The 128,265-nt window shown below is 50.2% G+C and overlaps 2 protein-coding genes and 1 non-coding gene across 9 annotated transcripts; 2 read left to right on the forward strand and 1 right to left on the reverse strand.

Annotated features, from left to right (window-relative positions):
- Positions 1-2,261: 2,261 nt before the first annotated feature.
- On the forward strand, positions 2,262-15,223 carry MCRIP2 (MAPK regulated corepressor interacting protein 2). 3 transcript variants are annotated; one of them, XM_073362873.2, is made up of 5 exons: positions 2,262-2,567; positions 2,914-2,992; positions 10,843-10,973; positions 13,302-13,403; positions 14,757-15,223. In XM_073362873.2, the coding sequence occupies exons 1-5, from the start codon at positions 2,513-2,515 to the stop codon at positions 14,786-14,788; spliced, it is 399 nt and encodes a 132-aa protein (XP_073218974.1). In that variant the 5' UTR covers positions 2,262-2,512; the 3' UTR covers positions 14,789-15,223. The 3 variants fall into 3 exon arrangements, with proteins under 3 accessions (XP_073218974.1, XP_073218972.1, XP_073218973.1); XM_073362871.2 differs by having other exon boundaries at positions 2,271-2,567; positions 14,773-15,223; XM_073362872.2 differs by having other exon boundaries at positions 2,273-2,567; positions 10,846-10,973; positions 14,773-15,223.
- A 1,696-nt stretch (positions 15,224-16,919) lies between these two features.
- On the forward strand, positions 16,920-16,990 carry TRNAG-CCC (transfer RNA glycine (anticodon CCC)). Its single transcript has one exon. It is a non-coding gene; the product is annotated as a tRNA-Gly (tRNA).
- Positions 16,991-24,425: 7,435 nt separating this feature from the next.
- ABCA3 (ATP binding cassette subfamily A member 3) lies at positions 24,426-115,165 on the reverse strand. Of its 5 annotated transcripts, none has more exons than XR_013636411.1 (32): positions 115,076-115,165; positions 97,463-97,555; positions 86,718-86,979; positions 84,604-84,731; positions 83,885-84,050; positions 79,608-79,867; positions 78,025-78,141; positions 76,886-77,006; positions 73,819-73,992; positions 72,166-72,347; positions 70,279-70,425; positions 67,788-67,917; positions 65,372-65,526; positions 64,547-64,702; positions 60,270-60,480; positions 58,928-59,078; positions 57,328-57,426; positions 56,105-56,297; positions 53,752-54,055; positions 52,125-52,398; positions 50,699-50,903; positions 48,426-48,645; positions 47,959-48,117; positions 46,755-46,927; positions 45,717-45,851; positions 44,618-44,812; positions 39,792-39,979; positions 39,141-39,311; positions 38,529-38,716; positions 38,309-38,382; positions 25,803-36,412; positions 24,426-24,994 (listed from the first exon to the last, which is right to left on the reverse strand). XR_013636411.1 is itself a non-coding variant. In XM_073362874.2 (31 exons), the coding sequence occupies exons 2-31, from the start codon at positions 97,514-97,516 to the stop codon at positions 36,281-36,283; spliced, it is 5,124 nt and encodes a 1,707-aa protein (XP_073218975.1). In that variant the 5' UTR covers positions 97,517-97,555; positions 115,076-115,165; the 3' UTR covers positions 24,426-36,280. The 5 variants fall into 5 exon arrangements, 3 of the variants coding, with proteins under 3 accessions (XP_073218975.1, XP_073218977.1, XP_073218978.1); XR_013636410.1 differs by having other exon boundaries at positions 24,426-24,997; XM_073362874.2 differs by having other exon boundaries at positions 24,426-36,412.
- Between the last annotated feature and the right edge of the window lie 13,100 nt (positions 115,166-128,265).

Below are 128,265 nucleotides of genomic sequence, written 5' to 3' on the forward strand. Positions count from 1 at the left end.
GGGCGCAGCAAACGTTATTCCACTCGCCGAGGTGGAATACCAGCAGCACCGTAGCCGCGGATTCAGCGCTCTCCGTGCCTTGCCAGTGTGGACAGGTAGTGAGCTAGTGCGCCCGGAGCTCCTTTATTGTGCTGTAACTCGCAAGTGTAGCCAAGCCCTGAGAGTTTAGGCTTATTTGCTGCTTCTCACACCTGAAGTGAAATGACTGCATCGAGGCAGTGGTGCCCAGTGGCCAGGGCAAAGGAGTCAGGGGAGCCCTACATTCTAGTCCCATCTTCTCCCTTGTTTCACCTGGGAAAGAATCACTGCTTTTCTGTTGCCTGAGTTTTCCCGTCTGTACCTCCTTTATGAAGTATTTGAGGTCTATGGATGAAAAGCTCTGTACAAATATAAAGGGTCAGATCATCTACTTGTGTAATTCGGCTTAACTCCATTGACTTCAATGGGCCTATACCGATTTACACCAACTGAGAGTCAAAGTATTTATTACTGAGAGCTGAAATGTTAGGTCAATGCAGAAAAACTGCATAAAAGGAATGAACAAATATGTAAATAAAACCACTGAGGACTGGATTTTTTTTTGTTAATGTTGCTTTGGGAAAGCAAGCCACCCATTATCATTACTAATAATGATACTTTGCCCTTCTGATCTCCAAGCACTCAGCAAACATGACCAAATTAAGCTTCCAAATGCCCCTGGGAGCTGGGAATTCTTACACTCCTGATGCAATGGAGAAACTGAGGCACCGTGGGCTGAAATTACTTGCCCACAGTTGTAGTGTAGGATTAGGAACCAGGTGTCCTGTGTCCAGATTCCTGACTAGGCCACATTGCCCCCCCAGTTCATGACTTATGAAAATGGCATTTCCCCTATTTATATTCTGACAGTCTCACAAACAATCTGGCTAATACAATAGAGAAATTTTCCCATTCCATATTACCCCTATAGACACTGGGGTGAGGTGTCCTATATGTAACCTTCACCGCTGAGCACCTAAGTCTCACCCAGCTCTGCCCTTTCTCCATTCCAGGAGAGACTTAGTAAGCCACTAGGAACCAGCTTTTGGCTGCAGTTTAACCCTTTGAAAGCTCAGTGGCTACTTTGCTAACATGTTGTTAGTTTAGCATGGGACCGAACTTACTGCTCTATTAGATACAGGGGTTAGGATGCCCATAGAACTGCAAGGAAATTAGAGAGGCTTTAGGTCATCACAATGGGTCTGATTCACACCCTCCAAAGTAAGTTACTGCTGCTGCACTTGTGTCTTCCCATTACCCCATGGAGAGATAAGGCACCTGGGGTTTTCAGAAGGCTGGGTGACTTTGGTGGGCTAAATTTGGCTCTCTGTTACACTGGGTGCAATCCCAAGAGTGGTGCAATACCCTAGGCAGAACCAGGGAAAGACTTGGGTTGGCATCTGTCCTGATTTTAATCCTTGCTCTGGGGGTCATCTGGATTGTTGTTGTGGAAACCCTGTGTCCTCCACACCCAGGGTTCAATCAATCTCCCACTGATGTCAGTGGGAGTTGGACTGGCCAGGCCTCGCGGGCAGCTCATGCACATCCCATTTCAAAAGCGGCTGCTGGTTTTGGGGTAGGGGTAGGCACAAGGCTCATCCTAGCCCCAAAATAGCCTTTGCAGCTTGCAACACATCATCACAATCGTGCTGTGTCAGATGACAATCTGCAGAAACAACCTCATCACAGTGTGCATTTTGCAACACAATGGCTCTGTTTCCATCTCTGAAAAGGGATAGGTTTATATGTACCTCCAGGTGTTTTTATTAGTTTATGTCCATGCTCCCTGAGCCATGCTGGAGGGCAGAGTGCAGTAAATAAAGATCAAGACGCACAGATTTGTCTGCGCTGCGGCTACCTTTCAGACATGGGGCTGGGAAATCCCCAACGTCCTGCCTTTGGTGGTGGCTTTTAAGATTATTTGCCTGGACTATTTTTAATGGCTGTATATTAATATCAGGCACTGCTTGGCTGGCAACAACTGTTCAGCAGACGCCAAAGAGGCTTAGCTACAAAACAGAAAACAAAATACCGTTAAACAACACCAAAGATTTGATTCACCCAGCAAACGCAGAGAGAACAGGGAGGAGCCCCGGCCCGATTTCTTCCTCCACTGTGTATTCCCCTTGTTCAGTGAGCAGAATCCAGGGCGCCTTAGGTGTTTTGTAGTTGGACAATGAAGCAGAGGCGCCGCCTGCCCCTTTAAGAGGCTTGGGGGGCGTGTTGCATACACGCTGCTGTCTCTCACGGCCTCCCTCTGCCTGTTAAAGGGGAATCGCTGTCTACCCCCAGCTCTGCGCAGCGAAGTTAAAGTCAAAGGCATCTTGGAAGAGTTTTGCAACAGGCAGCTCTGGCTTTGGAAGCTCTGGCAAGACCCGTCTTCTGCTAGCGGCCCGCTCCGGGAGCCGGGCAAGCATTTCCCCAGCGCAACAGCAAAGCTGGGTGCCGCGCTCCCTCCAGCCCTGCCACACAATCCGCTGGAGCTGCGGGGCACATGATGTACACGATTACCAGGGGACCTAGCAAGCTAGCCACCCAGAGAAGGACAGGTAAGGGGGCAGCCAAATGGGCAGCTGCTGCTCTTCGGTGGAAGCAGGCTGGGGGGTGGGGGGGGCGGCGCCCCTGTTCTTGCCCTGCGGGGCCAGGAGGACTCTGCTTCCCCCTCCCCCGGTGCTGCTCCTCTGAGCTCTCCCCCCGCCCCGCTCGGCTGCGTGCCCTCCTCAAGCACCACGTTGCCTGTGGCAGAGAGTCGCCCGTGCCCCGTCGCCTGCCTGCCCTGGGAGGGCAGGGGGCCGGGGCGGGGAGATGTGCCGCCGGGGGACTGTGGGTCGTGCCCAGGCGCGGCTGGGGGCTCGCGGGGCTTGTGCCCGCCCTGACCCCGCTGTCTCGCCGCAGGTCCCACGCAGCAGGTGGAGAGCAAGGCGGCGGATCTGAAAGGCCGGCAGCCGCCGCACAGCGCCTGGCCTCTGTCAAGGTGAGCTCCGGGCCGGGCTGCATCTGGCACGTGCCGCTCCCGGGTCCCAGCTCGCCGGCAGCCCGGCTCCAGCCTCCCGCGGGGGGTGCCCAGGTGCGGGGCGCGGCAGCCCGGGGGAGGGGTGACCTTGTGCAGAGGTTACCCGGCTTGTCCTTGCCACATGGCTCCGGAGCAGGAGGAGGGGCTGGCGGGGAAGGATCAGGGGGTGGAGGCGAGCAGCGGACTCGGGAACCGGCCCCGATCGCTGTTTCCCCAGGCCGGCAAAGGCCTGCGAAGGGCCGGGGAGAGGGATCCAGCCTAGGGCAGGGCCCGCTGCCCGGGGGGGCTGGAGTTGGGGACTGGGGGCGAGTGGTGCAGAGAACTGGGGGCGGGGCAGGGGGCACGGAGCGTGGGGGGCGAGTGCAGAGAGCTGGGGGGCGGGGCAGGGAGCGTGGGGGGAGAGGCAGCAAGCTGGGGGCGGGGCAGGGGGCACGGAGCGTGGGGGGCGAGGGCAGAGAGCTAGGGGGCGGGGCAGGGGGACAGCGTGGGGGGTGGAGGTGTGGAGCTGGTAGCCCAAGGGGTGCCAGCCAGATCAGAAGCACTGGCAGTTCCCCCTCTTGCTGCTGCCCAGAGTTAGCCTTTGCCCCAGTGAACAGGCACACACGCTCCCCACCGGGGGAGGGGCAGGAGCCGGGTGTACCAAAGTACAGGCATGGGGATGCCCTGAAGCTGAACTAGTTGCTCCCAGGGCCTCTGTTAAATTAAGTGCCTATCTTCCTCCTGCTGCCCCCCATCCAAGGGAAGGAGCCATACTAGCCCATTGGAATTGCCAGCCCCCCGGGGCTCCAACACCCATGTAGGGATAGTGGGGCCACAAGATTTGGGACCTAATAGGATATGCGGGGCGGGGGGAGAATGTGTGTGTGGTGTCTGTCATACTCTGGGAGCAGTGGTTCTGGCAAGACAACCCTTAAAGTGCACACCTCAGGGACCCTGGAGAATTTTTTTAAAACTTCCGTCTGTGACCTTGCAAACGCCACCCCCACTTTAAGCACTGGGCATAACTCCCATTGACTTAATTGGGGCCAGGACGTCACCCAGGGGCTCAGTACCAGGCAGGGGAGCCTCTTCAGAAACTTCTGTGCTTGAGCATGGCAGGTGTGGGGGACTGCCAAATACAGAGGTCATTTTGGAAGTTCATGGCCTGATTCAGATGAGCCATTACAGGATCAGGTGCAACTAATAGGTGTCCCCCCCCCCCCCATGCAGCCTTTCTGTTCCTTCATCCATACCCCCAGCTCCCTTCTGCTTGAAACAACTCAGTGAGGAGAGTTTTCACTTAAAGGCCATGGGAACTACAGATTCAAGCAGATGGGGTTCAAGCCCTTTACAGCCTGGCTCATAGAGGATCCTCCCATGGTGGAGAAGCAGAGACCCCCTCCCCAGTCTCTGACCCCCACCCCAACCAGCTCTTTCCAAATAGTGTAGCCTGAAGATAAGGAATTAAACTCTCTTTGTGGGTCTGAAGATAAGAATGGGTCCAGCCCTCAGGCATTCAGTGGCCTAGGCAAGGGCAATGAAGGTGCATTGGGATGGCCCACCCAGCCTCCTGCCTGCAATAAGAAATATTACCTAGTTTCCCAGCCCACATGAGGGGACGGAAAGGTCCGAGCAGCATGTGGCACTATGATGACATAGCCAGAAATCCAGGCTGGAGGTGGTGCAGGGGCCAGAGGCAGTTAGCCACTGCAATCCACTGGCTCAAGTCACAGTCACTGCCCATGTCCAAGCCTCTCTGTTGTCCACTCCAGGGAAAAATAACCAAGGGCAGAGTGGTATTCCACCTTAGCTCTATGCTTGGTCCTCAGCTGTGCTGTCTGATCCACCTGGCTGGACGTTGGCCCCCACGTTGAGCCCCATGGATGCTTTGGTGCCCCCTGCTGGATCACCCACATGTACAGTCTGGGGTACATGAATGCAGTGAACCCTTCCATCTGGAAAATTATCAGTTGTGAATGGTGCATAGAATTGGGATGAAAATAAACTTATTTTACTCTAATCTTATTGCACCTAGAAGATCTTTCCAGCACCTGTTTGCTGTGTGGCCTCCTTCTCACTCGTCAGACCTGTCCACCTGCCCCTTTTCTTCCCAATATCTCTCCAGCATGGACTCCCTTATCAGATCACTCAAAATTCGACACAGTAAAAATGCAATAAGGAAACCTTAGGGATGCACAGCTAAGCATTTGAAAGTCAGGATATTGCAACGTTGCTATTGTACACACAGCCTTAACTCTGCCCTATCGGGAGTGACCATTACTGTACTGGTTTTTAATTACATGATCACATGCTATTTGTCAAACAATGAACAAATGAAATCAGACAGTATTTCCATTTACAAACAGCAGAACTATATTCACTCTTAACCAACCGTAGCATGTACTGTAAAAGTTCTTCAGAAATAGCCCCTTGTTGGAATGATTAAACACAGATTTCTGGTGACGACATAGCCATCAGATCTGATTTTTATTCTGTAGCTGCAGATGAAACAGAACTAAGAGCGGGGGGAGAAGTTTCAGTTAAAGGCCAAGGAAACTGCAGATCCATTCAGATCAGGCTGAGGTGGGCGGGGAGGGATACACACCTCCAAACAGTAAGGAGTGGATTAGTCTATCGATGATATCATCAGTTCCTCTGCTTAATTCTCTGGTGTGGGGAGAATCTTCATTTTCATGATGGGATGTATATAGTGGGGCCCTGATTGTTCCCTGGCAGATAGCATTGTCTACTTTGGGAAGCTCTCAAAACTTTTCATAGATTGGGCCATACCTTATTAGAGAGATTGTCTCGTGAGTACTTCCCGTACCATTCACCCAGTTCCCTCTGCCCTCCCATTCAGGATCACATAACACCACCATGGTAATTGCCTGCATAAAAAGTTAACATGAGGGAAAGTGGTTTTTCTCTTAGTGCAGCGTAGCAGCTGGAGACAGGGAGAAGATAGCACCATGGGACCAACCAACTCTCCACAAGCCACCAGTAAGTGCTCTGCAGACCACAGGTTGGGAGTGACTGGTCTGCTTGTTTCTGTTCTTCCACCAAATGGGTAATAGATATAATTATGTTTAGGGGATTATACTCTAGGGGAAACATTATAATATATTTCATAGAAAAAATTAATCTTTGGAACACTTTAGACATTGCACTGCTATGATGCCTCAGAAGACTATATAATGTAGTTACTTTAAAAGCATTGCAACCAATGGAAATGCAGTATGCAAAAGAGCCATATGATGATTGGGCAAGTTACTGCTGATGTCAAACCCACTGATTTCACCAGTTAATATATTATTTCCCTTAGATCCTATTAAACAAACCACAGCCTTCATTAACCATGAAAGGCTGTTTCTCATTTTGACCAGACTTCAGTTTAACTTATAGCCACAAGAATCTCCCGTCAAGATGACCTATGTCTGTGCCCCTTCTTTGTGGTATACAGTGGAGGTCTGGAAGGGTTTGATATTTGTTGTTGTTCAGAAACATCAGGAATGTCAGTCTTCCTGCTTTTGCTGGAGGACTCCTTGGATGACACAGTGCTATGGTTTAGAACTTTCTCTGCTCTTAACTGAAAGGGCTAGAGATACTGAATAGGAGTTAAAACAAGAAACAGAGGTTTATATAGTCTTTCCCTCTCTATTAATCAGTTTTCATTTCTTTTCTATTTTCAGTGTCAGAATCTTAGTAGATCTCTAGTCATCCATAGAATTTCCCAGGGCAGACAACACTTTGGTGTCTAATGTGAAAATCATGCAGATTGGAGGTTGGGGGATCCCTAAAAATCCCAAAACATCTTTCTGGCCATTTTTCTCCATCCTCAAGAACCAAACAAGAAAAGACACACAAGCTCCATTTTTCCCCCTTTGTCAGTTGTCTTTCACACATTAAACAATATGGTCGTTAAACATTTACCGTCTTTAAAATTGCAAGTCACTTATTTACCATCTTGGCTGTAACATTCACACTGTGTTGAATGTTATACAGAATATAATTTTCCTTTGGCATTCTGAGCGCCTTCCTCACTGGATCATATGACATCTCTTAGGTTGTGTTATTGCACTGCAGATTCATCAAGGCAGGGGAATGGCTCCCAGGGGCAGACAATGGAGTCAAAAATAGACTAGCAGTATTTTGTGAGACTTGGTCAGACAGGGTCTCAAGCACTTTTCAGGACTGATGGTCTCAAATGGTGGCAGGGCAGGTCCCGGCCTTCAGGTTACTAACTGAGGCCTTGAGTATGATGGAATTTCTAGACTTGGGGAACTATGAGAGCTGGTGAAATTGGAATTTCTGCCCCATCCAAAATTCTGATATTTCAAAATTTGTTTTTGTCCCAAATCAGGAAGAAAAATTGAAATATGGAGATTTTCCCCAGAACAGCAAATTCTGAAAAGTTTCACTTCAAAATGTTCCATTGAGTATGATGGAATTTCTAGACTTGGGGAACTATGAGAGCTGGTGAAATTGGAATTTCTGCCCCATCCAAAATTCTGATATTTCAAAATTTGTTTTTGTCCCAAATCAGGAAGAAAAATTGAAATATGGAGATTTTCCCCAGAACAGCAAATTCTGAAAAGTTTCACTTGAAAATGTTCCATTTAAATGTTTCTGTTTTCACATTCCCAAATTCAAATGGTTTGGTCTGTTTGAATGCCTTGTGATCTACTATCTTCTATGAGGCTAGGATCCCCAGCTAGATTACATCTCCCATGATGCATTGTGGTCAGGTGACTCACAAGGCCCTCCCACAATGGTTCAGTTACAGGGCCCACCACAGAGCATCATGGGAGATGTAGTACAGTCAGAGGTTCCATTCAATAGAGAAGAATGGTGGCATAAGGCACCCAAACTACAGTTCCCATGAGATACTATGGCAGCTCAAGCAGACAAGAGATTAATACTATACTGACCTGAAAAACTTTGAGTCTATTCAACAAACTGAAATGTTTCAATCTGGGTTGACCCGTCCTGAAACACAATATTTCATTTCTATTTTCCTGACAGAAAATTGAAGATTTTTGCAAAATCAGGGGTCTTTTTTTGGTGGAAACTGCATTTTCCATCAAATTCCCAGTCAATTCTAGTAGGTCTGCTGGTTTAGACCCTTCTTGCACACTTAGTGCATTTGTGTAAAGTGTGGTCTACATTGATGCAGCTACTCCAGTTTCAAACACATTACTCCAGTCTCTTTCCTTCGTTGAGCCCTCCACCTTCTAGGCCCTATGGGAAAAAATAGCATGTGATCATGTAGCTCAAGACTGTACCATAGTGCATATGCAGAAGGGGCCAAATTAAGGTTGCATGGGCAACCTTAGTTCTGGTATGTCTTATCTTCTGAATGCATGACTTAGCAACCTGTATATTCTTGTGTAAGATGGCATGTTTGTGTGTAATTTCCTAGGTTTTTAAAAAAATCAAACTAAACCGCCCCCAGAAATTCCATCAAGTGGTATCATATTTAGTCCTACATTGTTTATCAGCAGGGTTGGACACTTTAGATATACTGCACAGACCTCTGCCACTGAGCTAATGAGGTAACTGATAGCAGTAGTAGGTTATTATCCTCTACGTGGGTCCAACTCTAAAGAGGTATGGGACACTCTGCCAGTGGGTTTAACAGATATTGGGTTACAGCATAGGAATTGAGAGACTCAGGAATCATGGGTTCCATTCCAGGCTTTGGAGGGGACTGTGCTTTAGAGGGCACAGACTCTTCTGCCCATTTCCCCCAACCTGCTTCCTTGTCTAAGTCCCACTCCTCAGGCTTCTCTTCCCAGTCTCCTTGCCCAGCATGTCCTAGGCTCCCCAGTTCCGGTCTCCTTGTTCAGCCAGTCTCACTTTCCCACTTCTCGGTTCCTCATCTGATCTGTGTCTCACCCCCACCCTAGTTTCTAGTCCCCCATCCCCATTGGATCCCAGTCCCAGTCTTCCTCCCTGGGCTTCTTATCCAATCTCAGCATTCTCCCCGCAACCCTGCTTCCTTGTCCCAGTCTCTGCCCTGCCAGTCCCAGTTCTCCCCCTGCACTCCAGCCCCTTGTAAGATCTGTGTCCCCGCTTCCTCCGCTCCTTCCCCCTACCCCACCCCATTGGTATGCAATCCCAGTCTCCCCCCAGCCCACTAGTTTCCCTTTCCCTTCCATCCTCCCCTCATCTCTAGCCTCAGATTCTCTCCACCAGCCCAGACCCTTTGTCCCAATCTACTCCCCTTTCCTTCCCTCCCCCCGGCCCACACCACCGCCCCTCCGGTCTGGCTCTTGTCACTTCTACATTCAGATCAGACAGTTTCCTCTACCTGCTTGGGCCTGTCAGGGGATCATGGCTCCGAAGCAGATGGGGGCCCTGCTAAATCTTTTCAAAGAAAAGGTCACAAGTTTTTTTTAAACATATTTTTTTCCAAGCCTCGTTACTAGAAACATCTGAGCCATTTTGGCTAAAATCTTCCCCCAAAAATCAGCCTAAGGCAGACACTCAGTATGGGAAATTTCTGCCTAAACAGCTTGAAGTTTGGCAAAGTTCTAAGCAACTAAAAACAGGAGCTTATAATGGGAAGCATCAGGCAACCTTTACTCTGGGTGGTGCTCCCAGCTCCGCCTATAGTAAAATATTCAACTCCTTTGGAAATAACATGTGGAGTGCTTCAGTGTGGCCGCTACCTACACTGATGGCAGGGGTTCCCCCGTCACCTTCCCAAGAGGTGGCAGCTAGGTCGACAGAAGAATTTTTCCATCAACCTAGTGCTGTCTGTACTGGGGGTGAGGCTGGGTCCAGGGTGAGGATTGTTCACGCCCCTGAGCGATGCGACTGGGTCTAACTTTTTAGTGCAGACCTGGCCTCGGAGTACGAAGCCTATATTCTCCCAGAGCATGTTTGGCCTGTGACCATCTCTGCAGCTACGTCACTGGGGACCAGCAGGCTGGCTCTCTGGGCTGACTGGGGCTTTTCTAACCCAACCAGTTAGGAGCAGTCTGTTTTAGTGGCACCCACAGACTTGACATATTTTGCCCTTGGGCTCCCTCCACTGGCTTGAATGGGTAGTGACACACACTGTGCCCACACCCGATGCTGGTGCTTGGACAAGGAAGTGACCATGTTAATGTCTAGATCTATTAGACCAAGTGGGGGTTGGGGGTGAGCCGCTGCACAGTGAAGCCAGAAGCTGGCAATCATAGGATTTCACTTCCTGGCCAAGGAAAGATGAGGCACCGGCTGAAATGCCTCTGGCTCGATTTATTTTGCCAATTCTGCCGCTCCTACGACGATTGCAACATTTTCCTTCCCAGCGAAAACTCATAGTGCAGTGACTCTGCCATAGCATTGGTCCACACGCTGAGGATCTGGAAAGTGTGTTGGCAGAAAGAGTGGCCCCGACAGTAAATGATCGAAGTCCCATGCATTGAATTTGATCATTTATAATAACAGGCTGTTAGTTAAAGAAAGCAGACTGCAAACGTTAATAACGGTCTCATCACCTCACTGTGTTTATATTTCATTAATGCCTAGAGCTGCCACCTGAGCTCAAGGCACCATTGTACTGGGTGCTGGACCGATAAAGGGACAGGTGCTGCACCAGAGAGCTAATCAACATAGAGTAGACAGCTAAAGGAAGGGGGGAGGGGAAATTTAGGGACAAAGAAGCAAAGTGACTTGTCTCAGGTCATGCCGAATAGAACCCAGGAGTCCAGACTCCCAGTCCCAGTCTCTGGCCACAAGATCCACTTCCTCTCATTACACCATGCCCCCTATCCTACAGCTGACTGGCTCTGGACGCAGAGAGCTCTGTCTTTTCAGCCTCTGATTTTGTCTCTTTGCCTCAGTAGCCCAACTCCCAAACTCGTGTTCAACAGAGTGAATGGCAAGAAGCCCCCGGTGACGACACAGCCCACGGCAGCCACAGAGGAGAGCTACACGCTGGCCCACGAGGAGAACGTCCGTTTTGTCTATGAAAGTAAGAGGCGGGGTCTGGCTAGTCTCCTAGGGGTGTATCAGTGCCGGAGGTTCCTGGGGGCTGTAACATAGCAGAGGGGACGCAGGGGTGTCTCGGTGCCAGAGGTTCCCCGGGGGTTGTAATAGACCAGAGGGGATGCAGGAGAGTCTCAGTGCTGGAGGTTCCTGGGGGCTGTAACGTAGCAGAGGGGACAAAGGGGTGTCTCGGTGCCGAGGGCTGGAATAGAGCAGAGGAGATGCAGGGGTGTTTCGGTGCTGGGAATTCTCGGGGGCTGTGAAGTAGCACAGGGGACACAGAGGTGTCTCGGTGCTGGGGGAGGTCCCAGGGGTGTCTTGCTGCTGGGGATTCCTGGGGGCTGTAACACAGCAGAGGGGATGCAGGGGTGTCTGGGTGCTGAGGGTTCCCGGGGGCTGTAATAGAGCAGAGGGTTGTCTTGGTGCCGGGGCTCCTGGGGACTGTAAGAAAGCAGATGGGAGGCAGGGGTGTCTCGGTTCCATGGGGTCCCAGGGGCTGTAACAGGGGGGTGTCTTGGAGCTGGGTATTCCCCCAGGGCTGTAATAAAGCAGAGGGGACGCAGCGGTGTCTCTGGTGCTGGGGGTTCCCAGGGCCTGAAACATAGCAGAGGGGATGCAGGAGTGTCTTGGTGCTGGGGTTCTCTGGGGCTGTAACAGAGCAGAGGGGAGGCAGGGGTGTCTCAGTGCTGGGGGTTCCCGGGGGCTGTAACGTGATAGAGGGGACATAGGGGTGTCTCTGTGCCAGGGGTTCCTGGTGCTTACCCATGGTAAGGATCCTGTTGTGTGACTTGGTCCTTCTCTCACTACCCCAGCAAACTGCCACCTCCATGACATCGCTCATCTCTGAGCACTTGAGGATGTTGATTGGAGGTTTCTTGTGATCCAGACATGCTGCAGCCAGCATCCCCTTTTCTCCTTCGCTTGCCCAGACTCTGAGTGGGGATTTGGGGGTCCTGGTGGATAATCAGCTGAACATGAGCTCCCAGTATGATGCTGTGGCTCAAAGGCTAATGCCACCCTGGGAGGTGTAAACAGGGGAATCTCGAGTAGGACCAGAGATGGTCTTATCTTTGTGCCTGGCACTGGCGAGACTACTGCTGGAATACTGTGTCCAGTTCTGGTGCCTGCAGCCGAAGAGGGATGTTGATAAATTGGAGAGGGGTCAGAGAAAAGCCATGGGAATGATTAAAGGATTAGAAAACCTGCCTGATAGTGACAGATGGAGCTTCTTGAGTCTAGTTAGTTTAACAAAGCAAAGGTTGAGGGGTAACTTGATCACAGCCTACTTGGGGAATAAATACTTGATTATGGGTTCTTCAGTCTAGCAAAGATCCAAACAGGATCCACTGGCTGGAAGCTGAAGCCAGACCAATTCAGACTGGAAATCAGATGTAAATTGGTAAGAGTAAGGGAATTAACCATTGGAAGAAAGAACGAGGAGGACTTGTGACACCTTAGAGACTAACAAATTTATGTGAGCATAAGCTTTCGTGGGCTAAAACCCATTTCATCGGTTCATCCAATGAAGTGGGTTTTAGCCCATGAAAGCTTATACTCACATAAAGTTGTTAGTCTCTAAGGAGCCACAAGTCCTCCTCGTTCTTTTTGCTGATACAGACTAACATGGCTGCCACTCTGAAACCCATTGGAAGAAGTTACCAAGGGGTATGGGGGGTTCTCCAGCACTGACAGTTGTTCAGCCCAGACTGGGTGTGTTTCTGACAGATCTGCTCTAGGGAGTGACTGGGGGCTGTTCTCTGGCCTGCATTACACAGGCGTTCAACCCCCATGATCCCAGTGGTTCCTTCTGGCCTCAGACTCAGGGAATGTGTGTGTGGGGTGGGGGCTGTTAGCGGTGGGGGAGGAGGTCTGCCTGCCCTGCCACATGGGCATGCGATTCCCTTGGTAAGGCTGTCACCAGCTCCAGGGAGCATCTCCACAGTGCGGTGGCCAGAGCAGCCCAGTGATGTCTCCTCTCCTGGGTCCGCGTCTGGGGGCTCTGCAGGCAGCAGCACTTGCCAGGGCAGGCAGAGAAAGCCTATCCCTGGGGCACACCCATGGGGGACACACCCATGAGAGCCCCCCCCCCCGTCACTCAGCAGCAACATGCCTGCCCCAGGCCAGGTGCTGGAGCAGAATCTTGTAGATCTGGGCAGAGGTGGGGATGGGGAGGCCATAGGGGGCTGGGGACAGGGGGGCGGAGAAGCACAAGGGGGATCCAACTTCCAGCAGAGCTGGCCGTGCCTGTGCTGGACCAATCAGAGCGCAGGCTCCTTTGCGTGATGGTGGCTCACAGCTTCGCTCTCCCTTCCAGCCTGGCAACAGGTTGAACAACAGCTGGACGGCAGCTGGCCAGGGGAGAGCGGGCGTGGCCCGGTGCAGTATGCGGAGAAAACTCCCAACCCCGTGTTGACAAGTAAGTGCCCAGGGGCCACCTGCAGGGGGCGGCACATACCTCAGCAGGAGATGCATGCAGGAGAGGGGGCGCTAGGTGCTGGCTGATGGACCAGGCTGGCTTCCTAGAGACCAGTGCATCCTCAGCTCTTTATTAGGGTGACCCACCAACTGCATTTGGGCTTCTTGGGGGGAGGGGGTCCACCATTATCCCTGCTCCCCTCCTCAGCAACCCTTCCTGCTCTCTGCTCCCACCTCAAATGCCTGTTGCCCCCTCTCCCCTTCTGGTGCTGACTGTCCGCTCGCAGGCTCCAGTTGCGTGCTCCCAGCCTGGGGTGACAGGCCGGTGCCAGCAGGACTCCAGCTAATACGCAGACAGTAGCAGAGTGGAGGTTGCGATGTGGGCTGGAGCTCAGGCTCTGAAGCCCAGCCAGTCCCCCTTGGTGAGAGAGTCTGACTGCCAGCTCCAGCCAGAACAGCCACGTGGTGACCCTGAGTGGGTCTGGCTGGGCAGCTCGCTCCCAGCTGCAGTGCAGACGTCCACAGGAGGGCAGCACGTTGTTACCCAGGAGCCTGGGGCTCGTCTCCTGCTCTGGAGAAAAGTGCCCTGGGTCCTTGAATCAGCCCAAGTCACTAGGAGCTCCCTTCTCTGGTTCTTCTGTAAAATATCCCCAATTCCAGCGACCAGGCTGGATCAGTGGCACCTCGGAGAGGGGAGCCCCCACCAGCACCATGCCAGCAGATTGGGCCAGATCTGGCTCAGGGGAAGAGTGCCCCCTTCTGAGTCACCAGCACTGTGTAACTCTGCTCTTGGCCAGATCACTCATGAGCACCATTGACTTGGCCTCGCTCACTCACTGGGGAAGCCTTTTGCCAGGAAGCCCAGGGCTCTCCTGGGAGCAGCAGGCGGGGTCAGACTCCCACGAGGAGCCCCCTCATCTCCTCCAAAACTGACGGCACCAAGTTTTCCACACCTGGCAGCCCAGTCACATAGCTCCAGGGAGTGAAGCTGCCACTTTCGTGGCAGGAACAAGGAGACCTTGATCAAACGCACGAAGAAGGGGGGTTGCTGTCGCGTCCTTCATACTCCCAGCAGCCCAAAGAAAGAACTGGGGGAGCCATGGTGCAGGCAGCTGCAGCAGCCAGCAGGAAGAGCAGATATACTGTGGTTGAAAGAAGGGGAGGTGCTCCAGGGCAGGGGAATTATTCCCTCCTGAGCTTAAACAGGGGCAGTGGTGAGAAGCCAGGAGAAAAGAGGATAGAGAGCCTTTTACTTGCAGTCCAATGTCACCCCCCAGTGGTAGATGGGGGAATTGCCATATGCCAATGTGAGCACCGTTAAGCTGTGTTTCTATCTCCATACATTCTGTTCCAGTCTCTTTCTCTTTCAGATTTTGTGCCGATTGACCTGGAGGAATGGTGGGCACAGCAGTTTCTAGCCAAAATTGAAAACGGCTCGTAAAAAAACAACAACCAAAAATACAGTGTAAGAAATACACTTGTTAAAATAATCCCAGCCCAAGTGACACCAACGGAAATGGACCACGGCTCTGCCATGCCACCCACAGCCCTCTGCCTGGACAGGGGAGGAGAGCAGCCCACTGCCCTGGCTGGGATTCCTTAAGTGCCAGTGTTCACACACTTGAAACTCCTGCAGACTCTAGGGCCTGGCGACACAACTGCAGCGTGGGTGTGGAGGGAGAGAGAGGACTGTGACCCCCTACCCCCGTCATCTCTCTCCTCTTTCTGCCCCTTGAGCTCTGCCCTATGGGAAGACAATGGTTATCTGTAGCCAGGACCTTGGTACAATAAAGAGCTGAAACTGCCAGTGGATGGAAGCTTGCTCTGCTTGTGGGGCTTTATTTGCAGGCTTGGTGCTGACCAAGGAGGGGCAACAGACAGCAAGGCCCGGTACAGCCACCCGCTGCCACTCCACCTCTGCAAGGCTGGTGGCACCAGACAGAGCCACATGTGACTCTTCTGGTTCCTCCACTGGGGGGGAGGCATGCAAAAGAACCAGTGTCTGAGTGATGAGGATGGGCTGCTGGGTCAGAATATTTGGTTGCCTTTGCAGCTAGGCTGGTCATGGGCAGCAGGGAGTTTACCTGCAGCTGGTGCCCCTGGCTGAGGAGTGGAAGGTGTCCATGTCTGACTGGGGTAGCGTTTGGCACACACCGTACAGGGAAATGGCTGCCCCATTGCACATTCCCTGCTGAGCTGGTGCAGCCCCTTCACTGTGCTCCAGGCTTTGGGCTCCTGGCTGGCCCTGGAGCAGCTTGAATGGGGAACCCTGGGGCGGGGGGTGGGGGGGAAGGGGAGCAGATTCAAAGCACAAAAATAACTTGGTTCAGCCAGGCCAGCATGCCACTTTGGGCTCTCCCAGACCCCATCCTCACAGAGGCCCGTTCTTCCCTATGCTAAGCACTCTCATGACATGCCTCTCACCTCCCCCACCCCATCCACCACAGAGGCATTGCCCCTCCTTACCCTGAACCTGCACATTCACACCACCCCCACCCACTAACTGAGGGTTTAGACTACTCTTCTCCATTGCCTTAGGCTCCGCAACTCTTGCCAGCCACCCCCCCAATCACTCCACCAGCCAGGCCTGGCACCTGTGTGATGAGGGGCAGGATCTGAGAGGCAAAGAGACAAGCCAAGGCCTGCAGCAGCTGGGGAAGCTGAGCCCAGGAGGAGCCGAGCGAGATCCCCAACTACAGGCCAGAGACTAGGCAGGACGGCACTGCGTGGGCAGAGGCACCACTTCTGTTACCTCTGTTCCCCTAAAAAACCAACCTAGGGTCACACTTGTATTAGTTTTATTACAGTGCCGCTGTTGGGTCAGACAGAAAAGGGAAGGAGCTTATTTATACACCACATTCAGATTCACCACATTCATACCCCCATGAACCCACACATTTACACAGGCGGAGAGCTACCGGAGACAGCATGGGAAGCCAAGAAGCCGAAGCGTGGTAGATCTGGCGTGTCCGCCTGCGGTCACGGACAAGGGCTGGTGAGCAGCTCAAGGAGCAGCAGCTTGTGTGCATGGCTGCTTGCTTTTATTTTGGAACTGGGTGCTCCTGTCATGTACACTGAGTTTTTCTTCTGTGTCTGTCATGGAGAAGCATTCCCAGTCCCTCCCTGTTCCTTTCATGCATCTTTTCTTTAGAGCACTCTGTGATTGCCTTCTCAGGGCAGATTATATCAGACATACCTGGCTCCGGGCTCTTTTCTCCTTGCAGTTCCTCTCCGCCCAGTCCCCCATACACTCCCTCGTTCACACCCCCTTATCTTCCACACACACACTCCCTAGTTCACACTCTCTCTGACTGTGGGATGGGATATTACAGAGCTTGGCAGTTCATATAAGTGGTAACTTGAAAAGGTTGCAGAGCTTCAAAGGTTACAAAACTTAAAAGGCTATGCTAACAGTAAATGAAGTTACAAAGTCTGCAACAAGGTTGCAGAACGTAATGATACATGTTACAGATCTTACAATCGCATTTGAGCAGAGGCTTTACATAACATGTAAGTTGTGCTGCTGGTGTAGCGGTATCATGCAAGATTCCCATTCTTGCGACCCGGGTTCGATTCCCGGGCGGCGCAGAGAAATTTTGGGGGGAGGGATAGCTCAGTGGTTTGAGCATTGGCCTGCTAAACCCAGGGTTGTGAGTTCAATCCTTGAGGGGACCATTTGGGATCTGGGGCAAAAACTGGGGATTGGTCCTGCTTTGAGCAGGGGGTTGGACTAGATGACCTCCTGAGGTCCCTTCCAACTCTGTGATTCTGTAACATTTTCCACCCTTTGGTCGCTCAAATTGTGGTGACCATCCAAAGGGGAACGACATGTCTCCACTCATCCATGCTAGTGCTTCAACTCCCAGAACAATTCCAGCTTTTCATTACATGTAGCATGTCCACAGTAACAGACAAACATATCAAAATATTGACCAGAGGATGTAACAATGAGCATCAAACAGCCCTTCTCATGTACAACATTTAGATGAAAATCAAAACATTTGGTGGGAAGGTAAACAATCAGTAAAGGGGGTAGTTATACACAGGCTTTTGGACGGAGGTGGCCACCACAGGGATAGGTATGTGATTGACAATTTGGCAGGAGACAGAGGGGTAGGGAGTGGGAGGGGTCTAAGAGTTAAAGAGAGCTCTGAGCCTAATACAGTATCTTCCCTCTTCCCAAACATCGTACACCATAATGCTAGCAATGAGACAAGTGCGACAAGACAAACATGAAACAGAAAACATAGAACATGAGACAACATAGAAGTTGTTTGTTTGTTTGTTTGTTTGGTCGCAATGATGCACCATGGTACGTTTCAGTTGTTCTTCAGCTGGTACCAGCTCTTTTGAAGAAGGTGATTCTTTTACCTTTTTTTTTAATTAAAATTCTTCTTTTAAGAACCTGATTGATTTTTCATTGTTCTTTAAGATCCAAGGGTTTGGGTCTGTGGTCACCTGTACAAATTGGTGAGGATTCTTATCAAGCCTTCCCCAGGAAAGGGGGTGTAGGGCTTGGGAGGATATTTTGGGGGAAGACGTCTCCAAGTGGGCTCTTTCCCTGGTCTTTGTGTAAGACGCTTGGTGGTGGCAGCATAGGGTTCAAGGACAAGGCAAAGTTTGTACCTTGGGGAAGTTTCTAACCTCAGCTGGTAAGAATAAGCTTAGGGGGTCTTTCATGCAGGTCCCCACATCTGTACCCTAATGTTCAGAATGGGGAAGGAACCTTGACAGGGGCCTTGGCCAATTTGGTACACTGTATCACTTCCCTTATTATATATAGTAAATGGCCCCTCCCACCTTGCTTGGAGGGGCTTAGTGTTCCATGTACATTACCTGATCACCCACCTGCCAGGCGGGTGGTTTCTGTCACCCCTTGTCCATTTTTTCCTGAGCCCATCCCATTGTTTGCTGCATGAGTTGAACAGCTTGAGGAAGTTCCTCTCATAGAAGTTTATGCCATTGGATCAGTTCCAGAGTGGTGGGGTCAGAGAGGGAGGGGATCGATTGTGATAGCATAAGGTGCATTGGCCATCTAAACATTAATTGGAAAGGCATCACTGAGCTACTGTACCGGGATCTATTCCTGATTACAGCTGACACTAAAGGCAAATGTTTAGTCCAGGCCCCCCTCCCCCCAACAAGACTTTAGACAGAGCTGCTTTGATGGTACAATTCATATTCTCCACCTGCCCAGAGCTATGGGGGTGCCTAGGAATATGCAGCTTCCGCTGTATTCCCAAAGCATCCGGTAATGCCTTCCAGACTGCCGACACAAATGGGGTCCCCTGTCTGAATCAATCACCTTGGGAGATCCGTATCTGCAAATGAGCTCCTTGAACGGAACCTTAGCTGTTTTCTCAGCGCTATGGGTTTTCATGGGAAACGCTTCTCCCCACCCTGACAACGCATCTACTATCACCAAAAGCGAGGTACATCTTCCTTCCCTGGGTGGTAATCCTTCAATAAAATCTACCTAGAGGCAAGCCCACAGACCGCCCGGCTCTCGCTGATGACCTAAAGGCAGCTTATCCTTGGATTCCCCTGGTCAGCATGGGTTAAAAGCAGCACATGTAAGACAATTCTGTACCCAATTGGTCACATCCTGTTGCTGTCCTGGCCAGCGGGGTAGGTCTCCAGCTCATTGCAGAGTCCCTTCCATGCCTTCGTGGGCCAGTGCATGGGACCAACATATAATTTCCTGTTGATCCCACCATGCCAGTACTACTAGCAGGTGGTCCTCTGGGTGTCCATCTTGCTTCAACTGCTGGCACAGGGCCCCACGTGTGGTGACCAGGGCCACCACAGGGTCCTTGCTAAACCATCCACTTTATTGTTAAAAAGGGCTTCCACTGACAAGTCTGCACTTTGATGACCTTTAATATGCCCTACTAACAACTGGTTAGGATTAGCAGTGACCCACTGATGCACACCCTCTCAGTCCTTATAATGGACCAACTCCTTCCCGTCAGCACTTCTCCAGTCACTACTGGCCCATTGTGGCATCCATTTAGTCCACTCTCCTAACATATACTGAGAATCTGAAAAGACCACCAAGGGTCCCAGACACGGCTCCCAAAGCATTAAACATTCCACCAATGCCTTTAATGCAGCCAGCTGTGCCAACCCTTGGGGCCAAACTCGCACTACTGACTTATCTTCCACATTTATTACTGCACTCTGTATGTGGTTTTTCCCCTCTTTTACCCAAGCTGCCCCATCTAAAAAATAAATGTTGGCCAGTGCTGTTAGGCTCCGTGCTTGCTCTATTGAGGTTACCCAACCCACTGGCACTGAATGAGTCTCTGGTACAGGGCACTCATGTTTTGCCCCTTTTGTCTGAAGCAAGACCCTGGGTAGTTGCCCAGCACCTGGGGTATTTTGGTATTGGACCCCTCGATTTACCAAGGCCAGGGTCCACTGAGCCATCCTTGGATTACTTACGCCTGCTTGGGTGAGTTTTCCTGACAATATATATTTTGAGGGGGTGTGGGTGCTCCGAATAATAACTTGATTATCTCCGACCATCACCACCCCTACTTCCAGCACCCATATTACTGCCAGACATTCCCTTTCACATGGGCCAAACTTTTGCTCCACTGGTGTTAAAAGGCATGAATAGAATAGGCTAGCGGGACTGTTTTCTGCAATGGGCCCGCTTGTAATGCCACCACGGCCAACGCCTCAGGACTGTTGGCGACCCTCATATATATGGACTCTCCAACCCGTACGGGTCACAGTGTCGTTGCTCGCAACAAAGACTGCTTCAGCTCTCTGAAAGCTGCTTCCTGTTCCAGGCCCCATTGCAACTGTGCCTCCTTCCTCAACAGGTTATAAAGGGGTTTGGTGATACACGCATAGTCCCATATGTGGGCTCTTACAAAATTAAAAGCCCCTAATATGGCCTACAGGCCTCTCAAATCTTGGGGGGCTGGTAGATTCTGCAATGCTGACAATTGTTGTTCCTGTTTCTGACAGGGTAACCCCCAGGTACTCCACCTGCGGTTGTGTTAATTGTGCCTTTTCCAGGGACGCCTTCATGCCATACTGTTGAATCAACTCCAGTACTTGTTCAGGCCTCCCTCGGGCATCCACGTCGTCTATTCCCATTATCAGGATATCGTCCACATATGAGACCACGCACCCCTTATCCCCTGGAGGGAGATGCTCTAACATTTGGGTCACTACCTTACGCGCAATAGCAGGGGCACTATGAAATCCCTGGAGTACTCGGGTAATGCAATACTGTACCCCATCCATGTGGAACGCGAATCAATCCTGCAATCCTTCCTCTAGTGGGATAGCAAAGAAACAGTTAGACAAGTCCAGTACAGAAAATCTTTTAGCTTCCCTTGGTATGTCTTGTAACACCTGGGTCACGTCTGCAACTATTGGCGCCCACTGGGGGTGGGGGGGTCATCACATTGACTCTCTGATTGTCAACTATCAGTCTCCATGAGACACCATCAGCTTTCCTCACAGGCCATATTGGGGAGTTAAAGGGGGAAGTCGTTCTTTTCACTACTCCCTGTCTTTCCAGCTCCTGACTATCTCCGCTACAGCCTGGTGTGCCGCAGTGGGGATAGGAGATTATTTCTGTGGGGGGACAGCTGGTCCTTCTATTTTCACTGGTTTCACAGTCCATTTACCGCAGGCCAGCTTGTGGGCCACCCATGATTGGGGAAAGTTCTTCCTCCACTCCTCTCTGCTATCCCCAGTCACTACCGCCATCCCCAGCATACTACTCATCAGCAATCCAGTATCTCCCTGCCTTACTTCAGGGGTCCAGTCTTTCTTTGGGATCCTCCATAAACCTTTGTTAGCACTATCAACCACTATTTCTCCCTCCCACAAGCAATCTATGCCCACAATTGGTTCTGTAGTTGTGGGGCTATAAATCCAGGACCATCTTCGGGTAAGATTCCCCACCCGAGTGACCAATCATCGCAACACTTGTCCCTGCGCCAAGGTACCATCAAATCCCTGGATCTGAATGGTTCCCTGGGTTTGCACTCCCGGCCTGAGGCAGGGAAGCAGTGGGACAGCCGCGCCAGTGTCCACCAGTACCACAAAGTCTAGTTCAGATGTCTCAGGGTGCTCAGGCAGCCCCCCCCCACCTGAAGGTGCACCCACAACCTTCCTCCCGAATCCACCTGGAGAGGTCCCACCCAGCCCATTCCTGGGTGCTTCCCTCTCCCAGTGGACTCAGGGAGTCAGGGCCCCCCTAATCTGAGGTTGCTTTTCTGGTCCAGATATGGCCCCCTGGCTCCGGGAGCTTCAACCCCAGCTGAATACAGCGGAGTGCTCAGGAATCCGTGGACTTCCCATGCCATTGGTTCCCCCTGGTCCTTCAAGGCCATCCACAATTGTATGTGGAGCCGATTGGTGTGTGATCGGGGGTACCTGTATCGAGGTGCTGGGGCTGCAGCCGCAGTGACAGGAGCAGGAGCCCCAGTTCCAGGCTGACTAACCACTCTAGTGGCCTGGCATACCACTTCCTTAAGGTGTGATATGTCTAGGGGCTCTCCCTACCTCCACACTCCCACAGCCATCTGAACATCTTTGGGCAACATTATTGCAATAAGCCTTAATTTGGCCATTGGGACCACAATCTCAGACAGGGTCCTGGGGATTGCTCTCCCTCTGGGCACAGGCCGGATACCGCCCAGTTAACAATCCCACTAATATCATTTTTTCCACAAAAACGTCAGAGGCCTCCTCTGGAGCAGAGGAGCCTGCTGCATATTGGCAGCTAACCTCCTGCAGTGCCTCTCCGTGAGCCAAATTATGAACCAGTGCGAACGGGGACTGCCACCATCCGGCTGCCTGCGTTCACGGTGCAATTCCTATATCACTTCCTGGTACAGTGGATGCCGCCCTCAACAGCTTCCTAACCTCCTCTGGGTTTAACCCCTGAACCTCTATAGCCATCAGAAACTGATACTCCCATTCTGAGAATGTGCTGGACTTGGCTGGCCCTAACTTCTGAGTCAGAGAAGTTATTTCTGCAGGGGTTAAGGCTATTTCCTGTATGCTTACCCCTGTTACTGGTCCAGAGCTCCCTCCCTGAGCCAGGGGGCCATGCTGGAAAGTTAACCATTGCATAGCTGCCACCAGGGCTGGCCGAGCTCCTGGCCCATCTGGCCAGGGTCAGGGTCATACTATATGCCCCCATCCCAGTCTCCTGCGTCATATTGGAGTGGCGTCTTTGTCCCCAATCCCAGTGGTCCTGCTGCTCTCCCGCCTAGATGGGTCCCCTGCTCTAACACCAGTCCCCGCAAACACTCCACCTGGACCTCCAACTCCTTAGGCCATATCTACACTATGAAAGTATTCTGATTTTACAGAAGTCGATTTTTGGGAACAGATTGTAGAAAGTTGAGTGCATGTGTCCACACTAATTCGGTGGTGTGCAACCACAGTACCATGGCAAGCGTTGACATTCCGAGCGGTGCACTGTGGGTAGCTATCCCACAGTTCCCGCAGTCCCCACTGCCCACTGGAATTCTGGGCTGAGCTCCCAATGCCTGAATTGGGCCAAAAATTTGTTGTGGGTGGTTATGGGTAAATGTTGTCAATCAACCTTCCCTCCCTCCGTGAAAACAATGGCAGACAATCATTTCACGCTGTTTTCCCTGGATTGCCTGAGCAGACACCATAGCACGGCAAGCATGGAGCCTGTTCAGCTCACCGCAGCAGTTATGACCATTGTAAACACCTCGTGCATTATTGTGCAGTTTATGTAGAACCAGCACCTGAAAAACCATGCAAGGAGGTGATAGCAGCGTGGTCATGAGGACATGAACACAGATTTCTCTAAAACCGTGGTCCCCAGCAATTTGGAGATCATGGTGTTACTGGGGCAGGCTTATGCCATGGAATGCTGATTCTGGGCCTGGGAAACAAGTACAGTGTGGTGGGACCGCACAGTGTTGCAGGTCTGGGACGATTCCCAGTGGCTGCGAAACTTGCATGCGTAATGGCACTTTCATGGAACTTTGTGACTTGCTTTCCCCTGCCTTGAAGTGCAAGAATACCAAGATGAGAGCAGCCCTCACAGTTCACAAGCGAGTGGCAATAGCCCTGGGAATCAATTTGGAGTGGGCAAATCTACTATGGGGGTTGCTGTGATGCAAGTAACCAACGCAATCATTGAGCTGCTGCTATCAAAGGTAGTGACTCTGAGAAACGTGCAGATCATACTAGATGGCTTTGCTGCAATAGGATTCCCTAACTGTGGTGGGGCTATAGACAGAACGCATATCCCTATCTTGGGACCAGACCACCAGGCAGCCAGTACATAAACTGCAAAGGGTACTTTTCAATGGTGCTGCATGCACTGGTGGATCACAAGGGACATTTCACCAACATGGGATGGCTGGGAAAGGTACATGATGCTCGTGTCTTCAGGAACTCTGGTCTGTTTAAACAGCTGCAGGAAGGGATTTACTTCCCAGACCAGAAAATAACCATTGGGGATGTTGAAATGCCTATAGTTATCCTTGGGGACCCAGCCTACCCCTTAATGCCCTGGCTCATGAAGCCATACACAAGCACCCTGGACAGTAGTAAGGAGCCATTCAACTATAGGCTGAGCAAGTGCAGAATGGTGGTAGAATGTGCATTTGGATGTTTAAAGGGTCGCTGGCGCCGTTTACTGACTCACTCAGGCCTCAGCGAAACCAATATTCCCATTATTATTGCTGCTTGCTGTGTGCTCCACAATCTCTGTGAGAGTAAAGGGGAGACGTTTATGGCGGGGTGGGAGGTTGAGGCAAATCGCCTGGCCGCTGAATACGTGCAGCCAGACACCAGGGCAGTTAGAAGAGCACAGCAGGAAGCGCTGCGCATCAAAGAAGCTTTGAAAACCAGTTTCATGACTGTCCAGGCTACGGTGTGACAGTTCTGTTTGTTTCTCCTTGATGAAAACCCACCCCCTTGGTTGACTCTAAATTTCCTGTAAGCCACCCACCCTCCCCCCTTTGAACACAGCTTGCTTGCAAAGGAAATAAAGCCACTATCATTTAAAAAACATGTATTCTTTATTAACTGATTATAAAAATAAGGAGATAACTCACAAGGTAGCCCGGGTGGAGTGTGGGAGGAGGGTAGGAAAAGGCCACTTCAAAGCTTCTTGAATGACAGCCTTCTTTGCTTGGGCTGTACCCTGGGGTGGAGCAGTTGGGTGCCCGGAGGCCTGCCCCCCCCCCCACACATTCTTGGGCATCTGGGTGAGGCAGCTATGGAACTTGGGGAGGAGGAAGGATGGTTAAACAGGGGCTGCAGTGGCAGTCTGTGATCCTGCTATCATTCATGAACCTCCACCAGACGCCGGAGCATGTCCGTTTGATCCTGCATTAGCCCCAGAGTTGCCTCATGCCTCCTCTGATCTTCCTGCCACCACCTCTCCTCACGTTCATCTGCCGCTTTCCTGTACTCTGCTACTGTGTTCCTCCACGCATTCTGCTGAGCTCTGTCAGTGCCGGACGACTGCATAAGCTCAGAGAACATTTCATCGCGTGTGCGTTTTTTTTCGCCGCCTTATCTGAGGTAGCCTTTGGGACAGAGGAGGGAGGCTTGAAACATTTGTGGCTGCTGGAGGAAAAAAAGGGAGTGAAGATACATTTTACAGAACAATGACTATACTCCTTCACAGTGAACAACGCTATTCACATTACATAGCACGTGTGATTTTGGTACAAGGTTGCATTTTGCATCTTATATTGAGTGCCTGTGGCTTTGGGGTTAGATCACACACTCAGTGCCGGACAACAGAATTCGGCTTGCAGGTGGCCATGGTAAGCCATAGTCTGTAGGCTTCTGCAACCTTCATAATCAGCAGCGCCCTCCTCTCCCATACCAAGCAAAGCATGTTGAGTTGGCCATTTCGTGCTGGGGTTTTCCTGTTAATGTGCAGTAGCAGAAACCAAATTACCCACCCCCCCATCCAATTCTCTGGGATGATTGCTTTACTTCTGAATTAAATTCCGCTATTTCAACCAGGTTACCATGAACGATATCACTCTCCTGAGGATAACACAGAGAGATAAAGAACGGATGTTGCTTGAATGCCAGCAAACACCAGGACCATACACTGCCAGGCTTTGTCATCCAGTGATATCAGATTACTTGCTACTAGCATGGAGTGGTAAAGTGTCCTACCATGGAGGATGGAATAAGGCTGTTCTCCCCAGAAACCTTCTGCAAAGGCTTTTAGAGTACCTCCAGGAGTGCTTCATGGAGATGTCCCTGGAGGATTTCTGCTCCATCCCCAGACAGGTTAACAGACTTTTCCAGTAGCTGTACTGGCCACAAATGCATCTCAAGTCCTCAGGGCTACTTAATCATTAAAAAACGCTTGCTTTTATAACATGTATTATATTTAAAAAGGTTCACTCACCAGAGGTTCCTTCTCCGGCTTCGTTGGGTTGGGAGGGTATTTCAGTCATGGTGATAAAAAGATCCTGGCTGTCAGGGAGAATGGGTTGCTGTGTGCTCTCCTCAAGCTTGTCCTCCTCATCTTCCCTGTCTGTAAAATCCTCAGGCATGGTGGAGAGTACCCCATCATCGGAGTCCACGGACAGGGGTGGGGGAGTGGTGGTGGCCCCCCCTAGAATTGCATGCAGCTCAGCGTAGAAGCAGCATGTCTGGGGCTCTGTCCCGGAGTGTTTGTTTGATTCTTTGGTTTTCTAGGACGCTTGTCTGAGCTCCTTAAGTTTCACGCAGCACTGTGTTGCATCCCTGCTGTAACCTCTGTCCCTCATGGCCTCAGATTTTTTTGAAATGTTTTGGCATTTTGTCTTTTGGAACGTAGTTCTGATAGCACAGATTCCTCTCCTCATACAGCGATCAGATCCAATACCTCCCATTTGGTCCATGCTGGAGCTCTTTTTCGATTCTGGGACTGCATGGTCACCTGTGCTGATGAGCTCACCTGGCCAAATGGGAAATGAGATTCAAAAGTTCCCAGGGCTTTTCCTGTACACCTGGCCAGTGCATCTGAGTTCAGAGTGCTGTCCAGAGCGGTCACAATGGTGCACTGTGGGATAGCTCCCGGAGGCCAATACCTTCGAATTGCGTCCACACTAACCCTAATTTGAAACGGCAATGTCGATTTCAGCGCTAATCCCCTCATTGGGGACGAGTACGGAAATCTGTTTTAAGAGCCCTTTATGTTGAAAAAAATGGCTTTGTTGTGTGACGGGTGCAGGGTTAATTTGATTTAACGCTGCTAAATCCAACAAACTCATAGTGTAGACCAGGCCTTAGATTGTTCCCTCTCTTCTTCGGCCTGTTGAGCTCTTTCCATATCCTTTACGGTGGAGATTGCTAGCTGCTGACAACTTGCCCCTGCCGCTTGTGCCGTCCACATATCCCTTTCTGCCTTTACCTGCTCCAACTCCTGCTTCACTTGCATAGTCTCAGAATTATAATCAGCTTTAGCAGTTTGCCAAGCACAACGAATTTGCCACAACAACCATGCCGCTGCCCGATCCTTCGTCTTTGAATCCGGATGATAAAGCTCACAATATTTCTGGTACGTATCTTCCTCATCTACCATGGTGTCCCCTGATGAAACTGCCCCTGGGACCCACGGGTCAACACCCTTGGAGTGTGCCAAAGGGGGGGGGGGGAGAATTTTGCCACCTTCCCCTCCTTTGTGGATCTGGGGGGGCTCTTTTCCTTTCTAAACAGCAGCATCAAGTCCAAAATCAGAAAGGGGGAGCAGGCGATGCACGCACTCTCTACTCCGTGTTGCCCCTTACCACTAGTGTACCCTATCGGTGGCTGCCCACATTCTCCACCACTAATGTTACCTTTGTTCCCTTTAAAAAAAAAACAAACCACCTAGGGTCACACTTGTATTTTTTTTTTATTACAATGCCACTGTTGGGTCAGCAGAAAAGGGAAGGAGCTTATTTATACACCGCATTCATACCCCCATGAACCCACACATTTACACAGGCGGAGAGCTACCGGAGACAGCATGGGAAGCCAAGAAGCCGAAGCGTGGTAGATCTGGCGTGTCCGCCTGCGGTCACGGACAAGGGCTGGTGAGCAGCTCAAGGAGCAGCAGCTTGTGTGCATGGCTGCTTGCTTTTATTTTGGAACTGGGTGCTCCTGTCATGTACACTGAGTTTTTCTTCTGCAGAAGCCTTCCCAGTCCCTGTTCCTTTCATGCATCTTTTCTTTAGAGCACTCTGTGATTGCCTTCTCAGGGCAGATTATATCAGACACACCTGGCTCCTGGCTCTTTTCTCCTTGCAGTTCCTCTCTTCCTAGTCCCCCATACACTCCCTTGTTCACACCCTTTATCTTCCACACACACACACTGCCTAGTTCACACTCTCCCTGACTGCGGGATGGGATATTACAAAGCTTGGCAGTTCATATAAGTGGTAACTTGAAAAGGTTGCAGAGCTTGCAAAGGTTACAAAACTTAAAAGGCTATGCTAACAGTAACTGAAGTTACAAAGTCTGCAACAAGGCTGCAGAATGTAATGATACATGTTACAGATCTTACAATCGCATTTGAGCGGAGGCTTTACAGAACAGCTTCCCTTTAAGTGAACGGGTGGGACACACAGGGATCCCACTGCTGCTCTGAGCCAGCTGCTGCAGCAGCAGCCCATCAGTGACTCAGCCAGAGAGCACTACCAATCCCACCACGCCTGCCAGCTCCCCGTGCAGAGAGCAGCACCGGCCTCACTGTGCCATCCAGGGCCCCAGGCAGAGATCAGCAGCACCCCACCAGCTAGGGCCAAGTTCCACAGGGCCGAGTGTATACAGCCCTGCGTGCAGACACCTCATTAACCAACTGTCCCTTCTCCATCACCTTGTGCATTTGGCCATCCAATGCTCCATTCCCAGCCTGGGCCTGGGAACAGCCTTGCTGTAGGCCTGAGAATAGGCTGGTGACTGCACAACCCAAGGGTGCGTAGCCCAATGGCAGAACGTACCCCTGGGGAGGCTGCAGCCATCACACACTCATGTACACACCCTCTGTGCCCAGGGACAGTGCTGCCTAGTGATTAGTGCAGGGGGGGCTGGTAGGCAGGACCCCTGAGTTCTGTTCCCTTTGCTATGGCCCAGGCTCCCCCGCTGGGTAATGCGCTCAGCAGCCCTTGGCTGGCAGGCCCTGGCAATGCAAAGTACTAGATGGGCCAGGCCAGCCCCCAAGTGTGGCGCTAGCTGAGTGACTGGAAAATGCCAGTGCCCTACGGGCTGACTGAGGGGTGCTGGCTCCCCACCAGCCTGCTCTATGCAGCCACAATCCCCCTTGCTGGGCTCTCCCAGGGCCACCAGCGTGTTGGCGAGTGCTCTGAGCAGCATGAGTGAGGCTCCATATGGCAGAGCCCGCCGTAAGGGACACCATGGGGAAGCTCTAACTGCCCCCAGTGCAAGCCAAATGCTGTGGGCTGGCACACAGGGGGCTCTGTGATGGGGAGGAATCAGGCTGTGGAATAAGAGGCCGATGCCTCGGAGGGTCCCCTGCAGCCATGAGCCAAAGTGGTTTGTGGAGGCAAAGCCACCTAGCAGAGGGGAACCCCGTGGTTCAGCTTAGCAGATGTTTGCCTTTGGAAGAGACCTCACACCAGTCAGTTACAGCCTCAAGAGCTGGACTCTAGACCCTGCTCTGCCTATGACCTGCTGTAAGGTCCTGGCCCTGTTGAGTCACCTCGTTACACCTCCAATTCCCCTCCCACTGTGTGGGGCTGGTCCATTGAGCCTGTTAGCTCCGGGGGAAGGGACTGGGTCCCCCTGTGCAGTGACAGCACCAGAAGACTGAGTGCAGACAGGGGCTCTGGCTACGGCTCTAACACACATAATGAGCCAACAGGAGAGGCAAGTGGGGAGCATTTTGTTTCCCTATTTTCTCACACCCAAATCTGCACTTTGATTCAGTCAATGAAATGATTCCTTGATACAAATCCAGTGTCAGTCAACCCCCTTCCCACTAATTATCCAATGCAGACCCCGTGGCCCAAATCCTCTCCAGGGCACCTTGGGCTGGGGAGGGGGATTGCACCTGAGGTCACTGAGTGCTCACGCTACCCCCATCAGAACACACCGACACTGAGGACACTTCTACATCACAGACGTAAGTTACAGTCACTGCAGCAATTACTGTGGGTTTTCACATCCACACTGCTCTCCTTCTGGGGCTGGTGCGTGTCCTCACTAGGAATTCTTCCACCCACTTAAAAAGGGCAGCATGGGGGGCTGCTAGCTCCTGGGCTCTCAGCTCTGTGTGCAGCTCCCCACTGCCTGGCAGCTACTTGGCTCCTGGCAGGGAGCTCTGCACCTGGAGCCCAGGTGGCAGCCAGGCTCCCAGCGGGGAATCTGAGGGGAGCAGGGCTCTAGCTGGAGCCTCCCACCCACCCCAGGGTGACAGCCTGAGTTGTGAGCCGGGTGAAAGATTGACAACAGGGAACTTACTAGCCTTTCTTGTCAATTTCACAGCTCCAGCAGGGACCCGTGAAATTGACAAGAATGACAGCCAACAGCCCCTGTAAGTAAGGCAGTGTCTAGTCGCCCTAGCTACACCGCCATAAGCCCTACGTCTCTTGTGGAGGTGGAGTTATGTCAGTGTAGTAGGGCACTTACATAATTAGGTTGATATAAGCTGCCTTACATCAACTTACCTGTGTAGTGTAGACCGGGCCTGAGTCACTAAAACTCCCCGCTTCCACACTTTCTGGCTGGCAGGCGGACAACCAACAACACCGCCCAGCTGTTCACCCTGGGAGTTGCTCTTTACAGGCAAATAATGGGAGGTGGCACTGGTAGGAAAATCCAGTTGATTTCTAAGATGGGACAAGCTTCACCGCTGCAGCCGACTGGCACGCACATGGCCATCCAAGAGCAACAAGCCTTAGCACATGACATGGTCTCACGTCAACGCCTCCCTCTCACCACTACCGCTCGCCTCCTCTTTACAGTAGATTGGTTTCAAGCAAACCAATACAAAACCAGATCAAAATCAACAAACGCAGAGAATGCCACAGGCAGGAAACAGACACATGGAAACTGGGCATCTGAGTGCTGAGAAACAGCGGGTGGTGGCAAGACATACAGCAGAGAGAGGCACCAGTTCCAGCTCTGGGGCTAACTCAAGCTGCAGTAGGCTTAGCTCCTGGCATTGGATCCCGTTATTATAGTTGGGCTCAATGCTCCAGAGACCTCTGGAGCTCTGCTTAACCCTATGCACTGTGAGCAGATCCACTGACCTCTGGGAGGCTGCACACCCTGCCTCAAATTAAGCCCAGCCATAAGCCTCTGCAGAATCAGGGGGCGTTCTTAAATAAGCAGGAGAAATCGTGACGGCACCAGGGGCTGACCATTCCAAGCACTGACTCGAAGGCAACGTTCTGCTGAGAACGGATCCTCAGCACTCACATGCCTGGGGGTGGTTTGGTTTTGTAACGAAAATAAGATCACAGCCATTTATTCAAACATTGAGCTTAAAAACATGCCAAACCTTTATTTTAACTGGTAACCTAACTTTTTTTCCAGGTCGGTTCCAGTTCAGCAGGCAGGACAAAATTAGGGTTCAGGTTCAGTTCCAGTTCCACTCCTGGGCTGGAGGGAGCTGAGCTGACAAGCTTGGGAAAATTGCCTTCCAGAAACAGACCCAACACACACGCTCCTACACACAGGTAACAGCTACGGCCTGCAGGTCACGCTGTGGGCACGAAGCAAGTGCTCAGGCTCCAGGTCTGTGTTTTGCAAAAAAAGGGAGGAGCGGGGGTATTTATTGCACTGGGCAAACATGATTCAAAAGGATTGAAAAAGGGAGATCCAGTTCCTTGAACTATGAAGGGCAGAATTGCTGTGTGGAGCTTTCTTGCTGCAGATGGGGAGGCGGTTAAAACTCAAAGCACATCAGAGACACTTCCAAGAGCAAGCAAGGTAGGTTTGATGCAAAGCACAAACCAAGAGCAAATTGAAATGGAAAGGAGAGTGCTGGGGTACACAGACCCCAACCTGCTGAAGCCAGGCCTTGCACGTATGTTCTCTTTGGTTGAAATCGCACCCCACTGAAGTTTTGCCATTGACTGCAATCAGGGCAGGATTCCACTCCCAAATCCAGCTGGTGCTCTAGCTTACACTATGGAGACTTTTCAATAACGTAGGCTTTAGAATCTGATTTTGTGGCAAGTCAGCCCCACATGAAGCCAATGAATCCTGTATTTGCAACAAATGCATGGGGTCACCAGGATCCTGACAATTTCTTAGCCAACAGGCGCTGACAGGTCAGAGAAAATGCCCCTAGAATCATAAATTAGGGTTGGAAGAGACCTCAGGAGGTCATCTAGTCCAACCCCCTGCTCAAAGCAGGACCAACACCAACTAAATCATCCCAGCCAGGGCTTTGTCAAGCCTGACCTTAAAAACCTCTAAGGATGGAGATTCCACCACCTCCCTAGGTAACCCATTCCGGTGCTTCACCACCCTCTTAGTGAAATAGTGTTTCCTAATATCCAACCTAGACCTCCTGCACTGCAATTTGAGACCATTGCTCCTTGTTCTGTCATCTGCCACCCCTGAGAACAGTTGAGCTCCATCCTCTTTGGAACCCCCTTTCAGGTAATTGAAGGCTGCTCTCAAATCCCCCCTCACTCTTCTCTTCTGCAAACTAAACAAGCCCAGTTCCCTCAGCCTCTCCTTGTAAGTCATGTGCCCCAGCCCCCAGATCATTTTCCTTACCCTCCGCTGGACTCTCTCCAATTTGTCCACATCCTTTCTGTAGTGGGGGGCCCAAAACTGGATGCAATACTGCAGGTGTGGCGTCACCAGTGCCGAATAGAGGGGAATAATCACTTCCCGCGATCTGCTGGCAATGCTCCTACTAATGCAGCCCAATATGCCGTTGGCCTTCTTGGCAACAAGGGCACACTGCTCACTCGTATCCAGCTTTTCATCCACTGTAATCCCCAGGTCTTTCTATGCAGAACTGCTGCTTAGCCAGGCCAGAGATTTCCCCTACACAGTTGCAGTGACAATTTGCTGCCACTGTAGACAGCAGCCACTTCAGAGTCCCCTCTCAGCCATGTCACAGCATTGGGGGTTTAGGGACAGTGCCAAGGCAAAAAGCAAAGATCTTTAGTCTGAAACCTGTAAAGCTTGCACGGGAAAGCTGCCTGTCACAGACACACACTGCAATGTCAGACACCACACTGTAATCACATCTTTGCCCCCTGTTGTCCCACAGAATTTGGGACAGCCCCAGGGATTTTTGGGAGTGGGGTCGGAGAATAAAACAAGCAGTTTACTCCAGCAGGGCAAGGGTTAATCACAAAAACACACATGGGTTCCTGTCCACACCAGCAGTAATCAACCAGCCACTGGGAAACATTCTTTCCTGGCCTGATCCAGCTTCCACTCAAGTTTTCCCATGGACTTCAAGAGGAGCAGGATGGGGCCCTTCCTGCTTAGCGGTTGTACAACGCAGGACAGCTGGATCGCCCAGCACCTGACTGGGCAGGTGCCCACCGTTTGCTGTATCAACATAAGGACTTTGGGGTATCCAGGCCTCCCAGCCCATGGATCCCTTAGCACCAGCTCCCATTGATACTGCCATTGCAGTCAGGTTCAAGCGGGAGCAGGACTGGCCTTTGGTAGTGAGAGCTGCCGATTCACTGAATCTACTACATGTGCTCAGCACCCCCAGGGTTTGATGGGTCCAAAGCTTCCCCACTTCCCAGGCACCCGAGCCCTTGTGCGCACTCCTGGCGAGTGAATAATAAAACTGACACGTGCCCCAGTGAAGAGCCAGAGCCATTCTTAGTACAGTAACATGGTGCACCACCGTAGTAACATTAGGGGGAATGGAACAGAAAAGGGGCTGGTTACAGGAAAAAAAGTTAAACCTCCCCAATGACATGACCACTCAAACGGAATCTGCACCCCACCCCTAAATATTAGTTCCTTATGTGCAATTGTGTGTGTAGCTATAGTGCAATATCTCAGCTCTGCCCTGATCATGGAGCAGTCAGACAGACGGAGCTAGTCACCAGCATGGGAATCAGACTGGGATATAGGCAAAGGAGAGAGAACCGAGACACCCCAGACATATCACCAGCTGCTCCCGCAGCCTCTTCAGCTGGCGCTTCTACACAGGGACAGCTCTGCAAGCCGGAGAGCCCGATCCCGCCCGCTGACACTGGTCACTTCCACGGCACGCTGCAGGATCGGGCCCACGGCAGGGTGAGGGACATGCAAGCTGCGCAGGGAGCGCAATGGTGCCCGCTGTGGGGGCAGTTTGCCATTGCTAGGGAGGTACCAAGGCAAGGCTGAGTGGAGAGGGGTCCCAGACAGGACATATTTGGATCCAGAGGTCACCCACCTCCATGGAGTGCCTTTGGGAGAGAGCAGGGAGAGGGCCCCACACTGCCCCTCTATTAGAAGCACTGGTGTCAGACCAATCTGGGCTCCTATCGGAAGCCCTGCAGCCAGGGTGTTTGGATTCACTACGCCAGGGCAGCCCATTGTAAAAAAAAAAAAAACACTGAAGGAACTAAAAGCATGTAGTCTTGCATGGCAACCCCATGAACCGGTCCAGGGAATCCCACCTCCTTCTCCCAGCCCTCGGTTTGCCTCCGTCCCTTCTGCCATTTAGACTGTAAGCTCTTCAGGGCAGGGATGTGGCTATTCCTTGACCACCAAACGCCGTGCCCTGTCTGGGCGCTATGTAGAGGCCAGACTCACACCAGTTACGATCAGCATGTGGATCTGAACGAGCCAGAACCTGGCTTCCCTTGGAGGGAATGGGATACTGCCTCAGCTCACCACAGAGATCAGCCGTGCCCTGTACCCCAGAGGGCGCTCTGCATGGAGGTTCCACTGAAGATCACACCGTGCCGCAGGTTGGGAACCACGACACGGGGTCTTCCACCAACAGGCAGCCTTTCAGGGGGCGGAGGAGGAGCTTTTTCCCCTTTCAGTGGCATGTCCCTGGCCTCTCGGGGTGGTTTTTGGTGAGCTAGCTGGCAGCATACGCAGGGCTCAGTGCTGAGCTGATGCTCGTTGCAGCAGGTGCTGTGCAAGTCCGACAGGCAAATGCTGTGCCCGTTGGCACAGACAGGCCCATGCTGACCTCAGGGTGGGATCTGGGGTGGCCTGGAGCCTACTGAATAGGATCACCAGGGTTCCCTTGTTCCACACTAAGTCCTTACTGGGACAGTCTACCTGCACCCCCAGAATTTACTCTGTGGGGCGTGTGCACTGGGGGAGGGGACACAGACAGATGGGAATATAATTTCACTGCCTTGGTCTGGACCATGCGTCAGGGAAGGTTCTCTCCAGCCACACCCACAGGGTCTATACTACAGCTCCAGAGCCAACCCTTCCCGGACAGCTCTGCAGCGCATCACCCACGAGTTGTGCCCACAGATCGCTCTCTAGGGTGCCCCTCTAGAACACAAGTGCTCGCTCTACACGGGCTGCGGCCCCAGTGCTGGGCATGGCGGGTGTTTAACCCTGGAAGCCCAGAACAGTTGTTAAACGCTGGCCGTGAAGGATGTAAGTGCAGGCCATACAGTGAACTCAGAGCACCTGTGAGCGCATGCCGGCATGGCTCCTTCCCTTGTTAGCAGGCAGGATGGTCTCTGAAGGGGGCGACTGTTGTATCTGATAGCTGCTCCCTGGGCAGCGGGGGTCTCACATCCTCCCAACACAGAGCACGCCTCGTACTGACGGCTGTGCGCCAGGACAGCATGCGATCGCTGCAGCCCAGCTCAGTATGGAACGCAGCTCTCCCCGGTGTCAAGTCAGAACAGGACAGGCTGTTAGGAGGCTTAAAGAGAGAGTGAACAGCTCCATCCCCCTTAGCAGCCACTGGCCGCCCCACCCGGGGGCGGAATGGACGGAAGATTCATTGGCAGGGCCTGGCGCATGAACAGTGGCTTCTTTCCATCTAAACACCAAGGGCTCCCCTGGAGGATAATCCCCAACAGATCCCAACGACGCAAGTGAAGTGCTGGCTCTAAGCTACGTGACAGCATCCCCTTAGATCCCAGCAAGCCCTGACGGAATACATTTCGACATGCGTGGGTCCCAAAGCCAGGTCCTTATGCCAGTGCATTTCTGGGTGGATGAGGCATGTGCAGGGATGTGGCACGTTGATGAGGGGACCCTCTGGAAAGGTGTCGGGAGAGTTCCTCCTGTTCTCAGCTACGACACAAACCTGTCTCATGCTGCTGCCAACATGGAACGAAGCAGCTCTCCAGAAGGATGCACGGGGCCTGCTCCTGCTCCTTGTAAAGCCAGAGAGACTCTGCCTGCAACTGCAAAGAGCAGGATCAGGTGCCCACCTCTGTGCTGGTGCCCCCTTCCCCTGCATTTTGATGCCGTGTCTATGGATCGCTGAGCAGTGACGGTCTCTCACACTCAGCTGGGGTGCCAGCGCCCCACACAGACGCGTGCAAGGATCGGTGACAAGGACACCCGCCCCCGATCATTCGATACAAGGATTCCCCCCTTCGATGGAGCAGAGCAGCCGTGGTGTAGAGATGAACCCTGGACTCCAGTGGCTCGGTAGTTCCCTGGGCTGCTCCCCCGTCGCTGAGCACCGTCCTCTCTTCGGCTGGTTTAAAGATGGGAAGGGGGGAGTAAAATTCTGAAGTTTCCCCAAAAGGCAGAAGTTGGAGACCTTCTTCACCGCCTGTGCTTTGCACACCCCCCATCCCATGCTCCTTGTGACCCCTGCACTGAGGAGCAGACAGGATGCCTCCTCCCCCCACCCCAACACACCCTGGTCAAAGCTTTCTGACATTTATACATATTTAAGACACGCTGATAATATAAATTACTGTCTCTATATATACTATGTATAGGCAGCACGTCAGTCCAGGAGGGGGGCCGGTGGGTCTCTGTTCATTTCCCTCGCTCCTCTGTGCAGTGCTGGAAGCGGGTGAAGCTCATGAAGACCTGCTCCAGGGAGATCTGGCTGACAGAATAATCCTCCATGTGGAACTTCTCTTTGGCTCTCTCCAGCGCCCCGAAGACCTGAGGGGAAGGCACAAGAGGCCGGGTGACTCCACGTGGTTGGGTTTGGGGGTGGGACTCTCTGGACTGCATTATGAGAGGTCAGATCAGGGATCTCTATCTACACAAGCCTTGCCTAAGTACCTGGGTGCAGGGCTGGGAGTTCACTTTGCAGGCTTGGTTCCTAACTTGCAGGGATGCCCAGGAGCCCCAGTAAGGGTGGCATGTATCCCGTGGCACAGCACCAGCTCCAGGCACCGCTGCACTCTGACAGGGGTCGCGGGAGGAGAACCTTGCTTGTGGTAGCACCTGCTGGTCAAATGGCAGGAGTGGAGGGGTTTCCACAGGAGCTGGGGCTGACTGTCCTGACCTGGCAGGGGGGTTGCTGGGGCTCAAGGTGGAGGGTGTTTCATGAAGAGTCTGCCTCTTTAAAGAACACGTTCCTGGGCTGGAAATAACTGGGTTGCACAGCTCACTGAAACCCAAGGCAAGCGGCTCAGGCCAGGACAATCTGCACGGCGCAGCCCCTGCAAACTGCATCCCACAGCGCTTTTGAGCTCAGCAAGCGGCTCAGGAAGACAGGAGAGAGTCAGAGCGAGGGGGAAGGGGGAACAGAGGCTCTCAGATAAGATTGACAAGACAGAGAGTCAGCATGACTGAGACTGTTCCAGATGGAGAGCTGCAAAGAAGGCGGCTCTCACACCAGTAGCAGAGACATCTGGCTAGGTTGGTGGCAAGTCCAAGGCAAACAGGAGCAGAGGGAAGAGAAATGGGGGCGGGGCAATGGGTGTATGCGACACAGTCATGCTTCCAGGAGCCTTCGATGTGCTGGACCTGGGAGCTGCAACAGGCCAGGTGAGAGGAGATGAAGGGGGACACAGTGCCCAGGGACGAGGGTTAGGGGAAGGGGAGACAAGTGGCAGCGAGAGCTAAGAGAGGGACGGGGGAAGCACTTCTCACCCAGGACAGTCAGCTACACTGAAGCAGACGTTTCCATGCGCAGGACCAGCAGGGGGCGTGGGCAGCAGGGCGAGTCACTCCAAGGCATTTGGGGATGCCCCGCCCGCAGCAGAGCTCCCTCGGAGCTGCAGCGCTCAGCAACCCCCAGCCCAGCCAGGCTGGCTTGGCTGTTTCTGGGGCAATCATTTTTGCCAAAAGAAATCTGAAAGCCCCCAAAAAGGGAGACATTTTGCCCAAGCCAAGGAGGAAAAATCAGTTCCAGAGACACTCAGTCAGGGCGAGCTGCCCCAGCCATGGCACCTACTGGGCTGAGAGCCAAAGGCTGTGATCACCCACAAGCTCTCAGCGCTGCTCAAGGGGGATGGTACAACCGCTGCGGGCACCCAGAGTCCAGCCGCTAACGCCCGGCCCAACGCTAGCAGAGCCTTTGGCCGCACCCACATACACTGGTATTTCTTTATTGTAGCAGCTTTGTCACAGCACTGAGTTGGGTGGGGGACACCACTGACTCGTTCCTAACTATTCTAGGGAGATTTGAAGCCCTTCTGAAATAGTGCCCCCTCCAGTTACCCATCTGCTCTGGGACAAAAATCAGCTTAAAACACAACCGGTGAGAGGGAAAGCCAGAAAGATGAGCATGGAGAGTAGGGGCAGGGAGAGGAGCTGAAGCTATTTTTAAATCAGTGACTTCTGATGGCCTGGATTTCAAACAGACAGTGTCTCTTTAAACAGACACCAGTAAACGAACATCAGTGGCCTGGTGGACATGCATGTTAAAGCAAAGCCCAGCTGGAACGGATGGATAATCCCAGCTGGAACGGCAACCAAATGACCAGGGGCATCCAAGTCCCTCCATTCACTCCCTGCTTCGCTCCAGTGCCTCTTGTGTCTGCTATGGAAAGGGAGAAGCCCGGGTTGGCCTGGGACAGATGCTAGCAGCCTCTGGCCTGCCCTCACCTGTGCCCAGCTGAGGTTCTTGTTGGTCAAGTGATAATGGACCATGCCTTGGTGCTCGTGCTTCAGGACGCTCCCTGGGGGAGACAAGCAGAGGTTAGCGCTGAGTTAGGAGACTGCAGGCGACATGCGCATGCAGGGGTGCAAACAGGGCGCGCTGCCAAGCCCCACCCCTAGGGCTCCCCAGCATGAACGGGGGCCACGTCCCAGTGAGGGGCTGTACCTGGAAACATCTTCTCCACAAAGGCCTTGAACACCTGCATGTCGCCCTCCTCCTCGGCCCTGGTTTTTGCCAGCAGGGTGTATCCGCTGCCGAACTTGCTCTTCAGGTGCTGGGGGCTGCCCAGACATTTGAACTGCCCGTTCACCATGATGGCCAGCCTGGTGCACAAGGCCTCGCATTCTTCCATGCTGCAGGGAGGAGAACAGAGCCATGGAAAGGAGGCGACCCAGAAGTGACGATGCTGGAACATCCGGGGGTGCTGCTGCCTGGGACTGGGGCCAGGCACGGGAACCTGCTCTTCACCCACGTGGGAGGTGGGATGCCAGCTCCCCTGTCCCTGCCCCTGCTCCGCAGGCCAGATGCCGTGGACAGAGCTGAGTGGGTTACACTGCGAAGGACTGCGCACTGCTACCATTGCAATAGTCATTCAGCAGGTGCCACGAACACTTGCCCGTGCAACACAGCTGGGTGCTTTGGGATACAGGGAGCAAGGGCTAGTCCATTGCAGGGAACCTCACAACCAGCCAGCCCCGCTCCTTCCCCTCCACACCCCCCACTTCCTCCTCCTCCCTCTCCCCACTGGAGCCCAGGAAGGAAAGGGGCACCAGGCACCTGTGGGAGGTGATGATGATGGATTTCCCGCATTCTCGTGTCCTGGTCACGGCATCCCAGAGCAGGCGCCGGGCCACAGGGTCCATGCCAGTGGAGGGCTCATCCATGAAGATCACTGGAGGCCCGCCGATCAGGGCAACGCCAGCGCTCAGCTTCCGCTTGTTGCCTCCGCTGCAAGGGAGGGACCGACAAGAGAGGCAAATTTTAAACTAGCTCTGGGAGAGCTAGGCTGGGAGAGCATTGTGCACAGCTCTCTGGGATGCCGAGCTGTCTGGGCTATGCCTGGGTGGGGACAAACCTGGGGCTGCAGTCCCCAGGAGGGAAGCTGGGGCATCTCCTCGAACCATTCCCCCCCAGCTATAAAAGGTAATAGTTCGCACAACCTCAGTGCCCTGTGGTGCATTTACCTGCACAGTCCCTTCAGGCAGGGAAAGTTTCTCCATTTGACAGATGGCGAAGCCCAGGCAGAGACAGGGAGGCTGGCCAAAACCTCTCAGCAAGCCTGTGGCAGAGTTGGGACTAGGTCTTAGCTCTTCTGATTCCCAGCCCTGAGCTTTAGCCACTCGGCCAGGCTCCCGCGGGCACTCAGGTTTCCAATCCCACCCACAGAGCCATGTCTGGGCACAGAAGGCCTCCGGGTCTCCGTCTCACCTGTAGGACCTCACTAGCTTGTCCGCGTGGGGCTCCAAGAGCAGCCCTCGCAACATGTTCTCCACGCAGCTGCCGATGTAGCGCTCGGGAATCCCCCGAAGCCGGGCATACAAGCTCAGTGTCTCCCGCCCCGTCATGTGATCCAACAGGGCATCAAACTGAGGGCAGTAGCCAATCCGCTGCTGGACCTTGGAGCAAAGGCAGGCCAAAAAAAATAAGCCAAGAGCGAGGGGCTGATTTCACTGAGATCACCAGCAGGAGGAGCTTTGTTCTTGCCACAAAGACTCCTTCCAATACTAATTGTTTTACATTAGTTACATCGGTGGGTAGATTTAGACCACAACAGCCCTGAATGTACTGGGTCTCCAGACAGACAGACACCCCCGTCTGAAAGGGCCTTATGACTAAAAGATCTTCTAACCAGCCTGTAGGATAATGAGTCATGAGAAGCCACAGAGCTGCTAGCTACGTAGGATGGCTAGCTAACCAGAGCACGGGTGGCTGGTGCTTGCCAATTCCTACACAAGCTTCCTGAACTGCTAGTCTGATAACACCGTACTACTCTATTCAGATCCTCTGTGTGTGGCTCAATTCAGCTGGCTGTGGCTACCAGGAAAGAAAGCTACACTATGTCAGGGGTGGGGAAACTACGGCCCGTGAGCCGGATCCAGCCCGTCAGGCCCCACGCTGCTCTCAGAAGCAGCTGGCACCACGTCCCTGCAGCCTGGGGGGAGGGGGGGGGAGGAAGGGGCAGGCAGAGGGCTCCGTGCATTGCCCTTGCCTTCAGGCACCGCCCCCGCAGCTCCCATTGGCTAGGAACAGGGAACCGCAGCCAATGGGAGCTTCGGGGGAGGTACCTGGAGGCGCAGCAAGAGCAGCACATGGAGCCCTGTGCCCCCCCGCCAGGGGCCGCACAGGACCGTGGTGCCAGCCGCTTCCCAGAGTGGAGCAGTGCAGTATGGGGCAAGGGCAGGCAGGGAGCCTGCCCTGGCCCTGGTGTGTGCTGCTGCCACCCCAGAGCCACTTTCGGGCTCCAGCCTGGTGCCGCTTGCCTAACCCCTCCTGCATCCCGCCCCCCAACTCCCTGCCTGCACCTTGCACCCCTCTTGCACCTCAACCCCCTGCCCTGAGTTCCCTGCTGCAGCCCGCACCCCAATCCCCTGCTCTAAGCGCCCTGCTACACCCTGCACTCCTCCTGCACCCCAACTCCCTGCCCTGAGCCCTCGCCACACCCTGCACCCCAACCCCCTTCCCTGAGCTCCCTCATACATCCCACACCCCTCCTCTGCCCCAAACCCTTGCCCTGAGCCCATTCCTGCACACTGCACCCCCTCCCACACCCTGCACCCCAAGCCCCTGCCCCAGTCCTGCATACAATTTGTGGCCCTCAGCCCAAAAAGTTTGCCCACCCCTGCTCTATGTACTGCCTGGCAATAAGCAAGAGGAGAAACTGGTCACTCAGAGAGCTCAAGTGGGCACCATGCAAAGTTACTCTCTGTACAGAACATCTGGTATCTTGCTCCCCAGATCCTCACTTGCAAGAGTGACATTTGCACCAGACTCCTATGGCCTGATCCCCAGCATTAGTTTCTGCTGGCTAGCTTTTCAGGTCTTAACTCTGTGTTCCCTCTCCCAAATCAACACCATCTGCAAACCAGAGCCCAGAGATATGAACACCTAGCTGCGACACCGGCTTCAGAGTGACAGAAACAAGATCGCAAGCTCCTAGCCAGTTTTATTCCGCAGCTGGCCCTACAGATTCAGTGTCTGTGCAGAGGGTGCTGTGCTCCCTTGTGTCTGCTGCTTCCCAAAGAGGGGCTGCTGGGGGTGAGAGACAGGGAGAAGAACTAACGTACGTGGGGAAAGGGACAGGACAGAAAACCTCACTGGAACTTTGTCAGGATTCGAGGAGAGCCCTCAAAAGCGATCCCCAACGTCAAGGTGGATTGTCTTGGGGAAGGAATTGTTAACGTGCCTGGAGCAGCAGTACCATGTATTGGCATCCACCCACCGACGTGTCGGAACCTAAATGATCATGGCCCATTCTCAGGATTCTCTTCACGGCTACCAGATGCTTAGTGAACAAGAGAAACACTGCTGCTTTGGCTGACACCATTTCCTCACTAACATTTCCTGAAAGCCAACCAAGATGGACAGACAAAGGCCAGCTCATCCCATTTAGGGACTAGAGGTCCAGTAGTCTGTCTCACAGCGGTCAGCACCAGCTACTTCAGAGGAAGGTAAAGAAACATGATGGAACAGCCTACCCATAGGGGTGTTTCTCATCGATTCCCCATCAGTTAGTAACTACGTTGTCCCATAAGGTATCAGGGCTTCGATCCCTTCTGAATAATTTTAACCCTCTTGAATCTAACTGCAGATGTTCTCATTAGCCATAAAAGGTCTAATACTTGTTTGAATCATGCTAAAATCTCATTGTGTAGCAATGAGTTCAACCAGCTAATTATACATTACGTGAAACATTTCCTGTAACTAGGTTTATTGAATGTGTTGTTGCCTTACAACTCCATTGAGTACCCACCATTCTTTTAAATAGAAATTGTGACAGATATGGCAACTTCCTGTAGTACCCTTGAACTTAATTCAGCAAGGTTTTTCAGGTAACTTGGGATCCATTGCACTAAATGCAGTTTATTGATTATTGTGGGCCAGGACTGTCTGTACCCTTGAGGGGGAGATGGGATGTAAGGCCTGATTGGAGGACATAAGGACTACAATGAACATGCCAGAAGAGAATGGACTTTTGACGTGGATTTCCTGGGAGGTCTAGGGGGAGGGGAATGCAAATTCCCCACCTCTGGTAATGCCAGAGCACAGCCTTTGGGAGCTCCGCCCTGAGGAGAGGGCCTTTGCCTGCTGATCCTCTGTTCCCACAAACTGGACATCTGTCATAAATATAAAGGGAAGGGTAACCACCTTTCTGTATACAGTGCTATAAAATCCCTCCTGGCCAGAAGCTAAACCCTTTCACCTGTAAAGGGTTAAGAAGCTAAGATAACCTCGCTGGCATCTGACCCAAAATGACCAATGAGGGGACAAGATACTTTAAAAGCTGGAGGGGGGGGAACAAAGGGTTTCTCTGTCTGTGTGATGCTTTTGCAGGGAACAGATCAGGAATGCAGCCTTACAACTCCTGTTAAGTTAGTAAGCAATCTAGCTAGAAATGCATTAGATTTCCTTTCGTTTAGTGGCTGGTAAAATAAGCTGTCCTGGATGGAATGTATATTCCTGTTTTTGTGTCTTTTTGTAACTTAAGGTTTTGCCTAGAGGGATTCTCTATGTTTAGAATCTGATTACCCTGTAAGGTATTTACCATCCTGATTTTACAGAAGTGGTTCTTTTAATTAAAATTCTTCTTTTAAGAACCGGATTGATTTTTCATTGTTCTTTAGATCCAAGGGTTTGGGTCTGTGTTCACCCGTACAAATTGGCGAGGATTCTTATCAAGCCTTTCCCAGGAAAGGGGTGTGTAGGGCTTGAGGTGATATTTTGGGGGAAGACGTCTCCAAGTGAGCTCTTCCCCTGTTCTTTGTTTAAAACACTTGGTGGTGGCAGCATACGGTTCAAGGACAAGGCAAAGTTTGTACCTTGGGGAAGTTTTTAACCTAAGCTGGTAAGAATAAGCTTAGGGGGTCTTTCATGCAGGTCCCCACATCTGTACCCAAGAGTTCAGAGTGGGGAAGTAACCTTGACAACATCAAAGGCCAGACACGTGTAATGAAATAGATGACCTGACCAGGTCACTGTTCTGTGTCAGAGCAAAGGCTGTTACGAACTTGTACCCCCCAGAAAACCCTCTGGAGGGGTGTGAAAGGCTGACTCCTGCCAGAGCCCTGCTGAAGACGGGGTGATCCCTGGTGAGACCACTAGCAGGCGTGTAGGTTTTTATTGTTTGATTTGGTTTTCTCTCACCTTAAGAAAAATGAGCTGCGTGAGAACTTGTAACTGCTGACAATTCACACCATTACAGATCCCACACGCTGCCTGCCACCAGATCTGTCATGGTGCAGACCAACGGCACAGGTATTCCCACTGTGGTCAACCAAGGGAACCAGCTCCTCAGCCATCACCTCTCTTGGGCGGGGACCTACGTCTCTCTCCTGCCAGACTGGGGCTTTCCTAGGCTGCACAGTTCCACCCTCTGCAGCAATATCCCCAGAAAGCCAGACTGCCTAGGCAGGCCAGCATCTGCGCTTGGTTTCTCTCCAAAGGCTGGGAACAGCTGTGATTGCTAGCAGGGATAAGTTACTGTCGTCAGAGTGCACCATGGAACTTTTGTTCACCTGGCCAGTTAGTGCGCTGTCGATTTACACCTTGGCTTGCCATGCACTAAGTCTTCATGACAAGCCCTAATTTGCATGCTTGTTTTTAGCAGCCCATCTCATGCTGGGTAGCTTAATCCACTTTGAGTACTGTGTGTGCTTCAAAGAGTGACTGAAGTTATCCAAGTGTTGAACTTGTTTGATCTCTGCCGTTACAGCAAAGGGGGCCAGTGTGCCAAGTAACCAAATTTCAGTCAGTGGAGCAGGCTGGCTGGACAAGAAAGCAGCTGGCTCTCTGCATTCTTGGGATCATTATTACAACAGCCTACAGCGCAGCACCCCCAAATCCTTCTTTGGCCCTTCCACGTACTAGACAGACAGCCGCTAACCACACGCACAGAGCCAGAAGCAGCATCATGCGCTTTGAGAATCAAACACAGGGTGCAGAAGCAAGGCTGCTCCCCGCCCTGCCCCTCCAGCAGTGCCCACCATGGGTGGCGCCCAGACCTCAGCCTTGCCCCTTCACTCGCTGGCGTTCGGTACCTTTTTGATGTTGGCCAGAATGCTGTGGCCGTCCACGTAGGCATCCCCCGAGGTGATGCTCTCGTCGCCCGTTAGCATTTTGAAGGTGGTGGTTTTGCCAGCTCCATTGAAGCCCAGCAGGCCGAAGCACTCCCCTTTGTTGACCGCCAGAGAGATTCTGTCCACAGCTAGCAGGGACTCACTGCTGTTATACACCTGGGAGAACGCAGAGAGCCAGCACGCAGTCACAGGGAGCCTGGGCTGCTTCTGTCTGCCACAGATGCACTACCACTGCTTCCTGACTGGGTGCTGGGCTCCACAGAGGATGCTCAGGGACAGGGCTCAGAAGGGGACCCCAAGAGCCTTGCGACAAATGAAATCCAAGCCCTTGACCTGACGCAGGGCTGAGAACACAGAATTAGATCCCCACCACCCACCCCTGCCCACCACAGCTGTGCCCAGTGTGACAAGGGAAGCTGACCATAATGTGGGCATTTGGCATCCTGAGTGTGAGCAGCGATGGGGCTCAGGCCCCTGTCTCATGGCAGCCAGTGTGCAGGGCCTTACCATGCAGTGCTCAGGATCACAGAATCATAAGACTGGACGGGACCTCGAGAGGTCATCTAGTCCAGTCCCCTGCACTCATGGCAGGACTAAGTATTATCTAGACCATTCCTGACAGGTGTTTATCCAAGCACCCAGGGAAATGACGAGCATGGGCGCCTCACTCCACATCCACCGAAGCCCAGGGCTTTCCTTGGGCACTTTGCAGTCAATGCCTCCCCATGGACAAGCCAACAGGACGCTCCAAGGACTAACGGCTGCACTCTTTCACCCCAGCGTGCCCAGCAGGGCGTGGTCAGCATGGCCACCTTCACCCTGGTGAGTGGCATTGTGGAACTTGGCATTTGTGCCAAGTTGCTGGGGATACTGCGGGAGGAAAGGTCTGATTTTGCTGCTGTGCAAACGCTCCCCCGCACGGCTTTGCTAGAGCTCCTTGAAATTCAGACCCGCAACACCCCTGCTAGAGCTGCAATGGCACAAACCATCCGTGTCCATCCCCTTTAACCTGGGACCCCTGTAGGGATCAGATCTGCAAGGTGCCTGGGCTCCAGCTCACCTTGGTGAGCTCCTTGATGACCAACGGGCTGCTCAGTGATGACAGCAGCTCTGGCGGGGACTCCAAAACTTTCTTTCTCTCATCTGCCACATCCCTGTCTTCTGGCAGCACAGGGATCCTGTTCAGCAGCATTGCCTATGCCGGTGGAACCAGAGGGAGTTACTGGCAGGGGCAGGCGGGCTGCCTTGGGCTGACGGTGGGCAAGCCCCCAACACGGAGAAATGCAATGTTCCGATACACCCTGGATGGATCCTCCCCCCAGCCAACCTGAGGATTGATCCCCCCACCCGGTTGACCCTTCAGCCTAGTTGACTCTAGGAACAATTCTCTGCTCTGCACCACGCCTGACACAGCCCTGGTCGGGGGGGTGGGGGATGGAAAGAAACCCCCATGCTCAGAGAAGGACAGACCAGTGCTGTGAGCAGTTTAGCCAGGGCTGGAGAAGTCACCCCAGATTACTCCTGCTCTTAGTCAGCAAGAAGATGGGATTTAGAGCAAAGAGCAGGTAGTCTGTGGCTCCGACACAATGACTACACCTCTCACAGGCCTCGTACTCTGTTGAGATTTGGCTTTCTTTCTAAGTCATACTCTGGGGGGCTTTCCTTACACCAGACTGATGCAAATGCCCCTGAACTGAACGCATATCCCCCAATCCCAATGGTCCCAGATGCTCGGGGACAATCAGGACCAGATCCGAACTGAGTGCTTTGGGTGCAACTCCAGTTTGTATCATCACCCCAAGAGCCAACGGGCCCGATTCCCATTTACACCAGTGTCACTTCCCTGACATCAGCAGAGCCGATCAGCAGAGTCTCTACAGGATCGCAAGCATACATGTACCCCCTGCAACACTGGGCCTGGCAGACTTCCTGCTGCACAGGCTTGTGCCCAGGGGCACACGCACAGTAGCCAAACCTGGCAGAGGGGACCATGAGCAGGGCAGTTGCTGGTATGAGTCAAGAAAAGGGCACAGACCATGAAGAACGAAGGTGGGGGATAGAGGAGACCTGAAACTACAATGCTCAGTCAACAGCTCACCCATTTCCGCCTCCTACTGATGCTGCAGATGAAGGTCCTCAGTCTCCAGAGGAGGTTAGTTTCAATAAGGAAGAGGAGGAGGAGGAAGGCGGTTCCCTGGACACTCATGGAAGTCAGATATTGCCCAATCCCTGGAGTCTCCCATGAGAAGTAATTCATCTGGTAACTGATATCTGGAAGGGGGGGGGAAATCAGAGATGAGTCATTCTGCCCTTGGGTGGGAGGAGAGGATTCTCCCTTTTATGTTTTCAGAGTGAATACAGCCGGGGCTTCCCCCCTGCACAGCTCGGCCAGTGCCCCCCCCCAAACCTGCCACTCCCCCTAGCTAGGGCGTCCCCCGCAGCTAGGCCACTGCCCCTCCTCCGTGCCACACCCCGTCAGTCAGGGAATGCAAACTGGTAAGGATCTGGTGATGCAGAAAGATGCCCATGAGGACTCACATAAAGACCACTGGATTCTTCACTCTTTGTCCAGAGTTTAACCTAGTTCCTCCGAGGTAAAAGGCTAATGCCGAAACCCCACTGTGCCCTTCCCCCTCCCCATTAGCCTTTAACCATCTCCTCATTTCTTGCTTTCCAAACAGACTTCTCAGCTCCACCATCCAAGGGCAGGAGTGGAACCCCAAGGTGCTGGAACCACAGATTTCCCACGCTAAGGTGTCCTGAAGGAGCACTAACTGCAGAAGCCAGGCCTGCCAGCCCCAGAGAAACAAGGAGGCAGAGATTCGCCCTTGTTGTGCGTTCACACGTCAGGGACCAAACACCAGTAAGCTTTCAAGTATTTTTCACCTCTCTCCAAGATCCCCCCCGTGAACTCTTCTGTCTTGGCCCATCAATACCATGGCTCTGGGTGACCATGAAGGTTCTAATCGGCTCTCCAGCTCCCCAGGAGCCCAAATGCCAAGTCAATAAATATAATTCCACTTGTCAATTTGCACTAGTTTCCCCAGATGGAGCAGAGCCTCAGGAATACAATTGCACCATGAAGGCACTCAATAGCACCAAATGATACAGAGGGGTGAGCAGCATTTGTAATCCAAATTCCCTCAAATGTCAGCAATGTTCCTTTCTCTCCCCCTAACACCCAACACCTCTCAGAAAAGTCTGCTATGGACACCTGCGCGTGCCATCTTACTTCAAGGTGCGTAGGGATGCTGGACAGTTGTGGGCTGGCAAGCTGAGCAGGGAGCAACTGGGACACTCACTGAATGCTTTGCAGATGATGTTGGCTTCAATGGAAGAGGTGCAAAACTGAATGAACTCGTAGTTCTGGTAAAAGTCACTGATGCACTGGCCCAAGCAGTAGTTGGGCAAAATCAGGAAGATTTTATCCAGGGTTTTGGACAGGTCCATGAGGCCCAGCTCTGAAAGAGAAACAAGATCAGCAGGGCGGACTTCAATGATGGAACCTGCTGTTTCTCCAAGAAAACACAGCGCCAAAACTTCAGAGTTTACAAAGCTAGGAGGGAAAATGAATTGGCACCACGGTGCATGGCAGAAGGGATGAATCTGCAGAGATTTCCCTGCTCGCAATTAGCACTGTAGGCTCCCCCAGCAAAGGAACTGAGGAAAACCTCTTTCCACTGGAGGCCAAATCATCTCAGCGTTCTTACCAGGGGGGTGGCTGGGGGTGGGGGGATTCTGTCAGGAGGGCAGCGGGCAGCCCCTTTACCTGGAATGCTCATGATCGTGACCGTGAGGAAGGTGGTCGTGCCAGAGAAGATGTTGAAGATGGTGAGGCGCGTGTAGGCTGTAGCTGCCGCTGAAAAGAAGAAGCTGAGAAGGTACATGAGGGGGATGATGGCCCAGCCGTAGAGCAGGAAGATCAGCATCACATCGACGAGGTGGCTGTCCTGGGTGAAAGCTTTCACATCGAAGGCTTGGAATATCACCTTAGAGACGACATTGAAAGGAGAACCAGCACGACTCCTAGAGCCTCCATCTGAACAGGCCAGATGGCAGGATTGTTAAGCTGTTAGCTAACTCTTCACACACACTGCCAGCTCCCCCCGGGGCCTGGGCAGAGTCAGCTGTCTCATGGAGCGCCCCGCTCCACACAACCCCATCAGCTCCCACCAAGGTATGACAACATTCTCCTTCTAGAAGAAGCCATAGATCGTGATACCGGGAGTAAAGCAACACTGTTTACACTTCACCACCACCACAAGTCTTTCCAGCAGGATTTCTGTAGGCCAGAGATGCAGTTTTTCCTTTTGGTCCTTTATAGTAATCGAGACAATAACGGATCCAGCTGGGATGGTCCCATTCTATCTATCCCCAGACTACAACACTGGGCACCATGTACACATCTGAGCATCTCGGAAACATCAGTGAATTTATCCTCAACCCCTGGAGAGACAGAGAAATATTATCCCCATTTTACGGATGGGGAACTGAGTGACCGGGCAGATCAGTAACTTGCTCAAGGTCACAAAGGCAGGCTGAGACACATCAGGCCAGTGGATCCAGGTCTCATCACCAGTTCATGCAAGCCACCAGTTCGCATCCCTCATGAAGAGGCTCAAGGAGTCCATGGCAAATGGGCCATCAAGAGCTGGCCAGGGAGGGCTGCCCATACCACACCCCTGAGCTACATGACATGGTACAGCCCAACTGGATTGGCCACATCAGCATCTCCTACAGCTTCTGGCCATTCGGGAGCCACCTTCAGCCCTGCTTTGCCTATTACTGTAATAAGATGGCCCCGATGATAGGAGATGTGTGGGAGTTGACAAAATTACTGGCCTAGTGAAAACAGGGGGGAGAAGCAGTAGACATGATATATCTTGATTTTAGTTAGGCTTTTGACATTCTCATAAGCAAATCAGGGAAATGTGGCGTACATGAAATTGCTGTAAGATAGGTGCACAAGGGGTTGAAAGACTGTATCAATGGTTCGCTGTCAAACTGGGAGCATGTTGCTAGTGGGGTATCACAGGGGTCAATCATGGGTCTGGTACTATTCAATACTTTCATTAATGGTTTGGATAATGGAGTGGAGGGGATGCTTATAAGATCCACAGATGACACCAAGGTGGATGTGGTTGCTAGCCCTTTGGAGGCCAAGATTAGAATTCAAAATGACCTTGAGAACTGCAGAATTAGTCTGAAATCAACAAGATGAAAGTCAATCAAGTCAAGTGCAAAGTACTTCACTTATGAAGGAAAAATCAAATGCACAGCTACAAAATGGGGAATCACTGGTTAGGCAGCAGCACTTCTGGAAAGGATCTGGGGGTTAGAGTGGATCACAAACTGAATATAAGTCAACCAGGTGATGTAGGTGTGAAAAAGGTGAATATCATTCTGGGGAGCCTTAACAGGAGTATTGTATGTACGACACAGGAGGTAATGGTCCTGCTCTGTGTGGCACTGGTGAGGCCTCAGCTGGAGTTCTGTGTCCAGTACTAGGCACCCCACACTTTAGGAAAGATGGGGACAAACTGGAGAGTGTCCAGAGGAGAGCAACACAAAAATAATAAAAGGTTTAGAAACCATGACCTGTGAGAAAAAGTTAATCTGGGCACATTTAGTCTTAAGAGGAAAAGAAGGTGGTGGGGCGGGGGAGAGGGAGACACCCGATAACAATCTTCATATCCGTTAAGGGGTGTTATAAAAAGAGGAAGGTGATCAGTTGTTCTCCAGTCCACTGAAGGTAGAAGAACCAGTGGGCTTAATCTGCAGCTAAGGAGATTTAGGTTAGCTATTAGGAAAAACTTTCTGACTACAAAGGCAGTTAAGCTCTGGAATAAGCTTCGAAGGGAGGTTGTGGAATTCCCATCAAGGGAGGTTTTTAAGAGCAGCTGGACAAACACCTGTCAGGGCTGGTCTAGGTTGACTTGGTCCGGCCTCAGTGCAGGGGGCTGGACTAGATGACCTCTCGAGGTCCCTGCCAGCTCTACATTACTATGATTCTAAACCAGGGACATGACAGTGGTGACTCACCAGCATCAGCGCACAGGGAATGAGGAAGTTGATGAGGTCCCAAAGCAGGGCCGAGAGCCAAAAATTGGCCACGTAGACCCCGCTGACAAACTGCACGTGCTTGGCCTTGATGGCTCTCTCGCTGACCAGCAGGAGCGCGAAGGTGCTGGACAAGGAAGCCATCCCATAGAGCAAGTTAATAGCAATGGCGAACCCAGTCTGGCCTCTAAGGGAACATTAAAGCAACTGGTTAGCAGGGGGAAAATCCCATCAGAGCAATATCGAGCATTTTAACTCATGCTGCTGTAGGCTGCACGCAGACCAAGCTGGTGGCTTGAGCTACTGCGGCTGTATGGCCTATTGCTATCCCCTCCCCCAGCATGGATTCTCATAATGCCAGATGGGTCCTGACCATCTTCCAGACCCACCCCTGGGCTCCCTCCCAGTCACTCTAGGCAGCTCTGAGACCAGTGCTCCAGCCTGGAGAGCGGATGGGCATCTCCGGGAGACGTTCCTGGTGTAATGTGTTCAGCATTTGCTGCACCAAAGGGCAAATCCTGAGCGGTGCTGAGCACCTGCAACTCCCATCGACTTCAGTAAGAACTGCAGACACTGTGCACTACTCAGAATTGGGCCGCAGCAGTTCACCCCTGGTTGGACCTTTATGCATCATACAATTCAGCCTCAATGGCAGGCTGCTTAGGCTGTGGAGAGGAGACCAGGGCTGGAAAAGCATGGTGTGCCGAGGTGCCAGCAGAGCTCGAGCAGCCCTTGTCCACCCCAGGCTCAGCTCAAGGAAGCCAAACCCATGCCCAAGACCTAAGTGAAATAAAAATGAACAAGCACTACAGTAGTAACCCAGCGTCTCCACCCACGGCTCTCAGAGCACCTGGCAACCATCAACTAACCCGAACACTCCCTTGTGAGATCAGCAGCATGATTCTCTGGGAAGAGAGGGGAGTCAAGGCACAGACAAACGTGGTACTGCTTGGCTGAAAGCGGGCATCTCCGTTGTCAAGTACTTGCCTTTAGACACCTACAGCCTGACTTCCCAAGGTGTTCATCAGCTCTATCATCCACAGCTGGGATCCTGGGCCCTCAGCACCTCCGAAAACCAGGCTCTGGGTGTCTAGAGACAGACTCAGCCACTGAGACACCCACTTTTGCCTATTTGGGTTTACGTGACCTTGGGCGAGGTCATGCAGCAAGTCTGTAGCACAACAGACTTCAAACAGTGCCCTGATACCCTGACTCCCAGGCCTGTGCTCTTGCCTGAGATAATACTCCCAGCTTTGTTCAGCCTTGGGAAACTCTGCGCGGGACCCTCCGCTGGTGCAAGTTAGCGTGGCTTCATTGGAATGGATGGAACTAGGCCTATTCACTCCAGCTGCAGATCTGGGCCCCTAACCCCTGGCATGAAAGCAAGCAGTAAGGAAGCTGAATGTACTCCATGAGTTGGTCCTTCGCCGTCTCGGTGATGTTCCGGGGCTGGGGATAGTTGGTGACAGTGATGGAAGCATTGGGTCCAGCCAGCAGCCGGAACAGGGCGTTGTCTGCCAGCATCAGTGCAGTGGCGGAGGCATGATACGCCTGGTTGTTGAACAGCGCCGTGATCACCGTGCGGTTTTTGACCTCTCCGAAGGAAGCAGCTGCGATGTAGCGTTCGTTGAAAGTTCCGCCCTCCTCCACCGCTCGGGAGATCAGGTACTCGTCCAGGTCACCTGTGCCAGGCACACCCACTTCACCATTACAAACGGACCCCAGCAATGCACACCAGGGCCTGAGCATAAGAGATACCAGGCAACTACACTCCACCAGAAGTCAACGGGAGCAGGGGAGGCTCCACACCTCAGAGTCCAGCTCTAATACAGCCTGATGGGGGAATTAGGTGCAAGGCTGAAAGAAATCGCATGCTATAGAGGCGGGTGGGTCTTAGGTTTGTGTTGGTGGTGTTTTAATTCAACTTCATTTTAGGCAAACCTCAGAACATGCTGCATGGCTCTGCAAATCCCCAGGGTTTGGATAGGACACACATGACAGGCAACTGATAGATCTGATCAGTGATAGGCAGCTTGCTTAGTATAAAACGGAAATGCCCTTTGAAGGGAGCATAGATACTGCTAGTATGTCTCTGTTGAGAGAAGTCAAAAGAGGTCACACCATCCAGAGTTCTTGCTAAGGGATGAACCTACAGGCCGTTATTTAATGTAACGGAAGAAACAGAATAGCAAGTCTACCAGTAGTGCAAGCATGTCAGAGACAGACAGACAGGCCCACAAGGACCAAACCTAACACATTTGGAGAAGGGTTATTCAAAGAGAGCTGTTTATAGGAAAGCCTGTACAGCAATTCCAGGCCTTCCTATAAATCCAGATTTCCTCATTTAGAAGCAAGATGTGCTTGTGTTTAACACAGCGCTCTGAAAGCCAACATATTTTTAAATTAAATAAACGCACGCAGAGTCTGGGAAAGCTGAATTAAGTTTAACCCCCTGTTCTGGTCTACATGAGGAAACACTGATGCATCTGCAAACATCTACTTGTTTTACAGACTGCAGAGGCTAGCTAAGAGCCAACATAGCCTACCCTGAGAAATAACATGGAGACAATAGCAGGCTATATGCAGATCTGGATACATTTAATGAGCATTAATACGCACACCTTATATTAAAAACAAAGCCAGTAAATACTGAGCCCACAACGGAGTTCTGAGCTACTGGAGAAATCTTTTGTTACCCTCCATAGAAAGAATTAGCTACCAGAAGTGCCCAGATTGAAAGGCAGGTGGAAACTGGGAGGTTAAGGTGGAGCTCTGTCTTTAGCATGCCTGCTTAGCGAAATGGTCTAACAGGTCAGGATCAGAAATAACCTATGTACTGCATTACCCAAGCTGTTCAGGATCCAGCGAGGCTGGAATCTCACTTCCCCGGTGTCTGTTGGCTGCATCACATTGATCCTGCTCAGTTATTCTAGCTACTCCCGATCTTCGGACCAGGCAACCAGCAGCTCTTACAGATATGGCCTGATGCTGTCTGACCCCTCCAGAGTAGCAGCCCCACCCCTGGCCTGACCTACCTGGCACCTCCTGGGGCACTTGGCCCTGAGCATCCAGTAGCACTGCAAACTGTTCCGCCAGCCTTGGGGAGATCCTGGATGCCTCAGAGACAGAGAAAGGCACGACAGTCTTGCCATACGGGTCCAGCGTCAGCCTGAGCAGCGCAGAATCTCGTGGCCCGGGGAAGGTCTTGGCAACAACCAGAGCAAGGGTTGTGAAAATCAGAGGCACCAGGAACTGCGCTACCACCATCTTCCAGTTGCGCCAACTGTACACTGCCCTCTTCACGAACATGGCATAGAACTGCTGGCAGCACAGGTAGAACTGAGAGGGGAGAGAGGGGAGGTGAGGTTTTAATTGGACACCAGCAGACATCCTAGCAGGACAAGCATGCTAAACCCCATCCCTGCTGGGCCCTTCCTGACCCAGACAATGCTAACTGGACTAACATCAGAGCTCCCACTAGCGATGCTGGCTTCCAGCAAAGCCCACCAGGAGATTATGAGGGATTAACAACTTGACTTCTGATGGCAAGGTCAACAATCTGCAACTAACAACAGGCCACTGTCAGCTTGAGATCCGATCCGTTTTCAGAAGAGTAGCTCCTGCTCCCAAGGCCCCAGCCAGTTTTTGTGGTTTTACAACCACCTTGTCTTACTTTTTTCTCTTCTCCCCTGTGGCTTAGTGAAATAGACACACAGAGCAACAAGAGAATGTGATCACACAGGGTGCTGCTGCATCTGCACAAAGCGAGAGAAAGATTGTGTCCACTAATCTCCTTCAGTGCTAGGCGTAGGCGTGCTACTTGGAACAACAGCAGGGAAAAGATTAGATAATCTGCATCTCTTTCAGTCGGAAGTGACCCTTTAAAACATAAACTTTGCAGTGTTGTTGTAGCTGTGTTGGGGGGCCCAAGACAGCTTGTCCCTTCTACCCAACAGCAGCTGATCCAATAACAGACATTGTTTCTCCTCTAGATCTAATGCACTTTTAAAAGGGCTGCAGTGGCTATTCCCTCATTGAATGCACAAAATCCATCTAGCAGAGGAAAGACACCAGAGAGAGGAAATCCGTCTTTATAGTGCTGGAAATATTCAGTGTTAAACATTGAGAAGAGTAAGACCAGGACATCTCAAAAGGAGACAGGCATTCTTGTACTTCCCAGTTAAAGGCTTAAGATGCACACGATCCAGTGATTTTGCTGTGGAGGAATTCTACCTCTTCTCCTATACACCTCAACCCTGGCACAGCAACTAGTGCCGGTCAAATAAGAGGGGTTTCAGAAAGAGAGCGACCAAGACACAGCTCAGATTGCAATTCTGGGCATTTGAAATCAGAAGCAGTGGGAATCTAGAGTCAGAGGATGGGACTAGAATCAGGACTCCTGGGTTTTAATTCCTGACTCGGTCACTCACTCACTGTGTAAGCTTGGGCAAGTCACTTCACCGCTCTGTGCCTCAGTTTCCCTATATGTAAAATAGGGATCCAATACTGACCTGCCTCACAGCTACATGGGTGAAGCCAGCCAATCACTGTGCTCTTGAATGAACTTGCACAGAAAAATGACAAAAGACAAAAACACTATCAACCATGGGAGGACACTTCAAAAAGCAATCGCTCCACATCTGGCCGCTCCAAGAAAATATGCACCACACCTTTGACAGACACCCCTGGGAGCTTAAATTCATAACTTTGCTAGATACCAAAAATCATGGACTCAATAGAGACACTGGTTGTATGTCTCATTACAACAACCTGTAACACACTAACACTGCTTTGCCTTATGACTGCAGTGTTTGTTAAATGCCCACTTCATCTTGAATGATCTCCTGCAACATGTGTTAACTCCTTACTAAGCTTAATAACCTGTTCCCCCTTGCATTTAGCTGTGACACGGATTCCCTTTCCCAGACCTGAAGAGGAGCCCGGTGTAGCTGGAAAGCATGTCTCTTTCACCAACAAAAGTTGGTCCAATAAAAGATACTACCTGCCCCATCTTGCGTCTTTGTCTCAATAGGACAGTTCAATTTCTGTAGAGTGAGTCAGTTAACGTTAGTGAAGTGATTTGAGAACCTCTTGCGGAAGGGTTTAGTGAAGTGCTTTTAAATTATTCTTATTAATAGGGAAAAGCACCATATGCTGCTATGTGGCCCAAGACTCCTAGGGCCAAATTCAGAGAAGGGCTAGATTTCGAGGGATTTAAGCAACTTGGGATGTAACTTACACCTTCTTCCTTCCCCCCTCAATGTGTAAATTACTCTCAGACTCACCTCTAAATCTGGCTCTGTCTTGATTTCCTCCAGACCCCAACCAAGCCAGTGGAGACGCACTCTAGCCTTCCCTATGCCCGGATATTCCCGACAGAGCACTCACCCCCGTGTTCAGTTTGATACTGGAGCAATCCTCCGTGATCAGAGCCCCACTATCATCAGTCATGTCAGTCATTCCACTCAGGCTGCTGGAGTCATCCATGGCCCAGTCGTTGGACCGCCTCTCGTGCTGGTACTGCAGGGCAGGGAGTTGGATGGCTTGGATATCCATGCTGGAGTCCACCAGCTTGCCAACCCTGAAACAGAAGGAAAAGCAGCCAATGGAAGTCAGGCAGAGAACTGAATTTCATGCTGCTACGTTAAACAAAGGAGACTCATGGATCAGTGCTAACAACTTGCACTACAGATCAGCCTGAGCCCACACAACCATGCAGGGTTGTAAACGGACAAGCTGAACTCCAGTCCACAGGCCCTTTCTCAGCCTACGTTTATTCAGACTTTTGCCGGATCGACTCATTCCCCCACCCTGTATTCTTCTCTCAGCTATTCATTCCCAGTTCAGCCATGAGGAGGAGGGTTCGTGGAAAGCTTTTTACTGTGAAAATGTTGGTCCAGGAGCTCCAGGGGGCTCTCGTGAACGCTGCTTGGATTTTTTTTAAATCCAAGACGACAGATTTGGCGGCTTTGGCCAATCACGTGATGACTCAAGTGGCATTTCAAGAGAGCCTCCCAATCCAACTTCACAGTGCCCTAAACAGTACCTTGACTTGGGTTTACCACCAGTGACACATAGTTGAAGTGGAAGAGGTCTGTGCTGTGGATCTGAGGGCTGGCAGGGTTCAAACACTGTTAATGACTCATACAGAGGTGAAAAATGTATAAAATTGAGTGCAAGGATACTGGAGTAATTGCCGGAATGACTGGGGATCAGCCGAGTCCTTTCTGGACTTCCGTGACTGACTATGAACAATAGGAGTCAGGGCTACACTAAATCTCAGTGATCAGTCGTGTAAGAGACGCATGAAGCCCAGACACCCCAGGAGGGCTCAGTTGTTTCCTTAGAGGTGCCTAGAGTGTCCTTACTCTCAGTACAGGTTTTACACGTCCACCTCGCACAAGCTATTCTGATCTCAGAGCCCCACTGCAAGACTCAGATCTGGAAACCTTTCCTGAGAGGATAAGGAAGGGGATTGGGTTCACTCGTCATGTCACTGCATTGAAACGGATATTACTGCTGGGGCTCGTATTCGGAGACACCACCTTTAGTAAGTGGGGGTGCAAGCCTTCCCCGCTGGCTGTCCAAACGGCTCATCGCGTGATACCCACCTGAGGAAGACCTCTTCCATAGTGGTGACAGATGCACCATAGCTAGCGATCCCCAACTCCTCCCGTTTCTGCTCCAGCTCTGTGAACAGTGCCTCAAACCTGCCAGGACAGGGATGGAGTTAGAAGCTATATTCTGGCCCTTGCTAGAAGCCGGCTCCCCAGTTTCCCTGTGCAGAGGCCAGGCAGTAGCCAGCCACACTTGTTCATTAGGATGCCAGGCAGACAGCGCCCTCTGCGTGGCTTGATGTGAGACAAGCTTGTTCAATTAATGGACCAGCAGAGGGTGAAGGGAAGCAAGATGGAGTAGAACAGCAGTTCACCAGTAGGTGTTGTCGCCCTAGATACCCAGTGTCGGGATTTCAGGCAGACAGGGTTGTACGGGAATCAAGTTAGCTAAGGGCAAAGAGACCACCCAGACACTGGCCAGGCGCTGGCATGAGCCAATGAGCCTGGGTTCCATCGTGTAGCTCCTGCATTCAGTGACGCTTTGGCTCCAGAGCAGCTTTTCTGCTCAGTCTTTACCCACCTGCCTTGCAATGGAAGCTCTGGGTGGTTTGCCAAGAGCACTGTCATCTCATTGCAGCTTCACTAAGCCCCTGTGGAAATGCTAATCAGCAGCATTAACTATTTGTATTAACTGTTTATATCCCTGTTGCACCCTCGGCGACTAGCCCTACTGTGCGACGACATGGCCCCTGCCCCAAGGAGCTCACAATCCAAGCAGCCCACCAGCGATAGATCCCCACTACCCATTAGTGACAGCATGCCTGGGGATCTCCCCCCAGGAGTAGGAGCACTCCGGTGCCAAAACCGGACTGCTCTAGCCTTGCCTAAATGGAGGCGGAGGGCTCCTGCACTGAGCACAGAGTCACGCAGCAAAGCTGCTTCCTCAGTCTCTCTTCTGTGCAACTGAGGGGCGACCTATATGCCCCACTCAGGCAGTCTGGTCTGTCTTCTCTAGATACAATAGCTGGGATGTACCAGAGACCCTCCATCCTAGGAACGCCATTGGCCAGTCCAGGCAGAAGCCCTGTTTGGTAGTTGGGAATGCCCCAGGTCCCAAAGGGAGTCAGCATCAGCATTATAACCAGGTCTCCTGGGTCATAATCCTGTGCTTTAACCACCAGGCAACATTGCTCCTCTAAGCAGCCCTTCAATTGATAGCTTTGCTTTTCCTACTGGCAGTTTGCCCAGTTTAGTCTGGATTTCTGTCCATGTTAGGTACCTCTCTGGCACCCATCACCACAGCGTGTGGGGGACTCACAGTCTTTAATGTATCTACCAGCATCCTGGGAGGCAGGGCAGAGCAACTGTCCCCATTGTACAGATAGGACCTGCGGCCCAGCCAGGCTAAGGGACTTGCCCAAGGTCACATAGGAAGTCTGGGGCAAAGATTTGGACCCAGGCTCCCATGTTGTAGGCTAGTGCCCTAACCACTGGCCCAGCTTTCCTCCTACACCTTGCTGGATAACTGAGCAGTGCAGCATAGTTTAGGTCTCTAATTGCTGACAGGCCTTGTTTGTGTGCCAGAAATCTGGGCCCCACAGCCATGTAAACAGCAGTGAAGGCAGCTATGGTAGTTGCTGAGAGCAGCTGTTACCTGTGTGTGCTCTCTGTGGGCAGAATGAAGGACAGCTCGGCCCCAGCATTGCTCTCCAGGCTGGCATTGGGCACGTACTGACAAATGAGGCGGGAGATCTCCCCTAGGTTACAGTACGGCTCCTTCACCATCACCATGTGGTAGCCGGCACCTGGGGGAAGATCAGTTAAAGACAAGCACCAGTCACAAAGGAAATTCCTTCCAGGGCATACCTAGCCTCTTGCTGCTGAGGAGAAGACAGGGCCTGACCTAATGCCACATTACATGGACCTCTACAATCTAATGCAAGGTGGCACCTTGACAGGATCTGAAGGGAGGCTCACCTGCTCTCCTTAGCTGGGAGCTGGTGGACGTGACCCCAAGGACTAGTGGATAGTTTTGATCTAGAGGGGGGCCCTCAGGAATCACAGCACCAGCAGGAGTGGAAAACCCTCCCAGCCTCACGGTGTCTGCAGTCTCTCTAAAAACATACGAGCATAAGAACGGCCAGACTGAGTCAGACCAATGGGCCATCTAGCCCAGATTCATATCTTCTGACAGTGGTTGGAGCCAGGTGCTTCACAGGGAACGAACAGAGCAGGGCAATTATCAAGTGATCCATCCCCAGCTTCTGGCAGTTAGAGACACGTGGTGCATGAGTCGTGTCCCTGACCATCTTGGCGAATAGCCATCAATGAACCTATCCTGCATGAACTTACCTACGTTCTCACCATGAGGAATATGGGCAGATGACATCTCCGAAAGAGAGAACGGCAACAGGCAGGGGAGTGAGTGAGTGAACAGGAATACAAAACGGCCAGAGGTTTCCTCGTTAGAGCCACCACCCCTTCGCCCTTGGATTCTCCTCCTCGCCAGGGTGCCTGATGTAGACACGCTCCAGGGTGGATGTAGACTCCTGAGCCCATGCGTGCTCTACACTAGGCTGCCTAGGGGGCACCGATCACCTGCAGCAGCACCCCTGCCTCCAGCCCAGCACTGCAACCCTAAACAGGGCCTGAGGAGGAGGAAAGGCAGACTGGAGAGAGAGCCCACCCTGCATTCACACTGCTGGGGTGGGTTCTGTCCCGTGGGGCTGGGCCCAGCTCCCTCCGCCAGTCCCCCTCCATCAAGATGATGGGGCAGCTGGCCAAATCTGAGCGAGCAGTGTTGTGACCTGGCATATGGGGTTGCAGTGCGCCTCAGGTTTGGGCCAGGATACCGTCTGTCACAATGGAGGGGCGGCAGCTGTGCCAAACCAGTCATGGGGAGGGGAAGCTGGGCCAAACTTGAGCTGAGGGCCCTGTGCAGGTGTACACTGGTTAATCTGGGCCTGATTCCTATGGGTGCAGTGGCCTCCCCATACCATATTTGTGCTTGAGGAAGAGCGAGGACCCGCAGCATTGCAGCTCGCCCTGGGCCATGATGGCGATGCGGTCTCCAAGCAGGTCTGCCTCGTCCATGAAGTGGGTGGTCAGCAGGATGGTACGGCTGCTCCTCTGGTGCTGGAGGAGGTCCCAGGTGGCCCTGCGGGAGGCTGGGTCCATTCCTGATGTCGGCTCATCCAGCATCACCACCTGTGCACCAGAGAAGGTTGTCCATTAGATGGGCCCGAGGCAGACCTGGCACTGTGCAGGGGCCTGAGCTAAACACAGCCCTGGCCTGGCAGCTCCGCAAAGACATGGGGAGCGGGGACATAGATAGTTAGAACAGGGTCACAGGAGCAACAAGTGCGAAATTAGGGGTGGAATCAGCCCAGCATCTTACATGTCTGTACACAACTGCAGGGCAAACTGGGGAACAAACAGGAAGAACCGGCAGTATTAGCATATGAGCTAAACTCTGACTTAATTGGCAGCAGAGACCTGTTGGGATAAGTCTCATGACTGGACGATTGGTAAAGAGGGGTGTAGCTTGCTCAGGAAGGACAGACAGGGTAAAAAGGGAGGAGGTTTGCATTATACATCAAGAACATGGACACTTGTTCTGAGGTCTAGGAGTTGGTGAGAGGAAGATCATTTGAAAGTTTCTGGGTAAAGCACAACAAGGGTAAAAAATAGGGGTGACATTATGGTAAGGGTCTACTATAAAGCACCAAATCAGGAAGAGGAGATGGATGAGGCATTCCTAGGACAAACAACAGAACTATCCAAAACCCAGTAGCTGGTAGTAATGGGGGACTGGAACTACCCGGACATCTGCTGGGAAAGTAACGTGGCAAAAGACAAACTTTTCAGTAAGTACTTGGAGGGTATTGGGGACAAGTTGTTTCTGAATGTGTAGGAAAGAACCAGGCAGACAGCCATTTCAGACTTGATTCTCAGCAACAGGGAGGAACCGGTGGTGAATCTGAAGGTGGAAGACTATTTGGGTGAAAGTGATTCACAATTCCAAGGAAAGGAAAAAGAGTGAAACAGCAGAATAAGGACAACGGACTTCCAAAAGCTGACTTTAATAAACTCTGTGAACTGGTAGGTCAGGTCACCATGGGGAGAAAATCTAAGGGATAAAGGAGTTCAGGACAGCTGGCAGTTTCTTATGGAGACAACTGCAAACTACCCTGATGCAAAGAGGGAAAATAGGATCAGGCCAATATGGCTGCGTCAGGAGCTCTTTAATGACCTAAATGTCAAAAAGAAACCCTGCAGAAAGTGGGAAGACGACGACTTGCTAAGGAGGAGTACAAAAGAACAGCACAAGCACATACAGACAAAATCAGAAAGGTTAGCCACAAAATGAGTTACACCTAGCAAGGGACATAAAAGGCATTAAATACATTAGCAACAAGAGAAGGAGGAAGGAAAGCGTAGGACCTCTACATCAGAGGTGGGCGAACTACGGCCCGCGGGGACCCTCCTGCCCAGCCCCTGAGCTCCTGGTCCGGGAGGCCAGCCCATCGCCCGCAGCCTCAGCGTGCCGTGCTGCCGGTGTAGTGTATTCAACTGCTCCGCATAGGAATGTGCTACTGGTAGCAGTTACGGAGAGCCATTTACTACACTACACCGATGCAACGCTCTGGGCGGCCGGCCTGTAGCGCCGCTAGCCACCAGTGTTCTGTGCTGCGCGGTAAGGGGGGTTGGATAGAGGGCAGGGGAGTTCGGGGTTGTGGTCAGGGGATGGGGTTTGGGCGGTCAGAGGGTGGGTTGAATGGGGGCAGGGGTCCCGGGGGGGCAGTCAGGAAGGAGGGGGGTTGGATTGGGTGGTGGGGGGCAGTGAGAGGGGTGTGTGTGGATGGGACAGGACTCCTGGAAGGGGGGGAAGGGGCGTAGCCTCCCCTAACCAGCCCTCCATACAATTTCCAAAACCCAATGTGACCCTCAGGCCAAAAAGTTTGCTCACCCCTGCTCTACCCAGCAGGGAAGGAAAGCTAATAACTGATGACATCAAGAAGGCCGAGGTGTTTAATGCCTGCTTTGCTGCAGTCTTCACTAAACAGCTTAAATGATGACCAGATACTCAACAGAATTAATATTAACAAGGGGGAAGGAATGCAAGCCAAAATCGGGAAAGAACAGGTTAAGGAATCTTTAGTTAAGTTAAATGTATTCATGTCAGCACAGCCTGATGAAATTCATCCTAGGGCACTTATAGAAGTGGTTGACGCAATTTTGGAGCCATTAGCAATTATCTTTGAGAACACATGGACAACAGGTGAAGTCCCAGAGGGCAGGAGAAGGGCAAACATAGTACCTGTGGTTAAAACGGGGGACAAAGAGGACCTGAGAAATACACACCAGTCAGACTTACTTCAATCCCTGGAAAGATAATGGAACAAATTACTCAGCAATCAATTTGTAAGCTCCTAGGGGATAACGGAGTTAAAAGGAATAGCCAGCATAGAGCTGTCAAGAAGAAATCATGCCAGACCAACCTAATTGCCTTCTTAGACAGGGTTATGGCCTAGTGGAAGGGGGAAGCAGTAGACGTGATGTATCTTCACTTTTAGTTAGGCTTTTGACCCAGTCCCACATGACAGACATTCTCGTAAGCAAACTAGGGAAATGTGGTCTAGATGAAATTACTATATGGTGGGTGCACAACTGGTTGAAAGACTGTACGCAAAGAGTAGTTATCAATGGTACATTGTCAAAGTGGGAGGACATATCTAATGGGTTCATGCAGGAGTCAGTCCTGGGTTGGGTACTATTCAATAGTCTCATTAATGACTTGGATAATGGAGTTCAGAGGACGCTTATAAAATTTGCAGATGACATCAAGCTAGGAGGGGTTGCAAGCACTTTGGAGGCTAGGATTGGAATTTGAGACGACCTTGACAAATTGGAGAATTGGTCTGAAATCAACAGATGAAATTAAATAAAGACAGGTGCAAATTATTGCTCTTAGAAAGGGAAAAAATCAAATGCTCAACAACAAAGTGGGAAACAGGCAGGAAGGAAAGGATCTGGGAGTTATAGAGGATCACAAACTGAATATAAATCCACAATGCAGGTGTGAAAAAGGTGTGATGCAGGTGTGAAAAAGGTTAATATCAGTCTGGGGTGTATTAACAGGAGTGTTGCATGTAAGCCACAGGAGGTAACTGTCCCGCTCTACTCAGCACTGGTGAGGCCTCAGCTGGAGTTCTGTGTCCTGTTCCAGGCATTGCACTTTAGGAAAGAAGGGGACAAACTGGAGAGAGTCCACAGGAGAACAACAGAATTAAAAAAGGTTTGGAAAACCTGACCTACAAGGAAAGGTTAAAACCTAGGCATGTTTAGTCTTGAGAAAAGATGACTGAAGGGGGACCTAAGAACAGTCTTCAAATGTGTTAAGGGGTGTTACAAAGAGGATGGTGATCATCTGTTCTCCTGTCCACTCAAGGTAGGACAAGAAGTAATGGGCTTAGTCAGCAGCCTGGGAGCTTTAGGCAATAGGGAAAACTTTTAGCTACGAGGGCAGTTGGGCTCTGGAACAGGTTTCCACAGGAGGTTGTGGAATCCCTGTCATTGGAGGTTTTAAGAACCAGTAGGACAAACACCTGCCAGGGATGGTCTAGGAGGTTTATGTGGCCTTGCCTTGGTGCAGGGGGGCTGGAATTCATGAAGACTTAAGGTCCCGTCCAGCCCGACATTTCTATGATTCTGTGGCCTGCAGGGATCCGCAAGGCCTGGGCTGAACGCATCCCCAAGCTAGCAGCTCTGCACAGACACGGCACAGCACAGAGGGACAGCCCCAGCCTGGGCTGAACACAGCTCTGCACAAGTGTGTAATGGGCACAGTGGAGGGACCAACTGCCGCACACTGGTCTGCCCCACCAGTCTAGACACGGTCAGTACCGACCTTGGCACTAGTCCAGAAAAGGCAGCCCAGCCTCCCGACTTCCATTCCGAGGGTACCAGACCCCCCCAACACCTGCTGTTCTAACAAACCCTCCTGACTCACGAGGGGAGGGGCAGCCTTCGGCGAGCTCAGCGCCCATCCTGCTCCAACAGGCTGGGATGGCAGCAGCAGTTTGCCACAGCCCTGTCCCCAGAGAGCCCTCTGCTATAGCCATTGAATGACACAGCCTCCTTGTGCCCCCGAGATCACCAGTGCACCTCCTGGTGGGGGAGCAGGAGGGGCCCGGGACCAGCCATTCTGCCAGGGAGCTCCCTCACTAGCACTCCAGCCCCCAGGACCACCTGAGCGAAGGGAGCCACTTGCCTTGGAGTCCCCGATGAGTGCGATGCCGATGGACAGCTTGCGTTTCATGCCCCCGGACAAGGCCTTTGACAGAGAGCAGCGCTTCTCCTCCAGGTTCAGCAGCCTCACGATACGGTCTATCTCCTCCGGGCACTTCAGCGAGGGGTAGCCCTTCAGCTGGCAGGCAAGACAAAAGAAGGGTTAACAGTTAAGAAAGCAAACCCAGCAGGGAGGAACCTGCCCCCTGCCCCATACTGACACAAGATATGAGGAAAGCCCCTATGCAAGGGGCCTTGTTCACTCAGCTCCTGGTGTAAGGACATGTCCCATGCTCCCTCTCTACCCATGCTTCTGCATTAACCAGGAACGCAAAGTCAGGAGAAGGAGAAGAAGTTAACCACTGAGCTCCTGCCACAGAGTGAATTCTTTCCTGAAGCAACCCAGCCACCCCCCGCCCCCAGCGGGCTGGGAAATGGGACTGCGAGATGCCTCAGTGGGAGACCATCCTTAGAGCCGCTCCACTCTAAGATAAACTGGATGGAATAAGCTACTCAAACCAAAGACAGTGCTTCTGCAGGGTTTGCACCTGTTCAATCAAACCAGCTGCAAGCTGGCATGTAGATAACCCCAGTATGGATAGAAAATTAAAGGATAAACATTACTTTCTATTATTCGTATGAAAAGTATAACATCAGTGTTTAGTGCAGGGTGCACGCAGGAGTAACATGGCGCTACACTACTGACTGCAGCTGCTGTGCCCAGCCCAGAGCTTCAGGTCACCATTCTGCAGGCACAGCCGGACCCCCGGCCTCTTCCCTCCCAGGATGCCACACGTCCTCCGCTCACCGCAGAGTAGAAGTACAGGTGCTCTGCCACGGTCATGTTGTCAAACAGAACATCGTGCTGGGGACACAGACCCAGACTCCTTCGGATCAGAACCATGTCCTGGGAGATCTCATAGCCGCTGATGTAAGCCTGGCCGCTCGTGGGAGGATACAGACCTAGGAGGTGGCAATAACCACATGTGGGTAAGAGCAGTGAGGTGCCAGGGCCCAGTCTCCTCCCAGCCCGCACTGGAGAACCTCAGCTCCCAAGCCCTGTGGCTTCCCACACCCCTCACCCTAGGCTGACTAACCTTCACTTTAGCCACTGTGCTTCGAAGAACTGAATGGGGCTCCCCTTAGAGCCACTCTGTACCACCCCTTAATTAGTTTCTTCCCTTTACCCTGATGGAGCTGATTTCACAGAGCTCCCAGAATGGCCTGAGTAGTGAGAGAGATGGGTGGGGATGTGAACATGTCTGCCATGCAGCAGTGCACAGCACCTGCCACTACACCACTGTCCCACACTGCCTGAAATCCCCTTCAAAGTCAAAGGAAGTCTCGGTCCTGGCTTGGCTGCATAGCCTTGTTCAGCCAGCAAAGCGCTCTGCTGCAGGGAGAGGCACAACTCACTGCAGGGGCCAGGAATTCACCTCTCCCTTTGCACAATTGGCAGAGGTTCTGCTGTCCTCTGATACATCAGCTCTTGGCTGCTACAGGAGGCAGGATACCAGACTGGCTGAACCAATGGTCTGATCTGGCCTTGCAAGTCCTATGTCCCACACACTGCTGAGAGCCACATGAAGGTTGGGCCAACCTGCGGGATTCAGCCATCAAGCAAGAGAGCCTGATGAGATTCCCACATTTCATCTTCCGATCCTTGGGCCAGCAGAGGCAGCGTGCTAGGCCCCATGAGGAGGAGGAGGTACGGGCCATGTGTCACCCCACAGCTCCTTGAATTGTCAAGAGCCCTTCATTTCCAGATAGCCATTTGCTATGCAATAGCAATGGTCTATCGTTCTGTGGCATGCACCAAGGCGTTGCACAGGAAAACGAGGTGGTGTGTGGAAGCAGGGTGTTCAAAGGAACAGGCCAGGAGAAAGTACAAAGCTCACCTATTTGTAACAGGACAGACACCGGAGAAGTGCACAGAACAACTTTTAGACTTCAAACAGGCTTTTGATAGCACTTAGCAGCAAGGGGCAAGGCAAGTTAGGAGAACGTATGGCACCCCAGAGAAACTGATCAAGCTGAGAGAAAACATCCACAGCAAGTTGCTGAGAGTGGTGAGAGTCGCCAAAAGGAGCTGATGGAGCAGTTCAGGATGACCATAGGAGGGAGAGAAGGGCCCATGCTAATCGGCAGGTTTGTTCCACTTAGTACTGGAAGCAGTATGGGCTGTAGCACTGAGAGAAGTCACGTTATATGGGAGGACAGAGAATAACGCACAGACAATATTGCTCCCCTCCCCCACCAGCACTGACCAAGGAAGATTTACAAAGAATAGCTGACAAGGCGACAGGGAAAGTAGAAAATTTGGACAGAAGATCAGCATGGAGAAGACAATAATACGGCAACTGGAAGACAGAAGGAAAAAGGTAAAGATCAGAGAAAAAGGACTAGAACACGCGGGAAATCTTGTGTGCCTTGGAGGACTAGGCGTGGAGAATGGGAATTGTTACAAGGACACAAAAAGACTTGGACTAACGGCTACTGTATTCAGAAAACTGCAAGATCTGGAAGGCTAAAGACATTTTGAACAAGGTTAAAGAACAAGGAAATCGGCACGTATGCGATGACTGTCAGGCCGCCACTACCGTGTGGGTTGGAATGCTGGGGTCTGAGGAAAGCTGACGAACACGATTTTGTCTTCAGAAATGAACTGGCTGAGGGGAATGCTGAGAGCGTGGAGGCCCCAGAAAATTAAAAATGCAGTCATAAGAAAACGTAGAGGGCAAGAAATAACGCTGTTACAGAGAGTTCAAGAAAGACCACTGCGATCGTGCCGATGTGTCGCAGATGGACTTGAAACGGACACTGCGTAGCGTGATACATACCAGGGCGTAAAGGACTTGGAACAGAGGGAGACTGAGGATGCATTGGACAGACACAGTGAAGAATGACCCAAAACAAAAAGCTTTAAGGATGAACGAAACCGGTACGAGGTAGAAAGCAGTGAAAAGATTTCATTTGGCTGGCGGACGGGAACCAAAGAAGAGGAGGAGTAGACTGTGCTGCAGCAGTCACAGGATGCTGCTCTGGGGATGGATCAGACACCAGGAGACAGCCCAGGCACCTCAGCAGACGGTTATGGCTTCAGATGCTCCAAAGCAAGATACAACCCTGCACCAGGAAATGCGCTGTCACCTGAGCACTCTCAGCCGTATTCCCTGTGCTGCAGCGCGCCTGCCCCGAGATGGCCTGGGGTGTGGCGGCTGTACCTGTGAGCATGGACAGGGTGGTTGTCTTCCCGGCACCGTTGTGTCCCAGAAGGACAGTGATCTGCCCCTCATACATGTTCAGGGTCAAGTTCCTTACTGCCTCCTTGGTCTTGCTCCCCACTTTGAACACCTGCAGAAGCAGAGAGAGAAGCCGAGTGTTAGAAGGAAACACACATTCATCTCGCCCACCCATTGCACCCTTCATCCCACAGCACATACCACCTCCTGATGAGGCCACCTCATGTCTTGGGAGACCACCCCTAAGTGTGTCCAAGCAGAGCAATTTCAAATCTACAACATTATGCAGCCAGTGTATGCTGATCCCTCGAGTGGCTATATTAAAAAGTTGGGTTTCTCCATATGCATAGACAGATTGTTTTACCCCATTGCAAAAATGCTACCACCTATGGCGTGAGCCTTGGCTACTGTTTAACAATGCCCAGCAATACTCTACTCAGGAAGATGGCAGCCTATTGAAATGGGAGCTATGATTAGGCAGTTTTTAAAATATAAGAGAGGGCATTTCAGACCCCTGGGAAAGGACAGGTGTGCCCCAAATTCCCTCCCCCCAAGCCCGTGTCACAACCACCAGCCTGTAGGCAGATGTCTTTTCAGCACCCATCAGTGCCACGCCATCAGCTACAGGGATCTGGTGTAGATCAACACTTCCTGTCCCTCCTCAGCACACGTAGCCGGACAATCAGCAAGAGCCTGGGAAGCCAACCCAGTCCATTGTTTAAAAGCCCAAAGCCCGTGTAACGAGGGTGTTTACACAGCAGCTTGCACATCATGCACAAAGCTGGACGACGGGCGATCCCGGCCAAACACACAGTTCAAATTTCTGCATGGACAGTACAGAACAGGGTGTGGTTCCTAGGGTGGGGACGGTTTACCAGCAGGTGATTGCAAAAGGGGAGGAAAGGAGGAAGCTAGCTCAGTATTTGTTAATTGATGCGTCAGGCATAGGGGGAGCACGATGTCAGGAGAGGGCAAAAGGAAGGACTTCTCAGTGCAACGGGATGCATGCCCACTAGGAGCTCAGTGCCCGTAGCTAGCATGGCAATAGCCCATCTCCATAGCAGCACAGGACCCACTGAATGCCAGGAGGGGTTTTTTGCATGCATGGCTGTTGCAGCTACACCCCAGCCTTCATGCTCTTTTTTGACAGAGGAGTTGTGTGCAGCCCTGTACTCTGTTGCCACTGCTCCAGGTAGGGGAAGGGAATGAGTCTGAAGTACCAGGAACCCCGCTGAGGTCTTCCAGGGACTCCGGTCTTCAGAGCATTGTAACAAACCCTTTAGTCCAGGGGGTCTCAAACTCAAATGACCATGAGGGCCATATGAGGACTAGTACATTGGCCCGAGGGCCGCACCGCTGACCACCCCCCCGCCCACTGCCACTGCCCCGGCCCTGCCCCCGCCCCACCCCTTCCCCACCTCTTCCCTGCCCCCATTTCAACCCCTTCCCTGAAATCTCCACCCCAACTCCGCCCCCTCTCTGCCCCCAGGGGGTACAGGAAGGGTACAGGGTGCAGCAGGGGGCTCAGGGCAGGGGGTTCGGTTGCAGGACGGGTTCGGGGGGGCGGGTCTGGCCCAGCATGCACTGGGGGCAGGGCAGGCTCCCTGCCTGCCTGCCCTGCCCCATGCCGCTCCCGGAAGCGGCCGGGACCTGGGGGGGCACAGGGGTCTGTGTATTGCCCTGGCTGCTCCTCCCGGTACCTCCTCCAAAGCGCCCATTGGTGGCCGATGGGAGCTTCGGGGAGGTACCTGGAGAAGCGGCCAGGGCAACACACAGCCCCCTATGCCCCCCCCGCCCAGGTCCTGGCCGCTGCCCCCGGTGCATGCCGGGCCAGAGCCACTCTAGGTAAATGCTGGGGGAGGGGGGGGTGTGCCACGGGGAGCTGGGGGGCTGCAGAAAATAACCCTGCGGGCCGCGTGTTTGAGACCCCTGCTTTAGTCATTTCGTGCAATCCCCATGGCTCGTGAAAGTGACAGACTCCAAATAGTTAGCCCTGGTCTATACGTAAAATGTAGATCAACCGAGGTATATCACTCAGGGGTGTGAATTAAGTGCTGTAGTTAACCTAAACTAACTCCCAATCTAGCCACAGCCAGGTCGATGAACGAATTCTTCCACCAACCTAGCCACTGCTGCCTGGGGAGGTGGGTTACCGACACGAATGGAAAAACCCCTTCCATCGGCAAAGGAAGCATCTACTCTACAGTGCTTTCGCCCGTAGTGCAGATATATCCCCAGCGGCTGCTGCGGGGGGCAAGGGTGAAGGGAGGGAAAGAGAGCCGAGTCACCCCACCCTGAGCATTGCCACTTGCTATTCCTGTCTGAAATTGCATGACCCATGCCAGCACGGATCTATGTGGTGCTTGACTCTTCCTGCTGGTGGGATCTCTACTGCTTGCTCCAAAAGACCTGCAACGTGTTGCTGTCAGATTGTCCCTGCTTGCTGGGCAGGGGCTGGTCTGGGGGACTTTACCTTGGAAAGGTGCTTTATTTTGATCCCTGACACCAGATCGGCAGGCTCTTCCTCAATGTACTGGCTTTTCAGTGCCTTCTCCGGGTCCTCCTCTTCCTCCTTCTCTTTCCCCAGGACGGTTCTGGGAGTCCTGCACCAGTACGAGGGCTAAGAGGAGAGACAGAGAGAGAGGATAGCCCAGCTGCCACACAGCAACCTTCCCTCCCGCCAACCAGCATAGCCCAGATGGGATTTGGTCTGACACAGCTCATGCCGATACATCCCACACATGGAGCCGTACAGAGCACCGACAAAGAGACACGTCCTATAGACACAATTCAGACAGGCTTTAGAAATACTCCCCCTTTCAAATCAGCACTTTGTGGGATCCGGCTAGGAATGGAGAGTCTCCAACACAACAGAAGCTGAGGGTGCCCAGCGCCTCCCAGGATCAGGTTCCTGGGCCATGAAATCCCCTCTCTCCCCACCCCAAAGGGGAGCCCCCTGATTATCTCAAGACTCCCAGGGGAGCCTCAGACTCTACTGACAGCCGTTTCCAAAAGAAAAGGCATCAGGAGAATTAATTCACTCCTCCACTGATGCACTCTAGCTTCCAAGAAGACAGTTTTAGTGCTTTGTCATTAAAAAGTAGAGCACTGACAGTAGATCAAAAACTGGCTGAAAGCTCTTGGCCTTACGTGCTGGTCCTTCTGCTTCTAGCCAGAAATCCTTCACTGACGCTACGCATCCTCATCATGTAGGTAGTCGTTCTCATAGCGCTCATCGTTATGGAGATGACAGCAGCACAAGGTCCCCAGGCACCACCCACCTAGCATGATATTGGCCAAGGAATGTACCAAGTGGGACACTGGCTCCCCAAGGCAGGGGGTTGGGCCAATGAGAGTGGAGGGGGGTAATCGGGACTGCTCAGAGGGCTGTCACCTACTCTTCAAATCTCCCACTGCCCCCATCCTCCCCGCCCACGCAGCATTTTCAAACGCATTAAGTGAAAGGAGCCATGAACTTCCACTATTCAGAGGCTGCAATCACTCTAATCATTGGGGGAGCCATGCTCTCAGGAGTGAGAGGGCCACTCATGTCTTAGCTGGAAGGAGGGGCCTGACTTCACTCCTGTATTTGGCTCTCCTGCCTGCTACACAATCCTCTGCCTGCCACACGAGTGGGCCTGACCCGTTCCATGCTGTAGGGGAAAGTGTCAAAAGTCATCGCATCAGGTTACTATTTCCTGATCTGAAGGGTCTTGGCACTCCCTGTGCTTTCCAGCAGTCTGCAGACCAACCTGCCAAGCAGAGAACTGGCTCCCGAGCCCCACACAGGTATCCTAGAGGAATGCGCTCGGCTCTGTGTGCTCCCACCTGCCCTACAGAGCCAGGCACTGAAATGAAAGCATGCTGGGATATGGATTTGGGGGCAAAAGAAAACACCACCGTGTGATGGCCCATGCTCGGTGGCCCTGTACCACTTGCTCTTGTATGGAGCTCAGTTTCTGCCAGGTTTCAAACCCTAAGATCTAGTCACTTACATGGCTGCTCTCTGAGCCTTAAGGCAGGTGTTTGGGGTGTGGTGGCATGACTCACAGCATCACATGTGCCAATAAACCCCAGCCCAAAGATCTGAAGCCAAGACCTGGAAAGCGCATTTCATTCTCAGTGCAAGGCTCTTCAGATAAGGCAGCACAGGGCTTTGGCTGTCAAGTATGGGGCACAGATGCTGAGACTAAGCCCAGAAGAGACCATTGCAATCGTTTTAGTCTGACCTCCTGTATAACACAGGGCAGAGTATTCCTATTTAAGCCCTGTTATACTAAACATGCAGGGTGTGAGAGCAGAATCCCTGCGTTTCATCTCAGACGTTGCCAGCGACGGAGCGCACAGTAGCGGTGCTCACCATCAAGAAGAAGTACCATGGCTGCGGCATGCCATACTCCCCTGGGAAGACGGCCTCCACGTACCAGGCCACCAGGCCATAGAGGACAGAGTCCAACAGCAGCATCCCCAGCACCTGTGCAAAGGTGAAGTTATCATCCACGCTGACTGGCTTCATGAGGTCCTGCCACTGAACGCCGGTCCCTGAAAACACATAAGATGGCGTTTGCATCTGCCAACGTGCAGCTACAGTCAGTAACACATCGTAACACCTCACCCGCAGGCTGGGAGAATACACACAGTGGTGCACGTTCCCCGGGACTGTGAAATAAGGTATCACAATACAAGTTGGCTGCTAGCACACTGTGCACGCATTTGTGGCAGGCAGGGGGATAGAAAACACATCTGAAAGCAAGACACGATAAATATGTTTAGCACATGCCTGTAACTTATTGTCTGGATTTAATTTACAAAGATCTGCAAAAATGTGTTGGCTAAATACCCAAGTTACTACATAACCTTTTTCTCAGCAGCCTTGTTCTATTCCCACCCCCGAGTATGGCTTCAAAAACTCCACCTGCACTAGGAATCAAATCATTGCTAAAAACATTATTCTAGAACAGGACCCCCGAGCTGGCAAAGAAAACATTCAGTGCTAGTGTAGATCAGTCCACCCAGCCTCAGTGCCGTGTCCACACTGAAGACATGTACCATTTGGTCTGCCTAACACGCTTGTAAAACCCCTTGTGTCCCCTTAGGAGTGCTTTGAACAGCATCCCTGCCAAATACCGCTTGGGTTAGTGTAATCTTCACGTCAGTCTGCACCATTTCCCATCTGGGCTCCCACATGGCCTCCACTGTAGTGTCTAAGCACCTCTCATACATTAGAAATTATAGCCCATGGCACCCTTGCCAGGTACAAATGTACAGTCAATCCCCATGTTACAGATGGGGAACCGAGGCACAGATAGGGAAAGTGACAGGAGCTGAACTCGGATCTCCTGATTCCCAAATGGGGCCCTTGATCACAAACCATCCACCCTCTTTTGCACCTTCTGACACTGTACCAAGGAGAGTGATTTGTGTCTTCTCCCCTAAAAATACTACCCATGTCTCAATCTCCCGCTTAGTGTCATCAATTCGCAAAGAGACAGACTGCTTATTAACATGGAAATTAGCAGGGGAAAGATGATCTGGATGCAATTAATGTCAGAAATTACATTCCGCAGAGTAGTATTAACTTTGTAATTAACAAAAGCAAAACCACAGAAGAATCCTAGCTTTGCTGGCCAGATCCAATTTGGACATGAGGTGCTTCCAACAAACTGAAGGCAGCTCCTTCAGAGAGGTATCAGTTATCCAGAACCTCGAAGCCAGTAAGTGTGTGCATTGACAGATCCCCTCCTTTGGATTAGCAAGCCAAGAACTGACTCCTGCTCTCACTTATACCAATGGCAAGACTCCTTCAATGGTACAGGATCAGAGTCAAGTCTCACGGTTCAAAAAAGGAGGCCAGATTAGAGCCTGACTTTTCAGTCTGGCATCAGAGTGCTTAACATCCCCAGTCCTGGAACTCTACAGCTCAGGGCACGTCTCCAGGCTGACTTCCAGGTGCTTGGCTTCCCCAGCTGGGCCTGCACATTACTACAGCAGTGAGAGAGAGAAAATCACTCACCTTTTCCTTCAAACATGCCTATCAGCTGTGCCCCCATGGCCATGGCAACATTGGAGATGAGACAGGACGACAGTTTCTGACTGTGGGACATCAGGTCGTAGCGAGGCGAAATAAAGAAGTAGGGGATATAGGAGAAAAAGTACAGGAAACCCCCAGCGGCAGCTGCCACATTTGCTGCAAGTGCAGAGAAGGGGGGGAAAAAAGAAAACAAATGTTCAACAGTGTAGTGACAAACACAAATGGATACTGACACTGCACACTTCTCTAGAGCTTCCATCCAAGTAGATTTAAGTATTTGGCAAAGGCGGGTGTTATCTCCATGACGACGATGGGGAAACAGGCACACAGCGACTGAATGATTGGCCCAGGCCACACAGTAGGTCAGAGGCTGAGTTGGGACTAGAGGAGAGTCTCCCAACTTCCCTGCACTAACTATCATAGAAGATTAGGATTGGAAGAAACCTCGAGGGCATCTAGTCCAACCCCTTGCTCAAAGCAGGACCAACACCAACTAAATCATCCCAGCCAGGGCTATGTCAAGCCGGGCCTTAAAAATCTCTAAGGATGGAGATTCCACCACCTCCCTAGGTAACACATTCCAGTGCTTCACCACCCTCCTCGTGAAATAGTGTTTCCTAATATCCAACCTAGACCTCCCCCACTGCAACTTGAGACCATTGCTACTTGTTTGGTCATCTCCCAACACTGAGAACAGCCAAGCTCCATCCTCTTTGGAACCCCCCTTCAGGTAGTTGAAGGCTGCTATCAAATCCCCCCTCACTCTTCTCTTTTGCAGACTAAACACGCCCAGTTCCCTCAGCCGCTCCTCGTAAGTCATGTGCCCCAGCCCCCTAATCATTTTCATTGCCCTCCGCTGGACTCTCTCCAATTTGTCCACATCCGTTCTATAGTGGGGGGACCAAAACTGGATGCAATACTCCAGATGTGGCCTCACCAGTGCCGAATAGAGGGGAATAATCACTTCCCTCGATCTGCTGGCAGTGCTCCTACTAATGCAGCCCAATAGGCCGTTGGCCATCTTGACAACAAGGGCACACTGTTGACTCATACCCAGCTTCTCATCCACTGTAATCCCCAGACCCTTTTCTGCAGAACTGCTGCTTAGCCAGTCGGTCCCCAGCCTTTAGCGGTACATGGGATTCTTCCATCCTAAGTGCAGACTCTGCATTGTCCTTGTTGAACCTCAGATTTCTTTTGGCCCAATCCTCTAATTTGTCTAGGTCACTCTGGACCCTATCCCTCCGCTCCAGCGTATCTACCACTCCTCCCAGCTTAGTGTCATCTGCGAACTTGCTGAGGGTGCAATCCACACCATCCTCCAGATCGTGAATATCGGGCTGCACCATGCCGTTTCAGCAGGCTCTGGGAGATCTTACGGCATGTGCTGGCCCAGTTTGGAAAGGTTTGGCATATAAACTTCCCGTGCACCACAGCTTTTAATAATAGTGGTGAAAGGGGATGTGCATTGACAGCCCTTACTGAGCATCAAACCAGACAGCCCAAGTGACTGCACGCCCCATGCACAGCCTACCAGTAATGAGAACATGCTTTGGAGCCCTTCCCAGCATCCTACCATACAGAGTACGGCAGCCAAGGACACCTGCAGCCTCCCAAACTGAAGCCACTGCTCAGTGCTCATCTGTGGAGGAGAGCAGGCTTGGTTTTGTAAGTCACACCAGGAGACAGAAGAAACCAAACCCTTCCTCCACCAGATGAGTCCTGCCCTTACCAGGTGGGAGGAGCATCAGCAATTCAACACACAGACCCTTCCCATTCGAAAGAGGGATGTTTACAAGCCACGACACTGACACAGATCCCATAGGGAAAAGCTTCTCCTACTGGGTTGTTTCAGAACAAACTGCTCCCTGGGTCTCCTGTGGAAAACTGCTGGAGGGGCTGATGGAATATTTGCCTGAATTCTTCACCCAGCACAAAAATCCAGAGCAACAGCTTCTCTAGCCTGGCTAGAAGTCACCTTCCCACTTGGATTGTTCCCTATACAACAGGAATAAGAGCCATTAGGAGACCAAACAATGGACAAGTGAGACCAGCAGGTATTTCCATTGCAGTTATTGGCCTGGAGGAATGCACCTGCTCTGCTGGTTTTATGGCACACTGCTCATCCCTCTGTCCCCAGCGCGCTCGTGCTTAATGCCCAGTGCCAAATGGACAACTGCGCAAAGGTCCCACAACAATCAAACCTTCAGATGGCTCCCCTGGTAGAGCATCAAACTCTCTGTAAAGCACGGGCCACAACAGTCCTACACAAATAAAGCTTGCTGCCTTCCAAGGCTGGAGGCACTAGGTTAGAGGCGGGATTTCATTCCTTTAGTCACTAGCCAGGGGCCACCCAAGTTCCATTCGGGAGGATACCAGGAAAAAGCCAGGAATTCTAGTCAAATCCCCTGCCCACTCACAAGCAACCAACAGCCCTTTGCTGAGGAAGAGGGGCAAGTCACCCCTTGTTTCCCCACAAAGTGCCCACACAGCAAGGGGCATTCAGAGGAGCTAGCCCAACACTGTGATATTTAGCCCCAAAGAACAATCAGTGCTCATGAGTGCTGTCGAAACTAGTCCAGCCCCTGCCCTTTCCACCACATGGTGAAGAGAAACTGCAAAGATGGAGCTGTGGGGCTCTGTATTTATTGGCTCTCAGTGGCTCCTATAGCAAATCTGCTCTGTTTATAAGTAACAACTTGGCTCTGCAAGGTCCATAGGATCTGAGAGTCAAGCTGGGCTCTTTCCTTCGCACACATCCCCACTGGTAATAAAGGTTCCGCAGGACAAAACCCCTTAGTGACACCTATGCAGCTCCCTGCCACTTGGTATATCATTCTGTTGATCATTCTCAAGGCAGATCAGACTCTAGGTGACTCTCCCAGAGGTGGTCTGGCTCTGCTGGGCTAATGGGAAGATCTTAGTAAAGTCGGCAGCTAGGATCCACACGGGGAGAGGATACGGTGCCATTTCTATATGGGTGTCCATGTTCCAGAGCCAAAGCAGCCTCTCTGACAAAGAGCATGAAAGGTTAACAGTATGGGCTCACCTCTGGAGAAGAAGGTGCTGACCATGAAGCTGAAGGAGATGGAGGAGATGGAGAAGACCACCAGGAAGGTGAACACCAGGGTTGGGTCACTGTTGGTGAGTACCGCCCCCTGCTGGCTTACCTACAAACAAAATCCAGGTCATGAGTACTGTTACCCACATGGACACATCTTGCCTGGGAACTGGGACCTGCAATCCTCATGGTGCAGATGGAGGCACAGAATGGGCTCAGTGGTCAAGAGAGATAAAGAAACTGTGTTAAAGATACCAAAAAGAGCTTTCTACCCTACAGTCTGTACCACTGCACTGAGCATGAATTATAAGCTGTGATTATCCTAGTGTAGACCAGGCTCTAACGAAGAGTGGCCTTTATGCCCCCAACACTTCAAGGACTCCTGTAGGCTAACCACTGGAATGGCCAGACTGGATCAGACCCGTGGTCCCTCCAGTACAGCACCCATGTTTCTGACCGGGCAGCACCAGCTGCTCCAGCGGAAGGCACAGGAAACCCTTCCCCAGCAGTTCTGGGATAGCCTGCCCATGAAGGAAGTTCCCTCCCATTGGTTAAGGCTGCATACAACCTGAAGCAGGAGGGTTTAGATCACTTCAAAAACCCTGCGTGATTTAATCCTTTAATAATCAGATGTTCCTGCTAACCATACGAACGTCCCATCCCTTTCTGAATCCTGCTAAGCTGTTGGCCTCAATGATACCCTGTGGCATATCACAAGCTGTATGAAAAGCAAGCTATGCTGTCTGCAGAGGGGGATTCAAACATTTACAAAATCGAATGCAGCAAAGGCCCAGCCTGAAGTAGCAAAATGAACTTCCCCATTCCGAGAAGGGGCAGGCACCCCCCTTACCAGCAATATTGACTTCGAAGTCTTACCCCACAGCTGCCCCTTTCCCCCTGGTTTGGGATAGTGAAGAGAAAAGCTGCCTGGATCGAAGGAGTGGAGAGCAGTGGGGAAATATAATTCAGCAGCATCTTTGAGTCAAAGGGCCTAGGACAGCGCCCTCCCCCTACAATCTAAAGCCACCTGAAGATGTCTGTCCATGCAAGAAAGCTACCAGCTCTCCCACCGCCATCCCCAGGGTGGTTCTGACATATACCTTGGAAGCCTGAGCCAGGACACTCACCTTGACACAGAAAAGCACCGTGACGAAGAAGATGGACACCAGGAGGAAGAGGAAGAACATGAGGAACCAGGCGCTCCAGTGCAGCCAGTTACTGAGGCCCATCATTCGCATGTACTCCTGTGGGAGGCCAACACAAGCTGCGCATTACCCTGTGCCGTGGCAGCCAGCCACTGGCAGGCAGGCAGGCAGGCAGACAGCTGCCTGCTGAGAGCACCACGATTGGATTTTCCGTAGTGGGACAGAAAGAGGCTGCTGATGAGAACCGGGCACCATGTGCTAGAACCAGGCCCAATGTGGACAAGCACCGTGCAGCTGTCACCCATGTGCAGTTCTATTTCAAATCCTAGCCTGTCTCTGAACAACCACCACCAGTGACTCTGGATGACACAGGGGTCACGCTGGGGTGGCAAGAAGAGCAAGGTTCCCCTGGAGCACTGGGTGGAGACCCAAACCCATTTGGATAGAGGATAAGGCCAGAAGGGACCATACAATTATCTGGTCTGACCTCCTGCACAACCCAAGAAAAATCTCACCAACCAAAGAGGAACTGAACCCTGGACCCTAAGAGTAACAATCTGATGCTCTAGTGACTGAGTTACCTGAGCTCATGGTTGCCTAGACACCAGTCTCTTGATATGAAACAATGCATCGTGCCCAGACGCTTAAAGAACTCCCCCCCGCAACAAACCTCACTACGCCCCCAAGCCACCAGAACTCACAACTGTTTCCATCTCCTCCAGAACCACACTTTAGGCATCAGACTCAGACGCAAGACAGCAACCCGCCTGCCACTGCCACCAGATCTAAGAGCCTCGCCAAACAGACAAAGATGCACGGTAAGGCGGCAGAGCTGAATTCCTGCAGCAGGATCAGCTACCTTCCTCCTTGGAATTCACTAGCCCTCCACAAACCTGCTTTCCTAGCAAGAGTGGGATTTTGTTACAATTCAGCAGCTTAAAACCTTTCGAACATATCTGGCATGGGTAAGCAAAGCAGTTAATGCAGAGTTATCTGTGCCTGTGCTTAGAGACCGAGCCCAAACTGATCACAGGCTTTTTAATCCTTCCGATGAGATTGCACTGCATGAAGCTAAGCAAGGCTCTTGCCATTAGTTGTTTTTCCTCCAGGGCTATTTTTTGACGTCTCCTTTTGCACACCATTTTCCACCCACTCCCTCGCTTCCCCATCCCTCTCCTCTCCCTTGTTCCACCAGACTCCAGCCCAGGTGGAGTGCTCAGGTCTCCCTCCACAGCCCAGGACAGCATCCTTTCCCCTTGTGTTCTCCTCACAGCTGGCTACCAGGGGCACAGACAAGCAGCGTCCTCCAAGGTGCAGGGCCAGGCTGCTGGGGCAAGCTGGCCAGCAGAGCAGAGCGACCTTGCCGGCTCACCTTCCCAATACGATCCCCTCCCACCGCACGGGAACAGCAGGTGACCACTCAAGCGCCATTCTGTCTTGGAAGCCACGGTGCTGATCTCCCCCAGACTCGAACGCTCTGGCAACAGCGCACAGTGTCACTGCCGCAGCAGCAGCTCAGCCCGCCAGGAAGCCAACAGTGCCCTGGCCATCTGCCTGGCGTTTACCTTCAACTTTTTCTCCTTCTCGTGCACAACGGCACGGACGATGTTGAGCGAGGTATAAGTGAAGCTCAGCATGAGCAGCAGGGGCAGCTGGTTCTGGATGGCCAGTAGGAAGAGGTCATTGACGTATGGGGGGTAGGGGAAGCGCCGAACGGTCACAGTGACCCCCTCCAGCAGGCGGGTGGTAGAGGTGTTGGCATGGTATTGCATGATGGCTCTGTCCACAGCATGCTGCACGGCCAGGAACCCTTCCCGGATGTAACCTGTGAGGAAGCACAGGGCGATGAGTGAGAGGCACTGCAGGAATGGGGCAGCCGGCTGCCCCAATAGGTGAATGCTTCCTGCCGGCAAATGGGTGCGCACTGTGTTATTTGTATTAGCATAATGACTGGGGGCCCAGACATGGAACTGGACCTGACGGTGCTAGGTGCTGTACAAACACACAACCTGCCCCAAAGAGCTTACACTCTAAACCAGGGGTGGGCAAACTACGGCTGGAGCACCGGAGGGGTGGCCAGCCAGCCGTTTTAAGCCAGCCCTTGAGCTCCCGCTGGGGAGCGGGGCTTGCCCTGCTCTGGCTCTCCAGCCGGGGAGCAGGGTAGGGGGCCGCTCCACACGGCTTGTGGAAGCAGCCACATGGCCCCGCTCCGGTGCTCCAGCCAGGGAGCAGGGTCGGGTGCAGCTCCCGGAAGCCGTGGCACGGCCCCCCTCCAGTGCTCCAGCTGGGAAGCAGGGCTGGGGGCCGCTCCACACGGAGCCTTCCCCCATGCCCCAATCCCCTGCCCTGATCCTCCTCCCACCCTTGGAACCCCTCGCTCCAAGCCCGGAGCATCCTCCTGCACCGCAAACCCCTCATCCCCAGCCCCACCCCAAAGCCCACACCCCCAGTCACAGCCTGCACCCCTTCCCGCGCCCCAATCCCCTGCCCCAGCCCTGATTCCCCCTCCCGCCCTCCGAACCCCTCGGTCCCAGCCCAAAGCACCCTCCTATTCCCCAAATTCCTCATCCCCAGTCCCACCCCAGAGTCCACATCCCCAGCTGAGTTTTTACTTCTTTCGATCTTAAAGGTTTTCTGTTGACCTCAGGGCACTAGTCGGAGACTCAGGAGACCCAGGTTTGATTCTTCACCCTGGATGACCCTGACCACCACTAAACTTCTCCAGGCCTCCATTCCCCATCTGTACAAAATGGGGATAATAGCACTGTCCTGCCTCACAGGAAAAATACATTAAAGATTGCCAGCCGCTTAGCTACTGCAGTGATGGGAAACATGTGAGCATCTTAGACAGGCTCTGCAGGACGAAGGACAGCAAAGAGGTAGAGATAAACCCCATGCCGTTTCTGCCGCTGCCCAATGGAAACAAAAGGGTGACTGAGGTGAAACTGGCTGGTAGAGGGACTAATTGATGCTAATTGGAACCCTGTCTGGAGAACGCTGCCTCCTTATGAAGCATAATGTGTCAGTGGACATACAGCCACTCCGTGCTGTGGAGCTCACAGTGCCCTCTTCCCAGCGTCAAAGTAACATACAAACCATTCGTTTGCTGAAGAGTTATCAGTGCAAAACCAAGTGAACACACACACACACACACACACACAGAGCCTTTAAGAAATGGCACTGATGGGCTCTGTAGGGAACTACACCCACATTCTCTGCCCCACTTGCAGGGACAGAAGCCACGGCCTTGTGGACGGAAGGAGAGTGCCCCGACTCAGCCTGGCTAGTGATTTCAGGGGGAGAAGGACTGCTCCGAAAATTAGCTTTCATGCAGCTCCAGCTAACAGCATTTCATTACAGCTCTCGACGTGCCTCTGCACAGCCCAGAGAGTTGGCCCCCAGGCGAGATACTGGAAAGCATTTACTTTTTGCTATCCTTGTGGTTTTAGCTGCAAGAGGCAGCATGGAAATCAGAGAGGAGCAAATGTAGCCAAGCTGGGGATACAGAACTCTCCCAGCACTGCACCACAACCACACATGGCACATTAAAGCGCTGCTGTGGCAGCACTTTAGTGTTGCCAGCGTAAACTAGCCCTTACTGAACATCAACATAAATGGTCCAGTGAGCTTCTTGGCCAGCTCTTTTAAAACTCTTGGATGCAAGTTACCTGGGCCTGCTGATTTAAAAATGTCTAACTTTAGTAGATGTTTTGTTTTATACTTTGTGGTTCAATAGTCTGCAAGCCAGGGAGACTGTCCTCTCTAAAATAACCCAACTAGCCTCAAATACCTCATGCCTTTTCAGTACCTCTGCTCTAGTAAACTGGAACCACCTGGCAAATGTGCCGTCAGCGATCATCATGCGCTGGCAGACAAGCAGCTGGATGCAGACATTCCCTTATTCTCTGTAACAAGGGGCTGTAAGTTTTATTCCCTGGCTCAGACCTGGTAGGAGGAGATTTGGGCCTCTGATATACACAGGTGATTTCTGAGGCAAGGGGGTGACCAGATGTGCTGTGCTGCTCGGCACAATGGCTTCACTGTGCTCGTTCCATTTCGGTTTCCCTCTTGCTACACCACTGTACCTGCCATGTCTTGTACCTACACAGGTATGTGCCCCTCCCTAGTATGATGTATGTTGAAAGAGAATCACAGCTTTGTCCATCATCACTGTGATAGTCTCTCCGTGCTGTTTCAGTGGTTTAACTCCACAACTGACTTAAAGTGGGGAGGTCAGCAACTCTTCTGGCGGTCCGCATAATAACAGTCCACGCTTTCCCAATGGAACTGGTGGGAGCTGTGCCTCTGCCGAGAACCAAATTGCAACGTGTGCAGCAATTCAGCCCAGCTCCCATCTTCGGGCAAGTTCAGTATCCCAAGCTTGGCTTTATTTGCTCCTCTCTGATTTCCACGCTGCCTCTCGCAGCCAAAACCACAAGGGTAGCGAAAAGTAAAGGCTTTCCAGTATCTCGCCTAGGGGCCAAAGCTCTGAGTGAGAAAGTTGCAGCTCTGTTAATTGCCAGTGCAGACAAGACCTTAGTCTTGGAACACAGAGAAAGTTCCAGAACATTGCAAAAAAGCTATTGTGCCAGTACTTAAAAAGGATAAACGGGACAACCCAGCTAACTATGGGCCTGTCAGTCTGACATCAATCCGAGGAAAGATAATGGAGTGAAAGATACAGGACCTGATTAATAAAGAATTAAAGGAGGATAATGTAATTAGTGCCAATTAATATGCATTTATAAAAAACAGTTCCTGTCAAATTAACTTGACTTTTTTAGGAGATTACAAGTTTGGTTGATAAAGGTGGCAGTAGTTTGATGTAATAGACTTCTGTAAGGCATTTGACTTATTACTGCGTGACATTTTGATTAAAAACTAGACAGATATAAAATGAATATGGCACACTTATATGGACTGAAGACTGGCTGGCTGGCAGGCCTCAAAATGTAACTGTAAATGGGGAATCAAACAAGTGTTTCTCTAGTGGGGTCCAGCAATCTGGATCACTTGGTAAACTGGGCTCAAGCAAACAATGTGCATTTTAATAGGATTAAATGTGAGTGTGTACATACAGGAACAATGAACGTAGGCCACATGTACAGGACGGGGAACTATCCCTGGAAGCAGGGACTCTGAAAAAGATTTGGGGGTCATGATGGATAATCAGCGGAACATCAGCGCCCAGTGCGATGCTATGGAGAAACGGGCTAATGCCATCCTGGGATCCATAAACAGGGGAATTTCCAGTAGGAGCAGAGAGGTTATTTGACCTCTGTATATGGCGCTGGTGCAACCACTGCTGGAATCCTGGGTCCAGTTCTGGGGCCCACAGTTCCAGAAGGATTTTAATAAATTGGAGAGGGGTCAGAGAAGAGCCATGAGAACGATTAAAGGATTAGAAAACCTGCCTTATAGTGATAGATAGAGCCCTTGAGTCTATTTAGCTTAAAGAGAAGGTTAAGGGGTGACTTGATCACAGTCTCTAAGTGCCTACATGGGGAATAAATATTTGATAATACGTGCTTCAGTCTAACAGAAAAAGCTATTACATGATTCAATGGCTGGAAGTTGAAGCTAGACAAATTCAGACAGGAAATAAGCTCTAAATTGTTAACAATGAGGGTAATTAATCATTGGAGCAATTTACCAAGGGTTGTGGTGGATTCTCCAGCACTGACAGTTTTTAAATGAAGATGGGATGTTTTTCTAAAAGCTCTGCTCTGGAAATTGTTTCGGGGCAAGTCTCTGGCCCGTGCCGTGCATGAGGTCAGCCTAGATGATCACAATAGTCCCTTCTGGCCTTGGAATCTATGAACCCCAGAGAGATGCTGCTCACCTGGAGTCCCTCCATCAGGGAACTTGGCTTCTCTGGGGCCCGGTAACTGGAAAAGTGGGAACAGGTAGCTGGTGTGCCAGTCACGGTCGAGGTTCGGGTTCAAGCCTGTCTGCTCGTTCCGGGGGGCATTCCGAGGGCTGTATTTGAAGCGCAGTTGATAATTAACCTACAAGGCAACAGAACGAGAAGGGCATTGGAGTCAGAAAAAAATTAGGGGATTGTGGAGGAGGCAACAGAGAATCAGAGCACGACAGAGCGCACCAGTGAGAAGAAAAGGGAGGTGCAGCTCGGAGCACCCCAAAAGACCACTGTGAGGCAGTCTTCCTCCAAAAGCATCACTACAGGCCTGCTGTCTCTGGCCTGGACAGTTGAAAGGATACCAGTCCCCCCATTCTGCATTTAGCACTGGGGGCGCTGTGCCGGGGAGTGCTGTCTTTCATATAGCTATCTGGGTACTTTGATGGCCCCCATCACTATGGTAACCTCGGTACTCTCCTCTGCCACCGTGGCACTAGGAAGTGCTCATGGCTCCTGGAGCTAGCCCAACATGGAAGCGTGAGCCGCTCGGTGCACCGTAACATTGTAACCAGGACACCCTCTCTCTCTCATGTCACATTGCGGCGGCCGTGGGGGTCACCACACAGCTCCGAGGAGCGCCGGCCTTTGTGACGGGGGAGGATGCTCACTTCTGAAAGGGCCTGGCCTGCAGATTCACTTACCTGCAGCGGCAAGGGGTCCTTGCTCTGATTGAAGCAGTGTTTGAAAACGAGGGCGGCCAGCACATTACCCGAGCGGTTATCAAACTTCACGTAGTCCTCAAACTCCCTCTCCGAAGGGAACCCTTGAGCTGCAGAGGAGGGAAATCCACGCAATGAGCTGCCTATGATGGGGGTGGGCTCTGCGGCTGTGAGGGAGCGCACTGGGATGTTTCCGAGCCAAGGGCTTTTGAGTTTCAGTCCTAACAGGCTGCATGGGGAGCATGGTGGGTAGTGGGATGATTTCCGAGCTCTGCTTTGATCAGAGACATTGGCTCCGTCTCCCACTTGAAGGCAGCTCCCAGTATGATGCTCCATCCCCACCCATGCCAGAAGTGCCAGCTCCTGATACCTAGGGGTTATGTTCTTCTCCTGTCACAAGAAAGGAAGCTCACCCTGTCCCCCAATACTTAAAGAAAAAACAACGGGAGAGTTTGGTTCATGCACAAGAAAGCCCAGCCACACTCAGACTCTTCTTAGGCAAGGCCTACCAATGGTTCTACCAACTCCGCCCCTCCTTTTGTGGCCAACAATGTCAGGACCCTCCCCAGAGCAGGCTCACCAAACCCATCACATGACAATGTGATTCTGGTCTGGGACAGCTCTTCTAGGGCTAGAAGGGCTCCCTCCAACAAGGCTCAGCCAGGGTAGGGAGTGAGGAACTTTGCATTGCTGCTGGCAAGCTGTAGCTAGTGTGTAGCTATCCAGAGAACTTCACTCGCCTGGGTAGAATCTGGCACCTTTTACTGGCATTAAACTAACTCAAGACCAGAACAAATCAAATGTTGGCTAAGGTGGAAGGTCTGGTACTGATCCCATCGAGTTTATGCTGTTAAAGGGATGCTGCAAACTTGGAAGCCTAAACAATATGAAAAGGGAGTTAAAAAGCAATTTCGGGATCCAGTCTTGAATCTCCCTGACAATTCCTATGGTTGCAAAAACCCCATTTCCCTATTTTTAAAGGTTTTTCTCTCCAGTGCTGGGTGAAAGACCCGTGCAAACTACAGGGAGATACAGATCATTAGAGCTGATGGAAAAGGGAATTTCCATTCCGTGGGAAATTCCAACATTCACTTGTTTGCCAAATTGGAATGAAAAGAAAATGTTCCACAAAATGAAACTTCCAAAATATTTCAGAAACACTCAAAATGACAACAAAATATTCTGATAAGGTCAGACGATGTCACAACAGAACACAGGAGTGAAAATGAAGTAGTTCCATAATTTTCCATTGAAAATTTTGACAAAAGTGAAATGTTCCCGCAAAACATTTCCATTTAGCTGAATCAGCATTTTCCAACAGAAAATGTTTTCAGCTGGTTCTCCCTATCATAGGGGGAAACCAGAGAAACTGACTAGACAAAGAGCTGTCAAATGCACAAAATAAACAAGCAGCATAAAGGAGATTGCTAGTTTTTCTAATCTCCTTCTGTTAGTCTCTCTCAGGTACTACTTTGACAGGAGGTGAAAACTTCCAGAGAAGAAGTCTGGTTTTTAAGTGACTACTTTAATTACAATAGCAGAAGGCTCAGCTCTTAAGATGAAGCTAGCCACATCACTGTCACCTGATGCCTGCACTGGATTTTGAATTCTGGACACTAGAAATGTTTAACTAAGAGCAATTTCCATTCCCTTCTGAAGCTGCATCCAGGACACTTAAAACAGCCTCATCACAGATCCCAATTCAGCAAAGCACTTACGCACATGCTTAGCTTTAAAAGCACTTTAAAAGCATTAGGGGGAAGGGATAGCTCAGTGGTTTGAGCATTGGCCTGCTAAACCCAGGGTTGTGAGTTCAATCCTTGAGGGGGCCATTTAGGGATCTGGGGCAAAAATTGGGGACTGGTCCTGCTTTGAGCAGGGGGTTGGACTAGATGACCTCCTGAGGTCCCTTCCAACCCTGATATGCTATGATCTATGATCACTTAGGATAATCTCATCTCTCTTCAGCAAAGCGAACATGCTTAAATGCTTTTCTGCATAAGGCCATACGAAACGCGTGCCCACACACATGTACACACCAGTTTCTACACTTAAAAGACCTCCCTCCCCTCCAGGAACCCTCAGCCCATTCTAACCTTTGATATTGATGTGCAACGCCTTTTCCACCGCCTCCGCGATGCTCTTCACAGCAGTGCTGTTGGAGGGGATGTAAGCTAGCTCCCAGGGGTTGAGCTTCCGGTGATGGAAAAACCATGGCAGCTCGTCCACTGACTGGCTGGAGTAGATAGTGGCATTGGGGTGGCTGATCGAATGCACTCTGTTGCGGAGTGCAATGAGGATTGCGGCAAACAGCAACGGCAAGCACATTTCTATGACCGTTACCAAAATCTGTCGCTTCTGCAGGAGAAATGAGGGAAAACCAGTTAGATTGGGAGGCAGGGGATCAATTTAGCACTGGGAGGGAAATTACTGCTCACATACGCCAGTACTACACATAGTGAGTCCACTGCATTTCACTGTAGTCATAGCCAAAGGCAAAAGTGATGACCATTATTTGCATTGCATTGGCAGAGGGACCCCAATCAAACCAAGACACAATTGTGCTAGATGCTGAACAGGCAAAGGGAAGAGACAATCCCGGCCTCCAAGATCTTGTCATCTGGGTTTTGTGGCATGAAGCACAGGGTGAACAAACCAAAAAGGCCTGGGGAGTTAATAGCGAAACAAGCCAGTTTGAATGAGGTTCAACAAGGATAAGTGCAGGGTCCTGCACTTAGGACGGAAGAACCCAATGCACAGCTACAGACTAGGGACCGAATGGCTAGGCAGCAGTTCTGCGGAAAAGGACCTAGAGGTGACAGTGGACGAGAAGCTGGATATGAGTCAACAGTCTGCCCTTGTTGCCAAGAAGGCCAATAGCATTTTGGGATGTATAAGTAGGGGCATAGCCAGCAGATCGAGGGACGTGATCGTTCCCCTCTATTCGACATTGGTGAGGCCTCATCTGGAGTACTGTATTCAGTTTTGGGCCCCGCACTACAAGAAGCATGTGGATAAATTGGAGAGAGTCCAGCAAAGGGCAACAAAAATGATTAGGGGTCTGGAACACATGACTTATGAGGAGAGGCTGAGGGAACTGGGATTGTTTAGTCTGCAGAAGAGAAGAATGAGGGGGGATTTGATAGCTGCTTTCAACTACTTGAAAGGGGGTTCCAAAGAGGATGGTTCTAGACTATTCTCAGTGGTAGAAGAGGACAGGACAAGGAGTAATGGTCTCAAGTTGCAGTGGGGGAGGTTTAGGTTGGATATTAGGAAAACCTTTTTCACTAGGAGGGTGGTGAAACATTGGAATGCGTTACCTAGGGAGGTGGTAGAATCGCCTTCCTTAGAAGTTTTTAAGGTCAGGCTTGACAAAGCCCTGGCTGGGATGATTTAATTGGGGATTGGTCCTGCTTTGAGAAGGGGGTTGGACTAGATGACCTCCCGAGGTCCCTTCCAACCCTGATATTCTATGATTCTATGAATCCTAGCAAGGTTTTGATATAGAGTCCTGATGGATGCAGGAGTACTCAACTCATGACACGTCATTCCCTACCCTCTTCACCTCTTGTGCACAGATAACCCTTCCTAGAGATAAGGGCAATTGCATGCAAGAAATAAACAGGAAATACATGGCTCTCCTGGCCATCTCTGGGCACTCCACAGATATCAAATTATGACACTGCATTCTTGCAAGGATGGAAAGGGGTGCTTGGTGATTTAGTACCACTGGGGTGAAGGACAGCAGCGTTACCCAATAGCTTAGGGCTGGGAGTGAAGAACAATAATGCATTCAAATGGAAAAAGGAGATGAATGGGGCAAGCGGAGCTGGCATTAAGTCAGAGCATAATAAGGTTAATTCTCCTCCTCCAGCAAAAAGAGGTCTTTATAAGCAGGTCAGCTCTGACACAGGGGGAAGGAGCACCTCCAACACCACTTCTTGCAGCTCCTCAGCAATTCCCTGGAGGCCACTATACATCAAAGCACGGAGTCTGATTAGATGATGAGATCTGACAGGTTCACAGCACAAAGTGGAATAGGTGCAGATTACAGCAGGGCATCAAGAATAGTGGGAATCTGACCAGCACAGAGCATGCCCAGCTGTGGGGCTATTCAGCAGCACTGGAATCTGACAGTACATCTGCAAAGTCACCTCGTTTGGTTTTAATGTAAATACTGGACAGTTTATAGTATAACAACACTACAGCAGCTCCAAGCATGACAGCCAATCACACCACATCTATAATGGTTAAGGCCACTTAGCTGTCAATCACTCAAACCCTAGATGCAACAACACTTTTACATAGAACTAGAGGTGCGGCATGCACCCCGTACAGCAGGGAGAATGCGCCTGAGTCCAAAGCCTCTGCCTCAGAAGTTAGCCTACACTGGAGTTTTAATATCAAGTGAACGGAGTTGACATTTAACTCGAGTTAACACATGTGAATGCACTAGTCTAGACACTCCACATCTCTGGCCACAAAGGTTGGTGGTAAACGGAGGGCTTCGTCCTGGAATAGGAAGCATGTAGACCAGGAGTGGCCAACCTGAGCCTGAGAAGGAGCCAGAATTTACCAATGTACATTGCCAAAGAGCCAGAGTCATAGATCAGCAGCCCTCAGCCGCCTATCCCTGACCCCACCCCCAGCACCTCCGCCCTCTGGCAACCTGGCGATCAGCACCTCCCACTCCTTCCTGCCTGCTGCAATCAGCTGTTTCACAGTGTACAGGAGGCTCTGGGATGGAGAGGGGAGGAGCAAGGGTGCAGCAGGCTCAGGGGAGGGGGTTTTGGGGTAAGGAGTGGAGTGGGGGCAGGGCCTGGGGTTGAGCAGTGGAAAGTTGGCGCCTGTAGCTCCAGCCCCAGAGAGTCAGCACCTATACAAGGAGCCGCATATTAACTTCTGAAGGGCCGCATGCGGCTCTGGAGCCACCCCTAGTGTAGAATGTTCAGACATGATAACTAATAAGTTCATCGGCATTAAAACCTTAAGTGAAGTCATACCCAAAGAGTTTATAGTCTGGAGGCACAAGGCAGTAAAGCACAATACACAACAAGCCAAGTAGGGTGTTATTCCAGCCACAGAGCTTCCCTGAGTACATGGAATGCCCCATTGACAAGTGTTAATACTTGTACTTACCATGTCTATCGCTTTATGATTCCCAAGGCCATACAAACATTACCCGCTACAGCCATCCCAGGAGGCAGCAAAGTATCATCACCCTCATTTTATAGATAGGGAAACTGAGGCACAGCACGATTAAGTGACTTGCCCAAGGTCACTCAGTAAATCAGTAACAGAGCTGAATTAAATGTAGAGTTCTTGGCCCATAGGCCCAGTTCCACTCTCAATCCACCAGACCATATCACCTCATTAAGGCCTTCATCCCAGGCCAATTGAAGTCAGTGAGAATCATTCAATGGGCTTTGGATCAGATCCCCAATAGAGATGCTGCTTTAAGCATGAGGAGCAGTGGGAAAGGAGAAGTGAAGTTGGGACTGGGTAAAGGAACAGCAAGTCTAAGGAGGAGGAGAAGAGTTGATGTATAGATAGAAACAGGAGGGAATAGTTGCGCTGAGTCTTGAACATGAAGGAGAATGGAAGCCAGTAAGGGTATCTTAGGCTACATTTACACTTAAAACACGACCGCCACTGTAGCTTTTCAGCAACCGGAGGGGCTCACCAAAAGGTGGTAGCTAGTGCTGTCGACACAGGGACTTAGTTGGGCTTAAATCCAGCGCTCATGGATGTGGATTTTTCACACCCCGAGTGATGCAGCTGGGTCGGTCTAATTTTCTAATGTAGACGAGACCTGAGAAGGGGTGAAGAAAAAGCCTGTAGGAATGAGATGATCTGGGGAGGGGGATAAGAATCTTGGCAGCAGCATTTAGGATATACTGAAGGGGAGGGGGAGGAAGGGCACAAAGGAGGTGACGGTGCACAGCATCATTATATTGGGTCGTGTCTTACAATGCTTAGAAGACGACAGGGAATCAGGACTTCACAGGTTCTATTCCCTGCTGTGCCACTACATTGCTATGGAACTTCATGCAAGTCACTTTGCCTCCATCTGCACATTGATAAAATTAGCAGAACATCTCAGAGGAGTATGGCCTCAGGGATAGAGCACTGGGACTCAGGAGACCTGGGTTCTAGTCCCATATCTGTCACCTGGCTGACCCTGAGCAAATTACTTTACTTCCCTGTGCCTCAGTTTCCCCCTTTATAAAGCACTTGGAGATCTACTGATGAAAAGTGCTATAGAAGAGTTTGATATTATTTATGTACTTCACTGGGGTAAGGGGAGGCTTAATAAAGGCTTGTGAAGTGCTTTGAGATCCAAAGATGGAAGGAAGATGTTATTACTCAATTTGTTGTACAACTGCTTGTTCAGGTGCCCCAGCCCCACCCCTGAACATCACCTGGAGCAGCCACCAAGCTGTTAAATCATCTCCAAACTGGTGCGCAATTTGTGTAACTGCTTCCAACATGCTTCCAACAATCAGTTAATCTGGCCCACAAGTATATTGATTCACATTAGGAAGGATCACAATTTAAACCCAAGGACAGAATAGGGTTTGGTTTTCCTGTCAGAAGATTCATACTGATGCATTTCGCTATCCCTGTTGAAAGGATCGATGCACTGGAGTTGAACCTTGATACTTTCTTCATGGGTGTGTTTGTATTCCCCTCCCTCCACCTTTCATAGATTGTTTTCCTTCCTATAATGGCCGATTCCTCCTGGACCTATAACAAACAGGAGTGAATGCAGCAAGGCAGCCCACACAGGAGATTATCCCCCTTGCCTCCCATCCCTGTAGTACCTTCAGCACCTCACAAACATTAAAGGATTTTATTCTCACAGTGGGGAAGGATCACCCCATTCTTCAGATGGGGAGACAAGGCATTAAGTGACTTGAGCAAGGTCACACAGGGAAGTCTGTGGCAGAGCCAAGAATTGAGCCCAGGTGTCCCACTCCAGAGCCAAAAAGACCATACTTCCTTCCCACACAGTGATGCACACCCCTGGGGAGGGGAAGATGGTTACTGGGAGGGAGGGGGGTGCGAGGACCTGACTGGCTATGAATTATTTGTTGTTTCTTCAAAATACTGTTGATAAAGTAAGAATTCCTCTCCCTAGCAGAGTCCCCTGCTCCAGCTCCAGCCACTGCTACCTGCCTGGAGGAGCATGGCCTGCCCTGTGCAGAAGGGGTGGGGAGTCCATTCCAGCTCACCTGTCTTACCAGAGGCTGATGAGCCCCCATGGGAGGTAGAACCTCCCTGCCCACACAGGTTCTAGGACATGCATGCTGGGACAGCACTAAGGCCAGAAGAGGGCTGAGGCCTGTGAGCAATTCGGGGGCCCGCAGGGTGGCGGAAATAAGGAGAGGGGCGCAAACTGGCTGTCTAAGTCCTGCTGGGGCCAGCTGCCCGAAGCATATCCCAAGAGTAGAGGGGGACCTGGCCAGGATGGGCTTCCAGACCCAACGCATCCACGGAAATACTGTTTCTTAGAAAGAGGGAGGCTCACCTGGCATGTGAATCTCTGAAAGGGGTAGCATTTGGGGGACTGGCAACACAGCTAATCTTGCCTGATGCCCTTGGCATCCACCCACTGCTGCCAATGCATCTGGCCCATGTTTGATTCCCCTGTGTGAGCGGACAAGCTGCCCCTGCCCCCACACACATCTACCTGGGGCAGCTGCCTCACTTTGGCATTTACTGGCCATCAGCCTGCCAGTTTCTGTCCCTTTGGGGTTTGGGAATCAATGAAATAACTGACATGTCATGGGCTAGATTCAACCCTGGGGTAAACCTACTGCCGCCCCTGGAGTTACACCCAGTATGATCTGGCCCTGCATGATGGAGGAGTGTTTCAGAGGCCATGCTCAGAGTCAGCGTTGTGATTGTCTGATAGTTTTACAACATTCCCCTGGCAGGCAGGCTGCCTCCCAGGGCATCATCATTGTATTGACCCTCTAACTGCCTTCTGGACTTTGTCCAAAATCATCATCCGGCTCCATAAACAGAAGCCACGATACACTGCCAGTTGCAGGACTGCACGACTACAGAGCTCGCTAACTCAGGAGGCTACAGGGATGCGGCCATCTCTCAGCAGCAACCAGCGTCTCAGTTATCACTGTCTAGTTGCTAAGCCAGTCACATGGACCCAGCTCCACACACAGAACTAGCCCTCAGACAACAGCCATTTTAACTGGCCTGCTAATCACTTGCAAGTTTCATTTCTGCAATCAGAGCGACTTTACCTGACTGGGAGGCCAGGGAGAAACACAGCCCTTTGGCTGATTCAGGCCTGCCAGGTTCCTATTAGAGGGAACTAAGCCCAGAGAGGCATTTCCCGAGTCTCTCAAGACACACATACAAACCCAGGACCAGGCGTGACCCACCCCCCGAAGATGTTTGCTTTGAGTACAATGTCTCTCATTCTGCAGGAACGTCTGAAGTACAAAGCTACATAACCAGGCCTGTGCTCTATCCACTAGACCATGCTGCCTCCCAGCACTAAGAACAACAGATGAGGAAAGTGAAGCAAGTACAAAATGAAGTCCCCTCATTCAGGCCGCTGGCTCCAGCCCTCCATGTTGTGGTAAGGCCGTCAGGATAAGACACTAGCTGCATCCCCGTAGTCCAGCGGTCTCCAACCTTTTTTATGCCCAAGATCACTTTTTGAGTCTAAGGACAACCCAAGATCTACCCTGCTCCTTCCCCAAAGCCCTGCCCTGCTCACTCCATCCTGCCCTATCTCCGTCGTTCGCTCTCCCCCACCCTCACTCACTTTCACCGGGCTGGGACCGAGGGGTTCGCAGTGTGGGAGGGGGCTCTGGACTGAGCCTGGGGCAGGGCGTGAGGGGTACAAGCTCTAGGAGGGAGTTTGGGTGCAGGAGGGGGCTCTGGCAGAGAGTGTTGGGGGTGTAGGAGGGGGTGCAGAGTGTGGCTCTGGGAAGGGGGTCAGGGCTAGGGTGCAGGAAGGGATTTGGAATGCTGGACTCTGGGAGGGGGCTCAGGGTGGGGCTTGGGATGCAGGAGGGGGCTCAGGGTGACGGCTCCAGGATGGGGCTCAGGGATGGGGGTTGGAGTGCTGCCTCCCACCATGCAGCACTTACCTCCGGTGGCTCCCGGAAGGGGCCATGCGCCCCTGTGGCAGGGGGCCATGTGGCTCTGCACGCTGCTCCTCTGTAAGCACTGCCCCCGCAGCTCTCCCGGCCAATGGGAGCTGCAGGGACGGTGCTTGCAGAGAGGAGCCACATGCAGAGAGAGACCCCTGCTCCCCACCCTCGGGGCTGCACTGGCTGCTTCCAGGAATGGCACGGGGCCGGGGTAGGCAGGGAATCTGTCTTAGCAGTAGCCACACTGTGCCGCCGGAGATCGCGATCATCTGGGAAACCCTCTAGGATTGACCAGTTGATTGCGATCGACCAGTTGGTGACCACTGCCATAGTGCCGAGGAGTCCTCATCACAGACCAGTGAGTTTGTGATTACTTCAAACATGTAGTGCTGATCTGCAACTGTTTCATGGTTTTTAAATTGTAAAAACAAGCTACAGATTCCACCCCCACTGCGGGGGCAGGCTCCGTGCCTCTGCATATCTGGGTGGTGAGTCACAGGAGAATAGGAAAGGTGGTTCCTTTCCTATTTAGAAAAGGTTCAGGGCCGGGGTAGGCAGTATTTATTAAGTGGTTCGGGACCATTTAGAAAAGCTGGACGAGCGCAAGTCCATGGGGCCGGATGCGCTGCATCCAAGAGTGCTAAAGGACTTGGTGGATGTGATTGCAGAGCCATTGGCCATTATCTTTCAAAACTCATGGCGATCGGGGGAGGTCCCAGACGACTGGAAAAAGGCTAATGTAGTGCCCATCTTTAAACAAGGGAAAGAGGAGAATCCTGGGAACTACAGGCCAGTCAGCCTCACCTCAGTCCCTGGAAAAATCATGGAGCAGGTCCTCAAGTAATCAATTCTGAAGCACTTAGAGGAGAGGAAAGTGATCAGGAACAGTCAGCATGGATTCACCAAGGCCAAGTCATGCCTGACTAATTGCCTTCTATGACGAGACAACTGGCTCTGTGGATGAGGGGAAAGCAGTGGACGTGTTGTTCCTTGACTTTAGCAAAGCTTTTGACACGGTCTCCCACAGTATTCTTGCCAGTAAGTTAAAGAAGTGTGGGCTGGATGAATGGACTATAAGGTGGATAGAAAGCTGGCTAGATTGTCAGGCTCAACGGGTAGTGATCAATGGTTCCATGTCTAGTTGGCAGCCGGTATCAAGTGGAGTACCCCAAGGGTCCTCAGGCCAGTTTTGTTCAATATCCTCATTAAAGATCTGGAGGATGGTGTGGATTGCACCCTCAGCAAGTTTGCAGATGACACTAAACTGGGAGGAGAGGTAGATATGCTGGAGGGTAGGGACAGGATACAGAGGGCCCTAGACAAATTAGAGGACTGGGCCAAAAGAAATCTGATGAGGTTCAACAAGGACAAATGCAGAGTCCTGCACTTAGGATGAAGAATCCCTTGCACTGCTACAGACTAGGGACCGAATGGCTAGGCAGCAGTTCTACAGAAAAGGACCTAGGGGTTACAGTGGACGAGAAGCTGGATATATGAGTCAGTGTGCTGTTGTTGCCAAGAAGGCCAATGGCATTTTGGGATGTATAAGTAGGGGCATTGCCAGCAGATCAAGGGACGTGATCGTTCCCCTCTATTCGACATTGGTGAGGCCTCATCTGGAGTACTGTGTCCAGTTTTGGGCCCCACACTACAAGAAGGATGTGGAAAAATTGCAAAACGTTCAACGGAGGGCAACAAAAATGATTAAGGGACTGGAACACATGACTTATGAGGAGAGGCTGAGGGAGCTGGGATTGTTTAGTCTGCAGAAGAGAAGAATGAGGGGGGATTTGATAGCTGCTTTCAACTACCTGAAAGGGGGTTCCAAAGAGGATGGATCTAGACTCTTCTCAGTGGTAGCAGACGACAGAACGAGGAGTAACGATCTCAAGTTGCAGTGGGGGAGGTTTAGATTGGATATTAGGAAAAACTTTTCACTAGGAGGCTGGTGAAACACTGGAATGCGTTACCTAGGGAGGTGGTGGAATCTCCTTCCTTAGAAGTTTTTAAGGTCAGGATTGACAAAGCCCTGGCTGGGATGATTTAGTTGGGGATTGATCCTGCTTTGAGCAGGGGGTTGGACTAGATGACCTCCTGAGGTCCCTTCCAACCCTGATATTCTATGATTCTATGTGGCCCCAAATCAGCAAGAGGCCAAAGGAGCTAAGCGCCGTTTGAGCTGCTGTCTGATGGATGGCCCATTAACCCTTCGCTCATCAGTCAGCCTGAAGGAGCTTACGCTTCTCATTGCTGCCCAGTTTGTAGAAACATAGCTGGGCTGACAGGGTGCTCCATCAAGGAAGAGACAGGCTCTGTGCTGCTGAATCAGGCCTCTTGAATGGAGCCAGATCTAACCCAACCTGCCTTCCCCTCCTGCTGGTCCAGTGCCTCACCTCAATCCTAAGAGGCAGGCTGCTTTGTCAGCGAGGGGCAGAGCTGAATCGGCACCGAGCCGTTCGTACTCAAGAGGCAGGCAGCAGCCAAGGCCAGATGGGTGGAAAGCCAGAGGTCCTCTCCCTCTTTCAACAGCCACTGCAGGGTCTATCTGGATAGTGGCGAGGTGGGGCCGGGCCTCGCATTCACTCTTCTCCCAACATGAGCTCCAAGGGTTACAGTGCCAAGAACCATTCTTAGAGTTACCAACATGTCTAGACATGGACAGACTCATGCTCCCCCTCTACTGCCTTCCCATGGACCAGCTCTATCGGAACGTTCTGTCTGAAGAGGTGATACAGAAGCAACAACAAAGATACTTTTAGTGAGATGAATCTTTCTACAGGATCATTGGGTTAGCCGCTTCCCCCAGCCAGTGCCCCTTTCAATCATTGAATGAAACACCCTGTCACCTAACCAATCCCAGTGCTCTCCACCTAGTGCTGCTTCCCCAATGCCCACACACAGCAGGGTTGTGGGAGAGAGTTGCAATGAGAGGGTAGTAGGTGGAGAACAGGGATTGGGAGTATGGGCCATGCACAAAAAAAAAAAAATACACGCCCCTGGTGAGCTTGGTAAGCAGCTTCCATTCAGTGCTCTGCTCTGCCTGGAGCACACACAGCGTTCGGGAGCAAAGCAGGATGGAACACGGATCAGATGCCCTGGGCAACATGCCAGCTGGGTGGGTGTGGGCTGCATGCCAGATGGATGGAGTCCCTCCCCTCCCCAAAAATAAAAGCAACTGAGAGATCGGGCATTTAAAATAGTGCTCCCTGATTAGTATTTCAGCGGCTGGAAACTAACGAATGTCAAATTCGAAGTGTCTGAAAGGCTGAAAGAAACAAGCCAGCATCCAGCTGCCCTGGTCTCGCGGCTTAGCCTTGCAGAGCTAATAAATTCAATGACCAGCTGACAGCTAGATTGTGTACCCCAGACTGTATTTGGAGCAGATTGCAAAGAACCAAAAAAATCAACAGGCAGCCCTGATTTAACTGACAAGGATTGGTAAATGGGGGATGGGGGGAAGGGGCATGACAAAAAACCAAAACCACCCCGCCTCCCTCATGCATACACTCAAACAAATCCAGAGAAGTTCTCCTCTCGATGATGTCCTGCCCTAACGACTAAGGTTCATTGGAGCTTGAAGACATATCAGGAGGGTCTTGAGAAGTGACTTCATTTGAAGCATCGTACATTAGATGGCTAAAGCCATGATTCGCTTAGCCTCATCTTCACAATCATCTATTCTCCTCCGCACAGAAAGCCCAGCGTGAAAGTACCTGCAAAATGTAGTTCTTCCAGAGAAGCAACCCAAACTGCCTTAACACGACCATTCTTCAATCGAAAGGGGAGAGTCACCTCTTTCCTGGACTCTAGAAGAAAAGAGCAGTCAGCAGTGAGTGAAATGTACAAAAGAAACCCAGGATCATCTATCATGGAGATGGCCATTTGGAAGAGCCCACACATGGGTTTCTTTTGCTGATTCTGTTTGATCTGCCCATATCTAGTTCTTAGGATGACCCCATCTTGCCCCTTCTCCTATCTGTTGTAGGATCTGTACAGCACAAGTAACAGCAGGGCAAACTTCCCCCACTCTACCCTGCCATTGTGCTTCAAAGCTGGCCCAAAGGAACTACCTCTTGGAAAGAGGGAGGGAGGAGCTCATGCTTTATAGCCCATTTGATTTTTGGCCACAAGTGAGATTCCCAGTAAGGTGCTCAGTTATGGTGGGCTTCTCAGGCAAAAACGACTTATCTACCAGGAACTCACCTGGGGCCACCAGCTCATTTCACATCACACAGCTCCCTGAACAGCCAGCACATGGGAACAGCTTTGGGTCTAGCTTGGTTTCTTTTAGCAATGGATCCAACTCTTCAGGGAATGGGGAAGTCTTATTTTTACAGCCTGGATTTTCAAATGTGTTTAAGTGAATTATGCACACAAGTCCCATTGGACTTTCACTGCAGGATCTTGGGTGCCCAAGTCACTTAGGTGACTTTGAAAACTCCCACTCATAAGCGTGCAAAGCCCTTTCCAGGGGCAAAGCTACATCAGATAGGTTGATAAATTACTAGGTCCTTGCCTCAAAGAGCTTACAGTCTCCAGCCGCCATACCAGAGACAGCATTACCACCACCAGGAGCAGACGAGAGACACATTCTGAGGTTAGCCCCACTAGACCTCCCAGAGCAGAAGGCTTGGAAAACTTGGACCCGAGGGGCGGATCTGTTCCATGTGTAGAGGAGATATGTCTGAAGAGGGCAAAAGACTGTTAGGAGAAGCCTGAATGCAGGCTAAGGTAGAATTATCAGTAACAACGTAGGAAAGGCAGGAGCATTCAATAAGGAGAGGGATGGGGCATAAGAAGAAACGAGGCCAGCTACAGAGCTGGGTGCTTTAAAGGTCAGTATTTGTGCAGTGCTTTGAACGCTTACAGCTCTCGGTAAGTTATATATTACAGCGGTCTCACCAGCAGCAACTGCCACACAATAGGTAACAATTTTTATTCTAACCTTCTGTTTCCACATGTACAGGTAGCTTTCCAAAGCAGTCAGCTTTTGGGCTGACATTTTCCAGGCTTGGTCTCATACAAGTTCACCTGAGGCAAAATTTGAGAAAAACTCGTTTGGCTGCAGAACAACAGGACGACGAGCTCACACACTCCTTCCTCCCACTGTAAAAAGCAGCTCTCTTTCCCCCACCTTAGGGCTTAGTTCAAAACAGCTGAAATTGTTCCCATCATTGCACCCACACAGAGCCCCAGTGAAGTCAACTGGATTCTACCTGTGCAAGATCAGGGCTCTGGTGTCTCAATAGGTCTTAATGAGCAGCATATGCTTGGCAAAGTTTGGGGAGGGGGGGTGTCAAGGTTCCTTCCCCACTCTGAACTCTAGGGTACAGATGTAGGGACCTGCATGAAAGACCCCCTAAGCTTATTCTTACCAGCTTAGGTTAAGATGCTGCCACCACCAAAGTGTTACACAAAGAACAGGGGAAGTGCCCACTTGGAAACGTCTCCCCCCCAGAATATCCCCCCAAGCTCTAGACCCCCTTTCCTGGGAAAGGCTTGACAAGAATCCTCACCAATTTCTACAGGTGAACACAGACCCAAACCCTTGGATCTTAAGAACAATGAAAAAGCAATCAGGTTCTCAAAAGAAAAGAAAAAGTAAAAGAATCACCTCTGTAAAATCAGGATGGTAAATACCTTACAGGGTAATCAGATTCAAAACATAGAGAATCCCTCTAGGCAAAACCTTAAGTTACAAAAAGACACAAAAACAGGAATATACATTCCATTCAGCACAGCCTATTTTATCAGCCATTTAAACAAAACAGAAGCTAATGCATATCTAACTAGATTGCTTACTAACTCTTTACAGGAGTTCTGACCTGCATTCCTGCTCCGGTCCCGGCAAAAGCATCACACAGACCGAGAGAACCCTTTGTCGTCCCCACCCTCCAACTCTGAAAGTATCTTGTCTCCTCATTGATCATTTTGGTCAGGTGCCAGTGAGGTTGTCTTAGCTTGTTAACCCTTTACAGGTGAAAGGATTTTTCCTCTGGCCAGGAGGGATTTAAAGGTGTTTACCCTTCCCTTTATATTTATGACAGGGGGCATGAAGGCATGTTCTGTGCATGCACGTGTGTGGTGGGGAGAATGGTTCTGAACAGTCATGAATGTTTGAAAATGCAGCACTGAGTGTACATATGTACAGCAAAAAGTTGTGCTAAGCTGTTGGCCACCTACAGAGCCAGCTCACTTGCTAATGGAGACAATGGCAGTGCATTTGTTGGTGTCTTTAGTCAGAGCAGAATCAGGCTCACACAGGCAGACACAATATACAACCCTGACCCCACAGTCGGATCCAAGTGGGCAGAGCCTCATGGAGCCCTAGTAACTTCACCTAAACAGGGAAAACTGATTAGAAAGGAAAAACCTGACCTGACAGAGAACTGTCCAAGGCTGAGAGTAAACAACCAGAAAAAAGTAGGGAAATCCTTTTCCTTCCCTACTCTGTTTTATTTACAAAGACTAGAACAGTAGGAAAAACATGCAGTGTTCACTCTGCCGCGCTCCACAAACAAACAAATATGTGTAGCATAATGTTAAGTAGAGCCCTGCAAATCTGTGGATAACCTGATGGCTGTCCATGTTTGTAGATCGCGGATGGGTGCAGCTACACATTTTATATCTCGAGCCCTGCAAATCTGCAGGTATCTGCTTTATACCCACAGACCATGTTTGCGGATTGCAGAGCAGATGCAGATACAATGTGTATCTGCACAGGGCTCTAATGTTAAGTTTTGATGACCCTGATTTTTAGATTAGCCTGAACTGGACCTCCCCCATGGGACACAATTTGCATAAGCTAATCATTAGAGAAGAGATACTGGGAATTATAAAACTAACAAAGGCATCTGTTGTAAACTCTAGTGGCCTGTTTGTAGCATTAAGCAACTCCTGCTTTGGCTGAAGTCAGAAGAGCTACAGAAAAGAATCCTAGCCATTGCTGTTAACAACAACAAATAACCATAAAGAAAGAGTCCAAAGGGAAGTCAAACCAGAGCACACTTTAGATCATAAGACATCTCAGCACGCAATTAGCAGGTGCTATTAGAGACTTAGACATCCGAGTGGCCTAAATTACACTTAATATCGTAATTGAATGCACAAAAAGGGAGGTCACCATTTAAAAGTCTGGCCCTATAACTCCAAAACAAGGTATAATTGTGTATCATTACACACTGTGCTGAATACACCCTATACCACACTGCAAATCCTAGGAATGCTGAGCATATCCTTACAGGCTAAGCATTGAAAAAACAAACAACATTAGAGGAAAGATTACCTTTGGTAAGGCAGCGAAATATACCAGGCGAGTGACCCTGTGAGAGAGAATTAAAAATGCAACAAAAGCCTTAGAGAGACAGCATCATCTTAAAAGCCGTACTTCTGTTCATGTGTTTTAACCACCATTGTTTCAGGCAAACCTTATTCCGAGAACTGAAATACCGAGAACTGAAATAAATGGGGGGGGGGGGGGGGGGAGAAGAGGAGGGGGAAGTCTTTATGTTGTGTATTCAGCAATGTGTCTCTAGCCAGTTTTAACCACGTCCCCTGTTCCTAGGAGTCTTTCACACGTCGAAGGTATTTTTTATGGCATGGGAACGAGAGCTTGGCACAACCTCCGAAAATTGGAAGACATGAAGTGACTTTTTACCCACTATGTTGAAACTGATCCGATCCCAAGTTGGGGTCCCTTTAACTTCTGGAATTTCCAGGCTTCCGAGTATTTGGTTTTGCAACCTCAGCACTGCATTAACAATATGTCATCTTATTTCACTATTACAGGTGAGGACAAGAACAATGGTGGGGAGCTATGTAGAGACCTGAAGGGAGGTGTGTGGGAGAAAGATCAGTATTTGGATTGCATCTCTGACCTTCAACTCGTCTTGAAAGATTCTCTCTCTCTACTTTTCATTCCAATCACTTCCCCATTATTTTGGCCACTGCACTAAGAAACTTCCTCATGGGAAAAGAAAATCTCCACCCCAGAGAGAGATGAGCTGTGATTTTACCCTCTTGTATTGCCGATTGATATTGCTCCTCTGGGGTAGGAAAAATTTCCCCGTACAGGCAGGTTTTTCTACACTTTTTGTACTTGGAGCTGAAACATCAGAGTTTTCTAAAAGCTTCAGGGCAAACAATGGACTTTTCCATCTCCCACTCCCAGGGCCCAAGCACCAGGTGCTGGCACACTGCACGCTAAGGACTTGATTGGTGTTTACCCAAAAAAATGTCAAGGCCTCTTGCGCAAACATGGCTTAAGTATGCTACAAACAGTAGGAGTCCCAGGAGCTTTGATGTCTGGCTATTCAGCCTAACGCTAGGTCAGCAGCTGGCATAGCCCTTGCCACCGGCTTATGAACAAGGCTGCCTTTGTCCCTGGCTCCCTTAGAGGAGATGGGAGTAGTGAAGGAAGCAAGTGGAAGCAAATCATGGGTAAGATCTGGGAGACACATCTGCCTCAATGTTCTGGGATGGAACAAGGGCAGCTGCTTCCTTCCCATCCACCCCTGTAATTCCCCTGAAGCCAGGAGGGAGGTTCAATGTAGCTACAGTCATGGCTCTCAGATGCCCAGGTCACTAGTACATCATGGCTCCAGAGGCTTGGGCTGCTGAATAGGAATGCTCGATTTGCCACAGGCCCCCGATGTTCCTTCCACAGCAGCAGACAGTACCTGATGCTTCAGAAGAAGACAAGAAGCTACTGTAACACCCCCAGCTAAGCATGAAATGCAATTCATGGATACTGGGGGAGAACACAGGGGGATGCGTCCTTTCTGACCCCTTCTGGCAGTCATTTCATGCTTAGAAACACAAGATTTAATCACCCTTCTCTTAGCAAGCCCAACCGGTGGTAATAAGTTTTAAAGACTTAAAGTTGAGACAGACTGTACCCCTGTATTCACCCCTCACATACCACTGTAATGATCTTTGTACAAAGTATGCCTTGGTAGGTATCACTTGAAAACTCATAATTTTCTGAACATTACTGTCCTGGTAAAAACATGTGTAGCAACATTGCATGTTGAGTTCTAAGATTCCTCAGTCTGGAGTTACTAACACATATTCCAAACCTGGGGAGTGGCCAAGCCAGTTCTTCCACGTCAAAGGGCAAGCTGCTGCACCTCAGCCAGAGGCACATAAGGTCCCTGGACCATCACCTGCTAAGTGACCTTTCTTTAGCAGGAAAAGGGGACGTGGACGACAAATCTACATTTTAGCAAAGAAACATCCTGGGGTTCTCGTTCACACAGATCTTCTGTCTCCTGATCCCCGGCTAGAGATGCTGCCCAAAGGCGGGAAAGGACTATAAAAAGAAAGGGGAAACACCCCAAAACACTCCTTCTCGCTCTCCCATCGATTCACTGCACCAGAAGGAACAAACGAAGCAGCCATTACACAGAAGAAGGGGTCCTGGCCTACAAAGTTGGGCTAGTAATAGTGTTGAGAACACGTGGCAAGAGAATCTTTGCTTAGAATCTAACAGTTTGTTAAGTGAAGCACTAGCTGCGTTATCCTTTATTTTTCTTGTACTTCATTACTTGTACTCACTCAAAATCTCTCGTTGTAGTTAATAAACTCATTTTATTGTTTTATCTAGACCAGTGTATTTGAACTGAAGTATTTGGGACACTACTTGGGAGAACTGGATTTGTGCACACCATTTCTATTAATAAAATGATGGACTTACATGAGCTTGTATTGCCCAGGAGATGGCTGGGCAGTAGAAAACATACAATTCTGGGGAACTATCTGGGGGCTGGGTGTGTGCTGGGGTCACGCTGCAGTATAATCCAAGGTGGTAAACGTCTGGGTGTGATTGACAGGTTGCAAGTGCACACGGACATAGCTGGGAGTGACTTACACACTAGTGGTGGATTGCAAGCAGTCCAGGAATGGAGGCAACAACAACAAAGCAGCATAAAGAGCCCCCAGGTTAGAAGGCAGGGATGACCTGGCTCCTCACTAGTCTAGACTGTACCCTAGGTATGTCACAGGGACTCTTTTTAAAATCCTGCCACAGCGGTTGTGCCCCTGCCCTCCTGCAGCTGGTACTCCGCAGGCTGCGTGCACGCTGCACAAAGTCGTTTCCTTTGATTGATTCCAGTGAGACTGCTCGGCTGCCGCAGACTGACACAAATAACAATTACTTTCCTCATCTCACAAGACAGAATTTCCTCATCAAAAAGAGATGGGTTTCCAGAGATGAAACCATCATATCACCATGCCTAGCCTCAAATCTCCATGGAGAGCTCAAGGCATCAAAGAGAAACAAACAAATCAATGAGAGATTTCAGGTTAATGAATCACCTTGTCTGATCTATCCTGCAAGACAGCGCATGCTACAAGGCAGGTCCTATCACTACAGTATTTGTTGCTGGAATAATTGCATTATAGGGATTATCCCAAGATCTGGCAGAGAGTCAGGTCAATACAGATCCATAGAAATCACACATATAGATACGCATCTGCGTACATCCCACTCAGTGTCAGCTTCCCATGCACAAACCGGCCTCTAACATGCATGACTGACCCGCAACACATAATCAGATGAAGTGCTGTACCCGTCTGGGAAGGATCCTGTTACCCAGAACCAGGCACAAGGTTGAGCACCCTCTAGGCAAACAGAAGTGTTGGGTTTCCTGACATTGAAGATGTGGATGTCACATTTACTAAACTACAGCAAGCACGGTGCCTTGGTTTTGGTGCCTTGACTCCTCACGGTGGCCCAGCAATGAAGAATTGGCCGATTCTGGCAACGTACAAACTGAGAATCAGCAGTGCTTTCTCTGGGACAGAACAGGAGAGGCTGCGCCCTCACCTAAAGTGGCTGCCTCTAAACTGACATTTAGACACCATTAAATGGGAAGCAAATAACAGCGCACAAGTCTTATACGTTCACCAGCCACCTGCCTGGTGGAAATACCACTCTAACTTGCAACACTGCTGTGGCAGAAGCCCCACCCACATACGAGGGCGATGAAGAATGCTCCAGGATCTGATGAAGTGAGTGGCCCAAGAGTAGAAACACTCTAGTTCCAACAAGTTATTCGATACCAGCGTAAAAGGAATTGGGAACATGGTCTCAGGGAGCACCCAGCAGCAGCACCGGGCAGGCTACTCTGCATGATCAGATCTAGACTGCAAACTTAATGGACATCACCCATCTAGAACTGAACTTGAAGTCAGTTGCACAGCCTCAGCATCTGATTTGTGGGGGCATTTTAAAGTGAAGACAAAGCTCAACACATCAGATTAAATGAGGTTTGGAAATGCTAAACCAAGAGGATAAAAACTGAGAAATCTTGGCCCAGTAGTTCAGAGTAGAACAAGAAGAGTGCAGAGAAAGGCCCTTAGTTGCAGAAGCTATAATATTTCATTTCAATTTGCCCAAGGGACTGGGACATAGCGTGCAAATTGGACAGCTGCATTTTTGCGACATACATCAAATTTGAAATCTAAAGCTGCCCTGGGCCAAGTGATCAGAAGATTTTTGTTTCCCACCCTCAACTGTGCAGACAAATTTTAATTTAGAGTTTAAAACAAAAGAGCAACAGAGAAGACTGTAGGAAGAGAGAGACACTCCTGGCAGGAGCTCCTCTCCCTGTCCTGACAGTTCTCCTGGCCCATACTTTCTGCTCCAATCAGGATGCTCAGACTGTTGAAGATACTGTGGTGTTAGTTTCTAAGGAAACCAACGAGCAACTGTTGAGTAAAACCAAGATCACATGAAGCCAGAAGACTATAATTTATGCCAGTCAAAACCCACCAAGCCCTCAATAAGTGTAAAAAGAGAAGTACGGAATTCCCCACCCTATGAGAGCTAGAGAAGTCTCACTGTAACACTGATGTCGGACTTCTCTGACCCACTGGAGACAGAAGAAAGTGGAAGTTAGGAGTCAAACCAAATAGTCAGCATATGGCTGAGACCATACAAGATTTTTCAGGGTCTGTAGCCCAGAGAGAGCAACCTGACAACATGGACATATGGCTGCAAAGGGAAACTCCTTCCAGAAGCCGTCTAAAACAGCCCAAGACAATCTGAAGAGGGAATGCACTGGATCTGGCTTTCCAGCCCTGCATACATCAGTACGTGTTGGAGTTCTATTGAAACCGTGACACCTGTTGCTTTAATTAACTAAAGAAAGTTTGATCAGCTGAACATCAGCTCCTGGGAGACTCTCAATCAGCATCTTCTTCCCCAACAGCAGAGCCAGGAGCATCTTCCTTGCAAAGCAACCATAAGTGACCTAGCAACATTCAGGCACAAGAGTAACGCTGCAGGAGGACACCATAGAATTTGCATGTGAACACACTTGCTTTGCAGCTTCAGTGCACTATGGGTCAAGTTACTGGCCAGGAACACTGTTCGCCCTGACCTTAGCACTAAGCTCTGGAAGATGAGACTGATTTCCTAAATAAAAAAGCCAGAGGAAGAGAAAACATTACTGCTTCAGCAAGGAGAGCTGGGCAATAACATTCTCTCACAGAGATGCTCTCAATGCACAGTGTAGATACCCCAGTCTTTCGGGTGAGAAAATCTAAGTCCATGGGGCCAAATCCATCCTCAACGTAACTCCACCAAGTTCAGGGGAATAGAGATGAAATTGAGACACATTCTCCAACACCCGAACTACCAGAGCTGAGCCTCTGGTACCCAAACGTGTGTAGATATTTCTTGAGGAACCAGTAATGTCAACACTCAAACACCAAGACAGAAGGTCTATCACAGAAGCTGCATCTGCACCGTCCATTTTCTTCGCATTTCCCACCGTTTCACTAGCGCAAGCAATATTAGGAAAAGTAGCCTGGATTGACCCCAGGTTATTAGCGGTCATGTTGTCTAATCCAGTTCAGAGGAGATCTAGATCAGTGGTTCTCAACCAGGGGTCCGGGGCCCTGCAGGTTTCAGGAAGTCCGCCAAGCATGGCTGGCATCAGACTCGCTAGGGCCCAGGGCAGAAAGCCAAAGCCCCCTGCATGAGACTGCAGCCTGGGGCCCTGAGCCCCACCACCAGGAGCTGAAGCTGTAGCCTGAGCAACTTTGCATTGTGCTGTCCCCTGTGGCATGGGACCTCAGGCAATTGACCTCCTTGCTACCTTCTAACACTGACCCTGGCTTTTACATGCAGAAAAACAAATTGTGGCACAGCTGGGCAGTGGAGTGTTTATAGCATGCTGGGGTGGGGGGGTGCTCAAAGAAAAAGGTTAAGAACCCCTGATTTAGAGAACGCAGTGGTTAAAACACAGGCTGCCTGGATATACTAGTGCTCTTCTTCTGCAGCATCTTGTTTTGGGGGCTGGCCACTTCCAGTTGCCATCTCAACAGAGGTGGATGAGCAAGCTGAGAACAGGCCATGTGCTCTGAGAACTGGCAATTATTTTAAAGCACTTACTGCATTTCTGCTCTTCTGATGTCCTGTTTCCATAGAAACCAGGACTGGAAAAGGCAGTTTCCCTTATCAGCATTTCTCCTTCCCCCACTTGGATAAGCATTAGAACCGTGTAATGTAGGAACTAGCCCAACCTGCAGGACTACATCAGACAGCTGCATGCCAGACCCCGCCTTGTTCCCATATTAGCAGGGTGGGGCTGCAGTAAGACACCACATGCTAGCCTTACCTGTACAGAGGAGAGGAGGGACAGGGTGGAAGGACACACTTGAATCAAAACATTAATATTAACCCCCCAGAACGCCCTCTTTCTCCCCTCCTCCCACCCAATACAATGGGGAGGGGCTGTCTCCTCTATTCATTCCCGTACTGAGACATTCCAAGAACCATACCGAAGGCGGCAGGCCCTTTGACCAAGGCTTTCAAAAGTGACTAGTGATCTCATGGGCCCACACTGAGCCACCTGAAGGAGGCTGGGCTTTCAGAGAGGTCTGGCCTCCTGAACGTCAGGCCCCTTTAAGGTGGCTCACGTTGGACATCGAAAGCTTGAAGCCCCCACTCACCAACACGCTGAATCATGACTAGACAACCCAGAACCACTAGTAACTTGCCAACATTTTCACCTTCAATTGTTTTGAAAGCACGCTACTATTCTGATTGCTCTGTACTAACATAGTCCTAAAACAGAACCAGCGTAGAATTCTTTGTTTGCATCCCTATTTCTGTACAGGAGGGTTTAAGGCAATTAAATTATTAGAAGAATAAGACACATCTTTCACCAGTTGCTAGCTCGTGTCACCCCTGCCCTTACACTCTGTCCGCCCAGCTCTGGTATTGCTGGGAAATCCTGCTGGGCCAGCTTTGGCAGCACAGACTGGCTCCCAAACCAATGGCAGATATTCTAGCGCCAGCATCTTTTACTCGCTTGAAAACATTTCCTCCTTGTATGAAACTAATGCGTTTATTGCTCTCAGAGGCAGAGACAGCCCTTGCGGCAGAAGGAAATCCCAAAGTGAAGTTACAAGCTCGCTGTGCTCTGTGCACTGCAGTAGCGTAAGCGCTCACCATGCCGGAACCTGCAGCAGCATGGTGAAGTGAGTCGAGGGTGGCAAACTGAGTCATGCCAAAGGGTTAGCAAGTGCAGCCCAAGCCTGGACCACGGGGGCGAGCAGCACATCTGAGGACACTTTAATCAGACGTTACAAACCGAAATCAAAGCAAAGGGATAAGACTGAGTGTAGATCCCATCAGCCACTTGACATTTCAGAGAGGACTTGCAGTCCCCACAACCAGAGATGGCCCCAATCCAAGGCGGTCTCAACACTCCTGAATGGCAGTAATAATGGGCCCAAGCCAAATTAACCCTGCCCTAATCAAACACTCTGGCTCCCATTCACGCTCTTCTCTCTGCTATTAAGACAAAAAGCCCACTTCATTTCCCCTTTAGTGGCACTTCCCTGCTAAAATGCCTGTTCTCTTGCTCTTAAAATATTGGTCATTTCATCAGGACACTCTTCGGGGGAGGCTCTAATGTTTGCTCTTTTAAGCAAGGAATTGAGCCTTTTCATCTTGCAGTGGTGAGGGAATTTGTGCCCAAAGGGATGGGCCATCTGAGTTCACAGACATTTTGTATGGCTCCAGCTGTGCCCTCTGTTCTAAGCCTGGAGTTAGCGTGGATGCAGGTGAGTAACAGGATGTAGAATCTGGGCTTTGTCACTTACACAGCACTCTGTGTCGTCAGAGCGATCAACTAGTTACCATAAGCTTCCTGACCGGCAAGTATAATCCCCATTTTATAGACAGGGAAAACAGGTAGAGAAGCCAAGTGACAGCCCTGCCTGAAATTTACAGGAGTCCCCCCTATTCCCAATCACACGGCCATTCACCCAGACCCATGCCGTCTCATTGATCTGCTGCACGGCCTGTTGTAATGACGGCTTCTTGGAGCAGCTAGTCCTAGAACCCACAAGGGAAGAAGCAATTCTTGATTTAGTCATAAGGGGCGCACAAGATTTGGTCCAAGAGGCAAATATAGCTAAACTACTCGGTAATAGCAACCACTATGTAATTAAACTTAATATCCTTGGTGCGGGGGAGGAAACCACCCAAAAAAGCGCACTGCAGGAGCATTTACCTTCAGAAAGGGGAACTACACAAAAAGGAGAAAATTAGTTAAACTGAAAATGAAAGGAACAGTCAGAAGAGTGAAATGCCGGCAAGCTGCATGGAAACTTTTTAAAAACACCATAATAGAGGCTCAAATTAAATGTATACCCTGAATTAAAAATAATAGAAAGAGGACCAAAAAACCAGCACCATGGCTATACAGACGAAGAGAGACTGTTAGAGGCAAAAGGGCATCCTTTAAAAATTAGAAGTCAAATCCTACTGAGGAAAATACAAAAGAGCATTTACACCTGGCTTGCCAGAGTTTAAGTATAATTAGGCAGGCCAAAAAGGAAACCAAAACACAACTAGCAAAAGACACAAAACAAAGAGCAAAAAATTGTAAGTACATCAGAAGCAGGAAGCCTGCCAAACAATCAGTGGGGCCACTGGATGATCGACATGCTAATGGAGAATTCAAGAAAGACAAGGCCATTGAGGAGAAGTTAAATAAATTCTTCGCATCCATCTTCACTGCAGAGGATGCGAGGGAGATTCCCACACCTGAGCCATTCTTTCTCCGTGACAAATCTGAGGAATTGTCCCGGATTGAGGTGTCAGTAGAGGAGGTTTTGGAACAAACTGATATTACTGTTTAATAGGGCTGTCAATTAATTGCAGGTAATGCCTGCGATTAACTGAAAACAAAATTAATGCATTAATTTAACACTTTAACTGCATGAAGCCCCAGCCCTGAGCCCCACACCCCCAGCCTATATTTGAAAATATAGAAAACACCAAAAAAAATTTGAATAAATGGTATTCTATTATTGTTTAACTGTGCAATTAAAACCACAGTTAATTGCAATTAATTTTTTTTAGTTGCTTGACAGCCCTACTGTTTAATGTACATCATCAGGACCAGATGATGATATTCACCCAAGAGTTCTGAAGGAACTCAATAGTGAAATTGCAAACTACTAACTGTGGTATGTAAAACCTATTGCTTAAATTAATTTCTGTACCAGATGACTGGAGGATAGCTAATTTGACACCAATTTTTAAAAGAAGGCTCCACAGGCAATCCTGGAAATTACAGGCCGATAAGCCTGACTTGAGTACCAGGCAAACTGGTTGAAACGATAGTGAAGAACAGAATTATCAGACACACAGAAGAAAACGATTTGTTGGGGAAGAGTCAGCATGGCTTTTGTAAAGGGAAATCATGCCTCACCAGTCTATTAGAAGTCTCTGAGGGGTTCAACAAACATGTTGACAAGGGTGATCTAGAGGATACAGTGTACCTGGATTTTCAGAAAACCTTTGACCAGGTCCCTTACCAAAAGCTCTTAAGCAAAGTAAGCAGTCATGGGATAAAAAGGAAGGTCCTCTCATGGATCAGTAACTGGTTAAAAGACAGGAAACAAAGGGGAGGAATAAATGGTCTGTTTTCATAATGGAGAGAGGCAAATAGTAGACAGTCCCCCGAGGATCGGTACTGGGACCTGTAAATTAGAAAGTTGCAGAGAAGGGCAACAAAAATGATTAGGAGTATGGAACAATTTCCATATGGGGAGAGATTAAAAAGACTGGGACTTTTTAGCTTGGAAAAGAGACAACTAAGGGCGGATATGATAGAGATCTATGAAATCACGAATGGTGTGGAGAAAGTGTTATTTACCCCTTCACACAACACAAGAACCAGGGGTCACCGCATAAAATTAAGAGGCAGCAGGTATAAAACAATCAAAAGGAAGTATTTTTTCACAGAACGCACAGTCAGCCTGTGCAACTCATTGCCAGGCCAAAAGTAGGACTGTGTTAAAAAAAAAAGAACTAGATAAGTTCATGGAGGATAGGTCCATCAATGGCTATAAGCCAAGATGGTCAGGAATGCAAAGCTGTGCTCTGGGTGTTCCTCGCCTCTGACCGTCAGAAGCTGGGAGTGGACAACAGGGAATGGATCACTTGACAAGTACCCTGTTTTGTTCATTCCCTTTGTAGCATCAGGCAGACAGGATACTGGGCTAGATGGACCATTGGTCTGGCCCAAACTGGCCGCTCTTATGACAGCATCATGAGAAGCAGGTACCCGAGAATGCTATTTCAGCCAACTCCCATCACTCCTGGAAGTGCAGCTTCCAGGGCTAGCATTTCTGTGTACTGACTTAGTTCAGGTCAAGACAGCTTGTCAAGCAGGTCAAGACATGTTTACCCTATATTTCCCTCCTTGCTACCCATTCATAATTATTATGAGGGATCTTTTCTAACTGTGAACAAGCAAAGAAATGTAACCCCCAAAATTTCTCTACATATATTAGTCACCACAGCAATACAATCCTATAACCACTAAGTAGTACTGGAAAAGCTGCACATTGACTCTCCTTTGAAAATCAACAGTGTCATCATCACAACCTCCTTTACACACACATGCACAGGACAGGAATTTCACTGTCACACTTAAGCCACCCACGCTGTAGGGCTACAACAAAACAAAGCTTCTCCCAGCTTTTACAGCCCCAGTGTTCAGCAGCCGCAAGCTTCCCATGCTGGGAAACAAAGATATACACTGGAAATAGAAGCCAGGTGATTGCTAATGGGGTCCGGTCATTCTCCAAGGTGGGAGCACAGAGACTGGAATGTGGTACCAGAAAGACACTCTCCCCTCGTACAAAACACCAGGAAACCCCAACTCCATCTCAGTCTTCTGCTGCCCCATCTACTATACTTTGCTCACTGCAGCATGTTTTAAAGAGAATGAAAAAGCAGCAGCAACCTTGGGTAATTCCAGGCCTCATAACTTCGTTCACAAGTAAGAACTACAGCCAGGGCCCAAAGTCGAAAATTCATAGAAGTGGGAAGGCTCCCAGTTAGAATTTACTACTAGGCAGCTATACTGCCAGTCACGAAACCTTGTACCCACTCCTAACATTAACACTTGTGTTTGTAAAAGGACAATAATTATGAAGACTGCAAAGAGGCAAGAAAGGGACAAAGAACGCATGCCATTTTGACTTAGAGACACCCTCACTCGCACAGTCACGCATTCAGATTATTTTCTCTGCCACCTGTGCACTACCTAACATAGGCAGATAGATGGTGAACAACCATGAGGTTAGCTTCCTGCCGTAAGAGGGTAGATATAGGTTTTCAAATTCAACAGGGGGTGATCCATAGTCAAGTTACACACAACCGATGGCTGCTCTGAAGGCCAGTCTGAGAGTACCAGTCCAGGTACCAACATATAAGAGACCTCCAGAGAACAAAGGAATGGATGGGCCACAAAGACAGGATTACCCTTTAGCTCCTAGAGGCGATCTCCACCGAACAAGCCTTAACAGGGTGGATAAAAATCAATGATTTAAAAATAAAAATTAAAACAAAAAACAGATTTTTATTTAAATCAGATTTTTTGATAAAATGCTTTTTGAGGAAAAAATCTGATCTAAAGATACTTTTAATTAAGATACATTAAGATCTCTCATCATGGAATAGAGATTATAAATTCTAATTCTATAGTATGAGACAATATATTCATGTCATGTTTAAGAAAAGTTTTGTAAAGGAGTTCCAACAGTTCATGGATTAGGGACCCAATCATATGCGGTTCCAGGGGCTTCTGTATAGAGATTATTTAGGTTAATCTTTCTGTCTACCCAACGGGACTCCGTGCTCAGTCTAGAAGATACCATCAGAGATGCTTAGTTTTGCAGTTCTCAAACTGTGGATTTGTGTCTCCAGAGATAACATACTAGTTAACAGCAAAAATGGTATTAAAAAAATAATATATAAAGGTGAGAAATAACAGACCTCAACCCTATTGTCCCTCTGCAAATTTGTATATATAGAATCAATCCCTTACCTCTCTCTAAAAGTGCAAAGTTTCAAAAAGTTCAATGAATAGAAGATTGTTGGGGGCAGAATAGATTTGGACAAGGAGAAGAAGTTTGGAGATAAATGTGAGAAGGGAGGGACAGGCAGTAGAAACAAAAGTGAAACTGTTTGATCAGCATATTCCAGAAGTCTTGAGGTCTTTCTGAGTGTAGCCCTCATTGATTTGAGATCTACCATACCATTCTCTCACTAGAAGAGAAAACCTATAATGGCCGTAAAAGAGACCCAGTTTGGGAATAAGAACCATTCAAAAAATATATGTTTGCTGATGATGTTTTAAAGAAAGTCACACCAGTGAACTGGTGGAAGTCACTTAAGCACTTGGATTCAGAGACTGTTGAAGTTATATTCTCACTTTTAAAAGCAATAGCTTCTTCAGCCAGTGTAGAAAGAATATTTTCTTCCTTTGGACTAATTCACTCCAAATCGAGAAATCATTTAGGACCTGACAAAGCAGGAAAGCTTGTTTTTCTTTTCCAGATTATGAACAAACAGGAAAATGAAGACGAGTTAGCTGCAGAAGCCAATATTTTAAGTTTCTCACGTTGACCTGGCTGACACAGTCGATTTAATTTTTGGTTGTTTTTTTTTTTTTAATATTTCATTTAACTATTTTAGTTAAAGAATTTTAACAAAAACAAACCTGATTTTAAAAAAAAAACTTGAATGTTTAAATTCAAAAATTCATGTTTGTTTTGTTAAAATATGTTTGCTGTTGAAGAAAAAAAAATCCAGAATACATAATGTTGATTTAGTTAAACCCTGAGCCTTAATTATCCCGTAAGCAACGTGGCAGGATGACACCCAGGAGCTTGCACTGCCACTACTGTGTCTGCTATGAAGAGAGGACTCAGCCTCCAGGACTAGCCAGCTAGTATCTTCCACCTGCATTAAACCCACCTCAAAATTAAAAATATTAACTCCAGGAGACTCCCTTCAATGAGTGCCCCCTGGGGCCAGTTATTTCCCCTCTTCTGATCCCTCTCCAGGTACTACTTTCACATAAAACATTCAGAACGAAGATTCAAACCTTACAACGGGCACAGGTTTCTCTCCAAAGTACCCATCCAGCTGCCAAGGGCTAAGGTCTCAGCCACCACAGGGGCTTCTTACAGCTCTGCACACCCCAGTAGCTGAGGTGGCCTCTGCTCCAGGTGGCTGCAGCCACAGAATGGGCTGCACACCTGCCCAGAAAGCAGACACACCTGCAAGTGTGAGTCCCGCCCATCTGCCCCCCTCAGGGTCCCGACTGGATTCCACGCTACAAAGCTGATCTACAACAGTAGCCCCATCCTCTCTATCATGCGGTGCCAACCACAGCAAAGGACTAGAGTTGGAAAAGCCCTGCCATGCTTTGGATTCCCCATAGGGCAACGGGCCTGCTGCTGAAGGAGGAGTAGGGGGGACAGGAACAGAGGAGGAAGACATGGGGGGGGGAGTGAAGAGCTCAGAGTGGGGGAATCCTGAATATCCCCCCAGCCTTGCTGCCAGCTCAGAGCTGCTCCCCTAAGGTGCAGGGGTGGCATGGGGGGGCAGACATGGGAGGGCAATTAGAACTGAGTTGGGAGTAGCTTTAGGGGACGGTAAGGGGGTGAGACTCAGGGTCTAGGAGGAAAAGCGGGGGGTTGAGGCTGCTAGGGAAAAGGTCAAGGACGGGGGGAAGGGGTGCGAGGTTGGGGGAAGGAAGAAGGGAGTGAGACAAGGGATCTTGGGGCCTGAGGAGCAGGGTCTTCCAGGGGTAAACTGGGGGTGGGAGGGGAGGAGATGGAGGCCAGGGGTCCCACTGCAGGAGGCTGGGGGAATGGAAGGGGGGTCCCGGGGATGGGATCCCCCGGGGGAAGCTGGAGGGAATAGAAGGGGGCTGGGGACCCCCCGGGGAAGGCTGGAAGGGGGGCCGAGGGGCCCCCAGGAGAGAAGGAGGGGCGCTTACCGGGCAGCGCTCCGGGCCGGTGTCAGTGCTGCCCCGCGCGGGCCGCTCCAGCTGCCATCCCCACTCCCGGCTCTGCCCAGGCCCTGCGGGGCAGGAAGCTCGGCGGCCAGCTGATCCCGGCGCCGCCTCACGTGACCGGATCTCGTCACGTGACCCGAGGGGGGGTTTGCTGCGGCCGGGCTTGTTCGTCGGGGGAGGGGGGCAGCGGCCAACCCCCCCGCCAGGCAACACAGCTCAGCCCCCGTGCCGGGCTGGCCCTATCTGCTCCCACGCCCTCCCCGGGTTCGGTTCCTGCCCAGCCGCCAGGGTTGGAAATTTCCTATTTAAAAACAAAAACAGCGGAGAGTCTCCCCAGATCCCGCGACTCCAGGTGCCAGGGCTTTGCTGAGCACCCTGTCACGAGGTTCTTCGTGAGATCACCGGAGTTAGCCACACTGCTGCGGCCTCTCCTGGGCCCCCTCCTGTGTCTGGAGGAACTCGCATGTGCCCCTCCCTAGTTGCCTCCCCCAGTGTTTGGGGTGGGGGGCTCTGCTTCCTTTACTTCCCTCCCTGTGCCCCTTTGGCTCTCTGTTTCACTGGGCTGCGCTTGGCTCAAGCTCTGCTCCTGATGGGGGCTCAGACCAGCTGGCAAACACCCTTCCTGACCTCGAGCAGCATTTTATCTACCTGGTTTAGGCGTTCATGGGGAGAACTAAGATAAATATGTTTCTCCCCTCTGCAGCCTCCATCCCCTAACTGTCCCATTGTTGTGGGGTAGCATTAGAATAGCTCAGCTTCTCTCTCTGTAGTGTAGGTGGCTCAGTGCTGTTTTATTTCTTAGCTCCTCACTTAAGTCCCTCCCCACACCAGCACCTTTGCATCTCCCCCTCTTTCAGCCAGTTGCTTCAGTGCCTCTTCTCATCCTCACTCAGATCCCTCTTCCCCAAGAGCATAACGCTTTCTCCCTTCCCTAAGAGAGAGGGACCTTTAGCCCTGGCTTAGTTTTCTCCTGGAAGAGATGTTGTCCTCCTTACTTAAAGACATCCATTCCCCCTCTTTTCATCCAAAGCCCAGACGGAGCAGCTGGGGCTCTCCCCGCTCAAAGAGAACCTGACGCATTTTCTTTCCCCCAGGACAGCATTTGGAAAGTTGGAGTTTGGGAGGGTTGAATTGCAGAAGCTAAAATCTCCTGCCTGGTCAATGGGCATGCAGCCAGCACAGCCCTTTGCACAGAGAGGGAAGGCTCCATAAAGCAGACACTTTGTGCTCTCTGTAGACCTTTAGCAAGCACTGCAGGCTGCATAGTGGCTCTCCAGTTGGTGCAGCAAGCAGGTGCCTGACATAAGAGCCCTGACTTCATTTTCTGATCAGTTTTGCCTTCTTGTCCAAGTTGATTAGTGAGGGGGAATCTCCCTTTTTACCCGCAGGAGTCCAATTGTCTTGATGGATCTATCTTCTGCCCTGCCTCATGCAGACATGCCACTCTCTGGAACAGTCAGCTCTGCCAGCAGCACCGACTGGCCCTATGCTTGTGCATCAGGGCAGTGCCAGTCAAATCAGGGATGTTCCTGTGCATGTGCACTAGTGTGTGGGGGGCACTCTATACCTCCCCTCCCCAAATTTAGCATATCAGGGCAGGGACACCCATAATTAGCTCTGAGACTCTGGTCAGTGGCGGAGCTGTATCACTTACTCTTTAGTGAGCCCACAAGAGTGAAGAGGAGTAAAGCAATTTGGATGTCAAGTGACATCTCCTTAAAGTGGATGAAAGGCCAAATTATGGGGATTCTACTATATGTGCATCCAAAATCCAGGGTTCTCCAAGACTACTACTCCAGATCCTTGTGGAATGAATCATACTTAACTGTGCAGTGAGTAAGTGCTGCCCATTCCTCTATGCTGCCCATCCCATTTCTAGCTAGCATCCCATCTCCACTGGCCAACATGGGGGAAAGAGATGAGTGCAGGAGAGGAAAGGAACTGCAGGAGAAAACCAAGATGAAAAGTAGGGCTGAAATCTCAATGGAGAAGAAGGCTTTAAAGATTGGAGGAAAAAAATATTACCTGGCTACTTTAAAAGACAATGAGACAGGGACGGAGAGACAGAGGTGGGGAGACACAAGAACTCAAGGGAGAGCAAGTAAGCTGTGTTTATTTGATAGAAGATGGGTGTTTTTACTGTACTTTGGAAATTGTTCTCTATAGATGCAGCAATAAGGGCCAAGACTGAGTCCATGGGGTTGCCCAGAGTGTAAATTAGGTCCCAGTTTGGCCGTGAGTCAAAGGATACAATAAACACTTGATAAACTACTGGGGACCCTAGACCTGATTCACCACTGTGTTACACTGGATGGTGGTGTAATGCCGTTGGAGTAGTTCAGGCCCAAAGGTTCTCCCCACCCTACCCCTCAGCCTCCTGTTGTAAAATCCTATCTCTGCTACTCACCCCTTTAGCACTGATTTTCCTTCAAAGAAACTGTAGCTATACCAGGCCCCCAGTGTGAGAGGGTCTTTGTGTGTATTTCTAAAGTACCCATCATAGAGTATCTAAGCCATGAATTCCCATTGGCCTTTATGATACTCTCTCCCTAGGGGAGGGTGTGACACTGTATCTCGGGGAAACACCCTGCACTCCCATGTTCATCCTTATAATACAATTGTGTGGTGTCCAATGCAAAGTTTGTTATGTTGGGTGTCTTGGGAGGGCTCATGATGCACTGAGCATTGTTGTCATAGTAATATAATAGCATATAGTTATGAGGATGAAAATGTGTCCTCATGGCTTAAAACAAGCCCAGGCAAAATTCTTCAGGAACAGAGGGGCAATTCACACATCATCAGGACATGTATGGGACAAACCCAGCCCAGCCTCACAGGAACAAAGGACACTGGCCTAGGCAGCAACAAAGGAACTCTTGGACTCTCCAGTGCGTCACCCCTTGGCCAGTTTGGGACTGCAATGAGGTAATGCTCACCTGACCCTGAAGGGGAGGGGGGGCAAAGCCAAGAGGGAAGAAAGAACATGATAAAAGGGAGAGACATTTGCCATGCGCTTCCTCTCTCTCTTCCACCTCCATCTACAGACACCACCAGCAAGCGACTGAAGCGCTGATCAAAGGGGAGAGCCTGGCTGAAGGGCAACAAGCCAGCCTGTGGAGAGAAGCATGTAAGGGCTTGGCTACACTTGCAAGTTGCAAGTTACAGCGCAATAAAGGAGCCCTGGGCGCACTAGCTCACTACCCGGCCACACTGGCAAAGCATGTAGAGGAGAGGAAAGTGATCAGGAACAGTCAGCATGGATTCACCAAGGGCAAGTCATGCCTGACTAATCTAATTGCCTTCTATGACGAGATAACTGGCTCTGTGGATGAGGGGAAAGCGGTGGACGTGTTGTTCCTTGACTTTAGCAAAGTTTTTGACACGGTCTCCCACAGTATTCTTGCCAGCAAGTTAAAGAAGTATGGGCTGGATGAATGGACTATAAGGTGGACAGAAAGTTGGCTAGATTTTCGGGCTCAATGGCTAGTGATCAATGGCTCCATGTCTAGTTGGCAGCCGGTATCAAGTGGAGTGCCCCAAGGGTCGGTCCTCAGGCCTGTTTTGTTCAATATCTTCATAAATGATCTGGAGGATGGTGTGGATTGCACCCTCAGCAAGTTTGCAGATGACACTAAACTGGGAGGAGCGGTAGATATGCTGGAGGGTAGGGATAGGATACAGAGGGCCCTAGACAAATTAGAGGATTGGGCCAAAAGAAATCTGATGAGGTTCAACAAGGACAAGTGCAGAGTCCTGCACTTAGGATAGAAGAATCCCATGCACCACTACAGACTAGGGACCGAATGGCTCGGCAGCAGTTCTGCAGAAAAGGACCTAGGGGTTACAGTGGACGAGAAGCTGGATATGAGTTAACAGAGTGCCCTTGTTGCTAAGAAGGCCAATGGCATTTTGGGATGTATAAGTAGGGGCATTGCCAGCAGATCGAGGGACGTGATTGTTCCCCTCTATTCAACATTGGTGAGGCCTCATCTGGAGTACTGTGTCCAGTTTTGGGCCCCACACTACAAGAAGGATGTGGAAAAATTGGAAAGAGTCCAGTGGAGGGCAACAAAAATGATTAGGGGACTGGAACACATGAGTTATGAGGAGAGGCTGAGGGAACTGGGATTGTTTAGTCTGCGGAAGAGAAGAATGAGGGGGGATTTGATAGCTGCTTTCAACTACCTGAAAGGGGGTTCCAAAGAGGATGGCTCTAGACTCTTCTCAGTGGTAGCAGATGACAGAACGAGGAGTAATGGTCTCAAGTTGCAGTGGGGGAGGTTTAGGTTGGATATTAGGAAAAACTTTTTCACTAGGAGGGTGGTGAGACACTGGAATGCGTTACCTAGGGAGGTGGTGGAATCTCCTTCCTTAGATAGTTTTAAGGTCAGGCTTGACAAAGCCCTGGCTGGGATGATTTAGTTGGGATTGTTCCTGCTCTGGGCAGGGGGTTAGACTAGATGATCTCCAGAGGTCCCTTCCAACTCTGATATTCTATGATTCTATGAACAATGCTGCCTCTGTTAAGTGTTGCATTTTGCCTTTACAGATGCAACCTTGAGATCTTAGCCGTCCATGTTATCACCGGCCGAAAGACTCCAAAGAATCAGAAAGAGGCCACATAGAAGTAAGGAAGACATGTTGCATAAAATAATGCAACATTCAAGTAATGAAAATTGAAAAGTGCAGAGTGGTGGGACAGTGAAAGGAGGATCCGCCAGCATAATGAGGAGCACCAGCACAAAAGCGCAGTACTCCGGCAGCAAAGCACGGATCGGCTAATAAGCATAATGGAGCGCCAAGCGGACTCGATCCAGGCGCTCATAGCCATGCAGGCGGAACACTACCATGCTTGACCCCCCTTGCAGGCCTTGTCCCAAAACTCTTTCCTTTGTGCCCTCATGTCACCTCCAACCCACTTTCCCCAACATCCGGGTTCTTACCGCCACCAGCTGCCTCCAACACCTGTAGCTTCACCACCCAGCCCTGAAAACTACGACCTTTACCCTCTTCATTCAACCCCCATCACCATGCAGTGTAGCCATCCTGAAGTGCAGTACTCATTGCATAGCACTCCAGACAGGAAGGCTGAGTATGATAACAGGACATACACAAACCTGCGATTGTACCATTCCCCACCCCACCCCCTTGCCCTTTCTGTTTCCCAAGCAGTTGTGTTTCTTTTCAATAAATGGATTTTTTGGCTTTGAAAACAGTCTTTGTTATTGCATTAAGTAAAAGATACCTTAGCCCAGGAAAGAAACAGGCACTGCAAGTCAGCATAGCAAACACAGATTCCTACTAACATTGGAACCACTGCACTTCACTCCCGTGCAGGGCACCAGACATTACTGGTGGCTTTCAGCCTCAAATTGCTCCCTCAAGGTATCCCTAATCTTTGCAGCCCCGCACTGGGCCCCTCTAATAGCCCTGCTCTCTGGCTGTTCAAATTCAGCCTCCAGGCGTTGAATCTCCGAGTTCCATGCCTGAGTGAATTGTTCACCCTTCCCTTCACAAATGTTATGGAGGGTACAGCACGCAGATATAATCGCGGGGATGTTGTCGTCGGCCAGGTCCAGCTTCCCATACAGAGAGCGCCAGCAGCCCTTTAAACGGCCAAAAGCACACTCCACAGTCATTCTGCACCAGCTCAGCCTGTTGTTGAACCGCTCCTTGCTGCTCTCAAGGCTCCCTGTGTAGGGTTTCATGAGCCATGGCATTAAAGGGTAAGTGGAGTCTCCAAGGATCACAATGGGCATTTCGACTTCCCCTAGGGTGATCTTCTGATCTGGGAAAAAAGTCCCGGCTTGCAGCTTCCTGAACAGGCCAGTGTTCCAAAAGATGTGTGCATCATGTACCTTTCCAGGGCAGCCTGCATTAATGTCAATGAAACACCCACAGTGATCCACAAGCGCCTGGAGAACCATAGAGAAATACCCCTTCCGATTAACGTACTCGGAAGCTAGGTGGGCTGGTGCCAGAATTGGAATATGTGTGCCATCTATCACCTCTCCGCAGTTAGGGAAACCCATTTTTGCAAAGCCATCCACAATGTCATGCATGTTACCCGGAGTCATGGTTCTTCTGAGCAGGATGCAATTAATGGCCCTGCAAACTTGCATCAATACAATTCCAATGGTTGACTTCCCCACACCAAACTGGTTAGCAACCGATTAGTAGCTGTCTGGACTTGCCAGCTTCCGGATTGCAATAGTCACCCGCTTCTCCACCGTCAGGACAGCTCTCGATCTCGTGTCCTTGCGCCGCAGGGTGCGAGCGAGCTCCTCGCACAGTCCCATGAAAGTGGCTTTTCTCATCCGAAATTTCTGCAGCCAGTGCTCGTCATCCCAGATTTGCATGACGATGTGATCCCACCACTCAGTGCTTGTTTCCCGAGCCGAAGGGCGGCATTCCACGGTGGTGAGCATGTCTGTGAATGCCACAAGCAAACTCGTGTCATATGCGTTACTCGAGTTGATATCGTTGGAGCCCTCACTGTCACTTTGGATCATAAGGAATAACTTGACTGACAAACGTGACGTGCTGGCAAGACTCGTCAGCATACTCCTCAGCAATTCGGGCTCCATTCCCGCAGACCGAAAGGGAAGACAGAGCGCGCAGTACAAAAAACATTGAAAGATGGCGCCAAATGTGGACGGAAGCACAGGGATCGCTGGGATGCAAAACAATGCATCACAGGGCGCTGGGACAGGACCCAGAATGCCCTGCACCCCCCTGCCTGCTTCCCACAAGCCACAGCATCAGAATGGGAAGAGGTGCTCTGTGGGGTAGCTGCCCATAATGCACCGCTCCCAATGCCGCTGCAAGTGCTGCAAATGTGGCCACGCCAGTGCGCTTGTTCCTGTTAGTGTGGACAGACTGCAGTGCTTTACCTACTGTGCTCTCCAAAGGCAGATTTAACTCAAAGCGCTCTACGTCTGCAAGTGTAGCCATGCCTAACTTTGTAAGGGCACTGAAAGTGTTAAAATCAGCTTAGAATGTGTTTTGCTTTTATTTCATTTGACCAATCTGACTTGTTGTGCTTTGACTTATAATCACTTAAAATCTATCTTTTGTAGTTCATAAATTTGTTTGTTTATTCTACCTGAAGTAGTGCCTTTGGTCTGAAGCATGTCAGAAACTCCCCTTGGGATAACAAGCCTGGTACATATCGATTTCTTTGTTAAACTGATGAACTCATAAAAGCTTGCACCGTCCAGCGGGCATAACTTGACACTCCAAGATGGAGGTTCCTAGGGTTGTGTCTGGGACCGGAGATATTGGCTAGTGTAATTCGGTTGCACAATCCAAGCAGCGGCAGGTCAAAAGTGCTCACTCACATAGCTGGGAACAGCTTACATGCCAGAGGCTGTGCGTGAACAGCCTGATAGTGGGGGTTCTCACAGCATAGCAGGGTAAGGCTGGCTCCCAAAGTCAAGGATTGGAGTGACCTAGCAGATCACCAGTCCAGATAATACCAGGGGAATGTCACAGAGGGAGCCCCCTAAATAACCACAACTGAGAAGACTCAATTTGTTCTTGAATATGAATTGACTCATCATCTTGTCATCAGTCTAACCACTCCCACCTCCATCCCCATGATCTCTGCTAAATAAAAACCCAGGCCCTGATCCTGCATTTCAGTCTGTGCCATTAGACCCCTGTGCCCATACTGAGCCCCTTTGACTTCATGGGCATGAGTCTTCCACCTAGATCTGCATGTAGGTCTCGGCCCCACACTTCCCTCAGCCACCCAATCATAGGATGGCTCACATATCTGAGATTTGCCTCTACTAGAAATGACAGCTTATTACCTGAACAGAGGACCTCAGAGCTTCTATTGGCCGCTTCACTTGCGTGACTAATACAATACACATGGGCCATGATCCTGCATCACGTACACTCACTGACTTCAGGGTGGCTGATCTCGTGTGTATGGATCAATCCTATGAGTAAGGGTTATAAGAATATATCTGCTTCCACTCTCTAACGTGTTAGGTGGGAAGCATTGCTGCCCTGAGCCCAGCTTTCAGATTTATTTTAGAAAGACTGTTTTAGGCGTCACTGCTTTAGAGGTTTTTTTCCATTAAGTGGTTTTAGTTTAAAATGATTATTTACGTCTTAAAATGAACCTGTACTCAGCTGCCTGAACCCACAAATAAACTCCCACAGGATCTTCCCAAAAAGAAGAAAAAATATAATGGAGACAGGAGTGACGGTTTCTCAATAAAAGTCTAAAAACGACGCTGAGAACCTGCTTGAAAAATGCAGATGCAAAGAAAAGAGTTCTCCATTTTTCTCAGCACTGCGAACACACATGGCCTATAATAGCTGTGCAATGGAAGATGAGCTCTTACACAGAGGTTGAAAGCCATGGGGAGCATTGTACTGGTTCCAATCAAAGGAGTTATCATTCGATAAGAAAAGAATCAGAGGCAGAGTTTTAGGATGTATTTTATTATTTGACACAGACAACGTTGAATGAGTGTTCATTGTAACAGTTGTACTGAACCTACGTTAGGTGACTCTCTCTCCTGTTGTCTGAAGTTATAGCAACAACCTCTTTAAGATAAGAAGTCTTTCTCTTTTTTGATCACTACCTCCCGAATGGTGTTTTCTAGAAAGTAATTCTGTGTCTCCTGCAGTAACAATAATGTCAATAATTATTCCAATGTAACTTGAACCTTTTGGTTTTTATATGTTGTTGTGATCAGGTGTAATATCTGTATAGCACTGAAGAAAAGCTTTAAATGAAGATGTTAACAGTATAGTAAATGGAGAAGAGAGGGAAGGGGGAATAACAGTACCTTTTTACTAAGAAAACTGTTCCCACTTTCCTTCTTGGATTCATTTTCCAGTTTATAAAAGCACCTTGTGCTCTAGGTACATACAAAATATACAGAACCCAACTTGTCCGCAATGTCCATTAAAGCATTTTAATCCTCTACAAAACTATAGTTTACAAAGGTCTCGCAGCATTTCAGAGACCCTGAAGCTCGGCCTTTCAAATAGGGCCAGATTAGGCACCCAATTCCTATTGAAAGTCAGTAGTTTGTAAGGGCTTGACTACATGGGAAAGTTTTACCAGTATCAACCAGGGTGGGTTTGATTTAAATCAAATTGATTTAAATCACTAGTCAGGAAGATTTGATTTAATCATAGATTTCTACATAAAAGTGCATTCTTGTTGCTTGTTATAACCTTAGTACATATTCAACTCAGAAATAGATGTAGGTTTCATTTTTAGAAAGTACACACTATACATTTTTAAAGTGATTTATTTTGAAAACTTTTCAGATTAGTTTTACAGCTATATCAGAAAATGAATGATTGTTTGGTTATTTCGTTTTTTTAAATTGAAGCAGATATTGATGAAGTCATTGGGAGGTGAACTATCTCCAATTCAACAGGTTAATCATTAATATTTAGAGGATCTTCTTGCCATGCTGTGTTAGGAGGAGAACATCACCAGACAGACATTTAAATTGTTTTATTTAACTAAACCAACAATGTTATGTATTCTGGATTTTTTTTCTTCAACAGCAAACATAATATTTTAACAAAACAAGCATATGAATTTTTAAATTTAGTTAAACAATCAAGTTTTTTAAAATCAGGTTTGTTTTTGTTAAAATTGTTTTTAACTAAAATAGTTAAATGAAATATTTAAAAACAAAAAACAAAAATTAAATCGACTGTGTCAGCCAGGTCACCATGAGAAACTTAAAACATTGGCTTCTGCAGCTAACTCAGTTGTTTTCTCCTTCATTTCCTGTTTGTTCATGATCTGGAAAAGAAAAACAAGCTTTCCTGCTTTGTCAGGTCCCAAACGATTTCTCCGTTTGGAATGAATTAGTCCAAAGAAGAAAATATTCTTTCTACACTGGCAGAAGAAGCTACTGCTGTTGTTAAAAGTGAGATTATCACTTCAACAGTCTCTGAATCCAAGTGCTTAAGTGACTTCCACCAGTTCACTGGTGTGACTTTCTTTAAAACATCATCAGCAAACATATATTTCTTGAATGGTTCACCCTTAGCTCTGAAGTTTATTATAGTTGGCATTATGGAGGGATGATTGCTGGATGTCCATGTCATAATCAACTCCTCTTCTTCAGCCGTTAAGGTTTGACCCTGGTACTGAGAATATTTACAAGAAAATGAGCTGGAGATAATGCTTGTCCCATTTGTTTTTTTAATGCTTGTAATTTAACTCTGTCATTGCATATTTTTCTTTCTAAGATCTCACTCAGTTCCTTCCAAATTTCATCAGCGTCATCAATAAAACAGCTATTTCCCTGCATTTTGTTCAAGGCTACAGAAACAGGCTTCAGGGTATTCAGCATGTGTTCAACATTTCTCTTAAGCCCAATGTTGAGAACTTTGGCTGTGATGGTGCCATCTATTTGTTCACGATTTTTTTCACAAACTATCATCAGATTAGACCAGTTTTTGATATAGTGCTCAAAACAGTCCACTACTGAGTTCCATCGCACGTCTTCTGGGAGAGTTAGCTTAGTTCCTCCCACTTTTTTCAGAGCAGCTACTGTAAAGTAGTTGTTACAGAAGTATTTTGCAATTTCAACAACGTTAGCCTTTATTTCTGGAACACTCAAGTCTTTGGCTAGGCGGTGCATCAAATGAGCACTGCAACTGTATGTCATAGCTTGGGAGTCCCTTCACTCTATTCTAAATTTCTTCTCTTCTTGGATACATTTTCAGCATTGTCTGTGACCAAGCTGCGTACTAGACATTTGAATTTTTTTTCACAGTTTGTTATAGCTTTTACTGCTACTTCTTGTAAGTATTCTGCTGTGTGTGCATTTCCTGATGTATCAATTGTTTCTGTAAGGAAAACATTCCCTTCTTCTGTTGTCACACAAGCACGTACAACAGGATCGTTGTGGGCATTGCTCCACCCATCAACACTCAGGTTAACAATTTCACCCTCTAGATTTTTTGCACACTGCTCAATTGCTCTTTCATACACTTTATCCAGCAATTTGCCTGCGACTTCTGCTCTGTTGGGTGGACTGTATCCTGGTCTTAATGACTGAACCATGTTAATGAAGAGTGGGTTCTCAATCATACGGAAAGGAGAGTTTGTTGCATAAACAAACTGGGCAATTTTTTAATCAATTACCTCTTTTTGTAATCTGCTGGTTCTTATCACAAACTTATCTATGGTTGTTTCTGAATGATGGAGACTTTTTTTTCTTTTTGCTATAGGTGATATACTGTGGCTATGTGACATACATGATGTGACTGAAACACTATCCTTGGCAGATAACTCTGAAACTATAGAAAATGATGGTGATCTTGAAGGTGGATAGTCTTCAGAATCCTGTATGTTGAGGATGGATTCTCCTAAACAAAATAAGTCAATGCAGTTATTTAATTATTACTACTACGGCTCATTTAGTATTACTAATTGCATTTACTGACACTCAGATTTACTTTAAAGCTGAAATTGTAAAAGGAAGATCTGCCTATTTCAGCTATTTATTTTTTATCACAATTGTATCTGAAATGATAGTACCACAGAGTAACAACTATATTTTTTGCTCAAACATGAGAATTCAAGACTAGTCCAGAAGGAAGACAGGCAGTCCTTAAGGAAGAAGTATGACATAAAAAAGTTTACCAACCTGAAGATCCTGCATGTTCAGACATGTTCCTTTCATCATCTTCAACGCAGCTTCCTCCTGAGAGGGAACACTTCTCATGATGTTGTTTCTTTCAGGCAGCCAGGCCTTGCATTTTTTTTATTGCGCTGTTTGCATTTTGCACGCATGCCTGTCTTACCCACAGGTAGAGGAACTTCATTAAAATATTCCCAAACTGGGTCTCTTTTACGGCCTGCTGCCATTATAGGTTTTCCCTTCTTGTGAGAGAATGGTATGGTAGATCTCAAATCAATGAAGGCTACACTCAGAAAGACCTCAAGCCTTCTGGAATATGCTGCTCAAACAGTTTCACTTTTGTTTCTACTGCCTGTTAACAAGCATGTTATCTCTAGAGACACAAATCCACAGTTTGAGAACTGCAAAACTAAGCATCTCTGATGGTATCTTCTAGAATGAGCACTGAGTCCCATTGGGTAGATAGAAAGATTAACCTAAATAATCTATACAGAAGCCCCTGGAACCCCATAAGATTGAGTTCCTAATCCATGAACTGTTGGAACTCCTTTACAAAACTTTTCTTAAACATTACATGAATATATTGTCTCATACTATAGAATTTGAATTTATAATCCCTATTCCATGATGAGATATATTTGAGCTATAATGTATCTTAATTAAAACTATCTTTAGATAGGTTTTTTCCCAAAAAAGCATTTTATCAAAAAATCCGATTTAAAGCAAAAACTGATTTTTTATATATTTTTTTTAAAAATATCATTGATTTTTATCCACCCTGGTACCAACCCCCAAGAGGATGCTCTGATTCTGGAATATGAGTGGCTTTTGGTTTAGTTTAAACCCCTTCCAAAGCAACATGAACTAAACTGGAAAAAGCCACTCTTATGCCAGAAAGAGTGCCCACCAGCATAATAGCAGTTTAAATTATTACCTTAGCTCAGTGGCTCTCAACCTTTCCACACTACTGTACCCCTTTCAGGAGTTTGATTTGTCTTGCGTATCCCCAAGTTTCATCTCACTTAGAATCATAGGACTGGAAGGGACCTTGAGTCCAGTCCCCTGCATTCATGGCCGAACTAAGTATTATCTAGACCATCCCTGAAAGGTGTTTGTCTAACCTGCTCTGAAAAATCTCCAATGATGGAGATTCCACAACCTCGCTAGGCAATTTATTACAGTGCTTAATCACCTTGACAGTTAGGAAGTTTTTCCTAATCATAGAATCATAGAAGATTAGGGTTGGAAGAGACCTCAGGAGATCATCCATTCCAACGCCCTGCTCAAAGCAGGACCAACATCAACTAAATCCTCCCAGCCAGGACTTTGTCAAGCTGTGCCTTAAAAACCTCTAAGAATGGAGATTCCACCACCTCCCTAGGTAACCCATTCCAGTGCTTCACCACCCTCCTAGTGAAATAGTGTTTCCTAATACCCAACCTAGACCTCCCCCACTGCAACTTGAGACCATTGCTCCTCGTTCTGTCTTCTGCCACCACTGAGAACAGCCTAGCTCCATCCTCTTTGCAACCC

Source organism: Lepidochelys kempii, chromosome 10 (assembly GCF_965140285.1).
Source record: "Lepidochelys kempii isolate rLepKem1 chromosome 10, rLepKem1.hap1, whole genome shotgun sequence".
Classification (NCBI taxonomy): domain Eukaryota; kingdom Metazoa; phylum Chordata; order Testudines; family Cheloniidae; genus Lepidochelys; species Lepidochelys kempii.

Coding starts and splice junctions, on each gene's coding strand:
- MCRIP2 (XM_073362871.2), top strand. CDS start 2,513: ATGATGTACACGATTACCAGGGGACCTAGCAAGCTAGCCACCCAGAGA. Junction 2,568..2,913: donor AGCCACCCAGAGAAGGACAG/GTAAGGGGGCAG, acceptor GTCTCGCCGCAG/GTCCCACGCAGCAGGTGGAG. Junction 2,993..10,842: donor AGCGCCTGGCCTCTGTCAAG/GTGAGCTCCGGG, acceptor TCTTTGCCTCAG/TAGCCCAACTCCCAAACTCG.
- ABCA3 (XM_073362874.2), bottom strand. CDS start 97,516: ATGGTCGTGTTAAGGCAGTTTGGGTTGCTTCTCTGGAAGAACTACATT. Junction 70,426..72,165: donor CATGGTACTTCTTCTTGATG/GTGAGCACCGCT, acceptor CTCTCCTCTTAG/CCCTCGTACTGGTGCAGGAC. Junction 39,312..39,791: donor AAGCTAGTGAGGTCCTACAG/GTGAGACGGAGA, acceptor CCTCCCTTGCAG/CGGAGGCAACAAGCGGAAGC.